General features: G+C 48.0%; 8 protein-coding genes across 9 annotated transcripts; 3 read left to right on the forward strand and 5 right to left on the reverse strand.

The window, feature by feature from the left end:
* Window positions 1–3,981: 3,981 nt before the first annotated feature.
* Window positions 3,982–27,267, reverse strand: GJC1 (gap junction protein gamma 1). The gene is made up of 3 exons (XM_081108891.1): window positions 27,053–27,267; window positions 6,481–6,556; window positions 3,982–5,695 (listed from the first exon to the last, which is right to left on the reverse strand). The coding sequence occupies exon 3, from the start codon at window positions 5,673–5,675 to the stop codon at window positions 4,485–4,487; it is 1,191 nt and encodes a 396-aa protein (XP_080965017.1). The 5' UTR covers window positions 5,676–5,695; window positions 6,481–6,556; window positions 27,053–27,267; the 3' UTR covers window positions 3,982–4,484.
* Window positions 27,268–38,993: 11,726 nt separating this feature from the next.
* Window positions 38,994–40,796, forward strand: HIGD1B (HIG1 hypoxia inducible domain family member 1B). The gene is made up of 3 exons (XM_081110073.1): window positions 38,994–39,331; window positions 39,914–40,048; window positions 40,659–40,796. The coding sequence occupies exons 1-3, from the start codon at window positions 39,232–39,234 to the stop codon at window positions 40,721–40,723; spliced, it is 300 nt and encodes a 99-aa protein (XP_080966199.1). The 5' UTR covers window positions 38,994–39,231; the 3' UTR covers window positions 40,724–40,796.
* A 683-nt stretch (window positions 40,797–41,479) lies between these two features.
* EFTUD2 (elongation factor Tu GTP binding domain containing 2) lies at window positions 41,480–77,877 on the reverse strand. The gene is made up of 28 exons (XM_081109186.1): window positions 77,789–77,877; window positions 73,351–73,459; window positions 68,579–68,744; window positions 67,622–67,700; window positions 65,995–66,070; window positions 65,444–65,509; window positions 64,241–64,276; window positions 63,044–63,134; window positions 62,180–62,262; window positions 59,573–59,739; window positions 56,855–56,979; window positions 53,286–53,349; window positions 52,844–52,934; window positions 50,934–51,069; window positions 49,720–49,847; window positions 48,802–48,995; window positions 47,759–47,870; window positions 47,243–47,383; window positions 46,486–46,587; window positions 45,430–45,512; window positions 44,674–44,760; window positions 44,328–44,454; window positions 44,041–44,128; window positions 43,340–43,458; window positions 43,160–43,254; window positions 42,575–42,728; window positions 42,295–42,402; window positions 41,480–41,938 (listed from the first exon to the last, which is right to left on the reverse strand). The coding sequence occupies exons 2-28, from the start codon at window positions 73,453–73,455 to the stop codon at window positions 41,843–41,845; spliced, it is 2,919 nt and encodes a 972-aa protein (XP_080965312.1). The 5' UTR covers window positions 73,456–73,459; window positions 77,789–77,877; the 3' UTR covers window positions 41,480–41,842.
* A 1,268-nt stretch (window positions 77,878–79,145) lies between these two features.
* On the forward strand, window positions 79,146–83,641 carry DNAAF19 (dynein axonemal assembly factor 19). Its single transcript, XM_081110497.1, has 3 exons — window positions 79,146–79,291; window positions 79,700–79,832; window positions 80,657–83,641. Exons 1-3 carry the CDS (start codon window positions 79,149–79,151, stop codon window positions 81,107–81,109), a joined length of 729 nt encoding a protein of 242 aa, XP_080966623.1. The 5' UTR covers window positions 79,146–79,148; the 3' UTR covers window positions 81,110–83,641.
* On the forward strand, window positions 81,311–83,641 carry FAM187A (family with sequence similarity 187 member A). Its single transcript, XM_081110496.1, has one exon. The coding sequence runs from the start codon at window positions 82,086–82,088 to the stop codon at window positions 83,328–83,330; it is 1,245 nt and encodes a 414-aa protein (XP_080966622.1). The 5' UTR covers window positions 81,311–82,085; the 3' UTR covers window positions 83,331–83,641.
* Window positions 83,642–84,141: 500 nt separating this feature from the next.
* Window positions 84,142–93,364, reverse strand: GFAP (glial fibrillary acidic protein). 2 transcript variants are annotated; one of them, XM_081110581.1, is made up of 10 exons: window positions 92,886–93,353; window positions 91,937–91,997; window positions 91,643–91,738; window positions 90,560–90,721; window positions 89,271–89,396; window positions 88,832–89,052; window positions 88,365–88,408; window positions 87,880–87,999; window positions 86,544–86,629; window positions 84,142–85,875 (listed from the first exon to the last, which is right to left on the reverse strand). In XM_081110581.1, the coding sequence occupies exons 1-10, from the start codon at window positions 93,344–93,346 to the stop codon at window positions 85,834–85,836; spliced, it is 1,419 nt and encodes a 472-aa protein (XP_080966707.1). In that variant the 5' UTR covers window positions 93,347–93,353; the 3' UTR covers window positions 84,142–85,833. The 2 variants fall into 2 exon arrangements, with proteins under 2 accessions (XP_080966707.1, XP_080966706.1); XM_081110580.1 differs by lacking the exon at window positions 87,880–87,999 and having other exon boundaries at window positions 92,886–93,364.
* An 8,112-nt stretch (window positions 93,365–101,476) lies between these two features.
* On the reverse strand, window positions 101,477–113,058 carry KIF18B (kinesin family member 18B; the record flags this gene model as incomplete). Its single annotated transcript, XM_081110700.1, has 14 exons — window positions 101,477–102,631; window positions 103,099–103,188; window positions 104,153–104,675; window positions 104,913–105,118; window positions 108,140–108,267; window positions 108,618–108,804; window positions 109,680–109,780; window positions 109,964–110,038; window positions 110,630–110,806; window positions 110,962–111,159; window positions 111,240–111,350; window positions 111,538–111,642; window positions 111,939–112,096; window positions 112,740–113,058. 14 exons carry the CDS (start codon window positions 113,056–113,058, stop codon window positions 102,541–102,543), a joined length of 2,469 nt encoding a protein of 822 aa, XP_080966826.1. The 3' UTR covers window positions 101,477–102,540.
* Window positions 113,059–131,229: 18,171 nt separating this feature from the next.
* On the reverse strand, window positions 131,230–138,402 carry C1QL1 (complement C1q like 1). Its single transcript, XM_081108892.1, has 2 exons — window positions 137,619–138,402; window positions 131,230–131,789 (listed from the first exon to the last, which is right to left on the reverse strand). Exons 1-2 carry the CDS (start codon window positions 138,213–138,215, stop codon window positions 131,610–131,612), a joined length of 777 nt encoding a protein of 258 aa, XP_080965018.1. The 5' UTR covers window positions 138,216–138,402; the 3' UTR covers window positions 131,230–131,609.
* Window positions 138,403–140,133: the final 1,731 nt, after the last annotated feature.

Genomic DNA, 140,133 nt, shown 5'->3' on the forward strand with positions numbered 1-140,133 from the left:
ATTTGGGACTGAAAGAAATCTTTCTAGAGACAAGGCCCTGAGCACAGAGTCTGTCCCCAACCATAAAGTTTTACATCAACTGTACAAAACAAAATTAGCAACGAGTGATCTTTGGCACTAGAATGGGTAATCCTTAGCTGTTCATACAATATCCAAACTGCATGCCACATGATATGAGATTGCTGGTTAACAGTTGTTTACATTTAAGTTATCTTAAAAAGTTGGAAGTCTTAGCTAAGTTTTTCAGTATCAATACCCTAACCATGGCTGACACTTAGTGCCTGAGGTAGAGACTTCTGTAAGAGATTTATTAAAGAAAACACAATTGAGAGTACAATAAAGAGAAAGATTTCCAATCTTGGAAGCACAGACAGCCAAATGTTTTTGCTGATTCAACAAGCCAACCCCGAAGTGCACAACTCTTACTTCCTTTATTTCTGTAGAGATTTTGCTTGGGAAGAGGACTTCCTTTTGTTTGAACTCCTGGATTTTGGAATGCTCTGGATTGCTTCTTTAGAAAGTACGGTTATTAACATGAAATGTGCACAACGCAAACTGACTTCACATTATTCAAAACACAATTGCATTCGCGACAACATGTAAAATCTTTTAAACTCTCCATGATGTGTGGCCAGAATGAGTGAAAAGCATGCAACTCTGCCTAATGATTCTAATACTTGATGGTGACTGTGAATTATTACAGACGTGTGATACATAGGTGAGTTGCAATTTGTTTCCAAACTCTGTACTGTATAGGTGCGGGCGCTATTATTTTCAGGTGGAAAGACTCTTCATGAGATTACATGATTCTATAAAGATCACCTACTGGGAACCTTCCTATTAAAATGACCAGCAACTGGGTACCTTTGACTTCAGGTACTTTTCTTCAGTCAGGAAAGACCTTTCCTTCACGGAAAGGTGTTTCTTAAAGAAGGTTCAAGTAAAACGTATTTGCCTTTTACTGAAAGCTGGCTGGCTAAAATTTATCATAAACTATAGGTATTGTTTTTAGAAGTATACTGTCCCCTAAATGAGACAGGAAGCATAAAGATGGATATTCATAAGCTTAAGGGTAAAGCATAGGTATAACTCATGGGAATAACGTTTACTTCCATTCTTGGTATAAACTGCCTAGAGCAAGTATTTTAAGCCCTCACTGATTCCTGTGATAAAGAGCACTGACGGACATCTTACTATCATCACAGTTGTTTTCAACTTTTTTTTTAAGCTTTAAGTTCAGATAAATAACCAATAACAATAGTTGGTCTTCTGATACCTTTACCACAGGCTCGGTCCAACTACTTCATAACACTTTTGAAAGGAAAGTGGTTCCTAAAACTTGGTAAAGTAAAATGAACTGCCTCATTTCATACCAAGAAGAAATGACATAATTAAGGTACCTGATGATGATTTTTTTTTTCTCTTTAAAGATATAGGTGTCCTTTAAAAAGACTATTAGTAGTCCTAACCTCCAGAAAGATTTTAGATGACAAAGTTCATTTTTATCAAAGTAATTCTACAGACATTAGACATTAGTCAAGGAAAATTACCAGAAAAACTGACTTTGAATGAGAACACACTTGTGGTTTTAAATAAAATATCGAAACAGGCAAAACTAAGTCATGAAGCAAACTCGAAACCACAAAACGAACATTAACATTTCTGTAGGAGAAAATGTTACCGAATTATCCCCTCAAATTTAAACTAAGAAAAAAGCCTGTTCCTTTTACAAATCTCTCTGGATAACAGATTTTAAGGAAGACAGCAAAGGACACACCACATCTAAATAAACCCAACAGTATGCTAAGGTATATAAACATGATTGTATCCTGATTCTCAGATGTGAAGAACTAAACACTCAACTTCTATCTAGAGAAGCAAATATCCTATGACAGAGCATGTCTTACACGGCAATTCAAAGGAATATGATTCTGACAAGAAAAAATGCTGACACACTTTTCATACAAATACCTGCAAGTTCTAGGACAATAACTGGAATGATATTTTTATAGATTCACTGTAGACCAAATCAATGGATTAAACTAGACACTGACAGGGCCATTTTCTTAATGTGGATTCACAGATGTCATTAGGGGGAAATGGCTTTGGCAAACTCTTATGTTCAAAGGCTGAAAGAAATACACTAAGAAAGAAGTGAGAGTTGAGAAACCCATGTCCCAATTAAAACTTTAGTGACAGAATAAATATGGGTTTTTAAATGTGTGTGCACATGTGAATATTTCTCTACATACTTTAAGGTGAAGAATTATCCAGACACAAAAGGTAACATCCTCACCAGAACAAACCAAGAGAAACGCCAGGGGCACCAATTGTAGGAACAATGGATACTTCTGGCGCCAAATGTCGCCTGGCATTTCCACCTGACTCCCTCCCTCTCCTCACTTTCAAACCTTTCTGCTGGCAACGCCATGCTGTTCTTCAGGCTCTGAAGAGACAGATGTGAGTGTGTGTGCATTTTCCGTCCTTCAATGACAACATCTGCATGAAGCTCTAGTAACTAAGAGGTAATTGATAGTTCCTTATCTTAGCTAGGCTTAGGTATTTACCATCTTGCCTGCTTTTGTAGTTATTTTAATTTACTTATTATACATTTAGTTTGAAGGAAATTGCACGTCTATTAATTATCCAGGATACATACATGTATAATTTTCCGAAATTTCCCCTTCAGTCTCACCTGAACTTACTTTGTGCTTAAGATGTTTAGAGATCCCAGGAAACTTCTCTAGGTCAAAATTATTAATACGTGTGTGTGTGTGTGTGTGTGTGTGTGTGTGTATCAGCAAAATAAAGGTAAATGCATGGCTAGAAAATAAGCTTAAATTTTCTACTGAGTTTCTTTTGTTTGGGGGTAGGAGTGGGAGAAATGCAATGGAGATCAACAAAGGAAAAAGAAAAGGAAGAACAGCACCAAGGTGCCGTTTCAGGATTCTCATTTCAAAATTGACATAAAAAAATAATACTTTTAGAATTTCAAAGTCAGAGGTGGCTTATGAAAGCTTCCTGTTGGAAAAGAGTGAGATATCCAAAATGAAATTTCCATAGTGAAGCAAAAGTCCCTTCCTTGAAATCTTTAACAAGCTCTTACTCAGAAGCTCATCAACTGTAAGACAAACGACGTGAACCTGACAAGAGAGCAAAGCTCTCCAATATAATACACGTTTGAAAATGGCAATAAAATACTGCAAAATATGAGTGTTACATGACACTAATGTTTGTCACTGACAAATTAATATGCCTACAAATATATTTGTAGGGAATAAATACTGGAATTCTCTTTAGATCTATTTACAGATAAAATCCCCAGTCTGACTGGTCTTCCAGGCAGAAAACGACATTGGCAGAAGTATGCAAATTATAAAAGTTCCATGGTAAAATTATAAAAAATAAGGAATTTGGATTTAGGCCTTCCACCATATGCAGCACAAGGAGCTTTGAGTATTCTTAGCTTACAAGGGAATTTTTGTATTTCTAATGTTAACAAATAAAGAAAATACCCACCACTGGTTTCTTAAACTAGAGAGAGGCAGGTTTCTGGATAGAGATTTAAGGCAAATCAAACAGGTCCACAACTAAACACCCTGTTAGGGCTCATTTTGCAGGCGTGGTTTGCGCTGTGGTAGAGGAATCTCAGTGACTCCTGACAGTCTCCACACCTCTACAGAACTGGGAGTACCAGCCTTTTGAAAGAACTTAAATGATATACATCAAAGCATATCCTGGCAATGCTTGATATTTAAAGGAATCCTGCAGTGAATCATTTATCTCCTTTGAAAATACAAATAGATTTTCAAAGACAGATACAACTCTGGGCACATGAATGAGATTCAAAGATTTCTCAAGTTAAGATCTCAACCTCCTTCTACTGTGGACGTTCTTTCTAAGACTGAAAACTGATTCCTCCTCCTCCTCCTCCTCCTCCTCCTCCTCCTCATATACTTGAAATTATCCCTGCATCACGAGAGGCACTTTTATTAGGTGTAGCGTCTATTAAAAAACATTAAACCCAGGATAGAAACATGCTGAACAAAGTAATAACACTAGTCTAATAGGCATTACCTTAGGATTTTCCCCCTTTAATATAAAAGTATAACTACAGTGGTCCAATGTACAAGTACAAAAAAAAAGTTCGCATACTAAAAAAAAGAAAAAGTTCCATAATACTGTACATACAAAAATTGTTCAACAAGAATGATTTAAATATATCTGTTCTTTTCCAGATCTGGAAGACACACATGTAAAGTCTACAACTGTATTATTGCCGGAACATGTGCCCAGGAACACTATGTTTCCCTTCCTTTTCCTCTGTCCCAGCCCCGCCTTCAGAGTCCCCTGAGCTTGGATCACAAGCCAACAGCATCCCTGAAGATAACCAGAGCCAAATGTTTACTCAATGGAAGTCATTATTCAGTGAGCCGCTGCTTACCATAAACTATGAAGAGCACAAGTTTTAAGCCCAGCCAAGATTAAATCCAGACGGAGGTCTTCCCATTCCCTGATTTGCTACTCGTACTGCTTTTGTTGGACCCAGCTTTAGACCCCACTTTGGCTTTTTTCTCCCGGGGAGCAGGGGGGTTGTTTTGGTGATTGTAGGCCTGGATTGCTAGGTCCAAGCGCTCCTGAGCCATCCTGATCTCCCGCTGCAGCGTCTCCAGGTCAGCGGGGAGGTGCTCCTCGTGGCTGCCGTATTGTTGTTCCTGGGCGATGTTGGCCTTGTTCTGCTTGTAGGCGATCTTCGCATTCGACAGCTCGGTGTACTGGATGTGATCTGGTTTGACGGCAATGTTATAGCCAGGGGGAGCAGATGGTGTGTTCCAGGTGAAAGGATAATTATACACACCCGGGTCTTCCAGTTCTCTCCTTTTGCTGTTGAGTGAGTCTCGAATTGTCCCAAAGCCTAAATGGAGCATCTCCCAAATGTTCAGCAACAGGCAGAGGCCTGTAACGCCGTACATTATCAGAAGGAAGATGGTCTTTTCAGTGGGTCTAGAAATAAAGCAGTCTATCTTATGCGGGCAAGGAATTCTACTGCACACATAGGATGGGTGGACTTGGAAGCCATACAGAAAATACTGCCCTATCAGAAAACCCACCTCAAACACGGTCCTTGCCAGCAACTGCAGCACATAGATCTTCATGAGACCATCCTCCCGAATCCGCCGTCGGCCATCATGCTTGGGTTTAGGCTGGTTTTGCTCTTTATTTTCCTTTTCACTTTCTAATTCGACTTCTGGATACATCATGGGATCCTCTTCATGGTCCTCTTCTGTTTCTTCCAGAGCCCGATGCTGTTTCCAACGCATGGCATAGGGTTTGCTCCGAGCAGCCTTCTTGTCTGCTTCGCCATGCTCCATTTTGGCAATCTTATGAATGGCGTAGCCCAGGTACATCACTGAGGGAGTTGCCACCAAGATGATCTGGAATACCCAGAAGCGTACATGGGAGAGGGGTGCAAAGGCATCATAGCAGACATTCTCGCAGCCTGGCTGCTCTGTGTTGCACACAAATTTGCTCTGCTCGTCGTAATAGATGGACTCTCCTCCTACAGCTGTAAGGACAATCCGGAAGACGATCAAGACCGTGAGCCAGATCTTCCCCACAAACGTGGAATGGTTGTGGATCTCCTCTAGCAGGCGAGTCAGGAAGCTCCAACTCATGGTGATTGAACTGGTTTGCCCTGATAAAAATGGAAAAATACCAAAGGAAAAATCAGCAAATATTAAAATCTTAATTTAAATTTTTACTGAAATCTTTAGGAACTACTTTTCGACATACTTGAAATCTAACTTCAAGGCTCACACTAGAATGATGGTTAAAATAAATAGCATCTCATTCTACTACCCTCAGGTAGGACAATTCATCTCAGACTATGAGTACTTGTGCCACCAAACTAAAAGTCTGGTTTGCTTTCATCTTCCCTAGTTTAAAAGGTAAAATTATAGCTATAATTTCAGATGTATTTCTCAGACAGAGGCTTTCAGAACTTTATGAAATATAGGTAAGAAATAAACTATTTGGTCCAGGTATGATAAGACCTGGTGACAAAGTATTAAAAATAATTTAAAAGATGGTATGGCTGCAAATAACTGGCAATGATCAAAAACCAATATAAGACAGGAAGAAATTAGGAACACACTCCCTAGCTAGGATCCTGTATTATGTCTCTGTATTATGTTTCTGGTGAAAATGTGTGCAGAGTGAATTGTGAGGACATTACATCCAACCAATAAGCAAATGCATTTAAAACAGCATTTTGAAGGATAGTTTTATTTTGAGATTCTTAGAACTATGTCTAGAATCCCGGTAAAAACCATCTAAAAAGGATAATGCATATAAAATTCCTAATGCTACCCCTGACACTAAGTACACCTAGCTTTTCTCCTTCTCTTCTTCCCTCTCCGTTTACTTCTGCAGATTATAGGTGATTATCAACATCATCAAAGAAGTTTAAATACACTTTACCTTTTATCCAGAACTTCTGTTATACAAAATTTTCTTACAGAAATGATGTCTTGCTTACAACTTTTCCAGACTCCCTCTGGAAAGGGGGAAAAAAAAAAAAAAGGTCATAAGCTTCCTCCCACAGAAAACAATGAATCACTAAAATGTCATTTTCAGGAAGAAATAATCACTCAGGAATCAATCAGCATGAGTTGGAAACAAGCTTGAGTTTGAATATTACTGCTTTCTCCTCCCAATAGATGTAGTAGGATGAACTTCATAGCAGTGACCCCAAGAGTCTTAAGTCATTGCAGTCTAAGAAAATATGACAGGAAGATGAGTCATTCATGAAAATCTGAAGTAGAACTTGGGCAGCTATAGGAAAAAAACCAAGGCAAAAAAATCTCAACCAATTTAAACTGGTCGCTAAAGGCCTTGCGAAAATCCTCCCTGCATGCTCTATTCCTGCTCTAGCCTGGAGCAGTCAATACTTCGCACTGGGACTTGAGCTGCCCACTAGGAGCCAGCTGTTTAGTTAAAACACCCAACAGCTGGCTCTCAGTCACTGGGACACACTTGTCCCACAGAAGGTGATTTACAGATTCAACTGCTAGAAAACAGCCACATCTGTATTGTGGTAAAAAACAACAAAACCCCCAAGCCCTGGTCCATGTTGCTCAATGGTTAGAGCATCACACACAGAATGGTCTTGGGTTTGATTCTCAGTCAAGGGCACATACCTGGGCTGCATGTTTGATCCTTGGCCCCAACTGGGGCCACAGGCAGAAGGCAACCAATCAATGTCTCTCCCCGACATCCATGTTTTTCTCTCTGTCCCCTCCTCCCTCCCTTCCTCTCTAAAAATCAACAGAAAAAATATCCTCTGGTAAAGATTAACAAAAAATGAAACAAACAAAAATCCAAGACAAATTTTTGCTAATTATCAAGTTCTGCCAAGTTTGAATAGCTATGGCCAAGATTCATCCATTAGGTGCCAACTTTGTTCATTTATTAATTTAATAAATGAAATTTAAACAATTCCTGGGTGTCATATGTTCATAGATTAAAAATATTTTTTTTGGGGGGGTGTTAAATACAGAAAAAAATACCTCAGAACAATTTTCAAAAGACCAGTGAAAAAGAGAAAAAGAAGTGTAGGCACCTAACATGTAAGTATCAAGATTTAATACAAAATCTGACCACACAAAGATCTCATCATGGGATTGTTAGGTCTGATCAAATAATTGAATAGATACCCGCCTCCCCTGGGAACTGACCTTTAGACCACTTCACAACCAACATTCCCTTTTGCTTAGACTACATTCCACTTGCTAAAACCATGATCTTTCCCCTCTGGACTTTCCCAGGATTTGGACCCATCCACAGAGTTCCCCGAAAAAGCCTGCCCACAGTCCTTTAAAACCTGACTCCCCATCCCTGGGTGCTGGTGTCATGGGGGCTCAGCCCATTTGGTCTCAGAACATGACCTAATAAATCTTTACCACTCTCAGCCTTGTGCATACTTCCTTTGGCGACCCTAACAAGGACTTCAAGTACCACTCCCATTTTCAGCCAATATATCTGAGTTCGCCACTTCTCCTCTTACTGAATACATAAACTATAAAACCACAAAGCAGGAAGTAAATAATATGCAACCATCAAATAGTGACGTAAATTAGGTTTCTCCATAATTATTCACACTCACAAGTTCAGACTCAGATTTCCCCCAAACACCACATCTAAAGCATTTCCTGAGCCTAAAAAAATCAATAATCAACAAATTCTATTTGTCCCAATATGCCAAGATCATGAAAGAGCAATTGTAACTTGCTTAGAAAACTCCTCCTCTACACTTCCATCCATACAAAATATCTTTTAAAATAATTATTGCTATGAAAGAATTTCAAGGGTTCAGCATTGGCCTTAGCCAGTTTGCTCAGTGGATAGAGCACTGGCCTGTGGACCAAAGAGTCCCAAGTTCAATTCTGGTGAAGGGCATGTACCTTGGTTGCAGGCTCCTACCCGTCCCGGGCCCTGGCTGGGGCGCATGCAGGAGGCAACCAATTGTGTTTCTCTCACATAAATATTTCTCTGTCTTCACCTGTCTTCCACTCTCTCTAAAAATCGATGGAAACATATCCTTGGGTGAGGATTTAAAAAAAAAAAAAAAGAGCCCTAACCGGTTTGGCTCAGTGGATAGAGCGTCGGCCTGCAGACTCAAAGGTCCCAGGTTCAATTCTGGTCAAGGGCATGTACCTTGGTTGCGGGCACATCCCCAGTAGGGAGTGTGCAGGAAGCAGCTGATCGATGTTTCTCTCTCATTGATGTTTCTAACTCTCTGTCCCTCTCCCTTCCTCTCTGTAAAAAATCAATAAAATATATATTTAAAAAAAAAAAAAAGAGTTCAGCATCTCATACAATAATCTAACATTGGGGAGGGAAGGAGAAGTTGGTGATAAGCTCTTCAAGGTTTATATAAGTTATAAAGCAGCTATTTAAACACACCCCACAGTACACATTGAATACGTTATGCTGTAGGCCTAGAAAATGCTGAAACCTCAGACCCTGATTTTCCATGGCATTCATTAGTGCCATAGCACCTATTATCCAGATCTTGAGCATAAATGATGTACTTAGTGACTTAGCTCCAGCATAAAATGGGAGTGGACAACTTTCTAAAATAACCATGGGCTTCCTAAACTCAATGGCAGCATCGCCGCTGTTTCTACCCACTGCGGAGTTAGTGGGTTTTTCTTTGATACTCTTCCCTTTCCTCTCCTCGTAAGCACTGGTTTAAGTATCACAGAGTATATGTTCCAATAGGATGGGGGGAGGTGAGAGGAGGAGGGTGGGAGAGATGGGGGGAAACGGAATGAGAACGGTGGGTTCTGGAATTAACATTTCTAAGCAGAACTGTGTGGTCTCCTTGTGTTCTTGCTCCACTAATACCAAACCTTTCCTTTTTTGCTCTGCTATCAGAGGCCTAAGATTCAGGACATAGTCTTCTCTGGCTTCCAAACAGACTTGTTATAGAGCAGGGAGAGAAGAGCAACAATTAACCTGCAAATTGCTCTCATGAAAAATAAAAACCACTTCCATTCTCCATCCATGAATGGAAAACGATGTGGGAACATGTGACAGGTGCTGGTGAGAGATGGGGAATGAGTGCCAAACACTCAAATGTTTAGGAAAGCCCCAGCTGATTTGTATGTGCTTTTACACTTAGTATCTTCTTGAGTGTATCCTTTAAGCTGTGGTTGGATTTATCTACAAATTCTAGGAAGTGGTATTATTAGGCCCAAGAAATGCAAACCTGCATGGTTCTTGCTTTGTACTGTTATTTGACGTCCTAGCAATTTATGATGTCTGGCAACAAATGATGACAACTTCACCTCAACCTCATCAGCAGTCTGATATGCTACTGTACTGGGTGCAAAATTACAGAAATGTGTATGTTTTCAATACAGCAGGATACACATCCTCCATATTGCCCCCTTTGAGGACTAGTTCTATCCTTTTGCCCATTTATCTGCAGAATGTAGTCTTAATATAGTAGAGACATTAACCATTTGACATTTAACATAAACACCTCATTTTATTGTCTTCCGTCAAATTTTATTATTTTTATATAGTCATATCAATTTCTTTCTTAAACATTTTTTTAATGTTTTTATTGATTTTTTAGAGAGAGGAAGGGAGAGGGAGAGAAACTTCAATGGTGAGAGAGAATCATGGATTGGCTGCCTCCTGCATGTCCCCTGCTGGGAATGGAGCCTACAACCCAGGCATGTGCCCTTGACCGGAAATGAACCTAGGACCCTTCAGTCCACAGGCCGAGGCTCTATCCACTGAGCCAGAACGGCTAGGACAAACTAGTGACTTCTTGGTTCATGAGTCAATGCTCAACCGCTAAGCTACATGGCTGGGCTTGAATAAATGAAAAGATGGAGAAGTTATTTTTTCAAAGAAGGCTTTACATTTTTTTAAAATATATTTTTATTGATTTCAGAGAGGAGGGGAAAGGGAGAGATAGAAACATCAATGACGAGAGAGAATCATTCATCAGCTACCTCCTGCACATCCCCTACTGGGGATCAAGCCAGCAACCCGGGCACGTGCCCTTGACCAGAATCGAACCCAAGAGACCCTAGTCTGCAAGCCAATGCGCTATCCACTAAGAAAAACCAGCTAGGGCTAAAATTTTTTTTATTGATTTTAGAGAGAGAAAGAAGGAGAAAGTGGGTGGGAGGAAGAGGGAGAGAGAAACATCTATCAGCTGCCTCCTGCACGCTCCCTACTGGGGATCAAATTTGCAATGGGGGTATGTGCCCTGACCTGGAATCGAACCGGCAACCTTTTGGTGCATGGGACAACGCTCAACCGAGACACACCGGCCAGGGCAGTAGGATGGTTTTTAAAATAAAGAACACTGCAATTCACTGTAGCCCATCATTCCAAAGGATTCACACAAACACACAAAACACATACTGAAGAAAATCATGTTTGCTTACATAACATTTACTGGACAGAAACCAATGTGCTATTTTTAGTCTATTTTCCAAATAACTAAAATTACTATCTGCCTTGTCTTGCACTAGAAAATAGAATTTAAAAATTAGCCCTAACCGGTTTGGCTCAGTGGATAGAGCATTGGCCTGCGGACTGAAGGGTCCCAGGTTCGATTCCAGTCAAGGGCATGTACCTTGGTTGCAGGCACATCCCCAGTAGGGGTTGTGCAGGAGGCAGCTGATTGATGTTTCTCTCTCATCGATGTTTCTAACTCTCTATCCCTCTCCCTTCCTCTCTGTAAAAAAAAAAATCAATAAACTATATTTAAAAAAAATTAGTTGGCATCAACATGGTAATAAATTACTTAATTCCCTCCAAAATTCTTTATATTTGAAGAGTTTTTCTATCAGTTACACCTCAACAGAACCAAGTCAAAGTTACTGCATTTTTTGGTAAAACAACTCATCGGACTTTTGAAGATTAAATGTAAAGCACATTATTTGAATTACCTAATGAGATTGATTATATAATTATACCCATTTTATCTATTCTTATTTTTTGCTTTTTTAGAGGGAGAGAGGAAGGAAAGAAGAGGGGGGGGAGGGAGGGAGGCAGAGGGAGAGAGAGAGATTGAGAGAGAAACCTCGATGTGTTGTTCTACACTGGTTGACTCGTGTGTGTGCCCTGATTGGGGATCAAACTCGTAACACCTTGGCATATCAGAATGATGTTCTAACCAACTGAGTTACTGGGTGACAGCAAATTAGATCCCTTATAAAACTGAATAAATGAGGTCCAGAAAGCTTATAAAATTTGCCTAAGATCATCCAATTTTGCCTGCTTTTTGCTAATCCTCAGTGTTTTTTCCATTGATTTTTAGAGAATGGGAGGAGGAGAGGGAGCAAGAGAAACAGTGATGTGAGAGAGACACACTGATTGGTTGTCTCCTGCATTGACCTAGATCAGGGCCGGGGATTGAGCCTGCAATAAGGTAGGTGCCCTTGACCTGAACTGAACCAGAGACCTTCCAGTCTTCCGGCCAACTTAGCATAATGTCTTCAAGAGTCATCCAGGCTGCAGCAGCATGTGTCAGAATTTGCTTCCTTATAAGGCTGGATAATAATCCATTGTATGTAATCTCTCATCAAAGTTTCTATCTCTCTTCCTCTTTCTTTAAAAAAAAAACTCAAAAATATATATTTTAAAAAGCAATCTGGTAATTTATAGGAAGTTTATACTTTCTAAAAACAACAGTTGTGTTCAAGAGGTATTTAATGTACGATTATATATGCTACGCAACAGACGACTAGAGGAAGGTAACTGAACTCATCTGTTGAAGTTGAAACATATTTTTTTTTTTGAAACATATTTTTATAGCATAGTAACTCTCAGGGAAATGTTTTACTTTCCAGTTTATCTGATTCATTTTTTCCAATCCCAAAATATCACTTTCATATATGTGTTTGGAAAAGTCTCTCTAATAGACTCATGTAAAAAAAAAACAAAACTCTCAAGAGTTTCAGATCAGCTAAAAAGACTCCCATAACTTGTCCCATGTCAATTTTTAAGGCTCGCTAACCCAGGGGTCCTCAAACTACGGCCCGCGGGCCACATGCAAATACAAATATTGTATTTGTCCCCGTTTCGTTTTTTTACTTCAAAATAAGATATGTGCAGTGTGCATAGGAATTTGTTCATAGTTTTTTTTTAAACTATAGTCCAGCCCTCCAACGGTCTGAGGGACAGTGAACTGGCCCCCTGTTTAAAAAGGTTGAGGACCCCTGTACTAACCTATAATCAGGAAATTAAAATTTTCAAAATTAGCGTTATTCTAAATGTTTTGCAAATACAACAACCAAGTCCAAATAGGTCAGAGCCAAATTTTAATTTTCTTCTAATTAAAAAACAACAATACAGCCAAAACCGGTTTGGCTCAGTGGATAGAGCGTCAGCCTGCGGACTGAAAGGTCCCGGGTTCGATTCCGGTCAAGGGCATGTACTTGGGTTGCGGGCACATCCCCAGTGGGAGATGTGCAAGAGGCAGCTGATCGATGTTTCTCTCTCATCGATGTTTCTAACTCTCTATCTCTCTCCCTTCCTCTCTGTAAAAAATCAATAAAAATATATTTAAAAAAAAAAAAAAAAAAAAAACCAATACAAAACAAACCTAAAACCTACAATAGGTAGACCATATTTTAAAATCTTAATTTCTTTTCTAAATAACAAAATCAAGGATGAACTAAAATTAATATTTTAAAAAGGGATTCTTAACCTTGAATTTTGTGAAACAAACAGAGCAAGCACTGAACTAGGAGTCAAAAGATTCTAAACATGTGCTTCAGGAGTAAATATTTCCATTTTTTCATTTGTGAAATAAGTGGGGAATATCAGATTAGATGATTTCTAAGGTCCCTTCTATTAACGTTTAATGAAAATCACTCCAGAAGAATAAAATTCATAAAACAACCAACAGATTATGTATATGGAAATAAGCGAAGTAATGGCAGTGAAATCAAACAACAGTAAAATGTCAAATTTTCAAGAAGGCATTTCCCAAATGTCATCCTAGAAAATCTATGGTTGGACTAAAGAGTCTCAATATTGATTCATCATGATTCTAAAGTATTATCTGGGCCTCCCAGATCATGAGCTGAGCAATCCTCTAAGAATGGTGCTAGTGACTCACACTCCTGAATGAGGCTGCTTTGTATGCAGAGACAAGGAATCAATTAAAGGGTTTACAATGAAGTTTTGTTTCAGTGGAACATTTTAAGTGGAAATTAATTCTGCATGAGTGATAATAGATGTTTAATAACTAGCTAGTGACAATTTCTAAGCAAAAGCATTATGGCAGCTAACTAGCAAACAGTAATTTATGTATTACAAACATGAAAACAACTTGTTTTTCAAAAGAGCTCTTAGCTATGGACAATATTTGAGAAACATAAAATATACTTTATTGTGAATCAAATTATAAAACCTAATGGGAAAAAGTAGTTTAAAATCTTGGCTCTATGAACCAATAAGGAAACAGAATACACTATTGTGGGCTGAAGTGTCAATTTGTGCTGGCAAAAAGTTACTCTATTTGAACTTAAGTACCATCAGGAACCAGTTGGAGAAGTATAGAGAACCTGGGATAATGCATTCATTCACAATACATCGTAAGTGGTACTGTCTTCATGTAAAAAAAACACACACACAAAAACAGTATTGGCACACTTGTCCCAAACTAAGCTTAGGTCAAACCAACTGTCTGAACAATGATCGTCTAGGAAAACAAATATATCTAAGACAAAATAAAAATAAATGTATAATAATTCCAATATGACTAGGCTCACAACAACAAATTTGCAACAAAAATAAAGCAGTGTCATACAATGATGGCAAGAGTGGTCTGGTAGAATCTTTCTAGAAGATATGTCTATAACTATATAGAGATCAAAGGTATATTAATGGTTACTAGGGATGGGGAGTAATAGAAAATGACTGCTAATAGGTATTAAGTCTCTTTTGGGGGGAACAAAAATATAAAGTTAGATTGTGGTGAGGGCTACACAACTTGTGGAATACTGAATTATAAATTTTAAATAGGCAAACTGTATGGTATGAATTAAATCTCAATAAAGCTGTTTAAGACATTTTTTAAATATCTCGATACCAGTGAGGTGATACAATGTAACTGAACAGGAAAATGGGGCCTGGAGAACACAAGCACCAACTAAAGGGGGTTATTGGCTAGAGCAATGGAGTTAACAAACTGTCATATCTTCCCAAAGAAGTCTTCAACCTGGATTCTTATGTGAAGTCTGATTTTTTGGTAAATTTTTAATCAAAGTCTAAAATACCTACGGAAATGCACACAAATATAAGTGTACAGCTCAATGAATTTTCTCAATCAGAACACGCCCATGTAACCAGCACTGAAATCAAGAACAAAATATTACTAACCTCTCAGAACCACAATCATGCCCCTTCATGCCCAAGAGAAACCACCATCCTTACCTCTAACAGCATAGTTTATCCCAGGGCCAACTCTGGTACTGTTGGCATTTTGTATAATTCTTCCTTATGGGAGACTGTCCTATATACTGTAGCAGCATCCTTAGCCTTTTCCAGTTGTAACCACCAAAGGTATTTGTAAACACTGCCAAATGTCCCTTGGGGAACAGTATCACACCACACTAAGACCCACTGGTGTAACCTGCTCTTGAACTTTATATAAATGGAATCATACAGAATAGACTCTTATACTGGAATCATAAAAAATACACTCTTTTATCCTAGCCAGTTTGGCTCAGTGGACAGAGCATCGTCGGCCTGCAGACCGAAGAGTCCCAAGTTCGATTCCGGTCAAGGGCACATACCTTGGTTGCTGGCTCCTCCCCGGCCAGGGCCCTGGTTTCTAGTCTATTCATTTGCTTTACTGTATTGCCATTCTGTGAATACATAACAATTTATCTATTCACTGCTGGTTGATAGTATTTGAGCAGTTTCCAGTTTGGGGCAAGTATGAATAATGCTACTATGAACATTCCACATATGTCTTCTGGTGAACTTATGAATGCATTTCTGTAGCATACCTAGAAGCAGAATAGCTAGCCATAGGATATGTATATGTCAGCTTTAGTAAATTAGCCCTTTTCCAAAGAGGGTTATATCAACTTACACTCCTACCTGCAGTCTCTTTTATTTTTTAAGTTGACAACTAATAATAATAATAATCTTTTTAAAACCACATTTAAATAATATTGAGAATGCCCGGTTGGAGTGGCTAAGTGGTTGAGCATCGACCTATGAACCAGGAAGTCATGGTTCAATTCCCAGTGATGGCACATGCTCAGGTTGCAGGCTCAATCCCCAGTGTGGGGCATGCAGGAGGCAGCTGATCAATGATTTTCTCTCATCATTGGTGTTTCTCTCTCTCCCTCCCTTTCCTTTCCTCTCTGAAATCAATAAAAATATATTTTAAAATAATCTATATATATATGAGGCTAATATGCTAAGTGTCTGACTGTCCAACCGGTTGCTATGATGCATACTGACCACCAGGGGGCAGATGCTCAACACAGGAGCTGCTGTGATGCACGCTGGCCATTTACAGAGAAAATAGCACCACAGACCTGGCGACAACAAAGCAACACTCAGTTTCCCCCAAGTGGGATACAGGCCCCGCCACCACCCCTGAACTACAGCCCACCAAATTGCAGCCGATGCTGCCGAGACCCCATGGCACAAAATGCGGCCCACAGCTCAGCCCAGAAACAGTGGCTGTGGGCTCCAGGTAATGATGTCACATAGCAACACCCGGCTTCCTCTCCTTACCAACTAGCCTTGGAGTTTCTTCATCCCAGGAACACGACTTGCTTTATACCAGGTGGAAACATTTACACTTTAACCAAATGTCTATGAAGCATTTTTCCATGCCTCATCTCATTTGATCCTCACAGAAGTCCTGGAGTAGGTAGATAGGAAACGTGGTGGAATCCTATTTTATTTTCATTAGCTGGAAAACGGAGATTTAGAAAGCTGAGAAACTTGACCCAACTGCAAAGAAGAAATGGTGGGCCTTGAAAATGACTCCAGGTTTTCTCACTGTGCAGAATATAGTCAAACACTGCTGCAGTGAAATATTTTACCCTTTGTTCTCCCTGTGGGATCTACAATAATAATCTGCTTCCTGTTGATATTTACTGCCGTGTTGCTGACAATGACTTGAAAGAGAAGTTGGGGTGCTTCACTGGGCTGGAAAAAGTTTAGCCAAATCAGAAAGCAGGTCTAATTAAGCAAGTTTATTCTATACCTATAAAAGGCTAAATTGACACACACAAGCACAATGCATGTAAAGCTCTCACTGGCGCCAATCGCATGCGTGTGTTTTGATCTGTCATTGTCGATCGTGAATTTGGTTGACACTTCTATTATAAAGGGCAAATAGTGATATTAAAATATTTCTTCTAATTAATTGCCTTTCAATGTGCATGAATTCATGCACTGGGCCACTAGTAATAATAATATTGAGCTAGAGATCTTACCAGCTGAATAAAGCCTGCCAATTTGTGACTTATTTTAAAAAGAATAGTTCATTATTGTGGGAAAAAGCTTTTATATAGTAAAAAGACAAAAACAAACAAAAAAAAACACAATAAAATAATATGCCTGAGTAGAAATACTCAACATTAACAATGGCTTATGGACAATTTTTCTTTTATTTGCTTTTTAGTATATTCTACAAAAAAACAAGTAATAATGGAGTTGGCAAAGCTTTACTATGCAGGAAAAGCCCCGAGAGAAATTTAAAAGTAGGCCAGGGTACAAATTTCATAATATTTGCATATATTCATAAAGACCAAGTAATAGATACAACACAGAAGTGTTAACTATCTCACAGAAACTTTGGTACAATTACACCCACTTGCATAAGGGGATCCAAGACAGAACTTAAAATTCTACTCCAGATTAAAATGTAAAGGGTGAGCCTAGAGGGTAATTCTTAATCTGTAAGGATATATCAAAAGATAGTAGTACCCTGACATGATGTCTTATATAGCAACTTACTATCATAATGCTGCTCTTCTAATTTCTTTAGAGACTCACTCTCCAATGGTCCAAAAGCAACATAGAAAATTAGTATACCAATATTTACTTGAAATATATCATTGTTGCCACTGCTACCTGCTGGTTATTGAGTGTTGATTTCAATATTTTGGAAGGGGTTACCTTTATTTGATAGATTATTCAAACAGCCACCAAAAACCTACCATTCTCCATTACAAGTGAGTTCTATTAAATGTTTACTTGCACCCGGCTGGTGTGGCTTATTGGTTGAGCGTCAACCCATGATTCAGGAGGTCACGGTTCAATTCCCAGTTAGGGCACATGCCGGGGTTGCAGGCTCAATCCCCAATAAGGGACATGCAGGAGGCAGCTGATCGATGCTTCTCTCTCATCATTGATATTTCTGTCTATCTTTCTCCCTTCCTCTCTCTGTAAAAAAAATCAATAACCCGGGGGGGGGGGGGCAATGGGGTTATAGGACACATATGTAATACCTTAATCAATAACCAAGATATATGCCCTTGACTGGAATTGAACCTGGGACCCTTCAGTCCTCGGCCTGATGCTGTATCCACTGAACCCAAACGGTTAGGGCAATAAACGTATTTTTAAAAAATAGTAAAATAAATGTTTACTTGACATAATGTTACAAAACTCATACTTCCTGTCCTAATCATTCCACTTCATTTTCTCTCCTTCATATCAAGGGTTCTTCTGTTGGGATAAGAATATGTGTCTGCTTAAAATTTCTCATTGAACTAGTAACTATAATTAACTGGTAATCAAAATAAATCTATTCAGTAGAATGCTTTGTAAGCTATGTATATAAATTTTCCTCCCATGTTCAAATCATAAACATATTTTTCTATCTTCTTTTCTTTCCCAAGTTCAAGTATAATAGAGTGCACAATTCACTAAGAGAACTGAGACAGCCCAGGCGGTTTGGCTCAGTTGGTTGAACTGCAGAAATAATAGCGACTGCCTAGGCTAGTAGTCCCCAACTTCTAGAGTCTGAGGACCTTTAGGTAAATTGTAAGATTTCTCTAGAGCCCTATATAGTGGTAGTTATATGTTTATTATCTGTATTTGGAGAAAACACAGAAAGATAAAACTCTATCATAATAAATCTGCAGCCCTAACTGGTTTGGCTAGTGGATAGAGCGCCAGCCTGCGGACTGAGGGTCCCAGGTTCGATTCCAGTCAAGGGCATGTACCTTGGTTGCGGGCACATTCCCAGTAGGGGTTGTGCAGGAGGCAGCTGATCCATGTTTCTCTCTCATCGATGTTTCTAACTCTCTATCCCTCTCCCTTCCTCTCTGTAAAATATCAATAAAATATATTTTTTAAAATAAATAAATTAAATTAAATAAATCTGCAGTTTACTTTTTTTAAATTTTTCTTTGTTAATCCTCACCTGAGGATATATTTCCATTGATTTTTTTTTTTTTTAAGAGAGAGTGGAAGGGAGGGGGAGAGACACACACAGAGAGAGAAGCATCGATGTGAAAGAGACACACCAATTGGTTGCCTCCTGCACACGCCCCGACCAGGGCAGGAACTGAGCCTGCAAGTACATGCCCTTGGTCAGAATCGAACCCGGGACACTTCAGTCCTCAGGCAGATGCTCAATTCACTGAGCCAAACCGGCTAGGGCTGAGTTTATTTACTATAAATAAACTGCATATACATTTGAAAAGGTCACACATACCATTAGTATTAGTTACAGTTCACAGATAAAACTAGGTTATCTTTCAACTACTCTGCCTGCAGTGGCTCATTGTTTGACACCACAATATGAGACTAACATCCTTATTTTACTGAAGAGGATATCAAAGATCAAGATGACTTGCATACCAATTAGGTGTAAAGTCTAGAATACAACTCAGGACCTAATGATCTTTTTGCTATACTATGTGGGCTCAGTGTTTTATTTTAAGACTACATAGGCCCTGTCAGGGTAGTTCAGTTGGTTAGAGCGTTGTCCCAATATGCCAAGGTTTCAGGTTCGGTCTCTGAGCATTTCAGTTCTCTATATTTATCTAACAGATATATAAAATAATATACAGGAATATTCTCTGCAGCACTGTTTATAATGGGCTGGAAACAATATAAAGACTATTAGTAAGGAACTGGGGAAACAAATTACAGCCCATCTGTTGTCAAAAAGAATGAGACAGCTTGCCCTAGCTGGTTTGGCTCAGTGGATAGAGCATCGGCCTGGAGACTGAAGGGTCCCGGGTTCAATTCTGGCCAAGGGCACATGCCTGGGTTGCAGGCTTGATCCCCAGTAGAGGGCTTGTAGGAGGCAGCCGATCAATGATTCTCTCTCATCATTGATGTTTCTATCTCTCTCTTCCTCTCCCTTCTTCTCTGAAATCAGAGAAGAATATTTATTTTAAAAGAATATTTATTTTAAAATATATATATTTTATTGATTTTTTTACAGAGAGGAAGGGAGAGGAGGGATAGAGAGTTAGAAGCATCAATGAGAGAGAAACATTGACCAGCTGCCTCCTGCACATCCCCTACTGGGAATGTGCCCGCAACCAAGGTACATGCCCTTGACCAGAATCAAACCTGGGACCCTTCAGTCTGCAGGCGGCGCTCTATCCACTGAGCCAAACCGGTTAGGGCCAATACAAATATATTTAAAAAAAAAAAAAAGAATGAGATAGCTCTATCTGTAATGATATGAAACTAACGTGTATTAGTGAAAAATGCAGGCTGTAGAACAGTAGGTATAGTGTGCTAACACTTATATGTGTGGGGGAATAGTAAATATATGGTTTGTTATCTCTAGAATTTACAAAAAAGGTAAACAGTAATGGCTTTAGCAGAAAAATAATGTGTGACTGAACGAAAAGAGAACAATGGAAGACTTACTTTTCACTGTATATCCATTTATACCTTTAGGATTGTGTACTACATAATACATTACCTACTCCAAAACACAATTTTTTTCCAAGTCAATTAAATGGTCAATTAAAACTGTCAAGTCAATTAAAACTGTCAATGTCAGCTTTAATGTATAACTAGAATATGTGTGGTTTCTTGGGACATATACTAACCGTTGGCCCAGCAACTGGGAAGAAATTAAAATTAGAACTAGGTGCAGTCTGTCAAGAAAAAAACACACCTTATCTTCAATTTCTTTATGTCATCTGATAGCCTACTTAAGCCTAGCTGTGATTATCTTCCTGTGAGGCAAGAGTCCCATTGTATACACCATACCACAGGTGATCACTGTATTTTTTGGTCTGTTAAAACTGCTAAAAACTGCCCTGACAGGTATGACTCAGTAGTTAGAGTGTCGGCCTAGGGAGTGAAGGTTCTTGAGTTCAATTCCCATCAAGGAAATGTACCTGGGTTGCAGGTTCCTTCCCTGGGGCGCATGCTGGAGGCAACCAATCCATGCGTCTCTCCTTAATGTCTCTCTCTCCCCCTCCTCCTTTTTCCCTCCTTTACACTCTCTCTAAAAGCAATAATGGGAAAAAAAAAAAGCAAGAGCTCGCGCGCACCCACACCCACACCCACACCCCCACCCCCACCCCCACCCCCACCCCCACCCGCACCATCATGAGGCTCCTAGTTAGAACAAAAGCTTTGTCAGAGGTTACTATAATATAATCAGCAACTACAAATAAAAAATAAAATTTTAGCCATAGCCGGTGTGGCTCAGTGGATAGAGCATCGGCCTGTGGACTGAAGGGTCCCAGGTTCGATTCCAGTCAAGGGGACATGCCCGGGTCATGGGCTCAATCCCCAGTGAGGGGCATGCAGGAGGCAGCCAATCAATGATTCTCTCTCATCATTGATGTTTCTATCTCTCTCCCTCTTACTTCCTCTCTGAAATCAATAAAAATATTTAAAAAAATAAAATTTTTAGTAAGCACTCATATAATTGTTGAATATATAATGAACTATGAGTTAGGTGCTGGGGATACTGGCCTACCCAAGATAAACATTAATACTGACTTTATAGAATATACAGTACAGTCTAGTGGTGAAGTAAGCATTATACAAATAAAGATTGTGATAAAGCCTACAAAACAGAAGTGCTCGGTGCTATGAGAGTATATTTGTAGGGCCCCCTAACCTAACTGAGGAGACGCAGCGGTTTCTCTGCAGGTGTGCTTACTTAAGCACATTCTGAAGAATAGCTGCCTTCCAGACAGAGGAATTAGCTACAGCATGTACAAAGGCCCTTGGGTGAGCTCTGAACCTTCAAGGAAGAGCAAAAAAATCGGTATGGCTAGACCATACATAACAAGAAAGTACAAAGAAACGATGCTGGAGCCTGGCCATGGTGGCTCAGTGGGTTGAGCGTAGGCCCATGAACAAGGAGGTCACAGTTCAATTCCTGGTCATGGCACATGCCAGGGTTTCCGACTCAATCCCCATTAGGGGGCATGCAAAAGGCAGCCGATGCATTGATGTTTCTATCTCTCTATCCCTCTTCCTCTCTCTAAAATCAATTTTAAAAAAATTTTTTTAAAGAAAGAAATGATGCTAGAGAAGTAGGCAAGGCCAGATCACACCTTGTTAAATGAAGGTAAAAGAAACAACAGAAGTTTTCAGATAAGTGACTTGATTAAATCTGTTTTATAAAGATAATTCTCTAGGCTGTGAAGAGTAGATGAGGGTATAGCAGGTCCTTAAATAACATGGTTTTGTCAGGGGCCACTGTCTGTGGCATTTGCAGCTCCTCCCCATGTCTGCCTGGATTTTACTTCCGGTATTCTGGTTTCTTCTCACATCCCAAAGATGAGCACATAAGGCAAACGGTGTGTCTAAACCAGCCGTGGGCAAACTACGGCCCGCGGGCCCGGATCCGGCCCGTTTGAAATGAATAAAACTATTGAAAAAAAAAGACCGTACCCTTCTACGTAATGATGTTTACTTTGAATTTATATTAGTTCACACAAACACTCCATCCATGCTTTTGTTCCGGCCCTCCGGTCCAGTTTAAGAACCCATTGTGGCCCTCTAGTCAAAAAGTTTGCCCACCCCTGGGACTCTAAACGGTCCCAGTCTGAGTGAGTGTGGGGTGTGTAGGGGTGCACCCTGTGATGGAAGGTCATCCTGGTCCAGAGTGATGCTTGCCCTGAGCTTAGGGTATAGGATCAGGCCACCCTTGACAATGAACTGGAATAAGCAGGCTGAAAGATGAAAAGACTTTGTTTTTATTAATCTTTCTTAAATGTATGTATAGCTCACAGTTTAATGTTTAATATTAGAAGTGTTTTGAGTATTTAAAAATTTGGTGATGTTTCTGTGACCAGAAATATGTAGGAACTTAACTCTTGTTTATATCAATTCGCCTATGGTAAAATTGGTTTCATTAGACATTGTTTTGCTTAAAGTTGCAGTTTCCAAGAACCTATTGCCGTTAAGTGAGGACTTGCTGTATATGGCTTGAGGTATATACATGATAGTAAAAGATAAAGAAATGCAAGAGAATAATAAATTCAAGTTGGCAATGACCTCTGATTTTAAAAGTCTACAGTAGAGGTGGCGGGGAGCATGCAATCAGGTGGAAAACACAGAAGACTTCCACTGTACTGGTAATGTTTTATTTCTTAAGCTGCAAGGTAGGCACGCAAGTATTTATTGTAGTATTATTACTTTTTCTGTCTTAAATATTTCATATTACTTTTTCTCTTTTTACAAATGTGAACAAGGAAAACATTTAGAATGGACTATAACAGACTTAGGAAAAGGTGGCCTGGACCAAGATGGAGAGACAGCGGTGGAGAGAAATGGCAAGAGTCTGGGCTCAGTAAGTTGTTGACAGAGCCACTTAATAAAACAGGGTACAGTGAAGGTCTAGGTTTGCAGCCAAGATCAAGAGCTCAGTCTGGGGCAACTCAATTCAAAGTACTAAATATCTAAGTGGACATGTTGAACAGACAGCTGGGATCAAAAAAAGGATCTGAACTACAGATAAAAATTGAGGCATATTCAAAATATATACAGTAACCGAAGCCACATAGATAAGACTAGAGTGGGAAGAGAGGAAGACCAAGAACCTAGACTGGAGAAAGAACAATTAAACATCTGATAAAAGAATGTCCCCCGCCCCCTAGCCTGAAGGAACACCCAGAGAGCAAGGAGGGAAAATTAGAACCCAAGAGGACAAAGTTATTTCAGGAGGGAAATTTTTGAATCTAAATAAACACCCATTCTGGATGGGCAATTAGGAAACTAACGTCCAAGAATGAGTCAAACAGAATTCCCTAAAAACAGAGTCCAGATCTACTTTACTCTCAACATTCCCAAAGGAAATGTTAACTCAAAGTAACAACAAATTCAGTTAAAACTGATAACTCCTACAAAGATGTAGATAAAAAATAACCTTTTTTAACTATCTGAGACTTGAATACAGTCTTAGAGATTGGAGGGTCAGAACAGAGGTATGAGAACTTGATTCCATTTTATAGAGATAAAGCATCAAAACTTACTTTTATACATTTCTTTTATTTCAAAGATTTTAGATAATTTCCCAACTGCTAACCCTTTTTAGCATGTTAAGCTATAAGCATTTTCAGAACAAAAATCACATAGTATTTATCTTTGAATCTTCAGCATCTAATTTAGTGCCTAACATAAGTACTTGATGGAAAAAGAAAAAGAAAGGTTCACTGAATGAATGTGTGGGCACCAGAATACTTCTGTCGAAATTGTGCTGGTGCTACAGCAATATAATCTCAAAGAACAAGCTTTACTTGAGGGCTCTACTCATTCCACAGAACACTTCATTTCTTTAGAAATAGAGTGTTATGTGCAAAGAGATCTCATCCTTGTCTTGGGGGGGGGGGAAACACACACACACACACACACACACACACACCTTTGGGCAACACATTCCACAGGTCTGACCGATAAACCCAAGTGCTGTCAGTCAGTGCAATCTCTGCAACTCAAGGATGTACGCCAGTGCCGTCTGGTCATTCATTCCTGAGAGCTGTAGAAAATAGCACCACACAGACTAAACTCTGAAAAACAATTGTTGGCACTTAGCTGATATCAACAATCCCAAACTGTTTCTATGTCTAAGTTTCAGGTTAATGATATCAGCTAAAATCTATCAAAAGGAATCCCATCCTTTCTCTGACTTTTTATCGGATATTCTGGGTAGGAGCCAGATAATGTTTCTATGCTACAGGAAAAGCATGAGTTGCCTTGGCTGGTGCACTAGGAGTTGTGGGTCCATTCCTGGTCAGAGGCAGCGCCTGGATTGCAGATCCCAGATCCAGGCAGGTCGGGGCACATGCGGGAGGCAACATAACTTTGTGTCTCTCACACTGGTGTTACACTGATGTTTCTCTCTCTCCTGCTCCCCCGTTCCACTCTGAGGATCCATGAAGGAAATATCCTCGGATGAGGATTGGAAAGGGAGGGGAGGGGGAAGAAGGCATGAGTTCAGAAACAAGAATTAGACCCTCCCCGTTGCATTTAACGAACCAGATTAATAATAATAATAAAAAGGACATACCTCATTTATTTTAAAATGTGAACAAACTTCAAGTTAAAAAAAAAACATGTTGGAACTTAACACTTTACACTTATTTAGGCATGGAACAAACTAGATATTAAGAGAATGAGGTTCTGTATTAATTATGTATTTTGTATTCTAGGATCTCAATTACCAAATTATCCCTTCCTTTGGCTAATTTATAGAATGTGAAATAAGAAAAAATAATTATTAAGGGATAACCGAATTTGTAAGTAAGATTGTTATGTTCAAGAAATGCTGACTTTCTAAATCCTTTGGATTAGACTAAAACTAAAGTCTACCTTCATGAACGGAATAGAAAGTTACTTTGCTTCTTTTTAAGAAAACTGTGGTAAGGACCTAGGTAAGTAGAAAGCCAATTCGAAAGTCACACAACCTAAAAAGCAGTTAAAAGCATTGACTTTTAGAAAGGATACTTGAAATGCTTAGGGAAAATGCACAACAGTTTAAGACAAGTAGTAAATATGAAACCATTTACAAATCAGGACAAATAATAGAGCTTTCATGTAATTGGCATATATTCTCTTCAAAATGTCCTTCGCCTACAACACTGTCCACAAAGACCTGGCCAACACTAAGACACAGATCTGCTTACCAGACAGAGCTTTTTATCTTTTACCCAGAAAAGTCATTTCATGTTTTTGTAAATTCCGCCATGACATTGCACTTAAGAAATCCAAAGCAACTCTAATACACAACTCTATGCTAAATTCCAAAAAATGAAACCAGAAAACCCTAGCAAACGTAACCACAATTCAAACTATTTTTAGTCAGGAGCCCTGAAAATGCGTTTATCTTTCTACGCTCTTATTCGGAATATTAATACCGAAACCCCCCTCGTGGGGGGTAAAGGATGTGACCCCCTAAATTACATTACGAACTCCCTTTTCTACAGAAGTTGATGGACTCCAGATATGCTATTCTCCTGCATCAGGGAATTAAAATTACAGCGCTTTCTCACGTACTCACTTTAACGTATACACAACGCACAATTGTAGTGAGCCAGGCGGACAGGATACCGCCTACAAGAACGTATTCTAAGGGGGAGGGGGGATTTACTGGGGGGTGGGGGGTGAGGACACATCTGTAATACCTTAATAAAGAATTTTTTTAAAAGAACGTATTCTAATTTAACTTCTCCGATCCTGATGCTCACAAAATAAAGCACGAGCACAAAGAAACCTGTAACCATGCCCCTTCTCCGCGAACAAAAACTCTGACCGACGACAAAGCCACACTCACCCATTTCGCAAAGAAAAAGTAACACCAATCTCAGGAACAATCGCAAAAAAAAAAAAAAAAAAAAAAAAAAAAAAAAAAAAAACGGGGCGGGGAGAGCCGAAATGCTCAACCACACAATTACGCAAAATCTTCTCAATTCAAGGCTCCACACGCTGCGGCCAACCACACAACTGCCCACACTCACAGCGCGAGCGCCTTCCCTTAGATTTGGAATCTGGAGATGGAAGTGGGGAAAAACACAAAAAAACACACAAAGCCAACACAGTCGCCCAAAGTTTCCAAAAGTGGCGTGAAACCATCTGAAGTTTAAACAAACGTGTTCATCAAGCGGCAAGCCTCCGCTGTCCCCGCCCCCGCCCCGTCCCCCCGAAACACCCGCGGGAGGACCGCGGCCAACGAACCCGAGCCGCCGGGGACACGTCGGGGCCGCGGCCGGAGACAAAGAGCAGCCGGCGCGGCCCTGCGCCCCTAACCGCCCGCCGATGGGGAGCACGGCCGAGCGCCGCCCGAGTGCGCGCCCCGGTCCCCCCCGCTCCCCTCCCGCCGCCGCGGCCGGGACCCACCCCCGAGTCGTTTCCCTCCCAATTTGGAAACCGCGCGCCCGGGACAAAGCGGGAGGGCGCGCCTGCGACGGCGGGGCCGCCGCCCCTCGGGCTTGGCGGGAACCCCTCGGCGGAGCCCCTCCTCTTCCCCGGCCCCGGCCTCCCGAGACAAGTTCTCCCGTCCCCATCCCGCCCCTTCTCAGCCGGCCCGGCGGTCGCCCCTCACCGGGCGGCGGGGTCCCCCGGAGCCGCCTCCTCCGCCGCCGGGCCTGGGCCCGTCCCGCCGGCCGCCGCCTCATGTGCCCCGCGTCGCCATCGCCTTCGCCGCCACCCGCGCTTCTCCTCCTTCTCCTCCTCCTCCTCCTTGGCCGTCGCCGCCACCTCAGGCTCCTGCCGAGGCCAAAGCCGCTCCCGCCGCCGCCGGACGCGCGGGGAGGCGCCTGCGCACTACGCGCCGCGAGGGGGGCGGGGGCGTCCCGCCGGCCGGCCGGGGAGGGGGGCGCGGCACGTGGTGCGCGCGCGGGAGGGGGCGGCCCGGAGCGCGCGGGGCTGGCACGCGCCTAACTTTCTGCGGCCGGGACCGGGGCGGCACGTTCCCGGGCGGAACCCACCGCGCGGAGTCTGCACCTGGGACGGAGCAGCCCTCGCAGGGCCGGCACGACCCTCCCCTGGAGCGGGCGACTAGCGGCGGTGAGGACGCGCCCTCACCTGGGCATCCGAGTGGGTCCCGCCGTCCCGGAGTGTCCCCGAGCTGGCGAGGCCGTGGTCCTGCGCAGGCAGGATGCTCTGCTAGCTGGAGGATCAGGCCCCTTGCGGAGCTCACCATCCCAGCCCGCTGAGTAGTGGCTTTCTAGATACATTGAAGTCCTGGACTCCTCGGGTTAGCGGAACCCTAATGGGCCATTTCCTCTTAACCCTTTGCGTCCCAGCAGCCTAGCCTTCCTAAAAGTCTAGGAATCTCCATTCTTTTTTAAATAGATAGATAGATATAGATATCAGAGAGAAAGGGAGAGGGAGAGAGAGAGAAACATCAATGATGAGAGAGAATCATTGATTGGCTGCCTTCTGCACGCTCCTTACCGGGGAATCCGCAACCCAGGGATGGAACTCGGGACCCTTCAGTCCTCAGGCCAGCTCTCTATCCACTGAGCCAAACCAGCTAGGGCAGGAATCTCCAACCTTAAACTCCCTGGTAGGAATCTGAAAATTTCTCAAATACTTTAAGTAGGGTGAGTTAGTGTGAAACAAGAGTAGGAAGGAGATGGGGAAGTACTCTGTATAGTGTTTGACAACTCCCAACACCCACACTCCGAAATCTTCTCTTTTGGCCATCACTAGGCAAAAGGATAGGCGTTTACTTTTCCCTTTTGACCAGAGAGGAAATTAAGCTCTAGCAAGTGAAGCAGCCTGCTACAAGTCAACTGCCCACCTCCACCCTGAAAGCCGCGTGGAGCCCTAACAGCTAGTCTAGAGGTTGAAAACCTGAGGGCTAGGCATCTGGCCTACTGACAAAGTTTTGTTTGGCCAGTACGATGTTTTCCCAAAATATGAATGAATCGCCAGATTTTAAAAGCCTGTATTTCTGGCTTCTCCCTAAAAATGTCAGAAAAAAGTTGCTCACTTTGAGCCTGTATTTCCAAGTGGCAGCTACTTCTGAGTAACATCTGTTTACCCAGGGCAGGCACTGCCCCCACTCAGCTGCTTGAACTCTGTAAGTTCTCTTCTCTCTTGTTCTTGCCATGCCTCAGTCTCCCCCAACCCCTCATTATCACATTACCTCTACAAACGTATTTCAGATGACAAGTGTGAAGACTGTACATTTATGAAAATTTGAATAAAGAACATGTTAGCAGAAGTAACAGGTAAAACACATCACTGTACATGCTGATTGAAATATTAAACCGCTCACATATTACTCAACCAAGTATAAATAGGTACAAATCACTTTGGAAAACTGGCCATATCTACTAAAGCTGAACCTGTGGCTATACTATAACTGCAATTCCGTGGGAATTCCACAGAAATGTGTATACATGTTCACCAAAATACTTGTACTGGAGTATTAATAGCATCACTATTTGTAAGAGCCAGAAAACTGGAAACTACCTAAAATGCCCATCAGTGGTCGAAGGGGTAGATAAATTGTATTATATTCACACAAGGGTACATTATGCAGCGATGAGAATGAACAATCTACAAGCATACACAATAAGACAGATAAATCTCACAAAACCATTTATATAAAGTTCAAAAACAGGCAAAACCAACCTGTGCTGTTAGAAGTAAGGGTAGTAGCTAAACTTGAGGGAAGAATAGTTACTGGAAGGGAACGTGAGGGGGCTTCTTGGGGGCTAGTCCTATTCTGTTCTTAATCTGGATGCTTGAATACACAGATGTGCTCAGCTGCCACGCCTGAGCTGTACACTTTTGTGTGGCATATTAGGAGTTCAATAAAAACTTTAACATAGTGTTAAAACATCTGATTATATATGTACTAGTGTATATAGCATATACAGAGGTGGCAAAAGTAGGTTTACAGTTGTTCATATGGAAAAATATATAAGAATATACTCTGCCCAATGTGACCCCAATTAAAAAAGAAAAGTAATGAAACGTCACATCCATGATTAGGTTGTTTTTTTTAAAAAAAAAAAATAAACTCTTGTGTTTCATGTACTCACAACTGTAAACCTATTTTTGCCCACCCCTGTGTATAAAGAAGATATATAAACAAATATGTACAGGGTGGAGCAAAAAGTAGGTTTACAGTTGTATGTGAAATACAGTTTATTCTTTTTTTGTTAATTTATTGATTTGAGAGCGAGGGAGAGAAATATCGCTCCATTGTTCCACTTATGTATGCTTTCATTGGTTGATTCTTGTATGTGCCCTCCTGACCAGGGATCAAACCTACAACCTTTGGTATATCGTGAGGATACTCTAACCAACTGAGCTACTCAGCCAGGGCCAGAATTTATTCTTGTATTATTATTTATTAATTATTGTATTATTTTCCATATTAATGACTGTAAATCTACTCTTGCCCCACCCTGTATTATGTATTATATGTATAAATAATCTATTATCAAATATTTATTAACTACTTTTCTTATCAATTCATCGATGAATCTGCCAGGGAAGGCTTCCCATCTCATAGCTTTGCCCATTCTTCATGGAGATTAGGAACGATACACTTTCTATGTCTGTTACCTTGTTACAGGAAAGGGGACCTGAGCAGTCTGCCTAGGGCTGGCCGGCAGTGTGTGGGTTCTTGGCTTCCTTTGTGCAGGAAAAATTTTGCAACACGAATCCAGGTGACTCGGAGGGAACTTTTACTAACGCTGGGGACAGAAAACAAGAAAGGACTTAGCACAGACGAAGCAACAGGAGAGCCTAGGCTGGACTGCCTTAGCTCCCTGGGGAGTCAGGGCCAAGGGGACACTGGGGACAGGTTCAAGGGAGTAGCCAGGGGTGAGCTGCTGCCGCCCATTTCTCCCCTGGCTGCAAGTCTCTTGGGGTCCTTAGAGCTTAGGAGCTGCATGCCTGTGGGGGAAGGAGGGACAGGGAATGGCCAGGGCTGCTCCCCAAAGGGAGAGCAAGCATTGGACCTTAGTTTTATGGGGTTTTAAAGGCTGGGCATTTAAAAAAATAAAATAAAATAATAAAGGCTGGCCATTTAGGGAAGGTCTTAGGGGAGGATCTTAATAGAATATTCATCAGCTTTATGCTGAGGTACCAAAATTAGGTTTTTTTCTCTCTTTTAAAAAATATTTTTATTGATTTCAGAGAGGGAGAGGGAGAGAGATAGAAACACCAATGATGAGATAGAGTCATGGATCGGCTGCCTCCTGCAAGCCCCCCACTGGGGATCAAGCCGGCAACCCAGCCATGTGCCCTGACTGGGAATCGAACTGTGACATTCTGGTTCATAGGTTGATGCTCAACCACTGAGCCACACCAGCCAGGCCAGGTTTATTCTCTTAATTGCATCTGTCCTCAGGTGTGGTTGGCAAGTGGCATTAATTGGACTTCTGCCGTCTGTCTCCCTAAGTTGGATGATTTAAGCTATTTACCCTCTGGTTGAGGAAAAGTGCAAACCATTTACTCTTAAGTGTCCTGTTTAGGAAAGATAGGATTTTCTAGATGACTGCAAACTGCTTGCCGTCTAGATGTCCTAGATGGCTGCAAACTGCTGTTTAACTGTCAGTTTTTCTCTCCCACTTGTCCTGGCTTATTAGCCTGTCTCACCCTTACTACTGGAGGGATTCAGAACTAGCCTCCCCAAGATGTGCCACTTTCACATGTGAATTAGTTTGAGCTGAAGGCAGTCAAAATCCTGGGGTTCAAGAAACTTTTACCTCTCCCTTAAATTTAAATTAGGGGCATTACCCATAATAATAATAATCACCAGAAATAAATTTTTATGACCTAAACATAGGGCAGGGCAAACTTTTAATTACTGAATATCTGCTTTGCTTATTGTCCTGCGAATGACCTTCCCCCTGTGTTACTTCACCTTTAGCTCAGCATGCCATATAGACCTAATTTTCCCTTCTCTCTCTCTGAACCTCTCCTGTTTAATTATGTGGGGGTCTCTGACTCTCCCACGTGTGAGATTCCCATATGTACGTACATAATTAAATTTGGCTGCTTTGTTAACCTGTCTCACGTCTATTTGATTATTAGACCGGCTGAAAGAATCTAAAAGGGTCGAGGAAAGTTTCTTCCCTCCCCACACCACCAAGCTTGCAGTCCTGTCTCTCTTCTGGTAGAGCCACCCTTTAAAGATGGGAATAATGAGACCCAAGGAGCTAAGCTGTTCTACCTGCAGAGAGTTAACCAGAAGTATAACTGAAGGCTCTTGTCTCCTACTCCGGACTCTTCTTTCGCTCCTCTGTCACCCTGCCAGCTGGTGACATCCTTAATCCAGTTACAGGTGGGAAACTGAGGCCAGAAACCTAAGCCAGAGGATTTTCAGACCAGGGTCCGGAGCAAACCCAGGTGTCTGCTAGAATGAGAGCTCCTGGAAGGCAGGGCCACAGCATCCAACCGCCCTTCTAGCAGGTGCTTAGAAAGTATACGCAGAATGAAAGAGTGAAGGAGGGCTCGCCATTCCAGGCACAGAAAGGCTACTAGAGGGAAGAAAGAGAAAATCGGGTTTCATACCAGGAAATGGGTCTAGTCTCCAGCCTCTGGCAGGGATTAGCAGAGCCCAGTGCTGTGAGAACATTGCTTTTTACTCACATGGGGCCCAGGCAGGAAAAGATCAAAACCCATTTGAGAACTTTGAGACTCACCCTGGGGCTTTGTGGTTTGGGAACTGTAGGGTCGGCTTGAAGACTGCAGTGTGTCACTGTTTCCATTACCCGTTTTCCAGGGTCTCCACTTGGCTGGTAGGCTCAGAAGATTCTTCTGTGCTGGGGGATGGGAGCAGAGGCCCCGGGAGGTAGGATTTGAGAAAGTTCCCTATTGGCCACCGGAAGCCCCGCCTGCCCCGCCCATAAAGAGAATTGTTAAAAAAGCTCTTGATGACTCTACTAATGGGGGGAGAGGGGGCGGAGTATTAGTAACGCAACTCCTCCCCCATAATCCCCAGCAGTTCCAGTTAACCTGTGAGAGATTACACTGCTGAAGCAGATTTTTTTCTTTTGTCAATTTTTTAAAATATATTTTTATTGATTTCAGAGAGGAAGGAAGAGGGAGATAGAAACATCAATGATGAGAGAGAATCATTGATCAGCTGCCTCCTGCAAGCCCCCCACTGGGGATCCAGCCCACAACCCGGGCACGTGCCCTTGACCTGAATCGAACCTGGGACCTTTCAGTTCGCAGGCCCACACTCTATCCACTGAGCCACACCAGCCAGGGCTCAATTTTCTTTTTCTTTTTTTAGCTTGATTTTTTTCTTTATTGATTAAGGTATTATATATGTGTCCTTATCCCCCCATTGCCAATTTTCTTTTTATTTTATTGATTTCTTTTTTTTAAAATATATTTTATTGATTTTTTACAGAGAGGAAGGGAGAGGGATAGAGAGTTAGAAACATCGATGAGAGAGAAACATCGATCAGCTGCCTCCTGCACACCTCCCACTGGGGATGTGCCCGCAACCAAGGTACATGCCCTTGACCAGAATCGAACCTGGGACCCTTGAGTCTGCAGGCCGATGCTCTGTCCATTGAGCCAAACTGGTTAGGTCCTAACCGTTAGGGAAATTTTAAGTAGCATAGAAGGAACAATCAAATAAGCCCCTAACAGTGTTTCCCAGAGCCTGGTGAGCAGTTTCTTGTGCATTAATGCTGACTTTTAAATTAAGATCAGCTTACTTGCAAATGAGCAGGGAAAGTCGGTGCTGGAGTTGGGGTGGGAAGAAGGGCCTGGGGGGCCCTGGGTTCAGAAGCCCCCTCTGTCCAGCTGATTTGTTGTAATGTACCCCGCGAATCACAGAAGGACGCCTCAAGAAATTGAATTAAAGAGTCACATTTATTGCAATCCGGGACTATGAGGGGCCATTCCCAAATCTCATAGCCATAAGATGGTGGCAAAACCAGACTTATATAGGCAAAAATCACAAAGGTATTGATTACATCCCAGGGTTTGGAATGTGGCACCTGGCTCCCAAAAAAAGCAGATTATAGAAGCAGAATTAAGCATGTTAATTACAGTTTCGGGTCTCGGGTCACTGAATCGACAGAAATACATTATCTAGAGCCCTTGGGTCTCCTGACCACTGAGTTGTCAGGACAATTTAGAGTAATTATACTGTTCTGGTCTCTGGACCACTAAGTCAGCTGGAACACACCACCTGTGGCCACTAAAACAATTTAGGGTAATTGTGCTGTCCTGTTTCCAGGTACAGTAGAATGTGCTAAGACCAGTATGATAACAATCAATGGGATAGTCATTCAATTGATAAGGCATTCAATCGAATGGGATGACTTATACAATTTAGAAAATCAAAGTAACTTTTATATTGTTAAGCCAAACAACATGGTTAGAGTTAAACTACAGTTTCCACCTGAAATGGTTGCTACCATACTTCAATTGCACTCGCTTACTCATATTTCTACGATGGTGTGAGAATGAGATGATGAGATGAAATTACATTATTAGATGGTGAAATTACATTATTAGTTATTATTGTTCATTTTCTATTGTCACGTGGTTTATAGTGGTTATCATTATTGGTTAAATAGCTCAGCCATTTACTTGTGTGACCTGGCTAAGTTACTTTACCTCTCTGAGCTTTGCTTTCCTCATTTGTAAAAGGGGATAATGAGATCAACCTGTTGGGACTATTGTAAGGATTAAATGAGTATGTAAAGCAGTGGTTCTCAACCTTGGCTGCACATTAGAATCACCTGGGAATCTTTTTAAAATCCTGATTTCTGGGCCTCATCCTCCGGAAATTCTGTTTCTTTGTTATGGGGTGAGGCCACAACATTAGTAACAAAGAAACAGAATTTCCCAAGGATGAGGCCCAGAAATCAGGATTTTAAAAAGATTCCCAGGTGATTCTAATGTGCAGCCAAGGTTGAGAACCACTGTTGTAGGCTGTCAAGACAGTAGTGTTAGGGTCTCGGAAAGAGGTACTCATGAGGCCAAAAGGGGTAGAGAATTATAAATTTATTAGGTCATCTGGAAAACCTAAAATGCTGCCAGCACCCAGGGACAGGGAGTCAGAGATTTTAAAGGACTCTGGGCGAGCCTTGGTCGGTTTGGCTCGGTGGATAGAGCGTCAGCTAAGGGCATGCACCTCAGTTGGAGGCTCCTTCCTGGGCCTGGGCCCCTGTCAGAGCTCCTGCAGGAAGCAATCAATCAATGTGTTTCTCTCACATCAATGTTTCTCTCTGTCTTTCCCTCTCTCTCCCACACTCTCTAAATCAATGGAATAATATCCTCGGGTGAGGATTAAAAAGAATAATAATTTAAAAAAAAATAAAGGTCTCTAGGCGGGCTTTTTAGGCGGGGAATTCTCTGGGTGGTCCGGATCCTGGACAAGTCCCAAAGGGAAAGTTATCAGCCTTGCCCTGGCGGGTTTGGCTCAGTGGTTAAAGTGCCGACCTTCAGACCAAAGGGTCATGGGTTTGATTCCCAGCCAAGGGCACATACTTCAGTTGCAGGTTCCGTCTGGTCCAGGTGTGAGCAGGAGGCAACCAATCAATGTGTCTGTCTCACATTGACTTCTCTCTCTCTTTCTCTTTCCCTTCTCTTCTCACCCCCTCCACGCTCTCTAAAAAATCAAGGGAAAAGATGCTTCGGTGAGGATTAAAAAAAATAATAATAAATAACTTTTTTTAAAAAAAGAAAGTTACTGGTTTTAGCACATGGAATGTGGTCTGAGTGAAAGGGAATGTCAGCTGCGAAATGATCTAAAGGTCAGTTTCCCAGGGGAGGGGCATCGATTCAGTTGCTTGATCAGACCTAACAAGTAGATCCTTCCCATAGTGTGCTTGAGAGGAAGCTGGGTCTGTGGGTATTCAAAAGCACCCAACACAAGGACCTTCGCCAAACAGTTCAAATCTCTGCATCATCCGTTCGTCATCTGAGAGTGGTCTCTACTAGTGTCTTTTGAAGCTCAGACGTGTTCCTTCACAAGACATGATTCTGTAACATCAGCATCCCCTCAGTCTGATTCAGCCTTCTAATCACCATTATCCACACCCGCTTAGAAGTTCTTCAAATATGTGAGCGGTCTCCCCGGAGAGGTCGGATTTGAGAAAGCTCCCTGTTGGCCACCGGAAGCCCGGCCTGCCCCGAGATAGTGGGCACCAAAAATATTTTCCTGGCCCCAGGCCTGTGGCTCTTGGGACTGTCCTTGGACAATTGCTGCAAGGTCCTTGGAACTCAGTGCCTGTGTTTAGAAGGAGGTGCTACCCTCCCCACCTCAGGCACTTTTAGAGGCTGCCTCAGCCTCGCCACCTATCTGGAAGCTTCCACCGCCCCTGCCTGTTCCCACTCTCTGCCGTTCTAGTCCTGGAGACACTCGCATATGGCCTGTTTTCTCCCTTGCGACTCCCCCCTTCAGCCTGGGTTCTTTCCATTCCAACCCCAACTTGGAGCACCCTCTGTTCCTTGTCCAGTTCATTCTTTGTCATCCCCCACTCACAGCGCTCTGGAGCTCAAGAGCTCAAGGCAAAAGCTGCACGTCCTCCCTTCCCCTGTCGAGTCACTCAACTCCCTTGAGCTATATATAGCACAGCTGTGCCTTAGATTGTGTGGAGCTTCAAGTCCTACTCTCCCCTTTTCCTCCCCCAGCAGAATAGGGAGCCTGGAGCTTACAGGCAGGGTGGGGGAGCCCAGCAAGAGGAGGCAGGGAGGAGTTGGAGAGGGACAGGAAAGGGTGTGCTGCACTGTGGGCCATCCAGAACATGTGCCCTTCCCATCTGTTATCAGGGACTTGCCGCTTCTCTCCCAGCCTGCTAGCCATTCCCTGCCACTTTCTCCTTCTAGAGAGGGAGCAGGCAGTGTGCGGGGGCATTCTAACAATCATCTTATTTAACCCTTACGATGATGCTATGGGTACCTACTATGTCCATTTACAGATGATATAGACTCACAGAAATTGAGTGGCAGAAGGCCAAGTATTTAGAGGGTGGTTGGTCAAGCAGCTAACTGACCCCACATCTAACTCCGGCCTACACTCTGGATCCCTTACTAAGTCTGTCAGCATCATTCATTTAAAGCCTTGTAAAATAGAATTTCTATCGGTGGAACCTGATCTGGAAGGAAGAAGTTTACTAAGCAAATTACTAATGTAGAAATGCTGAAACCAAAATAATTATTAAAGACTTGGCATATTGACAAAAATGTTATCATAATTTTATCTTATCTGTGTACTAAAGCAGGATGCTCCAGAAATTTGTTCCTTAAAGATTTCTGTGTGTTCTCAGAAACTTTTGAAAATAAATTTTTTCTTCTATTTCAGGACTTCCTCTCCACTTTACAGTCATTCTCCTGTTAGTCCAGAGTAGTGAGATTTGATTTTAGGAATGGTGAGAAGTCTGGATCTTTTTCCCACTGTGATCTTGGGCAAGACATTTAACCCAAGCCTCAGTTTGTTCATCTGTGAAATGGGGAGAATAATAGTACTTTCTTCAAAGTTATTGTAAGGATTAAGTAAAACAATCTACTTAATGCCATTAGCACACTTTTTGGTTCCTAGGTGCTCAGTGAATCATAGCAACTATTATTATTTTCTCAGTTCTGGGCTGGGATGCTATGGAGCATCAAACATGATCTCAACAGGGAGAAGTTGAACTTCACTCTCTAGAGCTTAGTCCCTGTTCTCTAAAGGGCTAGGAGTTGATCTTGACTCTTGCCATCTCATCCAGACATTTCCGCCCACCCTCCCCACCTCTGGACAGGATCCTCCTCCTCTTGAGAATTCAGGCCACTGTTGGGATCAGGAAAGGCAGCATGGAAGAGTGTGTGAATGACTGGGAGGAGAGTTCCCATGGACGCTGGGGATATGTGAAGGCCCAGGGGAGTTGCTGTGACCCTGGGTCTCTTCCTAGAGCAGTGAGTGCTGGGGAGAGAGAGACATCAGCTGCTGGACAAATTTCCAGTGCAGAAAAGCTCCGTTAGGACAGACACATTGGGGCTGAGAGTAATCTAGGGAGGAATGAAGGCTTGGGATGAAGAGGGACCCTCCAGAGTGTATCCCACATTTTCTCCCTCTGGGTAGCCGTAAGGTACTTTTCTTTTCCTAATCAAGGGTGAATGATCAATGAGCATTCCTAAGCTTCAGTATCAACCTGGTGAGGCTTTCAGCTTGGCCAGCCACTGCAAAGCAGAGTAACTGTCCAGGGATACCCACTGGACAACAATAGGAGTACACATTTTGGAGCCAGCCAGACCTGGGTTCAGATCTCAGCACTGCCATTTCCTAGCTGTGTACCCTTGGACAAACCATTTAGCCTTGGGGAGGCTCAGTTCCCTGGTCTGTAAACAAACTGCTACTTACCATATAGTAGAGAGGTTTGAAACGTAAATACCAAAACAGAGTAGGCACCAATGCTGGTAATTGTCATTTCTGTAATCCCCCAGGCAGTATAAAGAGCTCTGGAGATGTGAGGGAAGTCCCAGTTGCTTCAAACTCCTGAACAAATCTCCTTGGTCCAGAAAGCATCCTTGAAGGTATTGACACCAAGACTAGACAGCCTGCCTCCCACAATTGGAGCATTAAATTTACATCTCACATTGTTCATAAGATTATTTGAGGCCGTATAACTCAAGGAAGAACCCAGGAGCTCTCCCCGTCCTTGCCTCTCTATTCCCATCTCTGTTCTCCATATCAAGTCCATCTCTGATCTGGCCACTTGTGTCCATGAGAATTAAAACATTAAACCTGGCGAAGGGCCCTTTTCCATTTGGCCTTTCATTACTCTCCAGTGCCTGGAGTCCATCCTGAAGCTCAGCAGATGGGGGGTTAAGACCGATGCCCTGTCCTATCTCCTCCCCTCTCCGTTCCTGACTTCAAAGTCTCCATAAAGCCCGCTGTTGCTTCCCTGACCCCGTCGTGGCAGCTTCATCATCGGCTCTTGGCCAGTTCAAAACAGACGCTGAGCCCTGGCCCGGCTGCTCACAGCCCACGTCCAGGCCACCTCCTGCGGTAAGCACCAGCATGCTGAGGACCTACAGGGCCCAAGGTTGTTGCTCCTCGGGGACAGGAGGGACAGCTAGGTATAGAAGTTGCCTCAAGCAGGGAGTTTGTTTCATGATTAGACTTAGAAAGCAGCCCACAGGCAGAACCCCTGGTTTAAGGACCAGGACGCTGGGACTCCATCGAAGTTGTGATCAGAGCAGACATTTACAGGGGTTAGCGAGTAGAACAAGGTCACCGCCCAGGGACGGAGGTGTCTGGAACGTATGCTCAAGAATCACAAATCCAGGTCCAATCGCTTTAATCTCCGGCTCTGGTGGCTGGGTAACCATGGCGTAACTGTCGGGATGGCTCTGGTTCCCTGGGGCCAGATCCTGCTCTGTGGATCCCTCAGGAGTAACTGTCACAAACTCAAGACCAGGGGAGGGGGGGTGGTCCCAAGGCTCAAGGCCTTTTCGTCCCACCCTCATCTGTGGATTTTTCCAGCTGCTTTTCTTGGCCCAAGGACGATACCCACAGGGATGCAAATGGGGGAAGGGGAAGCAGAGAAAACGGTGAAGTCAGAGCGAGCTAGGGAAGAGAGAAATTAAGCTGGAGAAATGGCGCTAGTGGTCCAGCCATCTGAAGCAGGGCATCTTTTTAAGTAGTGGTTGTGTAGGGAATGGTGAGGAGGTCTCAGCAGGCAACTTTCTCCTTTCCACCCTAAACTGAGGAGCACTGGAGTCCTGATTGTGGGGTGCTTCCTTCTAGGACTGGGCTGAAGCCTGGGAACCCTGCTGCCAACATCTGGGGGCAGGATCATGTCCGCTAACAAAGGCTGGTGGGTGCCACCCGAAGGTGAAGACAGCGTGTCTGAGAAGTTCCTGAGGAAGACCAGGGAGTCTCCACTGGTGCCTATAGGTGAGTGGGGAGAGGAAGGGATGGGGGGCCTTCTCTTAGAGAACATCTCTCCCAGTCCTTTCAAAGAACGAAGCAGAGAACTCCAGTGGTCCTACCCACTGAACAATCAACAGCTAGAAGAGTGAACCAGTAGCAGAGGGGCCAGAAGGTAAAGGGACACGGCCTTACAATGAAACGAGGGAGTCTGGCTGGGGGGAGGTGGCGGCCAACTGAGTGCACGGGATATAGCGAAACACCAGTCAGGAGGGGAAGGAGCGGTTTGGGGTCCCCTAGGGCTTCCTTCCTCTAGGCCCTGGGAAAGTAGGAAAACAGCTGTAACAGATGTGGGAGCCAAGGTGGTTGGAGAAGGGCCTAATGGGGGTAGGGGAGTCCTGATGATGGGCTATTTGTATGTGGGGGAAGGGAGTCATTGGAGGGGGCAGCTACTTTGACATGCCATCCAGAAGAAAACTCAGTGGTCTAATAACCCTCCCACGCCCGCCAGAGCAGCTGCCCATCCAGATGCCCAATCTTCCTAGTGTCTCTCATCGAGAGTGATGTGCTTGGTGGATGAGGTCCAGGGGTCATGTTCTCTGACTACAGGCTTAGGAGGCTGCCTAGTGGTGGCAGCATACAGGATTTACCGGCTGAAGGCTCGCGGTTCCACCAAGATGTCCATACACCTGATTCACACCCGAGTGGCAGCGCAGGCCTGTGCTGTGGGTGCCATCATGCTAGGTGAGTGGCGTCACAGAAGGAGAGCTGGGAGTTCTGACAGTTAAGGGACCATGATCTCAGGCCCTATTCCCAATACAAGGCTCTGTCTCAAGTCCTTGGTGAAGCCCGCATACCGAGACATTGCCAGGGCTCCGTTTCATCTCCTGCCCCAGGCCTGTGGGGACAATGTGGTCTGCTTCATGGCAGTTTGTCCAGAGGTGAGAAAAACCATGCACCCACAGGCTGAATGTCTCTTCCTCCTTGGATCAAAAGGCAGACAGCTACTTACTGGCTGTATGACAGTGGACAAATCCCTTTCTCTGATCCCTGGTTTCCCCATGTGTAACGTGATAACCACCTCTGGCCTGAATCACAGGTTGCCGTGAGGTTTCTTAGATAGAAATGCACTTGCAATGCTTTGCAAATTGTCAAAAGGGGTGTTTCCCAGGCTGTGTGGTCAGGTGCTTGTGGCAGCTGCTGAGCCCTCGGGCAGAAAGCTGGGCTCTCAAGGGATGGGCTGGAGCCAGACCCCGGGGGCTCTGCAGCTGCTACTCCTCTCTGGGACACCTGGGAATCAGAGGCTGGGTGAAGCTTTCGCTGCTAAGGGGTATTTTCCTTCTCCTTCACACAGGTGCTGTGTACACAATGTACAGAGACTATATCAAGAGAGCAACACAGGATGCGGGGGAGAAGTAGGTTTCTACAGCCGAGGGCAGTCAGACCCTCTCACAGCAATCCCTGGTATGTTCCTAATAAAGGAATTTTTCAGAAAATTGACAGTCTCTTCTTCACCTGGGATAGAAGATAAAGGGATTGGCAGTGGCTGGTGGGGGAGCTTAGAGCAAAGGGTTGGAGATCAGAGTTGTGGCTCTGAACTTCAGGGCAACAGAAACTCAGCGGGGCAGAAAGAGAGGTGCAGTAGACCTCCGATCCCAGAAACCCAACAATTCCCAAGCCAGCTCAGGCCCACCTGGAAAAGCATGGCAGACAGGACGCCAGGAATGGAGTGGGGGCATTAGCCTCCACGCTCATGGGAACACTGGATTAAAAGGCTGCTTCCCTGCCTTGACCAGTTTGGCTCAATAGAGTGTTGGGCCGTGGACTGAAAGGTCCCGGGTTCGATTCCGGTGGAGGGCATGTTCCTTGGTTTCAGGCTCGATCCCCAGGGGGGTGTATGCAGGAGGCAGCTGATCGATGTTTCTCTCTCATCGATGTTTCTAACTCTCTATCCCTCTCCCTTCCTCTCTGTAAAAAAAGTCAATAAAAATATATTTAAAATAAATAAATAGAAGGCTGCTTCCCTGGAGACCCAGGCAGGAAGAAGGCTGCAGCTGGAAGCAGAGGCAGTGAAGCCTCATGGGAGACGACATAGATTTAGAACCCAAGGGCCAGGACTGGACTGTGCTGGAGGAGAGGTGGTGGAGGGTTGAATGAAAGCAATAGAGAAAGGCAGAGGTTAGAATATTCTATTCATTTATAAACCATGTCTAAGGTCAGACTTGTAAAAAAAAATTCCATGTAAATTCTGAGGACAGGGCCTCCTGGGGTTAAACACTTTCATCCCCTCCTCCTTCCCTGAGCCAGACTCCTCTCTGTTCCCTGGGAACAGAGCCAGGCACAGGCCACAGAAGGAACCAGGAGGCCGAATGGGCCTCCCTCACTGGGCTCTGGGTTGGAGGCTCTTGGGTTGTTCAAGATGGCCACAGCAGCTCCCAGACACTCTGACCACATGGAGTCCAAGTCACATGAGGTCCCAGCTTCCAGTCCAGGCTGCAGCCCACTGCAGGGAGCAGGAGCTGCTAGGAGCCCTGGCATTCACATGGGGTAATTGAGTACCACATCCTGCTTGGCGAGCTCCAGCAACATAGGATCATCGAAGAACTTGCTGATGCTCACGTCTTCACTCAGGCCCTGCAGAGGGTGGGGGCAAATCAAAGAATGAGTCCTGTGTGGTGTCTGAATGAGGTGGGGCCATCGGAGACCTATGGTTGAGTAGGAAGCTGGTGGTGGTGGTGGTGGTGGGGGGGGGGGTGGGTGGGGGTGGGGCGGACTGTTAGCCAGGCTGTTTCAGGAGCCCTGCCTTTAGGCTTTGTCATTGGACAGCAGGTCTGACTGCCTGAGGCCCGTACAGATTGCATCTCTATGCTGTACAGTAAATCGCTTAGTCTTTGGGAGATCGGTCCAAGAGTAAGAAATGAAGAGAGAAAAAACTCCCGCTGAAACCCCTGGGGGTTGCGGGCTGGTGATAGGTCTGAGGGCACACACACCTTTCTACGACGGGTTTTGATCATGAATTCCCGGGCCAGGTGAGGAGCTGGCTGTGGCTCCAAGGGGCGGATGACAATGCTCTTATCCAGAGGATCCCCAGGAACAATCTGAAAGGCAAAGGGGTTTCAGAAGGTCCAGGCAGCCCTCTATCTGGGTCTGGAAGCAGGACTCTGAGGAGGTTGGAAAACCTCAGTCAGGACTTGGAAGGGAAACCGGTCCTAAGGGATTGGCCTCGTACAGGTGGGAGGCCAAGTCGGCCAGCCTGCACCATTTTCTCACCTGCCAATGGTGAAAGACAGACAAGGAAAAGGCCTGCCCCTGGGTGTGAGTCCGCAGGTCAGTCTCAAAGCCAAAGGAGTCGATAGCCGGGATGAAAGCTTTGATGGTGTAGAGGGGGGAGCCTGGAATGGGTGCATCCTGAGTCACGTGCCCCCTGAGACAGAACAACAAGGGCTGAGTCAAAAGCAGAGAAGCCATCTGCCCTCAAATACACCCCAAACCGGAGCTGCCCTAAAGAATGACCGTGAACGCACTGCAGGAGACAGAGGGGCTGGGGTCTCAGTCTGACACACTGTGGAGGCCCAAGCAGAGCAACTTCGGGGCCAGAGTGGAACGTTGCTGCATAAGGTTTTACAGAACTTTCCCCAGGAGCTCTCTGAGGAGGGCTGCCCAATAAGGAATCTCAAATCTTAATCTGCAGGAAAGCTGGGGATTTCCTCATTCCTACTCCTACTTCCTTCTGAAAGAAATCAGCTCATTAGGTTTCAGGAGTGGAGCGTGTGGGTGGCTGGTCCCTCCATGGTAGCTGAGTGACTTCCTGCTCTGCCCGTCCTCTGTGTCTCCCTAACGTGCGGGGCTGCTCACCTGCGTCTGGCCAGGACAGTATAAACAGCGGAGACACAATCTGCAGGGGCCTGGACCTCTACAAAGTAGTAAGGCTCCATCAGGCGAGGGGTGGCCTGCAACAGAGCAACAAAAAGGGGTTCCTCAGCTTGGGGAAGGCTGAGGACTTAATGCCCTGGGGTAGCAGAGCCCTTCACTTACCATGAGGAAGGCAGAATAGACGACTCTCCTGGCCGTGGGGATGATTTGGCCCCCGCCCCGGTGCAGGGGCTCCTGGGCAACCACTGCATCTAGGATCTTAAACTTGACATTTCGAATCACTGAAAAGGAGATGGACAGCTGATTAAGGAGTGCTCACGGCCAGAGCAGCGAGGAGCCTCCTGTAGCTCTACAGCTATCTGCGGCCACAAAAGAAAAGGTACAAAATTGCCCTGCAGCTGGGTATTGATAGGAGAGCAAAGAAGTCAGCAGTCAAGCATACATTTATAGTGTTTGTTTCAGACATCATAAAGGTTCCCTAGAAGTTTACGTGCTTCTTCTGCAGACATTTAATTATTTTTGGATAGAGAAGAAATTCTAGGAATTGCCTATTTGTTCCCATTAAGTCCAATCCTGGTCTATAAACCACTCCAATCCCATCCTCCTTTTGATACAGCTCCTCAAACTTATTTCTTCTCAGGAATGAGGAACGAATGTCAACTAGCAATGACTTCATTTCTAGGAGGTACTAAGTGGTAGCAAAGGAAAGGGAGGGAGAGAGGCAGGAAACAGGCTCAGGACATGGGATGGCCCTGCTGCGTGTCCTGCCAGGTCCCAAGGATAAGCCCACCCCACCGCCTACACCCAGGAGCAAGGGCCCTAGAGGACTCAGGTGGGGGAGGCGGAGAAACTGGTAGACTTACACTCATCACAGAGGGGTCCCTCCCTGGTTCCCCACTGGAAACCTTGAACAATGCTGTCCTTCACTGAGCCAAGAAGAGCCTTGTCCACCTGCACAGAACATAAGGGTTCTTTAGTGGTGACCCTGGCAATAGCCAGAGTTTAGAGGGAGGAGAAGGCAGGTAGGCTGGTAAGAGGACAGTCTCTTTCACCAGAAGACACAAAACACTTCCAGGAGAAAAAGAACACTTTGTCGTTTCTTCCACTTGAGCTAACAGACCATCGAAGGCTCCCATCAGTTCTCCTGTACCTCAGAGGGCAGGGTGTCATCCACCAGGATGTTGGGGCCGGTGGCATCAGGGCCAAAAGCCCAGATGGAACGGGCAGCCAGCAGATCCCAATCGTACTTGGTTTGGAAGAACTCTCCCAGCTTCTTCCTGGGGAAGGAGGAGACAATGAAGGGCTCAGCCAGCTCTTGTAAAATCCTGCCTCTCTGGAGACAGTCACCTCACCCCACCCACACTGTGCCCAGGACAACAGCAAAGTGGGAGAAACAAGTGACTCCCAGGAGAGTGCGGGGTATTAGAGATCCCGCAGTAAGTTCTGGTGCCCTGCCCTGCCTCCCTTTGGCCCTGGAATGAGAGCTGTGTTCTCGCCTGTTCCACGTGATCTGGACCACCTCATTCTCGATGTCTTCAGCAAGGCCCTTTTCAAGAGGCTCAGCAATCATGGTGATCTTGTTCCTAGTGAGAGAGGAAATGAGTAACGAGGTGGGTGAGCAGGACTAGCAGAAGGGTCACTTCTAAGAAAAGGGGGACAAAGGAACAGATACGGCAATGACATCAGTGAAACCACAGGAAACCACAGCCGAGGAAGCCAAAGGAGCTTATCTTTTTTTTTCTCATTAGAATCTACTACTCTCTCTCTCTCTCTTTTTTAAAATATATTTTTATTTATTTCAGAGAGGAAGGGAGAGGGCGAGACAGAAACATCAATGATGATAATCATTGATCGGCTGCCTCCTGCATGCCCCACACTGGGGATTGAGCCCACAACCCGGGCATGTGCCCTTAACCGGAATTGAACCCAGGACCCTTCAGTCCGCAGGACCCTCTATCCACTGAGCCAAACCAGCTAGGGTGAATCTTTATGAAAGTAGGTTTGGGGCAACATTTACATAGAAAGGAGAAGTGACAATTGCAAGTCATCTTGGCATAGAAAGTCTTATGGCAAAGGACTTCATAGGATCATGTCCAAAGGCATAATGGATCAGAGGCCGGGGCTAAACTCAAGTATTCGAAGCACCCCCATCCCCAGACTGCGGGGTCTCTATTTCCACAGTGTTGTGATTGTGGTGGAGTTGGTGGGGAGGGGAGAGTGTCAGTCCAAGGACACTATGACCCCCAGCTTACTTCTTATTGGGTGTTTCAGCAAAGCACTTGAGAGAGGATGTTTCTACCACAGTCTCACAAAAGGTAACAACAGGGTCAGCCACCTGTTGGGAAACAAGATAAATTACTGGGCAAGGTCTCATTTTGTTGGAAGGATGACCTCCTGCCAAAGGGAATTCCGAGGGCCCCTTGACATTACCCCTGTGAGAACCCCCCTCTTAATCAGCATCAGTGACAAATACAATCGCAGCTAAAAGTTGCCATCACGAAGAAGCCTGCGGAAACTCAGTGTAGTGCGGTTATCTACGTTCTGGAGTCAAAAGTGCATGGGATCAAATCCAGATCTGAACTAGTCCCCCAAGGTACCCTTCACCATCCATTTAGCCGTCCCTCCACCATTCACTGAATCACCCTGCAGGTCTGTCAGAGCGGGTACTAGAGACCTCCTGGGGAACACCCCTTCTGTTCTCAGCCTGGGACTTCTCCCTGAAGCTCCCACTGGCCCTGGCCTGTACCTGGGAAACCCAACGTCTTATAGAGCACCAGTCCCGGGCACATCAGTAGAAGAATCTAAGAGGGGTACTTGAGGGTACTCATTCCTACCACCTAAGGGCCTTGGAGAAAATGTGTCTCTCAACTGGGACACCGAGGCCATGAAAGGGCAGTTTAACTGAGGGGCTGTGTCAGGCTTGACAATGAATCCAGGAGAGCCAGGCCCACTCTCACCTTGAAACTATATATTCTGAGCCTTAATCACCACAGACAAATTAATTGTCCAACTATTTTTTTTAAAAAAACAAATGACCAAGAATAATTTTGGCTTGGGAGCACTGACTTTAAACGCATGACACTGAGAATTACCCTGCAAAAGGGGGCAAACCAGATCTCAAATACCTTCCCATTTAGGGAGCAACAGATCACGCTTTTCTGAAACCGATCTCGTCTAGTAGGGCACCCCTCTTCCCGTGGGCCTTCCAGGGGAATCTAGGGTTTAGTTGCTTGTAAAATCAGCCTGGAGCTGTGAGCCAAGCCTCCTGGCCAGCAGGCACTCAAGAAAGAAAGGGGCTGCTGCTTTACCTTGATGTCTATCTCGGAGTACATCTTCCGCAAATCATGCATCACACAGTCCAGGTAAAGCTCCCCAGTCCCCAGAATCACGTGCTCGCCAGACTCTTCCACCTGAAATGCAACAGCCCTGCTGCTCACAGCCTGGACGCTATTGTGCCAGCAACAGCAGACAGACACAGAATCAAGGCGGGAACCCAGGAGGCGGTGCCCGAATCCACGATCACACACAGCCACTGCTCACTGTCGGTTCCAGCCTCTTCAGGAAAGATCAGTGACCTATGAGTAAGTCCTCAAGACCCCAGCTCACTCAGGACAGTGCTACTGGGTGTGATGAGCTCACCAATTTTACTGCCATCTTCTAAATTTAGAGAAAACCATGCCCTATGTCTGTGGACATAAGCTGACCTTTTTTTTTTTTTAGCCCTGGCCAACTACTCAGAAAGGTATGCTGGCAGGCCCAAGAGTGTAGAAGGGTCAGAGTGACTCACTTTTTCCTCTCTATTGGCTGGACAAATTAATTCAAAGTGTCTCTACAAGAAACATCTCTTTCCTATCTATACACTTGTGAACGCTGCACACACGTGTCACCCTCCCTCCCCGCAACATGGGTCTCATCCTGCCTTTAAATGACAGCAACAGGGATTAAGTCCTGATACAGGCCATTGGAAGCAGCAAATCAGAGGCACCCGATGGGCACGAAGCAGTAGGCAGCACAGACCACTCAGCGGGGGCAAGCAGGGCGTGGCAGCTGCAGGCCTCGGGCTACCTTGGTGGTGAGGGACGGATAGCTCTTGTTGACCTTGCGCAGACCGTCCAGCATCTTGGGCAGCTCCGAGGGGTTGACTGGCTCCACAGCAATCTTGATAACAGATGTGGTGTTGAACTTCAAGGGCCGGAAAATCTGAGCCTGAGATCCAAAATGCAGAGGAGTGAGGACACCCGGCCTGAGCAGGCGCCGAAAGTGTGGACGTAAGAGAAGCTGAGGGCCTACTTAGGGACAGACTCTTCTCCAAACAAGAGCCTCGGGGCTGCTTGAAGGCAACCTGAAGGGCCGTTCACTGCTGTGTATTTTGGCAGAACAGAGAGAAGGGAAAGAATAAAAGGCCTTCCTCCTAATTCCCAGCACCTGAGCAGACACTCCAGGGAGACTCCAGCAGGCTCAGATCTAGAAGGCTGAGCCTGGGCTGAGCCTGGAACCAGGAAATGGCAGTGACTCTGGGTTAGTCCCTGCCCATTCTGCTGCTTATAGCTCACGTGTGCTGTGGCCTCCTGAGAACTTTACCTCCTCATTGCCTCGGGGTTCAGTTATGGTTGCCGTCTTCACAATTGGTTGATCGACACCTTCAATCAGAACCCAGTTGCCAGCAGGAACGCGATTCACCTCAATGTGGTACCTGGAGCAACATCCAATAAGCAGCAATGACACTTGGGCAGAATATTCATAAGAATGTACTCAGTGCCCGCTGTGTGCCAGGCCCTGAGCCAGGAGCAGTGGTCAGCCGAACAGATACATTCTAGCAGGGAGGGGTGCAATAAACAATCAGTCACATAACCACCCATATATGTCGTTACAAACTGGTAAGTGCCATGAAAAGAAGTATAATGGACTAAATGAGGAACAGACAGGAAAACCTCATTCCAGTTGGATGTTGGTGGTAAGCAAGCCGCTCTCCAAGGCATGGGATGTAAGGAGATGCCAAAAGCACCACAGAACATATCGCAGCTGTCCTAGCTCTTGGATTTTCTCCTGCCTTCCAGTGAGCGGGGTGGATTTGGAGGAGGGAAAGAGGCCTTGGCGAGGCGCAGCAGCCACATGAGGAACAGGACTGCCCAGTTCTGCTTCCTAGCTGGGATGCTACGTTTAGGAGCCGACAAGCTACCCAGAAGCCCAAGCTAAATTTTATTCTGCCGATGAGGACGCTACAAGGAATCGGCAAAGTCTTCTCTCTGGGTTAAAGAATAACCTGTGGAGGTTGGGAAACAATTTCTCTTGGGAAGAAACATTACAGTTGTGACTTAAGGAACACAGAAGAGGAAGAGGGGATTAAGATGAGTAAAAACAGAAATGCTGCTATAAAAATTAATGTAAGCCATCCAAACACAAAGGCCAGGCTCTGGGCATTATCCCAACAATAGCTGCCTTTTGGCCCTCGCCACGTCGGGCAGTAAGAACTAGAAGTCAATAGATCTGCTGAGGGAGGGTCAACTTAGCCCCTGCTGGAGGGAGCCAGGCAGCAACTGTGTTTCCAGGGAGGACCACCCTGCGGCTGCCGGGGGAGTTCGTATGGCGGACAGGCAGGCCCCGAGAGGCCCTGTTAGCAGTACCTGGCCACAGAGATCCAAAGGCGGCCCACGGTGCATATCTGGGAGTCTTCCTCGTCTTCCAGAGTGTAGTTCTCCCCCAGCACCTTCACAGGCTGCCCAGCATGGATGGTACCACTTAGCACCCGGCCAAAGGCATGAAACTGAACTCCATCATCTGTGCTGTACATCTTGGTGGTGTGGCACATCAAGGGACCCTGGAGGAGGGGACAGACTGCAGCCTCAGTCACACACACTCTCTAGGTAAGTGCCTCCCCTCATAGCAATGACATGAGCTCTATGAGGTAGTCCAGACCTAGAAGACATGGCGACCTCCTAGGAAAATTCCAACCACGCTTTCTCTCTGCTTATTAATAGATGTCAAAGGCATAGGAGAAAAAAGCTATTTTCCTTTTCTCTGGGGAGATGAGGGAAATAGGGGGAAAAAGCAGGTTTAGGATGGCAGATGGCACTGTTAACTTGCAAGATTATAAAACGGATTTGCCCCAAATTTCCTCCAAAGATTTAACTCACAATTCTCAACTGGCTGTATGTTTATGCTAAGAAACTAGACTGCTGAAGGAATGGCTGGGAAAGAGTTTTAGAAAAGCCAGGGCTGATCAGATTAGCAACCATTTGTTGCATCTTTAATAACCGGTAGGCACCATAACACTTGCTTAATCTTACTTAATTCTCGTAATGACCACACATATTATTATCCTCATTTCACATACCAAGACCCTCAGGCTGAGAAAGACTGAATAATGTTGCCAAGATCATACCATTAGCAGCAGTAACATCAGGCTTTGAATTCAGGCCTGCCTGTGCTCAGGTGGAGGGCAAGCAAAAAAGGGGGAAGAAGGTATTACTCCTGTAACCAGAAAACACTGTCTCTGCACAGGAGGGAAGACTCAGAGCTGCCGGGGAGCTCCATCCCCTTACATCAGGGTCACAGTCGCTCATGGCCTCGCCGAGGTCGGAGTCCACGCCGCCGGTGTAAGTGTGCTCGATCTTGGGCTTGGCGCCCACCTTTGGAGAAGGAATATGCTGCACACACATGTCCACAAAGCCTGTGGAGGAGAGAAGGCCGTTACTCTACACCCTCACGGGGAGAGGAAGGGGAGTGGTGACGTACTCATCCACTCAGATTTTAGGGGGAAGTGATACCCTATTTCCTGGGCGTATGATGCTAAAAGGCTGGAGTCACACTGCTGCCAGGAAGCACAAGCAGCAGGTCTCAGTGATTCCTTGGAACTCAGCTGACAAAGATTTTCAAGTATCTCTATCAATCCATGACCTTTTATTGAATGTAAGCACTTACTGCACACTTACACGGAACAGTAAGGGCCCCATCTCTCCCCCTTTGGCAAACATTGCATATGTTTCTGTTCAGTAAGTTATCCTGGTTTTCTAACAGTCAATAAGTCATGCAAAAAAGAAGCTCCATTAGCACCTTGGGGTAGGCATGTCTGCTTTCAGTGGTGTCTCCATGTTAGACTGAGGGCCAGCCCAGAGTGACTCTTAAAATGATGCACTCTGCAGACTCAGACACCTATATCCCACTAGACTCAGACTCAGAAATGGCTGAGGGGCCTCTTTGCCATCACCTTTTCCTCGCCTTTATTTTACAGATGAGAAATCAGTCATAGAATGACTGGCCCAGGGACATCCTACGGAAGAGCAGGATCAAGACTCAGGTCTTTCATTAACCAGTCCAGGGCTCATACTCCTATATCACCTGCCTTTTGTGTAACTAAATTACAGAAGAAACAAGCTCAGGGGAAAGAGAAATCTGCGTCTACAAACGGTCTCCCAAGTCCTCGCCTGGTGCTTTTCCCACTATTGCACATCACTGATGAGTCCACTTTCCTGACGATCCCCTGGCAAAAATACCAGAACCTCAGTATCTGCTTCCCCATTTCTTTACTTGCATGCTCCTCCTGGTAGGGAAATGTAATTGCTTTTGTTTCCTAAGACAGAATTCTTGGTACCACCCACTAAGGAAAGCAGCTAGGAAAAACCCAGGTGCTCTGTATCCTGATCTTATTTAAGGGCCTCAGATCTCTGACCCACTGTGGGTTAGGGAAAAGTTCCCCCGACACATGTGGCAGGAAATAATGATAGTGACGTTAAGGGGGCCATGAGCTCTTCATTACCTGTGAATTCGCCAAAGAACTTTTTGCAGACCAGCCTGAGCAGGGGGCGGATGTTCAGCTTTAGCTCCTCCTTGGTCAGGTGGATGCCAAGCTCGTCCAAGGTCCTCGGGAGGCTGGTGTCCACATCCCCCACAACCTGTGACAATACCAGACACATCAGCAGTAGTGGTAGCCCCAATGTGGTGCTATGGAGGAGGAGAAGGGAAGGCCAATGGGCAATCTGAAGGGTAACTGCACTAGGTTCTTGTCTAAAGGGAGAGCTTTTGGCAAGAACGATTTAGCTTCAAGAAAACCTTTGGTACCAACCCTGGGTGAAGCAGGCTTGGTTAAATGCCCACACCAGCCAATAAACCTGGAGCTCTCAGATGAGTTATCAGTGCTGCCCCCTGGTGTCTGAAAAGCAGCATCTCATTCCACTCAGGCAGTCCCTTAACTGCCCCTATTTAGAGACTTCTCAGACCGAGAGGATCGCTGCACTGCAAGGAACCAAAAAAGGTCACCGAGCATTCCATCGCTGTCGGGCAGGGCCGAGCTAAACCACCCTCAGCAGACTCAAGGTCTCTACCAAGACAGACTCTATAAATTTCTTTTATTAATCCATTCCGGCCTGACACAAGATACTAAGTGTTTTTTTTTTTTTTTTTAGCACTAATAAATTTGAATCATGTTATTTTTGTCTTGTTGCTATGTTTTACTATTTTTTTTTTTTTTAAATATATTTTATTGATTTTTCCACAGAGAGGAGGGGAGAGGGACAGTCAGAAACATCGATGAGAGAGAAGCATCGATCAGCTGCCCCCTGCACACCCCCCACTGGGGATGTGTCGGCCACCAAGGCACATGCCCCTGACCGGAATCGATCCCGGGACCCCTCAGTCCGGAGGCCGACGCCCTATCCACTGAGCCAAACCGGGCAGGGCTGTTTTACTATTTTAAAGTTGGAATGACCACACACATTTTGTGTATGTGCGTGTGTTCACTGTGCACAGTACTTACTCAACACTTGTATATTTTATAACTGTATGGAAATTCTTGTACAAAATTATTACTTTTAGTTCTGCCTTTTAGGGAGCAAATTCATACAAATATAACATTATACTCTTTTTGTTGGAGCATCCCGTATGTTTAACTGTCTGGTGCCTCCTCTTCAATCTGACAAACATCACATACATATGTGCCCAGAAGAGGCATTCAATACAAGCCCATGCTGCCATCCTTCTAATGCAAGGTTCTCACCCCTCTGGCCCTTTAAATACAGTTCCTCATGTTGTGACCCAACCATAAAATTATTTTTGTTGCTACTTCATAACTGTAATGTTGCTACTGTTATGAATCGTAATGTAAATGTCTGATATGCAGGATGGTCTTAGGTGACCCCTGTGAAAGGGTTGTTCGACCACCAAAGGGGTCACGACCCACAGGTTGAGAACCGCTATTCTAATGGCTGCAAAATACTTCCTTTCATGGGCTGTACCAGAATTCATTTAATCAGATTATCGCTGAAGAACATTTAACGGATTTCCAGGTTTTAAATTTTTTCCTTACTGTTATAAATAATGCCTTAACAAATAAATATATATAAAAACTGGAGGACTTTCACAATTATATCTGTAAGTTAAATCTCCGTAACTGAAATTATAAATTCTCAAGTGTCATGTTCTTTTAAATAGTCAAAATCTTTGCACAAACTGTTTAGGTTGTGCCTTTTCTTTCTTTCGTACACTGCCCCTTCACTCTAAATTCCACAGCACTTAGAGGACTATAGGGTTCCAGATCCAGAAGACTGGTGACCAGCCATCTTCAGACTTAGTAATACAAAACTGAGCAGGTCAAGGGGCAGGAAGGAGTCCAAGTTCACCCTGTGCTGAGAGGGGCAGACAGACCTGGCCCAGGTGGCCCGACACCCTTACCTGAGCGAGGATCTTATACAGGGGCTCCAAGATAAACTCCACGAAGCTCCTCTGTGAACTGCTGGTTGGGGCCTTTTTGGTGAACTTTCGCCTAAAGATAAAACAAGAGTTATGGGTGATCCAGGAAGAAGTCAGTGTCACTGACCTTCAGGGTGTATTTCCCAAGTTCTGAGCAGGGCCAAGGGGAAGAAATGTGTGTGTGAGAGCATAACATGTCCAGACTCCTGACAGAGCATATGGATATGACTCTCATGAGTGCCTGCACTGAGCTGAAACATCCTCTCACCTTGTCAGAGCTCATGAAACCAGCTCTCAGAGGAGGAAACATGGTAGCTCACGTCTAAGAAAAAAGTAGGTTTGAATCTTCAGAACTCTTCCTGTCTGTCCTCACTCCTGGGAAAATGGATAACCCCTCTAGTGTCACTTCCCACACCCTACTTACGTCTTAGGGTTGAAGTAGATGTCACCCCAAAGTCTTTTAGCAAATTCCTGGTAGTTAATGTCACCTGTAAGAGAACCATACAATTACAATCTACTTAGCAAAGCAAACTATGATTCAGAATTTTCTTTCCGGTGCCACAGGTGGTTTGTAGCTGAGGAATTCTAGCACCTTTCTTTCCAAGGTCCAGACATTTCCTTCTACCCAGGCAGGCAGACAAGGACACAGAGACACAAAGGACAAGGCTATGCTGGAGCCAAAACGAGCACCCAGGTGGCCTCCATCTCCAGGAGCATAGGACTGAGCTGCAGACAAGGGTACAGTTTTTATTCCTCCTTTGATGGAACAGGCTCAACTGCCTCTGTTTGCACCTAAACACCCTCCCTTCCACAAGTGGAGCCCAGTGGGCCCCGCATTCCTTCCCGATCCACTGGAACTCTCTCCTGCTGCCAGTGTGGGCAACCTCCCAGCTGCAGTGTCACACTATGGCTCTGGCTAGCCCCAAGCCTCCGGAAGGCAGGTACCTAGCCTTCTGGAAAGAAAACAACAAAGCCAACCTTTGTCTCATCTTTCTTTTTTTTTTAAATATATTTTTATTGATTTCAGAGAGGGAGAGAGAGATAGAAACATCAATGATGAGAGAGAACCATTGCTCGAGCCCACAACCCGGGCATGTGCCCTGACTGGGAGTTGAACTGTGACCTCCTGGTTCATAGGTTAACGCTCAACCACGGAGCCCCACCTTTGTCTCATCTTTTAACAATACTTTTAGTTGGACTGCAACTGCTAATCCTGGTCTGACTGAACCAAGCAACTGTGGCCTTTAAAATTCAAGATTTTCTGAGTCAAGAACTCCTATAACATTCAAATAGGTCACTGATATCACCAATTACCTCATGGATATTTCTACCCAGACACTGTTCTCTCTCACTTGAGATGGCATAAAAGGAATTCATCACTTTTTCCGAAAGTCCCATTCCCCTTCAGACTTTCCTATCTTTCAGCTACCACGGGCACTTCATCCAGGCTCAAACCGCTTTGTTAATTACCACCTTATTAGTTACTGAAACTCTCCCTCCTCTGTGAACCACCCTGTCTTTTACACACTTCCATAACTGCACTCAACATATGTTGTATTATAATCACTGGACTGAGCTGCTTGAGTACTCACAGGAACTAGGCCTAGTGCCTAACAGAAGTTGAATAAAAGTTGAAATAATGAGCAAACATCTCTCTATTTAATATCCTCCCCCTCAGTCTCACAGATAACATTAACCCAATACTTACAATCCTGTGCCTGAATATTGGCAAGAGATGTTTAAACAGGTGTCCCTTCTTGCATCCTTTCCTGTGTCTGGCCTATCTTCCATCAACTTTGCACACATTACCCCACCCCAATCTTTGATACTGAATAGCTCCTAACTGCCTACAGGTAAAGTCTAAATTCCTTAACTTTACATTCCAAACCCTCTTCAATGTGGTCCCATCCTACCTGCCAGCAGTTTTACTCAAACTCTTCTCCTGGGTGAAAGTGTCCAGTTACTCAGTGGCCCAGGCCTTGGGCTACCACCACCTGCCTTTGCACTCCTTTCCCAACCCTGTAAGTCTGGAATTCCTGGCGTCCTACTGTCTGCTTGTTTAAGCCCCATGTCCTTGAAGCCTTCCTGACCCCTAGGTCACTGGAGCTGATTCCCCGTTCTGAATTCCCTACCGCAGCTACCTGGAGCTCAGCCCACACCACCTTCCAACTGCCATCCAGTACCCACAGGATGAAGCTCCTAGGAGTCAGAGTATTCATCATGCTTTGTGGTATTCCTAGCAGGAGGAGATGGTATCAATTTTGGCAGTGTGGGGCGATAGACAGAAAAAGTACCAAAGTAGAGTCTAATTCTAACGCCATCAATAACCTCCAGGCATAGTTTTCCCACATGTAAATGAAGGGGAAAAACTCAGTGATCTCTGATATTCCTGCCAGACGGACTTTCTGAAAGTCTACACACGGCTTTTCATGATAACAATGTTGGAGCACAGAGATGGCTCCTTCATAACAGTGGCCTCTAAGGATGAGTAATCAGTTCTCCGGAGGCTCTCCATTTTCAATCAGAAATCGAATCACTAATACATTATAATTATAGAAAAGGTTTTTTGCTTTACATGCTGATACAAAAACATCCAGAAACATAAACTGGAATCCTGTTCAGATGAATTCACTTATTGTCCATTTATCCTTTTTTGTTTTTAAAGAATCATCTTGTAACAAAAATATATGCCTAATAATGTGAAAATTGTTAAGTTATAGTACATCTATGCAGTGGGCCAATGGGCAGTTACATAAATTAATTTTTATAAATAAACTTTAATAAATTGTTATGATCTAATGCTGTGTGAATATTTATCCTGTGTTAGTGTATGTAAAATATGACCTCATTTACCTAAGACACTAAACAGAGAAAAAAGGAACTTTGACAAAATGTTTATAATGATTATGAAAATGAGGCTATCGGTGAATTTTACTTTCTTGACTAGATTTTACTCTATTTTCCACTTTTCTGCAATGAAACTGTGGTAAATATGTATGCATATATTCAAAAGAAAGAAAGACCAAGTTTTATTTACCCATTTTTTTTTTTTTTTCACAAGAGCAAGCGTATGCACACCGAGTGTGAGGCAGGACAGCTGACTGGCGGGAACAGAAGCCCTGGCGCTCCAGCGCCTGCCAGCTGTGAGACCTCTAACAGAGCCTGTCCCCTCAGCTCTGAAAACAGGAGGACCGCCTGGCCGCGCGGCTCAGTTGGTTGGAGTGTCGTCCCATGCACCGGAAGATCGCGGGTTTGATTGCCAGTCAAGGTACATACCTAGGTGGTAGGTTCCACCCACAGTTGGAGCGCGTATGGGAGGCAACCGATTGATGTTTCTCTCTCACATCGATGTTTCTCTACTTTCCTCTCTCTCTAAAAAAATCAATGAATACATATTCTCAGGTGAGGATTAAAAATAAAATAAAAACAGGGTAATATGACCCTTCTAATGAAGCACAGAATTTGACACACGACACAGGACATGGTGCCTACTGGAATCTGAAGGAGGCACAGAGGTACAGAGGAGTGCAGGAGCCTCTTGAGATGGGAAGCTGGTTGAGGCTCCACGAACCTATAAAATCATTCAACTGGGCATCGCAGCAGAGAACCACCTGCACTGACTGCATATCATGAGTTCTTAAGTGGGTCTACAAACTTTCTACCTGCCTAGACATGGCTGGAAAGCCAGCTACAACACTACTAATGAGGGAGGCTTCATCTTTGAGGAAGAGATCTGAAGGGGCTTTGTGAGCATAGATAATTCCTCTAGGAGAAAGTCTTATTCCTAAAGGGAGCTCTTTCTTCATTCTTCCTAGTTACCTTTCTTGTTCTAGTGTTTGGAAACCACTGAGCCTAAAGAAAGAGTCTAGGGGCCAAAAAAAAGCCCAAAATGTGAGAATAACAGTTGATTGAAGCCAATTTCTAAATGATTCAGCAGGAAAGATACACAGGACTCTGGGGAAACAGGCGAGACAGACTGCCAGCCAGACTTACCGAACGTGTCAGCATAGATCTTGGCAAAGGAGCCCAGGGTGAAGCAGATGCTGTACTGGGAGCTGGAGAAGCAGACGTTGCCCAGGAGTGGGGACAGGATCAGGTTCTCATCGGTGGAATACATGCTGAAACAGAGACGGTCATGAGTGCACAGCCAGGCTGACACACACCAAGGGCAGAGGGCAGAGACTCAGTATCACAGCCTCTCCAGCCCTTGCCCTCCAATGGGCTTACATAATACAGTCAGCTTTGCCAACAGCCGGGCCCAAGAAAGTGACATGATGAAGTTGTCCGCTAACTCACAGTAACAAGCGGACTTCCCAGAGCTGGGAACACTCTGCATGATCTTGGAGAAGTTAACTGCACCGGACAGACAGGGAAAACTTGGAGGATAGAGACAAAGGTCTTAGAACACAGGAAATGAGTCTAATGCGATTGGAGAGAAGTACATTCTGGAGAAATCTCAACCTTACAAACACAAATAGACATACACCAGTGTAAATGAACGAATGCACGAGTAAAAGAAAAGTAACTTTGCTCCCCATTCCCACCGCCCTAAAGATCTTGCTTCTGTTTTGTTTGGCTTGTTTTATTTTCATTTTATTTTTTTAAAATATATTTTTATTGATTTCAGAGAGGAAAGGAGACGGAGAGAGAAAAACATCAATGATGAGAGAGAATCATTGATTGGCTGCCTCCTACACACCCCTTTCTGGAGATCAAGCCCACAACCCGGGCATGTACCCTTGACGGAACTGAACCCAGGACCCTTCAGTCTGTAGGCTGATGCTCTATCCACTGAGCCAAACCGGCTAGGGCTTGTTTTAAAAATGTGTGTTAAAACTTTGTGTCTTGCCGAAACCGGTTTGGTTCAGTGGATAGAGCGTCGGCCTGCGGACTGAAAGGTCCCAGGTTCAATTCCGGTCAAGGGCATGTACCTGGGTTGCAGGCACATCCCCAGTAGGAGATGTGCAGGGGGCAGCTGATCGATGTTTCTCTCTCATCGATGTTTCTAACTATCTCTCTCCCTTCCCCTCTGTAAAAAATCAATAAAATATATTAAAAAAAAACCAAAAAAACCAAAAAACAAAACTTTGTGTCTTATATGCATAACCCATTGACACAAACAATAGAGTGCTTAAGTCCTGGGGTGGAGGGGGGCGGGGGGGGGAGGGCAAGCGGGAGTCAATGGGGGAAAAAAGGGAACATACGTAATAATTTCAACAATAAATTATTTAAAAAAAACTATGTCTTAAAAGTCATGCAGAAGCAACAGCATCACAAGTCCACTAATATTTATAACAAAATTAGTTGTACAGGGATCAAATCCACAACCCTAGCCTTACTACACAATGTTTTATGGAGTTTCTTAATTTAGAAATAAAAGTATTGGATTATAAAGAGCAGTCCCCTACTTCACTCCCAAGTTATGCTCCCCAGAGGCAACAGCTTTCAATTCTTTCAAAGCTGCTTTTAAAGCATTTACCCCCATATTCCTAAATAATATGTTTAACATGGCTATTTCTTGTTTAGAGGCTTAAACATGACTTCGTGACTTCCTATTTTGGCTGATCGGGATTTAGTCCTATCCCACCCCATCTCCCTTTCTGAAGAGGTTTATCATTTCATATTTGGGATTCCTGGTATTATTTTAGGCTCTAGTCATTCTCAGCACTTCCAGAGACAAGGAGGAGGTATCCCTGGTAGTAATCAGTGCTGCAACCAGAGAAGCTCCTGCACGTCAATCAGTCTCTGGCCATGGAGGTAGTGCCCACAATCCTCAGCAGAGAGGTGTCCTCTCTGTAGGACGGTCTCTTCCTGGGCCCTTTGAGGGGCCTCAAGAAGTCATCCAGTACATTCTTCAGCCTACAGATAACTGTCTTTAATTCACCTTTAACCTATTCTTCAAAGCCACCTTGATACTGTATTCTATGTCTTCCAACCATCATACTTATTAATGTAAGCCCTTGTAAACCTATCTCATAAAGCAGCTATATCCAGAAACAACAGCCAACAGCCCCCTCATTTACTGAGTGCTAATAAGGTAAGAGCAGCTAGCATTATTCACTGATCAGTTATTGCTAAGCACTGGGCCCAGCGTGTTCCATCAGATATCAATTTAATTTCTTATACCATATCATAAGGCAAATATTATTATTATCCCCTTTTACAGAAGCAGAAACTGAGGCTCTAAAAGCTTAAGTAATTTGCCCAACTTTACATGACTGGTATGAGGTGAAGATGAGACTGTTTTTAGAGCTCAAGGAACTGACCACAATACAAAATTGAAGATGTGTGCACAAGTGGTTAAGGCAGAAAGTGAAGGAAGCCAGGCTGTGGAGTCAGTTCCCGTAGAGCAGCGGTTCTCAACCTGTGGGTCGCGACCCCTTTGGGGGTCGAACGACCCTTTCACAGGGGGTCGCCTAAGACCATCGGAAAACAGATATATAATTACATATTGTTTTTGTGATTAATCACTTTGCTTTAATTATGTTCAATTTGTAACAATGAAATCGGGGGTCACCACCACATGAGGAGCTGTATTAAAGGGTCGCGGCATTAGGAAGGTTGAGAACCGCTGCTGTAGAGCCATGCAGTGAGCTTCTAGCCCCATCCAATAAGCTCATCAACACACGCCAAGAAATCCAAGTTGCCTCCAGAGTTCAAGGTTAAAATTTATAAACACCAGAGTCCCTGAGGACACTAAGGTCCCTCTACCTTATCAATCCGTTGACCTCGTCCACAATGTGGCGCAGCTTGTAATAGGCGTCCGTGGGCGGCAGCTTCAGCTCCAGGATCAGCCGGTCGATCTTGTTGATGCACACGGTGACCGCCAGCCGCTCCTGCACCGCGTGCTTGATCAGCCGCTCCGTGTTCAGCATCACCTGGGAGGCACAGGCGGTCAGAGCCAAGAGGGCAGGAAAGTCCAGAGCAAAGTCAAAGAGGGCGCTATTGTACAACAGGAAGCCCGAGGAAAAGAGGGGACCGAGACTGCTGGGTGCAATCAGATGGCATCTTGCCCGAAGGCAGATTCACGAATAAATACACTGATGATGTTGGGAGCCAGGTTTCTCAGTGCTGGAGAAGGGACAGGAGAATTAGAAAGAACCCGTGGTGCTAAAATGGAAGTGCAGGCATTAGGATAAACGAATGCGTTCTTTCATTTTTGCTGTGTCAATGATTTTCTAATATATGAGTAAAAATAGTTACAGATATGTATGATGTATATCATGTGTGTTCAGTGAAAGGACCAAGAAGCAATGTATCCCAGTAGCGAGGAACACGTCCTGATGTTTCTAAATACCAGTCCCCACTATAAAGAGTCAGAGTTCCTTGGAGAAGTGGCCGATTCAAGGACTGGGGCAGGGAAAGTACAAGATGAGTCTAGAACAGTGATGGCGAACCTTTTGAGCTCGGCGTGTCAGCATTTTGAAAAACCCTAACTTAACTCTGGTGCCGTGTCACATATAGAAATTTTTTGATATTTGGAACCATAGTAAAACAAAGACTTATATTTTTGATATTTACTTTATATATTTAAATGCCATTTAACAAAGAAAAATCAACCAAAAAAATGAGTTCGCGTATCACCTGACATGCGTGTCATAGGTTCACCATCACTGTTCTAGAACATCTTTTTGTGCCTAAAAGTAAGGAAGTACTTTTTTAAAAAAATTATGGGACAGGTCAAAAGGATAAAGAAGTCTGCCTGAAGGAGCTCTCACTAGCCAAATCTGGGATAACTAGAGTATCAAAACAATGCATTATAACCCACAGAGTAAAATAAAAATCCATGTATCCACATGATAATAAATGAGCAAATCGGAGAGAAGAGAAAGCTCTTCCTTCAGCAGAATTCCAACCAATAAATACAGAAAGAATAATACGAGTCAGACAATCACCACCTGCAACTATTATAAAAACAAGCTAGGAATGATGAATAAATGATAAAAACTGGAATAGAATGTATACCAGACTCAGGGTATCCCTCCACAAGTTATGTATTACAAAGGGGAACACTGTAATTTTACACTGAATAAAGCTGATACATCTGCCTTAATCAAGTGATCAAAGTTAACATCGCCAATGCGATAAGGTGGCATCATGGGCCTCCTGATGGGATGGACTAATAAGAACACAATAGCCCTGGCCGGTTTGGCTCAGTGGATAGAGTGTCGCCTGCGGACTGAAGGGTCCCAGGTTCGATTCCGGTCAAGGGCATGTACCTTGGTTGCAGGCACATCCCCAGTGGGGGGTGTGCAGGAGGCGGCTGATCGATGTTTCTCTCTCATCAATGCTTCTAACTCTCTATCCCTCTCCCTTCCTCTCTGTAGAAAATCAATAAAATATATATATTTAAAAAAAAAAAAAAAAGAACACAATATACTTGGGTAGTATTCCTGCCAAAAGTCACCTGAACATCATCACGAGGAAACAGCAGACACACCCAAACAGACATCCTCCAAAATAAATGGTGTGTGCTCTTCATGCCAATTCATAAAAGACCAAGAAGGTAACAGAAGAGTTCTAACCAATTAAAAGAAACTAAAGAGGCATGAAGACTAAATGCCATGCAGCATGACAGGAAAAAATTCTGTAAAAGACATTATGAGACAATGAGTAAGACTAAGTTTTATAGAAAAAGATCTCTACAACAAAATGAATCAAGGTTAAAGTCCCTGATTTTGGTAGCTGTACTATGGTTATGTAAATGAATGTCTTTAGTCTTAGGAAATACATTCTGAAATATTTTACTTTCAAATGGTTCAAGGGAAGAATACACACACGTGTGAGTATGTGTATACACGTACAGAAAGAATTACAAAGCAAATGAAGCTGAGTTCTTTGTACTTGCAACTTTTCAATAAATCTGAAATTTTTCCAAAACAAAATCAATTTAATAAAGGCAACTCTGGCTCCCTCTGCTGGCTATCTCACTAATGACAACATAAATGAAGTTAGCCAATTTATCTAATCTTTCAATTTAGAAATATAAAAGACACCCTGGGTCCTTTAACTCCAATTTCTCTTATGATTAAAAACATTCATTAATATTTAAAATCCATTTATATGAATATGCTCACCTCCCTTCCTTTTATTTACATTTGTCATTTTATATTTTTCTGAATAGCAATGGGTCCTTATCATTCATTTTAAACTTCCCTGGACTGAGAACTAATCTTGAACTTCATTTATTTCCTTAGTTTTAGAGCAAATATGAGCCTTAATCCCACAGACTCTCATGTTCTCTGGTTCCCAGCTTGCTCAGTGCTCTGGGCATTGTGGGTGGGGCAAACCTAACAGGGAGTAGGGGTCCAGACTCACGCCCTCGGCAGCATCGATGAAAAGCACCACTCCATCTGAGATGCGCAGGCCAGCCGTGACCTCGTCAGAAAAGTTCACATGTCCTGTAAAGCAAATACAACTAAGTCACTAAGCTGCCACTTGTGTGGTGGCAGGATGAGCACAGTAACTGGTAGGTGGTCTGAGGGGTACTGCAAACTCCCAGTTTCCCTTCCCCTTCTCCCCACAGCAATCTGTGGTGAATAAAATTCCACCAGTAGAGTCACATCCTTGGATTAAACTTCTATACAGAGGTCCCACAAAAAGAAGAAAGTGTTTTAGCTAGGAGGGCATAACATATTCACATTCACATTAGTCTACTCAGCAGTAAGCAGAGTTCTGTGGAACAGAAGACAATTTGGCGGCAGGAGAAAGGCAAAGGAGGGCCAGGAGCAAGGGAGATAGTACCTGGCCAGATGCTGGTGGGGGGCAGGGCTGACAGGTATGAGGGCATTGGGCAAGGAAGACCAACCTGTTAAAATTCAAATTTTCCTGTTTAAAACTCTGCCCCACTTGGTCTTCTCCAAAAGAGAAAGAACCAGACACGGGGCAAGGCACCCTGCTCCCACGGTAACCTGCGTGCCCACCAGCAAGCAGTTGGTGTGCTGCTGCCATAATCTCCTTCAAAAGACCGAGCCTGCCTGAGGGGGGAACCATGTCTGACTCACCTTTGTTACCATAGCGTCCAGCATGGGGCCTGAGCAGGCTCCAGTGAATAAATGAATAAAATTTCCTAAAATTTCAATATTCTAGAGAAGAGTAAAGAGAGGAGCAAATGGAAAGCCTGGAGCACAGCACTTGCTAATTAACTAGTCAGAAGCAAAGAGGGGTCAAGGAATGTCCTACCTGGAGTGTCCATGATATTGAAGAGGTAAGATTTCCCCTTAGTATCTGGCAAAACCACTGTCACAGGAGTGCTTTTGATGCCAACACCTCTCTGAAAGCCACAAAAAGAGAGTGTTCAAGTCTTCTTCCTATACAAGAGGGGTTCACTCTGCTCCTGGGGTTTGCCAGCTGCTAGTAAATTACACGGATTTATCTCTTTGTGGTAGGTATGATTTGTATCTAGCCATCCAACGAGAATGACCTTGAAGATGAAATATCTTAATGTTAAACAGCATTTGGGGAGGGAGGTTGGTTCAAATACCAAAAAAGTCAAACAAGTTTTATCCTCCTCATACACTGGAAACAAAAATAATAACCAAGCATTAGGTAAGTAAAAAACAATCTGGGGGCATTTTAGGCTAAAAACAGTAAAAAAAAAAATATAACAGGGGCCCTAGCCGGTTTGGGTCAGTGGATAGAGCATTACCCTGCAGACTGAAGAGTCCCAGGTTCAATTCCAGGCAAGGGCACATGCCCAGTTGTGGGCTTGATCCCCAATGGGGGGTGTGCAGGAGGCAGTCAATCAATGATTCTCTCTCATCATTGATGTTAGTCTCCCTTCCTTCCTCTCTGAAATCAATAAAAAAACTATAATAGGGAATAATTATTAAACTCTAGTCAAATAAATATATTGAGAAACAACAGTAGCATCCGGCCAGTGTCACTCAGTGGTTCAGCATCGACCCATGGACCAAAAGATTGCTGGTTTGATTCCTGGTTAGGGAACATGCCTGGGTTTCCAGCTTGATCCCCGGTAAGGTTTAAAAAAAAAGAGAGAGAAGCTACTCCCAGAAAGGCCTTGTCATATGGATGAAGTCATCTTACAGATTTTAAGCATAATTTTAAAAATCATGTTGGCTTCTGCATAACTTACAAACGTACACATCATCTCTTAGTATTTGCCCTATTAGACCACATTAAATCCAGTCAAGGACAGGAGGGTTCCTCCCTTTTATCCTACAGCTTGCCTAGCCAGCTCTCTTTTAAGTTAGAAATCCTGGGATGACTGGTAGGTAGAAGCTAGGAGATAAAGAGCTGGGAGTGAGAGAGGGGTTTGTGGTATGGACCGAAGTGTTATCATAAAGACTCCCTATTCTCCCTACAAAACTATTGCTGGGTCTGGTGTGGGAACAGTCGGAGTTCCCAAAGCAAGCTTACCTCTTGCTCTGTGAAGAGGATGTCAGTGTAGCATAGCTGAAAAAAATGAACTGTTGTTACCAACTGAATTCAGACTCCTCTCCCACACAAATGATCAAACTTTCCCCCACCACTTCCCAACTCAAGGTTTCTGCCTCAGGAAGAAAATACATGAAAAGAGCAGGGTCTCCCTACAGAAATTCCAGACAATGAGACCAGTGCCTTCACAGATGGAAAATGCCTGAAGACCAGGTATAGCTGGAAAACTAAATTATACCAAATGCACCCAATTCTTAGCGTGGTAAAGGGAGACACATCCAGCCTTCATGGAACCCGCCCATGTCAAAACAGTCAATCTGGCAGAGACTGAACAATTATTACACTGAGACTTGCAGCCACACTTGGCCTCACTCATAGGCATGTAAATTTATCATGAAAACAACACAGTCCAATTGTATTATATTTATAGAGGAAGCTTTTAATATTATGACAGGAAAAAATAGGCTATAGCCGGCCAGTATAGCTCAGTGGTTGAGCATTGACCCATGAACCCAAAGGTTGCTGGTTCAATTCCCCGTCAGGGCATATGCCCAGGAGGCAGTTAATTGATGATGTTTTTCTCTTATTGATGTTTCTATTTAGCCCTCTGCCTTCCCCTCTCTCTAAAAATCAATAAAAAATAAAAACAAAAGAAAGAAAAAAGAATTGGCTATAAAAGCCCTAGCTGGTTTCGCTCAGTGGATAGAGCGTTGGCCTGTGGACTGAAAGGTCCTGGCCATGTGCATGTACCTCGGTTATAGGATCGATCCCCAGCCCTGATCAGGGTGCGAACAGGAGGCAACCAATTGATGTATCTCTCTCACATCAATGTTTCCCTCTCTCTGTCTCTCCCCCTCCCTTCTACTCTCTAAAAAAATCAATGGAAAAATATCCTCGAGTAAGGATTAACAACAATAAAAAAAAATTCAGAATATATCAGAAGAGAGGAGGGATCCCAAGTGCAGAACAGATCATCTCAAAATACTGCAGATTAATATTCTTTATGCTCCTGATAAAGTTGTAATTATTTTCTTAAAGGCAATTAATAGAGATTACAAGCATGAAGCAACACTTTGAAGGCGTCATTATTTATAGTGAGTGAGAAGGCTGAGGGGAGTGGGAGAGAGAGACCCCCTGTATATTCTGAATGGCTTATCCTAAACCCTCAACAGAACTTCTACTTACATCCTGGTCATAGCGCTTTCTGATTTCCGGGTGAGTCTGCTCTATTAAACAATCTACAAAACACGTCTGAAAGGAAAGAGAAGGTTAAAACCTGCCAACCACAGAGGAAAATCTATTCTACTCTTCCCCCGGCTCCCAATACAACACATCATTTAGGGATAAGGAGAGGAGGAAGAGAACAAGGAGGATTATGGGACAGCAAAGGATCAACACCGAAACCACAGGATTATTTTCAAATGAAAGATGCAATCTTTCTTGGACAAGCATCCCCAGGGAAATAAAGTCATATAAAATCAGAGTAAGGCTCATTTTTCCCTTTTCTGTCCAGCTGCAGACACAAGGCTTGGGCATGCAAGTGGTTTACTAACAGGCTCCGCATGCTGATTAGGAAAAGCTAGAATTTCACATCGAGGTTTCACAATAAGCACAGAGGTCCCAGAGTCAGGAGGTCCAGCCTTATGGGCTCAAACCCCAACCTATGACGCTGAGGGCTGAAGAAATGAGCAGGAACGAAGAGAAATCCTGTCCCAAGTAGCTAAAAGTTCTCTCACCTTGCCATGATGGAGATGGCCACAAAGGGTCACATTTCTGATGAGTTCTGAGTTATCCATCAGATCTGCCAAGAAACTGAAAGGAGGAAGGAAATTTGAAAAGGTTTTAAGTGGGGAGGGGTGCAAAAGCGTTTTAGGAATTTTTAGTTGCTCAGGAACAACTTTCAGACCAACAGTGCTCGGAGGCACATGCGAATTTCTATACCTATATAGTTCTGGCTTTGGGGATGGAATAGACTTATCCATGAAAGTGACACAACCTGCAAAGTCTCACGAGGATTTCAACAGCAAAATAATAAGAGTTAGAAAGCAAGGGGAAAAATAAACAAAACCAATACCAGAACTAACACACATACACAAGTACTATCCCTTTCAAAATCTTCAGACTGAATGCTATCCATTTATTCCACTGATGCTAAAGGGACTTAAAATAACTTTGGGAGTTTCTCTTTTAAAACTGTCATCAGAGCTAGTTAACAAACCAAATGGCATCTAACAATGCTGAGCAGAGAACTTCCATCTTTACCAAAACCAGCATTGTCTTTCTTGCTTATCACCCACATTATTTATGGCAAGTAGCCTTCAGATGACTTTGGCTCTTTAAAAAGATCAAGTCTACTTTCAAAGATTGGAGATTTAAAATAATCACCATTGAGAATAGAAAGGAATATGAAGCAAGTTCTGAAGATAACTGAAAAGTTGCTTCAAAAATGTCTAAATGATGGTAGGTGAGCTGAACATTTGATGAGGGACTCCACTCTTTTGAACATACGAGATGACAATGTGGCTAAAAAAAGCTTCATTATCTAATAGTGAGCCACAAACACTTCAATATACGAGGGCCATGCAAGTGAATTAATCAGTTTAAATATTTGCAAAAACAGTTTGAGGAGTCTAAATTATTCCATACATACAGGGTTAGGCAAAGCAGGTTTACAGTATTTGTATGGAAAATAATATAATAATCAATAAATAATAATTCAAGAATAAACTGTTTCTGGGTGAGTGGTAGGTAATGAACCAAAGACCTTGTATGCATATATGCATAACCCATGGACATAGACAATAGGGTGCTGAAGGCCTGGGGCGAGGATGGGGGGATGGGCTGGAGGGGGTTAATGGGGGAGAAAGGGGGATATATGTAATACTTTCAATAATAAAGAATTATTTAAAAAAAAGAGAAAAAAAAGAGGGAATAAACTTTCACATACTCACAACTGTAAACCTACTTTTGCCTACACACTTTTGCCCTCCTTTTCAAAATAGAATCGTTATGCTTCCAAAACACTTAGCAATTTTGCTGAGTCAAAATAGGCTCTGGTGGCCCAACACTGACAATTATAATACTTAGTACTCTCTGAGTACTGCGGCTGGCTTTCAATACCAAACTAGAGATTTGGAAGAAGAGAAAACAGCTGAGATATGGATGAGAGCCAAGAGAAAAGTTAAGAATGAAACTAAATATCCCAGAAACCATATAAACTGAAAGGAAATCTTGGAAAATTGTAGAGAGAGATTCTGCTTTTGAAATTCACTGGCTACTTCAACCCAAACCACTTCCTATACCCCCATGAAATAATGAACCTACACTACTCATGAAGAGAGGCTGAGAGACCTTATAACTTACTCCATTTCATACACCGTGACAGGTAACGTCTGCTCCATCAGAGTGAATTTCTTGGTTTTCACTGGCTTAATAATAGGTTCTAGGGGGGGAAAAAAAGTAATGATGTGCAGGTAGGCAGAAAACATAAAAATACAGAGCTCTATTCCATTAGGCTTAGCTTTCGGAATGCATGATATGTGATATCAATTTGTTATTTTCAAGGATCACTCAGATGTTGAGGAAGTTCTGGGAATGCTGTTTTGCACAAGACAGTAAAGGAGAATTGTGGACTGAGTTTGAACTTCATTTTGTGGGACACAGGGAGGGGGACTGGATATAGGCTGAGGTCAATGTCAGTTCAAAACCTCTCCTTGCACTTACAGAACGCAACTCCTTAGAAAATAAGCATCACGAGGATTGGTTCAAGGAGTTGGGATTATTTGGTGGGAGAACTTAAATACAGTCTTCAAGCACCTAAATAGATATTAGATAAATGAAGAAATAACTCTTATTTCCCTAGAAAAAAAGCTATGAGTTTTATTGAATATTAAAACAGGATTGCCCTAGCCAGTTTGGCTCAGTGGATAGAGTGTTGGCCCATGGACCTAAGGGTCCCAGATTTTATACCAGTCAAGGGCATGTACCTCGGTTGCAGGCTAGATCTCTGGCCCTGGTTGGGGTTCGTGTGAGAGGTAACCAATTGATGTGTCTCTCTCACATAGATGTTTCTCTCTCTCTCTGTCTCTCCCCCTCCCTTCCACTCTCTTTAAAAATCAATGGAAAAATATCCCCGGGTGAGGATTAAAACAAATAAACAAAAAACCAGGGTTAAGTGACTCTCAATCCAGAAATGGTACCTGAAGGTGGTAAAGAAAAATTAATCAGTTCATTCACTGAATTCTCAAGTTTGCTGATGGCTATGAAATGAAGTGTTCTGGTTTCACTGTTGCTCTCATAACTCAGAGCCTCCTGACGTACCCGTGAGGGGCTGGGTGTCTTCCTCCTGAACGATGGTCTCCACCTCAGGACCGTACACCTCTTCAGCGGTGGGGTAGTACTTCTTGTCTTCATGCAGCACCACCTCCATCCCGGGGTGGTCTTCATCGTGGTCGCCTACATCATCGTCATCATCACCGTCATCCATCTAAAAGCAAGAGAGGCTGTAAGAGGCACACACTCTTCCTGCTCAATAACTGACATTTCACGAGTTAAGAGCAATGACTTCACATGTGTGACAGCCTCTGATTTTGAGTTCTGTGCTCGAGTCAGTGGGGCAGGTTCTACTCTTGCAAGACCCTTCACAAAGAGAAGACTATAAAGCCAAGGCTTCAGATGGCTCCGCTCATTCGAACGAGCTCCTTCCTAAGTGTGAGCCACTGGTCACAAGTGGATCAAGATGGGAGAAAACAAGTGGCTTTTCACAACACGCCCTTTTAAGGGGAAAATAATTCCTTCCAAGGGCAGAAGCCAGGAAGCAGAGATAGAAACTGGGAATAAGCCCCTACCTTTAAAATGTTCACTTAGATTCACTGAACTGTTCTAGAAAAACACTTTCTTACAGAAAACAACAGGTGTTGGTGAGGATGCGGAGAAACTGGAACTCTCATATGTTGGTGCTAGCAATGTAAAATGGTGCAGTCACTTTGTGAAACTATCTGGCAGCTCCTTAAGATGTTAAACACAGAATCACCACATGACCCAACAATTTCATTCCTAGGTACAAATGAACACTTATGTTCACACAAAAACATATAAACAAATGCTCTGAGCAGCACTGTTCATAATAGTCGAAAAGTGAAAATAACCCAAATGTCAATTAAATGTGGTCTATCCACATAATGGAATAGTATTTGGCAATAAAAATAAATACTTATACACGCCACAACACTGATAAATCTTGAAAACATTATACTAAGTTAAAGAAACCAAATACAAGGACAATGGTTTTCAACCAGGGGCAATTTAGTAACAGCTGAAGATGTATTTGGCTGTTATACTGGGTGTGTGGGATCTAGTGGGCAGAGACCAGGGATACTGCTACATATCCTACAAAGCTGGCTCCAGTGGTTCTGAGCAGAGGAATAATATGATCAGACTTTTGTTTTAAAAAGAATCACTCTGGTTTCCATTCTGAGAATATACTGGAAGGAGGGAGGTTAAAAGGTAGGGAGGGGAGGTTGAATCTGGATATGTTCTGAAGGTAGAGTCAAAAGTGTATTCTAATCACTTCGTGGCCTTTTGGGTAAGTTCAAGCACAATGTCTGCTCCTGTCAGTTTAATATCTGCCTCTTACAGCCTCTCTACCCGAGGACAATAAATATATTACATGGGATGTTGGAGCAGGGAGGTGGAATAGGAGATTTAAAAAAAAAAAAGTGCATTCTAATGGTGGGGGGTGGGGATAGGGAGGTGGGGAGGCTCAGTATTTAGGTCTTAGATCTGCTAAGTTTGAGATGCCCTATTACAGTGGTCGCCAATCTTTCGGACTCATGGACCACCAGTGGTTCACAGACCACCGGTTGCCGACCGCTGCCCTATTAGACATCAAGTAGAGAAGCCAAGAAGGCAGTTACACGTACAAAGCTGAGGTTCAAGAGAAAGGTCCAAGTTGGAGATATAAATTTGAGAGTCCTCAGTGAACAGAAAGTATTTGACAGACTGGATGAGATCACCAGGGGACTGAGTATAGACCGAGAAAAGGTATCAGGAATGGAGCCCTGGGACCTGTTGATGGTTATATGTCAGGGAGATGAGGAGAAACCAGCGGCAAAGACTGAGAAAGGCCAGCCAGTGAAGAGGAGGAAAACCTGGGGATTCCCTGGAAGCCAAGGCAAGAGGAAGTGATCAGCTGGGCTAGTCAGATGCTACAGAAAGGCCTAGTAAGATGAGGACTGGATCCAGAACAGAGGTCACTGGTGACCTTGACTAGAACATTCACACACAGCCTATATGGTTTTGTTGCTCTTAACAGCTTTAGTGGGATAAAATTCACATTTCTCTCAACTCACCAATTTTAAGTGCACAATCTTATGGTTTTTAGTGTACTCAGAGTTGTGCAATCATCACTGCAATCAATTTTAGATCATTCAGCCATCACTTCCCGATTCCATGCCCCAACCTAGACAATCATTAATCATTCTAGTTCCTGTCTCTAGAGATGCCAACCCTTTATTTGGCTTCACTTTGAATGTGCTTTCCTCCCATATTTTTCTTGGTCATCCCACCAGGAGTAATCTCTCCTTTTATCCTATTACCATGGATATAAGTTAATATGTCTTAAACGGCTCTTGTCCCTCCCTGTCTCATATTAAAAACACTTTTGTATGTGCTTCATCTCCCCTGGCAAGCATATGTTCCTGGAGGGCAGAGATAATGCCTTGGCTCTCCCTGCCTCATGATTCCTCGCAAATAATAAGTGCTCTATAAATTCTTAATGAATGATTTCTTGGGCTTTATTTAGCCTGCAATTCAAGTTTGTTGGGATCATTTTGAATTTAGATTCTGTTATCCAATATATTAGCTTATGTGATGTCCAAATTTTATAAACTACTTTATCTTTACCTAAGTCATTGAGAAAAAGGTTGAAAAGGATGGGCCCAAGCACAGATGCCCGGGGCATGTCATAAGAGCTCTGGCAGTGACTCATAATCAAAACTCTTTCCATCCAATTATTCAATGGCTGTGACCTTGTCTCCTGTTATGACCCAGCCCCTATACCAGTGATGGAGGACGTTTTGAGCTCGGCGTGTCAGCATTTTGAAAAACCCTAACTTAACTCTGGTGCCGTGCCATATATAGAAATTTTTTGATATTTGCCACCATAGTAAAACAAAGCTTTATATTTTTGATATTATTTTATATATTTAAATGCCATTTAACAAAGAAAAATCAACCAAAAAAACAAGTTTGCGTGTCACCTCTGACACGCGTGTCATGGGTTCGCCATCACTGGTCTATACTTTCCACAAGGATGTCATGAGTTACAGTGGTTACTTTGGGAAGGGGAGTGAAATGGAATAAGAATCAAAATATACTTTCTATTTTGTTTGAATGAGAATGTGTTCATTAATTACGTATATAATATCTTTTTAAAACAGCGGTTCTCAACCTATAGGTCGCGACCCCTTTGGCAGTCGAACAACCCTTTCACAGGGGTCGCCTAAGACCATCCTGCATATCAGATATTTACATTACGATTCATAACAGTAGCAACATTACAGTTATGAAGTAGCAACGAAAATAATTTTATGGTTGGGTCACAACATGAGGAACTATATATATATATATATATATATATATATATATATATATTTTAATATATTTTATTGTTTTGTTTTGTTTTTTTACAGAGAGGGAGGGAGAGGGATAGAGAGTGAGAAACATTGATGAGAGAGAAACATCGACCAGCTGCCTCCTGCACACTTCCTACTGGGGATGTGCCTGCAATCAAGGTACATGCCCTTGACTGGAATCGAACCTGGGACCCTTCAGTCCGCAGGCCGATGCTCTCTCCACTGAGCCAAACTGGTTTGGCGAGGAACTATATTTACAGGGCCAGAAGGTTCAGAACCACTGCTTTAAAATGATATTCTTAAATATATCTTTAGAAATCATTGATTGGCTGCCTCCTGCACACCCCCTACTGGGGATCAAACGGCAACCTGACCATGTGCCCTGACCCCGGTAATCAAACCAGCAACCTTTTCATTCATGGGTCCACGCTCAACCACTGAGCCACTCTGGCCAGGCTAAAGTAATATTTTTAAGAAGAAAATAACTGATTTATAAGAAAAATAATGTATCAGGCGCCTTGCTCAAATCAAGATATATAGTATCCACAGCATATACCTGACCTATATCTCAATCTAGTAATTGTATCAAGAGGAAATTTTATAAAACTCACACAAGCTTTCTAAGTGTTTAAAGTCATCTGTTTTAAAACTCCTTCCATAATTTTACCATGCATGCATAGCACATTTCTAGCCTGTAGTTTCTGAAATGCAGTGCCTTATCTCCATCTCTGAAAAGCAGGACGAGTTGCCCGATTCACTTTCTAGCACCACAGCCAGTCCTGTTTCTTACAGATGACCACAGTGGCTCTCAGCTGACCTCCACAAGGTCTCCTCCATCCAGGACCTAATGCATCTGGACTTGGAGACTCGAACACAGCTAAGGCCCCAAGATGCTCTCTTTTCCCCTCACATATATGGCTTCAATTTTCTTTTCCCAGTGTTTTTTCTGTTGTTTCTAGTTTGAAGGACATTTTTCCTGACGGAGAGTACAGATGGCAGCCAGGACTGTGATTCTGGTTCTCTGCTGTTTTATTAATGTCACACCTCCACCGATGAGCAGTGGGCCTACCTACTTCTGGTTTTGAACACTGCTAAAACATAGAAGCATCTTCAGTGTCTTTTGCAAGTCTCAGACCACTCTGGACTTCATCCTCCATAGCTCTCCTGAAGGGGAGTCATAGGAATCTGCACTTTCTCTTTCTACTGCTTTTATTTCTCTTTCAAAACCTGAGCTTCTGAGGGAGTTCCCAGTGCAGCTGCACTTGGAAAAGGTGACTGCCTTATGTTTTCTTTTGGAACTTTAGTAGCTAAGTCTTCTTAGAGCACTATGAGACCCCAGGAGGGCATACTATAGTGTACCATGGTATATTATGGGAGCACAGAGGATTCAGTACTTTATTGTTTTGTGTTTTTGTTTTTAAACAGAGAGAGAAGAAAAAAGCAATATATTTGTCTTACCTCATCAAGATCTTTGGTCTCTCTGCCCAATTCATCATCATCTTCATCAGAATCTAGCTCTGGTCCAATATAATTCCCAAACTCATCATACAGGTCAGTATCCATGATGCTAAAATTCAAGAAGAGGAGTTAGATTCAGACAAGGTAATCAAGGCCTCCACAACATGGCCCCACATGCAAATTTATAAACTTTATATGTCAAAGCTTATACTTGACCATATCCCTTCACACATTTCCTTTCCAATTACACCAACTCATTGTCTGTTTACATACTCTTCTTCTTTTAATACTAATTTAAAAAAATAACTTAATACCAGAAGGCTTCAAAACTAGTATAAATAACTTTCTTTTTCCTGAATTATTTGAGAACTAGAGGCCTGGTGCATGGGATTCGTGCACTGGTGGGGGCATGGCCTGTGGGGATCCACCTGCTATGGGAGTGCGGCTCCTCCCGGTCAGCTGAGGTCTGTGGACCCACCCTCTGAGCGGCTGCTCCTGCAGGGGGAGCGCCACTCATCCCGGTCAGCACTGATTACAAGGGGGCAGCTCCTGTGTTGAGCGTCTGCCCCCTGGTGATCAGTGCACGTCATAGTGACTGGTTGACCAGTCGTTCTGTGGTTAGGTCGTTGAGCTTTTATTATATAGGATAGGATAAGTTGCTGACACAATGCCTCATCACCACTTAAAAGTTTACTGTAGGAGTTGACACATTATGGTCTGTGGCCAAATCTGGCCTGTTGCCTGATTTTATAAAGCCTCAAACTAAGAATTTTACATTTTTTTAAAAAAAATATATTTCTTTATTGATTTCAGAGAGGAAGGGAGAAGGAGAGAGAGAGATAGAAACATCAATGATGAGAAAGAATCATTGATCGCCTGCCTCCTGCACATCCCCTACTGGGGACTGAGCCCGCAACCCAGGCATGTGCCCTTGGCTGGAATCGAACCTGGGACCCTTCAGTCCACAGGCTGACGCTCTATCCACTGAGCGAAGCCAGCTAGGGCAAGAATTTTACATTTTTAAATAGTTGAAAAATCAAAAGAATAATATTTCATGATATGTGAAAATTAATGAAATTCAAATTTCAATGCCTATAAAAACAGCTTTATTGGAACACAGCCATGCGCAATCATTTATATTGTCTATAGCCGCTTTCACACTGTAACAGCAGAGCTAAGTAGCTGCAACTGAGCCCATATGGCCCAGAAAGCCTAAAATATTTACTACAGAAAAGGTCTGCCAACGACTGCTGTCGTGTGTGTGATTCCTACAAACAGGAACATTCCCTGGCGGTTTGAGTGTCAGCCCTTGCACTGAAGGGTCTCAGGTTCGATTCCAGGTCAAGGGCATGCACCTTGGTTGCAGGTTCAATCCCCATGCGGAAAGCAACCAATCAAGTATCTCTCTCACATCAATGTTTCTCTCTCTCTTTTCCCCCTTCCCTCTCTTCCTTCCACTGCTCTAAAGATCAATGGAAAAAATATCCCCAAGTGAGAATTAACAAAAACAGAACAAAACAAATACAACCATCAAAATCAGACACATTATTATCACCTAATTCACAGACCCTCAAACGTTCACAAACTGTTCTAACAATGTTCTGCACAGCAAAGGATCCAACCTAGGATTGCATGTTTGCATTTAGCAGTCATGTCTTTAGTCTTGCTCTGGAACAGTTCCTGTCTTTCTTTGACTTTTATGACTTAACACTTTTGAAGATTACAGGCTAGTAGGTTTGTAGAATGTCCCTTAACTTGGGTTTGCCTGATGTTTCCTAATGATTAGATTAAGGTTATGCATTTCTAGCAGGGACATCACAGATGTAATGCTGTGTGTGTTTTTTAAGATACTTTTTTTTTAATTAAATATATTTTATTGATTTTTTACAGAGAGGAAAGGAGAGGGATAGAGAGTTAGAAACATCGATGAGAGAGAAACATCGACCAGCTGCCTCTGCACACCTCCTACGGGGGATGTGCCCACAACCAAGGTACATGCCCTTGACCGGAATCGAACCTGGGACCCTTCAGTCCGCAGGCTGACGCTCTATCCAGAGCCAAACTGGTTAGGGCTAAGATACGTTTTTATTGACTTCAGTAAGGAAGGGAGAGGGAGAGAGAGAGAAACATCAATGATGAGAGAGATTCATTGATTGGCTGCCTCCTGCACACCCCTTACCCCCTACCCCTACCCCATGCGGGGTTGAGCCCGCAACCCAAGCATGTGCCCTTGACCGGAATCAAATCGGGACCCTTCAGTCTGCAGGCCGATGCTCTATCCACTCTGCAAAACCGGCTAGGGTGATGCTGTGTTCTTTTTAGTGCATCTCCTATCAGGTGGTATCGGATTTTAATTTGTCCCATTAATTGTGATGTTACTGTAATCACTTGATTACAGTGGTGTCTGACAGGCTTTTCTATTGTAAAGTTACTTGTTTTCTCTTTTTAGTTAATATGTAGCTTGTGGTTTTCTCTACTTCAATTACTGAAATTCTATTCAAAGTGCAGTTCAAATGCCGCCCCTTTCAAGCTTTTCTGGATCCTCAATTTCTCACTCCCCCATGCTGCTATCGTCTTCTGCAGCTTTACCAGTATTGAATTGTTTGGCATGGCAGTTAACTGTACTGATTATCCTCACCAACAACTCTACAGCTTACAAGCAATAAATAGATCAGAACAAGGGTTAAGTGCTTGGGCTCTGGGATTGGAAGACTTGGATGTGAGTCCTAACTTTGTCACTTAACTATGTAACTTCGGGTAAGCTACTTCAACTCTCTAAACCTGTTTCCTTAACTGGAAAATGGAGTGCATAATTTCCATTGCATGAATTTATCAGCGTCCCAGACTCAATAAATGTTAGCCAGCATTATTTTTTGGCTATTTTAAAAAATATATTTTTATTGATTTCAGAGAGGAAGGGAGAGGGAAAGAGAGATAGAAACATCAGTGATGATAGGGGATCACTGACTGGCTGCTTCCTGCACGCCCCCCAATGGGGACCAGGCATATGCCCTGACTGGGAATCGAATCATGACCTCCTGGATCATAGGTTGACACTCAACCACTGAGCCATGGCAGCTGGGCTGCTATTCTTTTTAAGAAATTTATCTTTATTGTTAAAAGTATTACAGATGGCCCCCTTTTCCCCCATTGACCCCCTAACCCCATCAATTTTTTTGCTTTTTTAAAAATATATTTTTAATTGATTTCAGAAAGGAAGGGAGAGGGAGAGATAGAAACATCAATGATATGAAAGAAGCATTGATCAGCTGCCTCCTGCACACTCCTTACTGGGGATCGAGCCCACAACCCGGGCATGTGCCCTGATTAGGAATTGAACCGTGACCTCCTGGTTCATAGGTTGACACTCAACCATTGAGCCATGCTGGCCGGGCATTTTTGGCTATTCTTAAATCCAGGAACCCTGTGTTCTTTGCGCCTACCTGACAATGCCTAAGTAGGCACTGTTAAATATTAAGTAAATGGAATGTTAAATTTTGAGATACTGTTATTTCTTGCAATAGGTTAATCCCTAATGCAACCTGTTGAGAGTGTTGATTGTAGACAAAATAGAGAAGAGTCCCAAGGACCAGTAACTAATATAAACTACTACAATAACTTTAAATATGCATAGAGATTCTTTACACTTCCAAAGAGCTATCACATCTATGCCAATTTCATTCTCCCAAATCCATGAAGTTACAGCAGAAATGTTTATATAAGGACATTCACGGGACAAACCAAGCTAATTTCTACTTCAAGGCCATGGTACTTGCTATTCTCCTCTGAAATGCTCTTCCTTTGGATATTTATACCTTGCTCCTTCATTTCACTCAGGTCTCTATGAAAATGTCACGTTTTCTGCGAAACCTTCAATTGCCACTCTATAAAAGTCCTCCTTACACACTGTTTTATTCTTATTAACACTTACCACTAGCTGAAATCTATTTATACATGCGTTTACTGTCATCTCCCCAACCACAATTGAAGCGAGGACTCCATTTCACTTAGTGCCTGGCACAATACAGGGCCTCAATAAGTATTTGCTGAATGAACGAATGAATGAATGAATGACTCCAACAAGGCACAGAGAAGATAGCTGGCTTGCCTACAGTTGCACAAAACTGGTAACTTCAGGCATCAAACCTCACTGCAGCTTCCCGCTATAACGCTGGCTCGCAAAGGAACACGGAATAAGCACGGAGCGAGTTTGGCAGAGGAGTGAAGATGGCACAGATGGAGCCGGAGAGGGGGCTGAACAGTGAGAGAATGACTCCTGCCTCGGGAAGGGGGCGCTTTCACTCCTGTCCCGTTCCACACCCCAATTTACCCATTTGTAAAGTAAAAGAGGCGACAGCATATAAACTCCCTCCCAGATCTGACAACAGTCTCCTTTCCCACCCGGAGCAACTCTCCCACCCGTGGCGCGCCAACTCACCTCCCTCCGGCTCAGCCAAAGCCTCCGAGCAGCCCGACGGAGCCCGCGCTTCCGGCCCACGCCGCGCCGCTGCCTGCGCCTGCTGCCCCGAAGGACCCCGCAGACGCCGCGGTCGCGTTTCTGCCGCGGACAGCCCTCTGCCTGAGCACTAGCTCGGAGGAATGGCGTCCGCGGACACAGGAACGGGAGAGCTGTACTTGTAGGCCCCCAAACTGAGGCGTGGGATACTCCAAACAGAGTGGGGCCTGAAGGGGCCTGAATCTGATCAGGCGCGTCGGGGCCACACTGAAAGGGGGCCTTCGAGTCGATCACGTGGGCAGGCTGTGGGAGCAGTTACTAGGCAACCACAGCGGCTGTGCCGGGTCTGCACTGAGCTGTTCTGTTGCGGAGTATCTGAGCGTCCCCAGAGAAAGCAAGGGAACCAAGGCCAGGGCTGCTGGGGTGACAGTCAGGGGAGTAATAGGGTTAGTTCTGTTTATTCACCGACCGGGTAGGGCTCAGAACTGGACAGGAGCCAGAACATCTGAGTTCAATTCCTGGCCAGCCCAGCCCCCTTCTTGGTTGGGGTGGAGAGGGAGGGCTCTAGGCTTGGATGCAGACATTCCACTACCCTGCCCTAGGGCTGTTGATGATGACTCAGTCATAACATCTTGCTCAATGCACCAGGAATCTGAGGCTCAAAGAGGTCTCACGACAGGTAAAAGCAAGCGCCAAAACTAGAACCCATATAGGTGATCTCCTGTAGAACAGGCCAATCGGCCTCCTACGCGGAGGCTACAGAAGTACAGTGGCAGAACTAAAGAGGTCTCCCCAGTACCTAGTCCTCCAGCCCTGGGCTGGACCGAGGAATTTGGGACAGGGATCATATAAGCCCCTTCTACTTGATTTCCTGCTCAGTCATTGCATTTGGTTTGGGTGAAAAGTATTCTTTCTCATTAAAGACATTTAATGATGGATGAAATTTTATCCCTGGGCTCAAGAGTAGCTAACCATAGTTCTGCTTTTGTGTGAGGTTCTCCTCAATCCCAGCAACTTGCTATGTGGAAGAGTGAAGGGACTGAATTCTGAGATCCATACGCTTCCTCACTGAAAGCGCCAATTCTTAGAGGCAGAATACGAAATTAAGATACAGCGCCACACTGAAAGTCAGTCTCTTTTCAGTGACCACAAATCTTAAGCACGCCCTCACTGTGTAACTCTATAAAGTAGAGAACTAGATTTTGTAAACCCCTCAATATAAGTGACAAGATGTCCGGAGTGCTTTTGGGTCATTTTGTGGGCCAGCGAAGAATCCATGTTCCTTCCCCTGTTACTGACCTTCCAGTGATGTCCATTCTCTGTTCCTTCCCAGGCACAGGCCATGGAAAGGAATGACATCATTGACTTCAAGGCTTTGGAGAAAGAGTTGCAGGCTGCTGTTACTGCTGATGAGAAGTACCAGAGGGAGAATGCTGCCAAGTTTCGGGCCGTGGAGCAGAGGGTGGCTTCCTATGAGGAGTTCAGGTTGGCTCAATGTCATTTTTCTCAGGTCCCCCTGGAATGGTGGACTCTAGTGGATTAAGAGCATGTGCTTTGGAGTCAGACAATTCTGGGCTTAGTCCTGGTCCTGTCCTCTGCTACCTGTGTCCTCTTATGCAAGTTATTTAAACTCTGTGAGCCTCTATTCCTCATCCGTAAGAGAGAATAACCATTACTATGATCAAACGAGTTATTATCTGTAAGATTTTTGAGGAGAATGTCTGGGACATGGGAAGTACCTAAAAGCTGTCAGCTATTGCTGCTGCTGCTGTTATTGTTACTGTTGTCAGATTGACCTGCCAACAGGTTCAGCCTCTATCATGCAAAGTCCAGCCACCTCACACCCACAGACATCATCAGGTCTATCCCTTAATCTCTGCCCTTTGCCTGCAGGGGTATTGTCCTTGCATCGCATCTCAAGCCACTGGAGCGGAAGGACAAGATAGGAGGAAAGAGGACTGTGCCCTGGAACTGTCACACTACTCCAAGAAGGACCTCTCCGGATGAAACCACTGAGATCTCCCCGGTAGGTGAGGCCCAGCAGGCTTCTCTGCCGGAAAGCTCCAGTCCTGTCTTCTTACAACACATACCTTTTCCTTGTTTCTCCTGTTAAGCCAACAGAGGCAGGCTTCTGCTTCTGATCCCAGAAAGAACAACCATCGGATGGTGAGGGGAGTTAAATTGGGCAGAACAAATCAGAAAGTTGAGCTAGGCAGGTCTCTGTCCTTTAACCTGCATTCACAGGTCAGGTTGGGGTCGCTCTGGGTTATATGGTGTACAGCAGGGGTCCTCAAACTTTTTAAACAGGGGGCCAGTTCACTGTCCCTCAGGCCGTTGGAGGGTCGGACTATAGTTTAAAAAAAAAACTATGAACAAATTCCTATGCACACTGCACATATCTTATTTTGAAGTAAAAAAACGAAACGGGAACAAATACAGTATTTGTATTTGCATGTGGCCCACGGGCCGTAGTTTGAGGACCCCTGGTGTATAGTATAACAATCCTATGGCAGTGTTGGAAGGGAGACCTAGCCTGACAGATCCTTAACACTCCCCTTGAGTTCTTTCTCTCTTCCTGAGGTTTTTAGTCGTCCCCTCTGCTCTGCTCAGAGTGAAAACCCCTACTCTCACATTCCTCAGTAGGAATATCCTGGTACAACTGAGAATCTCAAACCAGGCCTGGGTTCTTTGAGACCCTCCCTTGTCTGAAAAGGCGGCCATCATGTACCACAGGCTTTCCAGTGCTCAGAGAGCAGTAGCAGAGTTCAGCTGAGAACCCATAGGCTTCCCTCACTCTCACTGTCATAGAGCAGCTGGAAAAGCTCTGGGTTCCCTTCTTTTGCCATCCAGGAGAAAACACTCCTGCAGCCCGAGACCTCAGCAGAGTTCTACCGTGATTGGCGGCGATGCTTGCGGAGTGGGCCAGAGCGCTACCAGGCCCTGCTGCAGCTCGGAGGTCCCAAGCTGGGCCACCTCTTCCAGACGGACGTGGGGTTCGGACTCCTGGGGGAGCTGCTGATGGCACTGGCTGATCATGTGAGGCCGGCTGACCGGCTGGTGGTGCTGGGGATCTTGCGCGGCCTGGCCAGTACCGGGCGCTTTGCCCTGAACCTGAGCCTGATGAGCCACGCAGAGAGAGAGAGCTGCAGAAGCTTGTTTCAGAAGCTGCAGGCCATGGGCACCCCTAGACCCATGTCGGAGGGGCTCAGCCAGGAGGAGCAGGGTCTGGAGGAGCAGCCTGGTGGGCTCCAGGAGGAGGAAAGTCTCCTACAAGAACTGCTAGGGTTGTACCAAGTGGATTGATGGGGCCAGTTATCTTCCGAGGCCCCCAGTGATCACTGGCAGCATGTTTTGGTTACCTTGGGGGCTCCGCAAAATTGTATTAAGAAGCCCATACCGACTTCCCTTCTCAACTTGAAATCTTCAGAGCAAAAGCTAGCATCTAATCTTCCCCTCTTCTCCAGCCCCTCTGTGGCCTGATATTCTGAACTGTGTAGATCCACAGGATGGTCAAGGGCCCAGAAAGTTAAAAGAGCTTTGCTTCCCACCCTCAGAGTCTGTCACAGCTGTGGCCCACCAAATGCTGGCTACACTCGTAAGGCCTCTACCCAAAAAAGGGAAGAAGGAAAATCATTAATCTTCAGTAATAAACCAATACTGATCTCCATAGCTTTTAACAAGAATATTCATAACGTAAAACCAATGAATGGGCATTTGATCAGCAAATGGTCAAATGCTACCTCATTTGAGATGTATTTTTCCCCAGGGGCTGAGGTCCTGTGCAGGTTGCTTCTGGGAAAGCCCCACGCCATCAGTTTAGGTCTGGCCAACCTCCCAGGCTTCTTCGGATGGCCAGATGTGAAGGCGGTGGGTTTCCTTCAACTCCTGGATTAACCAGAGGGAAGACCTTTCCACCAGTCACCGGGGCAAGGCCTGGAGCAGGGAGGCCGAGATTTCCCTGTCTGGCTCCCAGCCTTGCTTCTCATTCCAGTTTCTCCTGACCCATTCTTGGGTGAGGGCCAGTGTTCTAGAAAGGGGAGAGAGGGCCAGGTTCTAGAATGGTTCTTCCTCGAGATCACATTGGAAGGGCATCTGGCCGCATGAGAAGGGCCTCCTGTACACCGGCTGGGAATAAATGGCCTTACCTTTGGCCGCTTCCCCTGCAGATGGTTGCTGCTTTTCTTGGCTGCTTCATCCTTTCCTCCAGCGGTGAATTCTAGCAGCCTCATAGGCCCGTGGTGCCCTGGTTTCCCCCCTCCGACCCTCCCCTCCTTCAGGCATGAACCTGCCCCACATCATTGTGCTCCTGTGGGCAGGGGGGAGTCTCCGGGCCTTTGAAATCGTGGAGAAGGAGAACATTTTTCAGAGGACCCCCTGCCCTGCTTTCCTGATGTTCGATAATGCAGCCTACCTGGCCGACATGAGCTTCGAGCTGCCCTGCCACTGTAAGCCCGAGGAGGTGTCTGCTGTGGTCTGGTACTATCAGGAGCGCCTTGGTAGCAGCCGCACCAAAGTGCTGACGGACTTCGACGGGCAGATGCTGACGGCGGCATCCCAGGTACGGGTGGGCAGCGACCTGCTGGTCCGCTTCAGCATCCGCATGTTCAGCCTGGTGGTCTTCCGGGCCCAGCCTGAGGACTCGGGCTTGTATTTCTGTGGCACCCGCAAGGGGGACTACTTCTATGCCTACGATGTGGACATCCAGAGCAGCGAGGGGATGGTGGCCACCTTCAAGGACCTGGGCCAGGAGCCCTTTGCAGATGACTACCGTGGGAGCCTCCACGTCTTCACCACCTTCTGGGAGTGGACTCCCTGTGACCGCTGCGGGGTCCGCGGGGAGCAGTGGCGCATTGGCCTCTGCTATCTGCAGAGCCCAGACCTCTCCCCACGCTACCGCAAGACAATGCCGGACGTGGTGTCCTGTGGTTCACGGGCTGTGCCCAGGAAGCTTCAGGCCAAGGTCAGGGACCACACACCCGAGCTGCTGGTCCAGAGCTGCCTGGTGCCCTGCAAGAATACCACGAAGATCCAGGGGAGGCTGATGGCCATTTTAAACTATGTGTCCAAAGTGGGCAGACGGCCCTGGCTGCCCCAGGTGCCCATCCAGTACCACCAGCAGAGGCTGAGTCATGGGCTCATCATCTCCTGTCCCGGGGCCCGGCCAGAGCACGCTGTGGCCTGGGACAAAGACCGCCAGCACTTGTACCGCACGCAGTACTTGCAGGGCACCAACAGGTCCATGAGGGTCTTCATCGACCATGGCAACCATCTCCACATCCGTTTCACTCAGCTGGACGACAGGGGCATCTACTATTGCTGGCGGCAGGGCGAGCGGGTCGCTGGGTTCCGACTGGGCGTGGCATCTCAAGGGCGCTACAAGGTCTCACTCTCGGACCCCGAGGTCCGCTCTGCCTTGGAACTCACCCTGATAGGGTACCTGCTCCTCACCGCAGTCTTCGTCACCATCCACCTTTGTCGCTGCTGCTGCTACGTGTTTCGCTGTTATCCTAGCTTCTCTTGCTAGGTTCTCTCTCCACCCTCTCCGAAGGCCAGCTGTGCTCAAATGTGTTTGTTAAATGATTCCAGGTGCTTCTGCGTGGGCATCCTGGGCTGGGACGTGTGGCAAGGGAGTGCGAACAAGTTTGTGAGTGACACCCTGCTCCCTGTTTTCATGGGCACGTCTGGGGCCTGGTCTGGGAAGTGGAGGAGCCTGAGGCAGGTGGGACATGGGACAGAGGCTATGATGCAAGTAGCCAAGGGGCACATGTCTTCTGACTTCATCAGGTCAGAGAAGGAGGAAGGTAGCCTCATATTTATTAAATGGCCTATTCAGTATCGAGCAGTGTTTGAGGTGCTTTCTTTTCTTGCCTCTGAGGACTGCCAAGTGGGTGCTGGTTAAATCGGGGGTATCATGGAGAGGAAGGAAGAAAAGAGTGGGGGAGCCACGTATATGTCCTCTCTGCCTTCCTCGCAGCCTTGTCCTGGGACCGGCTGGTAGAAATGGCAGGTTTGGAAATAAAGACTAGGACAGGGGAAATGGATGAGGAAAATGGAGCTCAGATTCAGGGCTTTCCCGAGAGGCTGCACCCATGCTGGAGACCGGGGTGAGAAGAGGAGCTGGGAGCAAAGGGGGGGCGAGTTGTGGGGGGCACCAGGACTGCTCTGGCAGAGCAGGGTTGGAGGTGGGACTTGTCATGTGGCTGCTGCTATGGGGGGTGTTGAGCTCTGGAGAGGATCAGTGACAAGAAGCACGCTGGGTCTTGTGCAAGGTTACTTGCTGCTCCCTTCCCCGGGCCCCAGCTTCTCCTGAACAGATCAGAGTCCACTCGGAGGGCGGCCACAGCCGTTGGCTTTATTTACCTCAGTGACTAAAGGCATCGGTGGGTGGCAGGAGGGAGTCAGAGAAAGGGCACCAAGTCTTGGAAAGAGATTCCCATTTCTCCCTCCCATTAGTCTTAGCAGTGGTTCTCAACCTTCTGGCCCTTTAAATACAGTTCCTCATGTTGTGACCCAGCCATAAAATTATTTTCGTTGCTACTTCATAACTGTCATGTTGCTACTGTTATGAATCCTAATGTAAATATCTGATATGCAGGATGGTCTTAGGCGACCCCTGTGAAAGGGTCGTTCGACCGCCAAAGGGGTCGCGACCCACAGGTTGAGAACCGCTGCCTTAGAGGGAAGAGGGGGGTCCCTGGGGTGGGTCCTCTCAGCTCCATTTCTGGGCACAGATAATCCCACACTTCCCACGTGTGTGCTCCCTCTCCAGGCCGTAGGGACCCAAACCAGGGTCATCACTCTGCTCGTGCCTCCATTTCCTGAATTATAAAAGAGAGTGCTACCTAGAATACTGGGTGCATCTTGCATTTGAGTAAGAGGGGACCACAGGGCCCGTAGTTTAGGGAAAAGCATCAGGTCACTATGGGGCACAGACAGGCAGATGGATGGCATTGGCTTCACCCAGCGGTATCTGCTGGGTTGGGAGGCAGCAGCTGCAGGGGCTCAGAGGCTTTGGGTGGACAGGGATTCTGCAGCAAGGAAGGGCCTTTAGACCTGAACAAAGGGTGCCCTGCCCCTGTGGACGGCAGCCCCTTTTTCTCTTATTTCAGTATCTTCAAGAAGATGCATCACTTCTTTGATTCCCACGACCCAGAGGCCAAGTATAGCTGGTCATCCCAAACCCCAACTCTGATGCCTAGCATCCTCCTCCTCCCTCCTCCACTCTACCTGCCTCCCTCCCCCAGCCTGTATGGGGGATGTCCTCCTGGGCTTGACCTCCATGAACTGACACCCAGGGGCCAAGCAGCCCCCGCTACTCCTTTCCCAGCACCACTGCCCTCTCTACGTAGACTAAGACCCCCTAGTGCTGAGAATCAAGCTCCCACTGCCCACATGGCAGCTCAGTGAGGCTGAGACACTTGAATCATCATTCCCTCTGGGCAGGCCAGGAGTTCTGTCTGCTGGGGACGCCAGGTGGTAGGATACCCCCACCTACTATCAGACCGGCCAGGCTCGGTCTAGGTTAAGAGTGAGCCGCTGGCCAGGGCTACCATGCCTGTGGGAACTTCCCCTTCCTGTCTCAGAGTCTCGGTTTTCCTCCAGCAGCCACGGACACTCCAAGGCCCACTTCCCAGATAGCCCAGAGACCGCCAGCTCTGACAGCGGTTGCCATGACAACAGGGATTAGGCTCTGGAGAGTGATTTATTAGGTCTCTAGGCCCTCCCCAACTTCTCTCTTCCCTCCCAATTCTAACCCAAGCTTCTGGCCATGCCCCTCCAGGCTGCCCCTTTGGGGTGAGTGCCCTTTTAGATGGAGTTGCTGGGAGTGGGGTGGGTGCTGTCTGGTGGGCCTACTGCGGATGGAGCCTAGGGCAAAAGCTGGCATAGAGACGTCGTGGGGAGCAGCTGCCACGGGGTGGTGGGAACTCAGGTCTGGGAAAATGAGCGATCAGAGGAGGGGCAGCTATCCTGTTTACTGCTGCAGGCCCCTCCCGATAGGGGACAGGGGCCTCCAGGTGGTTCCCGCCTCACATCACGTCCTTGTGCTCCTGCTTGGACTCCTTAATGACCTGCGGGGACAGAGAAGGCGCACAGTGCCACAGTCAGGAGCTCACACCGACCCCGGGCCCACCACTGCCAGGCTCTGTGACCGTGGGCAAGTCCCCAGACTCCCTGGGTCTTTGCTTTCTATGAAGGTAACCAGAACTCCCTCGCGCAGCAGTCGGAGGGGGAGGGATGAGGTCACACCTGTAAATCATTTAGCACCGTGCCAGGCACATGGTGAGCTGATGGTGTGAAATTAACTAGTGCTGTTGTTGGTGTGATGGGGAGTAGGTTATGCCAAATCCCCTTTTCCCATTCCTCTGGAAGGTTCCTTTAACCAAGCTGGAAATGGAAAGTCGGTAGAGAAAACTGCTAACGTCTTTAATTTTTTCTCTCTCTCCCCCAGGCCTGGCGCTGGGGGTACCTGAGTTAGGGTGAGAAAGGGAGAAAGCCCACGTCAGGACCCATCCCGTGGCCGAGGCACCCAGGCTCCCCTTAGAACTGCCGGCGGAGGGGGTGGGGAATCTAACCACATCCAGGTTCCTTCCCCTCTCCCAGAGCCTCCCGGGAGAGCCCTGTGAGTTATCAAGACCCTTCCATGTGCCAGTTCCGGCTTCATTCCAGAGCCTGGCCTCAAGAATTCCTGGGGCAGCCTGAGCTGACGGGGCCAGAACCTCAGGGCTGCTGTCCTCACCTCTCCATCCCGCATCTCCACAGTCTTCACCACGATGTTTCTCTTGAGATGGCCTTCCGACACGGACTTGGTGTCCAGGCTGGTTTCTGTGGATGAGAGGAGAGGAGGCCTCCTGTGGGCTCTCGGGTGCTAGACATCCTCTGCCACCCTGGCTCCTGTCACACCCAGAGCGTGAGTGCAGAGGCCTATCCAATCCGGCAGGGAGGGCCTCGGCTCCTCCACAGGGGCTGGCGACCCCCCAGTCCCCGCTGTGTTGGGCAAGTCCTGGCTACTCTGTCCACTGCCCTGCTGGCTCTCCTGGCCTGGCTGCGTTTAGTCCCTCTGTGAGCCCTTGCCCGGGACCTGGCTTTCTGACAACACAACGCTGTGTCGAGGTAGGATCACGTGGGCTTTGAAACCAGGCAGGCCAGAGCCAGAGTCCCAGCTCAGCCACTAACCAGCCACACGACTGTGGGCAAGTTACTTTACCTCTCCCAGCCCCAGTTTCCTCATCTGTAAAATAGGGACATGGTGCCTACTTCTCTAGGTGGGAGTGAGGAGTCAGTCGACTGAAATCACGTATGTGCAGTGATTGGCTCAGTACAGGTGGGTCCCTTTCCTGTCGCTCCTCCCCTCTCCCACTTCTCTGGGCCCCCATAGCCCTTTACTGTCTGGGACTTGGCAGTATTACCTCTAGCTGGCACCCCCTCCCCCATTATCTTTTCTGATGCTGAACTAAGTCCTAGGACACACATATCTACTTCCTAAATGTCTAGCCCAGAAGAAGAAGACTTTTCCCCCCGTAGCTGAGGCCCACATACAAGTAAGAAGTAATTTAGCTTTTCCCCTCAGAGAGAAAAATATAACACTCACTAATATTTAAAATTAAGAGCAGGGAGTGTAAAACTTTATTCACTACAAGAGCAGCGGTCCAGGGGGAAATAATCCTCGGGGCTGAATCAGCATCGAGCTGAGCAACGGAGCCTCGGGGACCGACGACTCAAGCAGAGAGCTTGCCACTGGGCACAGAGGCCCTAGGGGCCCTCTCAGGTGGGGAAGGAGTGAGGAGGAGGCTGGCATTTGCTCAGAGGCCCCAGAGCATCTCCTCTGAGCACCTGAGGACATATCACCCCAACACCAGCCGGTCTGCTAGTTTCACCTACAATTTACCCTGTGCCAGGTCCTAACCTACATTTACCCTGTGCCAGGCACTGAGGTTGCTGGGAAGATGGCACAGGCTGGCCCTTTAGGGAAACCTGGGAGGAGGGAGCCCAGGAGGATGGGGAACATGGACTTGGTGAGGCTCCCTCCCTGCCGAGTGGGGAAAAGCGCCGTGTCTGAGAGGCGGGCAGCTAACCGAGAGCCGGCGGGGCTCCGTTTACAATCTGGTGAGCCTGAATTGGTATAACTTGTACTGTGAGGCTTTTGAGATGTCTCGTGACCTTGTGACCTTCCCCTTCTTTGGTGCTTTTGCCCCCTGTAGTGACAAGCAGTTGGAAAAACAAAAACATAAAACACTCAGATGGACAGAGGATCTGCAAGTGTTCAGGGATCTGCAGACAGGACAGAGGTCGAGACCCTCACCCAGTTCTGTAGGGAATGGGGTGCAGGGATGAAAGGGGGACACAGGGCAGAGCAGGACAGGAGTGGCTGCAAGCCCCACCTAAGATGCCCTGGGATGGTGTGATCTGGCCAGGAACTCCACGGTGAATCATGAAAGCCCCCAAGGAGCACCCCGAACCCTTTTACCCAGGTTCTCAGCCCCAGGCCAGAGCAGCAGCCCACAGGCCTGGGGGAGGGGCATTAACCCTATACCCTGGCCACTCGGCCTGCTCTACTGACCTCGGATCTGCAGGTTGGAGAAGGTCTGCACAGGAATGGTGATGCTGAAAGACAGCGGAGGGAGAGCAGTGACCAGGCCGCCCAAGGACATCCCAGGCCAGGCCCTGACTCAGGGTCATCATGACAGCCTCAAGGCGCGCATTTCCTAATTTCCCTCAGCAGCCAACATGCTCCATGGAGCTCCAAGAGTCTGCAAGGGGCTCGGATGTTATGGAAGATGGGGACTTGGAGGAGGGCAAAGACAGTTCTGAGGAGGTACAAGAGATAGGTCAGGGGAAAAGAAGTCCAACTATTGTTGGGAGGGTGGCGGGATGAGCCTTTGAGTTTAAGTCCTTGCCCTGGGACCTAATCAGCATCGGTTGAGTTGAACGCATTCACTCATTCATCAAACATTTGTGGAATGCCTACTGTGTGTTATGGGAGCACTGTGCTGGGCACTGGGTTAGGAGGGGGCTGGACAGGCTCACCGGTTCTCCTCGCCCTCCAGCAGCTTCCGGTAGGTGGCGATCTCCATGTCCAGGGCCAGCTTGATGTTGAGCAGGTCCTGGTACTCCTGCAGGTGCCGGGCCATCTCGTCCTTGAGGGTCTGCCCCTCCTCCTCCAGCCGGGCCAGGGTCTCCTGGTAACTCGCTACCTCCCGCGCGTGACGCTCCTCCTGCTCCCGCATCTGCCTCTCCAGGGACTGGTTCTGAAGGGTGGAAGCCAGCCGGTCCCTCGAGGTACCTTCTCGCCCTTGGATGGGACCAGCTGGGGAGGCCTTTGGGGCCCCGCCCCGCCTTCGCTCTGGCCCCGTCCCCCGTCCTGGTCCCCACCCTTGGCCCCTCTCCTCTAGCATCCCTGGGGGTGGCAGGTCCCCTCCTCCCGCTCGCCAGCCTCAGTTCGCTGCCCCCGTCCACCCACGCTCACCGTCCCGCGCAAGGACTCCAGGTCGCAGGTCAACACCTGCAGCTGGTGCCGGTAGTCGTTGGCCTCATGCTTGGCCCGGCGGAGCAGCTCCGCGTTGCGGGCAGCGGCATCTGTCAGGTCCGCAAACTAGATGGGGAAGAGGGCCTTAAGCTGAAGGGCGGGTGGCAGCCGCAGATGGGGAGCTGTGTGGGCCCTGGGAAGGCACGGTCTCTGGGAAATCAGGGAGCTGGGCAGGACCCCAGGGCTGTGGTCTCGGTCGCCCCAGGACACTGGCCCTGGGTGGGATTATTCCCAGAGGCTGTGACCCATGGGTAGCAGACCAGAAGCCACTGCTGCGTCTTCAGCACCTAGCACGATGCCTGGTCGCGGAATGAATGAATGAACGAGCAGGATTGCCACAGAACCCAGAATCTCCTGCACTGGCACCTCCATCTACAGGCCTGAACCCTGTTTCCCCCACCTGGACAGTAATGGGTTCTAATAGCCCTCCCTCCCCCAGCTGGCAGCGAAGCCCTCGGGGCTCCATCAGGCCGCAGTCTGCTCAGAACCACCATTGGTTTCTGCCACTCACACTCCTCAGCTCTGTGTCCTGGGCCAGCATCTCCGGGCCCCACCTCTCTGTGCCTTTCTGCCTCCGGGCCTCTACACATGCTCTGTCCTGCACTCAGAATGCCCCTTCCCTCTTCTCTTCATGGCCTGCTGGTCCTGCTTAGGCCAACTACCCTCCCTTCCATGATACCTTCCCTGGTCCCCACATTGTATATAGACTCTGCCCTGCAGTGTTGTCCATAAGACACCATACTTGGGTGCACATCACATCTTCCTGGCCAGACATGTCTCTGTAGCCTGGGCAGTGCCTGGCATGCGGCAAATGCTCAATAATCCAAGACACAGATGGCAGAGGCATCAAGAATGCAGGCTCCCAAGTGAGCTGGCTAGGGTTGGAAACCTAGCTCTACCGCTTTGAAGCTGTGGACTTTGGGCAAATTAGTTAACCTTTCTGGACTTCAGTTTTCTCATCTATCAAAGAACAGTACCTACTTCATAGTAAGATAATCTATGCAAAGCACAAGGCCTGACACACAACAGTGTTGTCAAATAATAATAGTAATAGTAGCAATAAGTTCTTATTAGAAGTAATATTGCCTGTGTGTCTCTGGGCAAGTCACCTCACTTGTCTGGTGAATGTCAGTCACCCAGAGAAGATCCTCTCCCAGCTTCCCTGAGTGTCTTGTATGGAGCCAGGAGGGCTGCCTGGAGGAGGCAGGCTGGCCCATAATCAGGGTTACCTTGGACCGGTACCACTCCTCTGCCTCGTGCATGTTGCTGGATGCCACTGCCTCATACTGCGTGCGGATCTCTCTCAGGGCTGCTGTGAGGTCTGGCTTGGCCACATCCAGCTCCACATGGACCTGCTGCCGGGCCAGCTGCCCCTGGAGCTCCCGCACCTCCTGACCAGGTGAGAGAAGGGATAGCAGGGCTCAGAGCCCAGGCCGCAGTTGGGGTTTTCTGATTGCCCTCTTCTGCCTGCCTGTCGGACATCGATGATGGCTAAGGGAAATGGAACAGCCCTAGTCGGAGGAAGTGCATGGCCCAGGCTAGAGGAGGCAGGGGCGTTTTGGGGCCTCATGGTGTCCTCTCCCCAGGCCTGGACAGGCAGGAGACAGAAAGTGTACCCGTGTCATTATGAAAGAATGTTTGAGCCCTAACCAGTTTGGCTCAGTGGATAGAGCTTCGGCCTGCAGACTCAAGGGTCCCGGGTTCGATTCCAGTCAAGGGCATGTGCCTTGGTTGCGGGCACATCCCCAGTGGGGAGTGTGCAGGGGGCAGCTGATTGATGTTTCTCTCTCATCGATGTTTCTAACTCTCTGTCCCTCTCCCTTCCTCTCTGTGGACGATCAATAAAATATATTAAAAAAAAATAAAAAAAGAAAGAATGTTTGAGTTCCTGTGCGTGTGTGCCCGTGGGCTCCCAGGTTCCATGGGGTCATGGATGCTGAATCCATGATCTGAGGTCACAGCTAATTGGGATCCTTTTCGTTATGAATGATTCTCGGTTAAATGGAGACAGATGGCAGAATGGAGTCAGAGAGACTGTGTGAGTTTACCAAGTGCTCCAACCTCTTTGGGCTTCAATGTCCTCTGTGAAAAGGAGATTATACTGAAAGGTCCCTCCTACAGGGCTATAGTGGAGAAAAAGAGGTCCCAAAACTTTTGTAATTCTCAGTAAGTGGAGTGTGTATCTGTGTGCATTTTACCAGGGGCTGTTGATGCTCTCTTGTCTGTCCCTATTTCTATCTTCCTCAATTTCTCTCTTTGTTTTTAATCTCTCTCTCCCCCACCCCCCTTCCAATCTCTCTGTTGGGCTTTACCTCCTCATGGATCTTCCTCAAGAACTGGATTTCCTCCTCCAGAGACTCAATCTTCCTCTCCAGATCCAGACGGGCCAGGGTGGCTTCATCTGCCTCCTAAAGTAGGGAGGAGGCAAAGGGCCACTCTGACCCCAGACTCTTCCTCCCCATTCCCTGGCCTTGTCTGTGCCCCCACCCCCTTCTGGGGCTGGGAGAGCAGCACATTGCTCAGGAGGGCTGGTGGGGGCCCGTGTTTGGGTGGGCTGCCATCAACCCTTTCCCACCTCCTGCGCCCCACCCCTCCACCCCCCTGACCTGTCGATAGGCAGCCAGGTTGTTCTCGGCCTCCAGCCTCAGGTTGGTTTCATCCTGGAGCCTGGGGTAGGGGGACACATTCCTGGGTCCATGCTCTTCTGAGGACTCTTGGACCCCGGCCCCAATCTCCCTGGAGGTGGCTGCCAGAGAGCACCCCCCAATCCAGGACTAGTGGAGGGGCCAAAGGAGAGCCTTGGCCAGGAAAGTGAACAGCTGAGGGCCTTGGCTGTAACTCATTACTAAGGTGCCTTATCAGGGTTGCTGCACCTGCTCCTGCTCACGCAGGCGCTTCCACCATCACACACTCACCGCTATTAGCACACACACACGTCCTCCTGCACTTGAGGGCACACACGCATGCCCAGCTGGCTCAGCAAAGCACCAAGCCCCTGGGGTTCCCCCCGGTCTTTGGAAATGGGTGTTATTAAGATCTCTGCTTCACAGCTGTGCAAGTTGAAGCCTTGCCTAGGATCATAAGCTGGTGACAGACCAAGTCACCTGTGTTCTGAAGCCAGGCTTTCCTGCTCTTTCCCCGCCTCCCTTTACCCCCAGGCCCAGTCCTTCCCTTCCGTGTTCTCCTCTCTGTGCACCCAGGCTCAGAATAGGTGCACTCCCCGCCCACAGTCACAGGGCCCCAGAGTGAATGAAACACACAACTAACTGGGACCCCTGACTGCTCTAGCACAGACTTCCCCAAGGGGCAGGTGCTGAGCGTGCCCTTTTTCCTGGCAGAAGGTCTTGGGGAACGAAATCCCTGAGGCCCTGAGCCTTCTCCCAGTCCCTGCTGTCATTTGGGGGAGCAAGGACAGCCCTCCCTTCCCAGAGATGTGGAAACCAGTGAGCAGGGAGGCAGAGCCCCGGCTTGAGTCTCCGCAGGCCTGCGGACACTTCCTCCTGGGGGCTCAGTCCTCCCTGCTCATGAGGCCCCTCTCCCAGGCGCCCTCCTCACTTCTGCCTCAGGGTGCCCAGGTCCTGCGCCAGATTGTCCCTCTCGACCTCGAGCCGGGCGCAGTTGGCGGTGAGATGATCGAGCCGCAGGCGCAGCTCCCGCAGCTCAGCCTGGTAGACGTCGGCCAGCTTGGTGGGCTCCTTGGCCCGCAGCTGGTTCAGCTCCGCAGCCAGTGCCTTGTTCTGCTGTTCCAGGAAGCGCACCTTCTCGATGTAACTGGCGAAGCGGTCATTGAGCTCCATCATCTCTGCCCGCTCGCTGGCCCGTGTCTCCTTGAAGCCGGTGTTGAGTGCCCCGGCCAAGGAGAAGTCCACCCGGGCCGGGAGTGGGGGTGGCATTCGAGCCAGGGAGAAGCGGGTGCCTGGAACCAAGCGGTGGCTGGGAGTCAGGCCCCCAACCACCATCTCCGAGGAGGAAACATAGGCGCGGCGGGCAGCTGAGGTGACCCGTCTCCTCTCCATCCTGGCCTGCTCTGCGGGCTCCTAGGATGCGAGGGCTTTATGAAGGAAGGGGCTGTCTTGACACAGGCCAGATTGTCCCTGGCAACACCCCCTGGCATAGCCTGAGGAGGTGGGGCTGGGTTGCAGCCCAGCCATGGGGAGCGTTCTTCTCACCCCACTGAGGTCATTGTGCCCAGAGGCAGGGCCTCCTGGGCATGCCAGCCCCAGCCTGGCCACAGTCAGAGGTACTGGTGGGCACTGCCTGGGGCCAGATGGTAGGTCTGAGGCCCAATCACTGGACAAGGAGACCTTCTCTCTAGGAAGGTGGATTAAGAAAAGGCTGGACCGCCCTAACCGGTTTGGCTCAGTGGGTAGAGCGTCGGCCTGCTGACTCAAGGGTCCCAGGTTCGATACCGGTCAAGGGCATGTACCTTGGTTGCGGGCATGTACCTTGGTTGCGGGCACATCCCCGGTAGGAGGTGTACAGGAGGCAGCTGATTGATGTTTATCTCTTGTCGATGTTTCTAACTCTCTATTCCTCTCCCTTCCTCTCTGTTAAAAAAATCAATAGAATATATTTTTAAAAAGCAGAAATTTAATTTTAAAAAAAGAGAAAAGGCGTTTGTCCAATATGCTTAAGGAACAGTCTGTATTACAGTTTCTTGCCAAGCCAATTCCCAAGAGATTGCTGGAGTCCATTCCTCTGAATACAGGCATCCCGCATTTTTGCTTTCTTCCCACTCCCTGGAGTTCTGGGGCTGTGGACTGAAATTGATCACTGGCCTTTTGTCTGGAGCAGTGATCACCAACCGGCAGTCTGTGGACCACAAGTGGTGTGTGAGGTCCAAAAGGTTGGAGACCGCTGGTCTGGAGGGTCAATTGAGGCCTCTCTCTAGCAGTGGGGGATGATGAAAGGAACTTGGGGGTCCTGATAGGGCAAGAGGGGGCAGGCACTGCACTCTCTGGCCCTTTCCCTGGCTCAGTCTCACAGGGCTCACCCTTCTGTGCCCAGCTTCCCTGCACCCCCTCCCAGAGCCCAGGCCTTGACAGCTCCACAAAGCAGTTATGAATGAGCTGGCTGTCCCTACTCCCATCTTTGTTCCTGTAATACCCTGTTTCCCTGGCCACCCCTCACCTCACTCTCACACTGGAGATTTATCTCCTTCGAGTTCCCACACATCAGGTTGAGAAGACGGGGAAAGGCCTCTAGGGGTAGGTGAGTTTGGGAACCCATGAGCCACTGCTTCCAAACTGGGAACCTGGGCCTGGGCCCTGTTGCCCCTTGAGAATTCAAATCCATTTACCCCCTTTACTTTGGTCCCACAGGGTCAGCACCCCACCCAGGACTCCCACCCATCCGTGTCCTTGGACTTCTGGGAAGTGGGCAGCCTTCTTCCCACCCCCACTCTGCCTGCTGCCCATGCCTGGGCCTCTGATCCCTTTTGCTGGGCACTTGCTGAATGGAGCCTTGTTCTCCGCCGCCGGTGAGGGCGCCGAGCAGCGAGGGCAGCCCGCAGGGGGCTGTGCTGCTTTTATCCCAGGATGCCAGGCTGTTAGGCAGGGTGCAGCCCAAGCCCCCTGCTCAAAGAGCTTCTCGGAAAGCATCTGACGGGGCTGGAGTGGAGCGGGAAGCAGGCTCTGTGCCCACCCCTGACCATTGTGTCTGTGCCAAGGTGAGTCATTCAGTGGGCATGAGGGGAAGGCCCTGGGGTGGCCAACCCAGCACGGCCAGGTCTCCAGCTCTGCAGACAAGGCCTGGCTGCTCACCCCCTCCCCAGCTCTTAGAGGCCCCGAAGCTGGGACTCACTGGGGGAAACCCAGCATGCAGCCCATAACATGCCCACATGAAAAGCATCTTCCCCAGCATCCTCTGTGTGAGTCCCAGCACAGAGAGAGGAGGTAAGAGTCCCTAAGTCTTAGCCACATCTGACCCCAGGGCTTGAGCAGTTTCATGGCGAGGGAATCCCGAAGGGGGTGCTAGTGACTTTTGACCTTGTCATGGGTGGAGGAGCTGGGGAAAGACAGGGCTCCTCTCTGTAGCTAGGAGTGGCTGCTTTTCCAGTTTGCTGGGCCAGGCACAGAGTGCAGCCTCCTCTTCTTGTGCAAGTGAAATCTAGTTGAAATGAGCACTGAGCAGTCAGTCCTAAAGGGAAAAGTCCTAACAAGAGCAGGAAGTGCTCGTCAGTGTCACCCAGTGAATCCTACCTGTGTGTGGAGAGCGGCTACAGTGTTTGGACAGGTTCAAGCCTTGGACTAGTGGTTCTCAACCTTCTGGCCCTTTAAATACAGTTCCTCATGTTGTGACCCAACCATAAAATTATTTTCGTTGCTACTTCATAACTGTAATGTTGCTACTGTTATGAATCATCATGTAAATCTCTGATATGCAGGATGGTCTTAGGCGACCCCTGTGAAAGGGTCGTTCGACCACCAAAGGGGTCACGACCCACAGGTTGAGAACCGCTGGAAGGCACGGTCCTCTCATGGCCACGTGCAAGTCCCTGCTTGGAGGGACCTATGGTTCGAACCTGTGGTCCCACGTGGCTGAGTGATATGGGCTGCAGGAGGTGCAGCAAGTAAACAAAGCTTGATCAGGTGCATGTCATTGAGTAGATTCGAAACCCGTGAGAACATTATAAACATCTCAACTGTGCCCTTACTTTGCCTCGTGGAATCTGGCTATAAAATAAAGACTCGGCTTGCAGGCTGTGGTGCTGTCTCCTCATTAGAGAGGGAGCATCCCCCTAGCCCAGCCGTGGGCAAACTACGGCCCGAGGGCCGCATCCGGCCCATTTGAAATGAATAAAACTATTGAAAAAAAAGACCGTACCCTTTTATGTAATGATGTTTACTTTGAATTTATATTAGTTCACACAAACACTCCATCCATGCTTTTGTTCCGGCCCTCCTGTCCAGTTTAAGAACCCATTGTGGCCCTCGAGTCAAAAAGTTTGCCCACCCCCCTGCCCTAGCCCCAGCTTTATTCTCTTGTCTGTCTTCTCCATCCTTCAGGTTTACCCATGGCTGTGCCGGCTCGGCACATATATCATCATTTTAAGAGCTGTATGGTTTTCTTCTATATGCATTAATTTAACCAAGTCCTATTGTTAGACAGTTGTGTTGTCTCTCCCACCCCCCACCCCCCTCCACTATGATGCACATCTGCCCCAGGCAGAAACAGCTCCCAGCCTCCACTGCTATTTGCATCCTCCTGGACTGGCTCAGGTCCCATCTACATGGTGTTTCCTCTCCTGCTTCACCAACCTGAGGGCCTCAACATCTAAAGCCTCAGGCCAATCGCTAGACCAACTTCTTCACTAGGCGGCAGAAAGCTGTGGGCCATGGGGAGAGGATGCCCAAATACCCCTCCACAGGGCCTTCAGCCAAGCCATGCCCCGCTTCAGGTTGAAGTAGATAGAAGATGACCTTCTACCCCTGCACCCCCACCTGTGTCATAAATCTGTCAAGATGCCCACCTGCCTACAGGGCCCACATGTCTCTCAGGACAGGCCAACACAACACCTGGCCTCAACCCACATACGAGGGGCCCAGTGTTTTCCAGATTTGCCAGCCTCTAATTCAAGTGGCTGCTTTGCCACTAGACTGCGCCCACCGGCTCCGCTGGAGCCCCTGCCGCCCTCCCAGTACCCGCACAGCATGGGGGGCAGCAAGTGTAGGTGGGATGAAGAGAACGTGGGTCTCTCTGGCTGGCTCCTTGTGCACCACTCAGTGTGTCCATCCCCTGACCCATCTCTGAGGAAGGGACCCGGGCCCTGGTGGCCACTAGATGGCAGTGCTCAGCTTACCAGGTCTGGAGGCAGAGAAAGCTGGGCTCACCCAGAGGCATCACCCCCTTTTTCCTCCCCAGGTTACCTCTGACGGCTGCGGCAATGCCCTCTAGGGAAAGAGCAGGGCTGTGGCTACTCAGCAGCTGTGTGATCTTGACTTAAGGTCCTGTCCTGAGTCTCCACTTCTACAGCTAACAGGGGACTAGCCATACTCACTGCCAAGGGAGTTGTGAGGATAAAATCAGGGAAAGCCGGAGGATGCAGCAGGTGCTTGATAAATCACAGCTCCCATTTAATAACACCTGCTAGGTCAGTGGTCGGCAAACTGCGGCTCGCGAGCCACATGCGGCTCTTTGGCCCCTTGAGTGTGGCTCTTCCACAAAATACCACGTGCGGGCGTGCACTTACAGTGCAATTGAAACTTCGTGGCCCATGCGCAGAAGTCGGTATTTTGTGGAAGAGCCACACTCAAGGGGCCAAAGAGCCGCATGTGGCTCGCGAGCCGCAGTTTGCCGACCACTGTGGTGATTTATATATCTACATGTTAGCACATGTGTGATGGGTGGGCCCAGACTGGAGGCTGGGTCCACCGGGGGGAGGGGCTTCCGCGTCCTGTTCACCTCATGTTGGTGGAGCAGGGACAGTGTCCCCACCCCCAACACAGGCAGTTAGTTGGCGGTGTGGCCAGGACGCAGGTGGCAGCAGCCAGTGAGGACAGGGTGGGAGTCAGCACTGTTCGCCCCTCGCCCAGCACGTTTGCCCCGGCTTTGGGTTTGCCGGGGGACACGTGTCAGCTATCTCCAACCGCCCAGGAGGAACTCAGAGTAGAGGCTGTCTCCCAGTCTTTCTGGCCTCCTTGACTCCTCCATCCTTGCCCTTCCCCAGCCCAACTCCGTCCTGGGGTGGGGCTCTTCTGTACCTCAGCCTGCTTCCTAAGGAGAAGGGCCACGTCTTTCCCCATGGATGGGGGCTTCCGAATGCTAGGACTGGGATCAGACTGGGAGCACCCTAAGGATAGGTCTGCTTCTGCTGCAGACTAAGGTACCCACAGGACAGGAGCCACCCTTCCCCCTTGGGTGGGAGCTCCCTGATAGAACCCATGGTTCACTGTCAGCTGGATGCCCCTTGAGGGTAGAGGTTATCTCCTTCCAGTTGGAGGATGGCTGCCCCAGGCCAGGGTAGCTTCCTCTGCCATCCGCAGCCTATGCCCAGCTTCTAACCTCTGCGGGTTAGAAGCACCCAACTCCTGTGGCTGCAGGAGTCCTGGCTGCACCCCCCAGCAGTCTCCTTCCCTTTCCTCTTCCCTGCCTCCTCTCAGCACGTCGTCCTCTGAAGCATCATCAATTCACTCACCTGCACAGACCCAGGGGCCAGGCTGCTTCATTGGGGTTAATAAGCTCGGGCTCTTTCTTTCCCCTTTCTCCCCCTCCCAGCCAGGGCTCACTCCGGCCTCCCCCATCTCTCACCTCCAACCCCGAGACCCACTTTTTAATTGCTTCCTCCCCCCTCCCCCATCTGCTCTGCTCCTCGCTCCCCTCCATCTTCCTGCCTGACTGCATCCCTCTGGGAGGGTGAAATGCGGGGACCAGATGTGTCCCCTGCTGGAGAGGGCTGGCGGGCAGTCTGTTATTTCCAATCCAGTGGTCCTCCACATGGACAGGATGAACCTGGGACCAGTGGCGGGAGGGCTGCGGTGAGCCGAGGGGAGCCCTTGTGGTGAGCTGGAAAGCAGTTCACAGGGCCTGAGGGGTGACTCTGGTCCCTTCTACTCCCAAAACCTCCATCCCAAACCCTCCTGGGTCCCCTTCCACAAAAGAACCATGGAAGGAAGGGAAGACGGCCATGAACTAGGATGGCCCTGGGAACCGGGATCCCTCCAAACTTAGCCAAGGGTCAGGACATTCCTGGGGGAACCTGGGGACAGACAAGCAGAAGTCTGGGAGGCAGGACTTCTGTGGGGGGCCAAGCAGATGGCTGCAGGTGGCCAGGCCTAGAGGAGAAAGCCCAGTCCTCTCCCTTGGGCAGGTCTCCACACTGATGCAGGGTTGGCTCACACTCAGGGACAGGAAGCAGTGCTATTCTGAGGTCCTGCACGAAGGGACCATGTCTTGGTCCCCGTGTCTGAAGCTCCTGGAACTGAGAGGGGTTCTCTGAACTGGGTAGGAGTTTGTGCCCCAGAGTAGGGTCCAGACCTGAGCTGCGGGGCCTGAGGTGGGTGTGAAGGGCCTGGAGGAGAGTATTTCCAAACTCCCAGAAGTGGAATCAGGGGCTCTGCCCAGATCACCGAGGCGGAAGAGGCAGGGAGAGGGACCTTAGCGCAGGCTGGCCCGCAGTGGACCGGGGAGCCATCGATTGCCGTGTCTCGGGGATGACACTCTTTATGTGAGAACAATCCAATCTCAGACTCGCGTCCCCGCCCACGGAGATCAGCTGGGAGCTGGCTGTCAGCTCACTGCTGCCCTCGGCACCTGCCAGCTCCCAGGAACCTGGGACCAGCCAGGCTGCCTTCTGGGGAGCGGGCACTCTCAGCCCGACCTCCTGTGATTGAGGGCAGGAGCCACACATGCTTAACTGCATCGGCAGAGTCTTTGTACATTTAATGGGTCGCCCGAGGGCACATTTGCACCGCGGAGCCACAAATGTTTGCTGAGCGAATGGCCATCTGCAGAACAGTCTTGTCTAGAGTGACCTCTTCCACTTGCTTGAGCTGCCCCCAGCCCAAGTGAATTCTGCCTCGTAGAGTGTGGGCTCTCCTGGCCCCGGCTGCCAGCGCCTGCCTTGCCCTGTGCCTGCTGCCCCTGCACTTGCAGGGGTGGAGGTGGTGATCAAATGAGATAATATATGTGAGGGCCCCGGGAAAAGGGAAGTTATTCAATCTGAATCCAACCAGCACTCAGCAAGGCCTCCTAAGGTCACGGCACCATGCCAGCCTGCTGGGGGCTACAGATGTGAAGCTGTGACGGCTTCTGTGGGAATCATGGAACACAGGGGGGGAAAACTCATTAAGACTAATTGGAGAGGAGAAACCCCAGGCGTGCAGGAAAAAATGGTGCCTGTTCACTTCTAAAGGGAAGCAGCTTGGTGCCATGCAAAAGACCAGACCTCAGTTTGAATCCTGATGTGCTACTTGGTGCCTAATTCTGGGCATGCTTTTTTTCCCCCCTTTTAAAAATATATCTTTATTGATTTCAGAGAGAAAGGAACAGGGAGAGACCTTTATAAACATCAATGATGAGAATCACTGATCAGCTGCCTCCTGCATGCCCTCTGCTGGGGATCGAGCCAGCATCCTGGGCATATGCCTTGACTGGGAATCTAACCATGACCTCCCGGTTCATAGGTTGACGCTCAACCACAGAGCCACGACGGTCAGGCTGGACATGTTTCGTTAGGACTCATAGAATCTCAAAGTTGTGTGAAGACGCCTGCAGCTGGTAGGAACTCAGAGTTCGGCTTTGTGTCCTCACCACTCCTCCAAAAAAGGAGGCAAAACCGAGCAGGGAGAAGCTCACCAGAGTGGAGGCTGCCCTCCCCAAACAGCGAGGACTCATTGGAAGTTAGCGGCATTATTTACACGCCACTCACAATGTACTAAATACCGTTAACATGCTTGTTTTCAGAAGTGAGTTAAACATGGGCTCCTGTAATTTTGTTTACACTATTAATTCATTCAGACAGCCATGTCTTCCCTGAGAGACAGAGGAAAACTTGTGTTGAACTGTCACAATCCAAGTGAGTAAAGAGGAAAGCCCCCATGAGGTGGGGAGCGGGGCTTTGGGGAGCAAGTGGGAGGAAGGTTGCTCTGGGTTCAAGCCTGTTGGGACTTGGCCTGGAGCCCCACTTAAGACCTGGGGACCACTAAGATGCTCTCCCTGACTGTCCACAGGACTCCTAGCAGCCCACACCCACACTGAAGGACAGGTCAGGCCTCCAGGTGTCCCTGTGTCCTCACCCACCCGGGAGCAAACCTGAGGCTGCAGGAGGAGGCAGAGGGAAACGTTTTCCATCCTCAAAGTTTCTTGTGGTCTTACAGAGTGAAGGTGAGAAAGGGACGGTGTATTGCCATCCTACCTGAGTGTACAGAAGAGAAACATACATCAAGGATAGAGATGGTTTATTAATCATTGTAACAAAAATATATCTATATATCCATGTATATATGAGGAAATAATGGATCAGAGGATATAAACCCAAGTATTCACAACTTTTATAGGTGGTAGTATTAAGGCTGAATTTCCCTTTCTTCTTTTTTAAAAAACTTAAATTCTTTATTGTTAAAAGTATTACATGAGTCTCCTTTTTCCCCCATTGACCTCTCCCTGGCCGCTCCCAACCCCCCACCCTTTCTTCTTTTTTATTTTTTAAAATAATGGTGTTTTTTGTTGTTGTTAATCTTCACCCAAGGATTATGGGTGTTTTTAAAATTCATTTTTAGAGAGAGAGTAAGGAAGAGTGAAACATCGATTGGCTGCCTCTTGTACACGCCCCAACTGGGGATCAAACCCACAGTCTAGGTATGTGCCCTGACGGTGTATAGGTCGACATTCCAACCAACTGAGCCAATGGGCCAGGGATTCCTTTCTTCTTTACACTTCTTTTTACACTGAGTGTGTAGCCTGTTTACAATAAGGATAAAAACCATAAAGCTGTCTTTATTTGGTAATCAAGGCACCACTGATCTGCATCGTCACCAGGACTGTGGATTTTGCTCCAGGCTCGGGGGATGGGGCTGAAGCTGTCCCTCCCTCAAAACCAGGAAGAGCCAAGCTGGAGCTCCGCACCAGGCCCCCTCCTCCTCTGCCATCAGTAGACAGAGCCCTGTGTTAGACTGGGAACAGGGAACAAAGACTTCCAGCCACCTGCCTGCAGGGAGGGTGTTATAAACTGGGGGGAGCACCTTTAAAATAGCAACACATTAACACTCACAAATGTATATATACATGCTGAGAAGCTGAATATAACAAGAGATTAATAAGAGGGTGAGTAGCAGAATGAATGACTAGGAGAGGAGAGTGAGTAAAGGGAGAGGGTGTTGGCGTTAATTGCTCCAAGCTGAGGAAGGCAGGTCAGGGCTCCTGGTGCAGGCTGCTCCAGGATCCAAGAGGGGACAGGGGTCAGGACACCCTGGCAGTGCATCTCCCGGCTGACAGCACTGCCCTAACCCTCATCCGTTCCCTCTGGCCCCGAAGGTTGCCAGGGCCGTGGGGACTGCAGGGGGCTCTGCAGGCCAGAGGGTGGGGGAGGCAGGGAGGAAGGAGACAAGTCCGGCTCGGTCCCGCTGTCTCTTCTTCCATCCCACCTCCCATCTCTCCTCAGGATTCGAGATGCTCGGAAGTATCCCAGGTCCTCGGGTCTCTGCCCACCTTGTCACTTCCTACTTCCTGTTTTCATCGGTCACGGTGGCTGAGACCATCCCTGTTCCCAGTGCTAGTCACCCGGGGCAGTGAGGGACTCCGCCAGCCTCTTCAAGGTGCTGCTGGGGAGGCGGGCGATGCGGCTGCGGCGGGCGATGGAGGAACTGAGGGCAGAAGGAAGGAGGGAAGGCAGGAAGGTCACAGCTGTGCCCCTGGACTACAGGTGGGAATGGGTGGGTGGACCTGGACCCCAAGCTTTGAGCACCAGCAAGTACTTCCAAGGCCAGATCTGAGGGAGTGAGAGAGGTGGGGCGGGGAGCTTTGTGGGGTTTGGGAGGGAAGCAGAGGTGAGGGGCTGAGGAGTCCATTCCCTGGATTAACCAGTGAACACTAACGCCTCTCTCATGAAGAGGGGCCTGTGGCCTTTAACCAAAGAAGGTGGCTACCCTTCGCCTCTAGAATAACCCTGTAACAGCAAGGCCAAGGGTACCTGTCAGATGCAGACGCTGGCCCTGCTCGCGGGACTCCCGCTACTGGCTCCAAGGTGTCCAGACACGTGGGGCCTGCAGTTGGCCCGGGCACCCACCGCCCTGGTGAAAGCTTCTCCCCTCCAGCACCTCCCCAGCCTCACCTCACAAGGCGCCTCTTCTTGCGGGCTGAGGTCGCAGGGAAGGAAAAGGCCGGCTTGGGGCCCTTCGTGGTGAACAGGGACACGGGTCCACTGAGGGAGGGGAAAGATGAAGGGAGGCAGGTCAGAAGGGAAACAGGAAAGGCTGCAGCGCCTCCTTCCTCCAGCCCCAGCTTGGGGGGTGGGGAGGTGGACAACATGACCTCCGAGGCTTCTTCCTCCTAAGAGGTGGGTTCTCGTCCCCGCCTCTCTCGGCCCGGGCTGACAGCTGAGTGACAGGCCTGTTCTGGGAGAACATCCAGGTGTCAGTTTCTGGTGCGTCCAGGGAACCGGAGTTCAAACGATTTCACCCTTCCACCTGCCCGCTTGGAGCTTGTCACTGAGAGGTGGTTCGGGCTGCGGGAGAGGTGGGGGTGCGGTGGGCAGCCTGCCGCCCTTGGCCTCATACATCCAGGGTGTCTGCCGCTTGTTCTTGCCCTTGGACTGTCCTGAGCTGGTTGCTCTCCCCCTACCCTCACATGTGGTGGAAGGTGCGGGTAAGAGCTTCATCTTCTCTGAAAAACGCTGAGTAACGTTTTCTGAGTATCCCCCTCCTGGTTCCACATGCCAGGCTAGAGGGTAAAATCTGGGGGTGGCAGCGGCAGATAGAAGTATTTCTCAGGGGCACACAGAACTCCAATCGGGGCAAAGGACCCAAGTGATGCAGAGGAACAGAGAGGGCAGGACTGCCCTTGTGAATTCCTGCTCCCTGCTCACCCTCCCCAGGTGGGGGCCCCATTTGTAGCTACTCATGGGGTGCCACAAACCAGCACAGAGCTGGCAGCTTTGAAATAAACAGACAAGGCAGGGTCCTGAGAGTAGCAATGCCTCCCTGAAACTGTATGCTCTGCCCTGCTGGGCCTAGGGAGTGACCTGATCAGACCAAAGGGAAAGAGACAGCAAACGCCTAGGCTCCAGGAGCTGGGCTGTGCTTCACTCCTCCAGGCAGCACCACCGTTCCTCACTGACCCCTGGCTCCCTGCTGGGACGGCTGGGAGGACCAGGAGGGGAGACTCACCTGGGGATGAAGGGCTGATCCAGCCTGTTCTGGGGCACATTTTCCCAGCCAGCGCATTCATGGAAACCCAGCTTTGAGGGGGACTCCTCAGAGAGATCAAAGGTGATGTTGAGGTTCTGAGCGGGCAGGGCCACCGGGGTGGAGCAGTTCTGCAGGGCAGAAGGGCCCAGAGGCACCCGGCTTTTGATGACTGTGGCTGGGCAGAAGCGAGGGGAGTGGCCGGGGGAGGCGACCCTTCCCTTTTTGGGGGTGGTGGGTCCGAGTGAAGGCTGAGTCTCAGGCAGGGACCCCCTTCGCAGGCAGGGCAGGAAGGACTGGTGCTGGCGCTTGGTCCCCAGCCTTGGGGCCTGGTGACTGTCTTGCTCTGAGGAGCTCAGTTTCCTTCTTCTCTTCTTCTCCACGGACTGCAGAGCTGCCTGGGCAGAGGTGCTGTCAGGCCCAGGTGGGGCCCCCAGACCGTGCATGAGGCCACTCAGCTGCCTTGCCATGGTCCGGGTCACAGGGCCAGAGTATCCTGGAGGCTCTGGGTACAGAGAAGGAGGGTGCTGAGAGACCAGAGACTGAGCAGAAGAAAGTAAAGTTTCTAGAATTTGGGGAGAGAGACATGGGAGATATGCAGGAGTCCCTAACTCCTCAGTTCTGTCAGGACTCCTGGGGCCTCTCTGCACACCCTGTGATCCCAGAGGTCCTATCCCAGCACCTGAAGCCCCAGCTACCCCTCGGCACCAATAGGCAGAGGCAGAGCAGGGGCGAGACTCACTTGGCTCTGAACACAGCTCCTGAGCCAGAGGTGCCTCCCTGGCTGGGCCAGGAGTCCTGGAGGCCTCTGTTCCAGGCCCAGGTTTTTCCTCTCGCACCAGCTGCTGCAGGGTCTCAAACTCTGCGATCATGTCAGGGGTCAGGAGGTTGGCTGCTTGGAGCAGGGCGTACTGCCGCTGGGCCAGGCACAGCACCTTCAGCGCCAACCTGGAACAGAGAGAAGGGGATGCCCATCCTACTCCGACCCGGCTGGCCAGGGTCCTCGCCCCATTGCTCCCGGTGTGGGGAGGAGCACAGGTGGGCTGGCAGCCCCACCATCCCAGCCATGGCTCCTGCTATGCCACATCCTTGCTGAAGATCAAGGTGGGCAGAGATGGTCACAGGTAATGGTGAGTGGCTTTACCCACCTAAACATGCCTCCCGACAAAGACAGTGACCTGGGAAGTAGGGAAAGGGTGCTCAGGGGACTTAGACTCAGGTGCAGTGATCTTGAATAAGTGCATTTACCAGAAGAAAGGTAGCGGTGAAGAGCCAGGCTCAAGTCAGACTGCCAGCCGGGCAGCTCAAATCCCTGTTCCACGCCTCCCACCTGCTGAGCTTGGATCACTGCTCACCCTCAATCTCCACTTCTTTTAAACGGGGATAACCCACCTCATCAGATTGTTGGGAAGATGAAATGAATGATTTTATACAGAGAGTGTTTCAACAATACTTGGTGCACAGCTGGTGTGGCTCAGTGGTTGAGCATCGACCTAGGAACCAGGAAGTCACAGTTTGATTCCCTGTCCCGGCACATGCCCGGGTTGTGGGCTTGATCCCCAGTGTGGAACGAGCAGGTGGCAGCCAATCAATGATTCTCTCTCGTCATTGATGTTTCTATCTCTCTCTCCGTCTCTCTTCCTCTCTGAAATCAATTAAAAAAACACGAAAGAATACCTGGCATATGTACTCAAGAGTGAGCACTATAAAGTTAGCTAACTATTGTTTCCTGTAAAGTAGAAATAATGCCATCTACCTTGTTAGGATATGAGGAGATTAAATAAGATAGGCTGTGTGACCTGGGTTCTGAGAGCACCCCTAAAAATGCCTGCAGTCTGCGCTTTCTATTGCATGGCTGGGATGCTGGAAGAGTATGCGTGAATCAGTGCATACTTCACATGCACTGAGGGGCTACTTAAGGGAAATTATGAGCGTAATGCGATTATTGATGTTGTAAATTTAGATTCTAATAAAGCAAATTTCCTTTCTGTCAGGCACACCTACGATAAAAGAGAAAACACAATTATCTCGGTGGGGATTATTCATGGCCAATAATTTATCCTCAGGTAGCATAATCTACTACCTGCCCGGACACCTCTGAGCCTCCTCCTCTGCCCTCAGTGTGCGCCCAGGGAAGCCAAGCTCATTTTCTAAAGCAGCCTCCAGGCCTTTGTGAAAGAAGGCAGGATGTAAATTAAAAAGGACACAGCGGAAACTCATTCCATATCCGCCTGAGCCACACATATAAAGACTGGACTACTAAGGAAAGTGGGTGTTTGGGAGAAATGTACTGGCTAGATGTCAGATGAGCACGTCTGGCCCCATCCCTCTCGCTGTAGTTGTGTGGCCCTGGGCAAGCGCCTCAGTACCCACCCTATCTGACAAATGGACACTTGGTCTATGTCAGGGGTTTTCCAACTAGATTGGAAGAAGCCCATCTGAGGACATTTTAAATGGAGCAACTCTGCCTTATCTGTTCTCCGTATTAGACTTCAGCGTAAGATTTCATTTGAAGGACTTGGCAGCAATAAAAATTCTGAAAACCACTGAACTGGAAAATCTAAGATTGACTCTGTACCCTGGTGGTCTCAGAGCCTAAAGTCTAAAGACAAAGAGAAATTATTTTCGACGATCTGATTGTGACGATCTTTCCAAGTATGGATGCGATCAAGAATGTTCTGCAACCCCTAACACTTGGGGTCTTCTGTCACATTTTATTAGCACTTCAGCACAAAGAAGTAGGGAGAATAATCAGGACTATGATCCCCAAATCACAGCCACGACCAGAAGCAACCTGTCAGAAGCCACAAGACCAAAAGCACGGCAGGAGTGAGAACCCTGGTGCCCTGGCTCCTCGAAATGGGGTCACCAGGCAGAGAGACCCTGAGTGATAAGTGGGAGCCAGTGGCTGTTCCCTGGCCTCCAGGGGACATCGCGCCAGTGCGTCCCTGCCACTGCTGGGCCCCAGGGAGTCAGCAGCAGGAGACAGATAATAAGCTGCTGATTATTCAGGCTGCAGCATTTTTGCTGAGTTGGAAACAGATACTCCCCAACAAGAAATAAAATTAAACAGGCCCTTCTGTCTGAGAGCTTTAAATACATTGCCTAGCATGAAGCATGCTGGGGAGGGCGGAGTGGGGTTGGCAGCAGCAGAGCTAAGTGGCAGGGGATTTATGTTCTGGGGGGCCAAGGGAAAAAAATATTCGCAGCACCTCTCTATTAAGCACAGAAATAATGGTCCGAAATCTATCTCTCTGGCTTTAGGTGGTGGTTTGTATTTACTTCTGAGAAGAAACGGCTACAGCCAGTCTGTGGATGAAGAGACACGGTAAACACCTGACTCAGGAAGGCTGTCCCTCCCTCGGCCTGCCACCTGACTTCTCTTGGCAGCTCCCTCCTGCTGAGCACGGGCAGGCAGCTTGGCCCTCAGACTGGAAAGCAAAGCACTAACCCAGGGGCCCTGCCTAACGGGTGCTTGCCAGCCATCCCGATGGAATTTGGTGTTTTGCTTCCCTTCTGTTGGGCTGCCAGCTATGTGGAGGTATAAACAGAGAGAGGATAAATAAATAGAGTAGGTGATAATATCAAGTTGTTAAAAGCAGATAATGGCCAGCTGGCCCGCAGGCTTGGCTCAGTGCTTGAGCATCGACCTAGGAACCAGGAGGTCACGGTTCGATTCCCGGTCAAGGCACATGCCTGGGTTGCAGGCTCAGTCCCCAGTGTGGGGCGTGTAGGAGGCAGCCAATCAATGATTCTCTCTCTCTCTCTCTCTCTCTCCCTTCCTCTCTGAAATCAATAACAATTTATTAAATTTTTTAAAAATGCAGATAATGGACAATGCTGAAAAAATTTGACTCTTAACTAGAGCAGAACCAGAGCTTTTGTGACTTAGCACCAACTCCCAGCCCAGGAGGCTGGAGCCCATCTTCTCCCTTCTTGGACCCCAGAGAAGAGTAAGAGGATACCTACTGCTTAGAATGGTCCTTTTCCAGGTTCTGTGGTGAGAGGTGGCCCACGACTTGCTTGGCCTCCAGGGTCAGGCCAGGGGACTCCAGCCCTGACTGTCGGAGGCTCTGTTCTGACACCCGGATCGGAACCTGAAGAGGAAGGAAGTCATGGGTAGAGGGCCCGTGATGACCGCCCTCCCTATGTACGCAGCTTCTAAAACCTTTCCCCCTCCAAGAGTGGGATGACGGCTCCTAGAATGTCCAGGTCCTTGTCTGGCTTTTCTTCCTCCCAGTCTCCATCCTCCCTGCCTGCTCTCCTGATGGTAGCACACCCTCCTCACTTCCAGACACACAGGATCCGACAGAACAGCTCTCCTCAGACAGGACCTGAAAGCCTCCAATGACTAAGATGTGACCTCCAGGTAGAGAACCTGGGCCTGAAGGGACTCCGTGAGTCGGAGAGGGATTTCCTCGAATATTCCACCAGCTCTAAGTCCTACCTCCTTGGCCGGGTCTTTGTCTTTGTCCTCTGAGGGCTGCTCCTGGTTTGAAGAATTCCCTTCCCTGACCCTCTCCACTTGGACCTCTGTCCCCAGGCTTTCCTCTTGAAGGACTGCAGATCCTGGGTGGAGCTCTGGGGTGCGGGGCTGGCTGGGAAGGTGAGATGGTGGGGAGGAGCTGGAAAAGCTAAGGGGGAAATGAGAGGTTTAGGGGCGGGAAGTAGGGGCAGGTGGGGAAAGCAGGGAGGGAGCAGGCAGTACAGAGCCCGGAGGATGGATGCTTGGGTAACAAGTGAGCAGTAGCTGAGGGGGGGGGAGGGGGGGGGAGAAGGAGCCAGAAATTTTTCTGGTTTAGGAAACAATGACACGAACCTCTTAGCTATAGCTTCTTTTGTTTTTGTTTTTTTTAAAATATATTTTATTGATTTTTCACAGAGAGGAAGGGAGAGAGATAGAGAGAGTCAGAAACATCGACGAGAGAGAAACATCGATCAGCCGCCTCCCGCACATCCCCCACCGGGGATGTGCCCGCAACCCAGGTACATGCCCCTGACCGGAACCGAACCCGGGACCTCTCAGTCCGCAGGCTGACGCTCTATCCACTGAGCCAAACTGGCTTCTATACCTTCTTTTGAATAGTAGATGCTGCCTATACAGGCTGGAGTATCATTTACTCATTTGACACAGAGCATTCTGGGTGCCAACCAGTGTGCTGGGCACTGGGTGGGAACCCCAAGCTCAGCCGTGCGGCCTGCGGGCCGGATCCGGCCCGTTTGAAATGAATAAAACTAAAAAAAAAAAAAAAGACCGTGCCCTTTTATGTAATGATGTTTACTTTGAATTTATATTAGTTCACACAAACACTCCATCCATGCTTTTGTTCCGGCCCTCCGGTCCAGTTTAAGAACCCATTGTGGCCCTCGAGTCAAAAAGTTTGCCCACCCCTGCCCTAGCTCCAGGTGCCAGAACAGAAGCCAGGCGTCCTCGCCCTCCAGAAGCTGGAGAAGGGGGTCTTTCCCTGCCGAACTGAGGGATGAGGCAGGTATGGGCCACAGAACTTACGGTGGTTGTGGAGTGCCCGATTTGGGGGGCTGTGGGAGGTCCTGTTGGGGGGCCTGGGCTCCTGCCTCATACATTCGAAGCTTCTCCCTCAGACTGGCCACCTGGAACCCAAACAGCCAGTTCCTCCGAGTCCAAGTGAGCAAAGGAGGTAGGGGCTGCCCCGTCCCCCCTGGCATAGAGTCCTGGCCACACCCCAATGCTCCCGTCTCTTGTTCTCCTGCCCCCCACCCCACTGCGCCAGGGAGCTCTGCCTCCCAGCCATGCTCCCCAGGCAGGCTCCTCACCTCAGCCTGCAGCTGCTGGCAGATAGTGGCGTACTGGCTGATGTGACAGTCCAGGCTGACCACATTGCTCTTCAGCTGAGACGGGGACACAGGGAGAGATCTGTTTGTTCCTTCAAAGTAGCTTTCAGCCACCACTGCACAAGGCCAGGCATTGTGCCAGGCACCTCACTCACATTCCCGTGACTCACTCAGAACTAGGGAAACAGACTTGGGAAGGTCAGTGGCTTGAACCCAAGACCCCTGACCGCCTGGCTAACGCACCCACCAGGCAGCCCTGGGAGAGCTAGAGCTCCTGGAGGCGGCAGGGGAAACCAGCGCCGCTCTGCCCTTATCTGTGTTACGTGCTGGTGTTTATGTTGTTTTGCTGCTAAAAGCAAGTCTGAAAAAGATGACTGGCCAACACTCTGCCACGCCCTGCTGTTGCCTCCCTCTTGAGACGATTCTGCCTCGGTCGTCCAATGCCGTATTTCACTCTTTCTTCAAGTCCTGGAGACCGTCCTGCCTCTCCCCGACCCGAGGGCTTCCCAAGGGCAGGGACTGGGTCGCTTCTACCCGTTTCCCTGAAGACAGAGGCTCGGGAAGGTCTTCCCTCTGCCTTGTGGGAGTCCTCGTTCCACCCCTTCCTCCTCCCAGCCTGGGGACTCCCCCAGGTCAGGCTGCACGCACCGAAAGTTTGATCTCCTTGGCCCGGTCGGCGTACTTGAGGGTGTTGTACGTGTCCTCGTACGTCAGGCTAGAGGGGCTGATGGCAGCAATCATCACTGTGCGGCAGTTGCCCCCAATGGAGTCCTTGAGCAGGCGGGTCAGCTTGCTGTCCCGGTAGGGCACATGGGACTTGCGACCCTGGGGGGCAGCGAGCGGGCCTGGCGTGAGGTGGCTGGACAGGCAGACCCAGGCTGGGACCTGGCAGCCTCTGGCCCAGGGCTGAAGGGAGGAACCCTTGGCTTTGGGCATTCAGGGGCTGTCCTGTGGGGAAGCCTGGGTCTGTGCAGCCGTACCTTTGCATCGGCCAGGGCATTGAGGACATTGATGAGGGCCAGCAGGGAGCGGTTGATGTTGGCACCCTCCCGCAGCCGCTCCCCCTTCGCGTGGGTGCTGGACGCCCGCTCGGAGCCAGCCAGGTCAATCAGGCTCATCTTGGCCACCTGAAGGGCCTGGGTCAGACCGGGAACACGGTCCTGCTGCTTCACGTAGATCTGGGGGCAGGGGGCAGGGGTGAGGGGGAGCTGGGCATCAGGAGCGCCGTCTTCAGGCTCCGACCCATGACCCCTCTCACCTGGAAGATGGCATGGGAGCGGGAGGAAGTAGCGTTGGCGTCAGTGGGGTGCTGTGTGCGGTTACGGTTCCCCCTGGTCAGCATCTCCAGCAGCTGCTCAGCTGAGGTTGGCTACAGAGGAGATGACCAGGAAGGAAGCTGTGGTTTCCCCGACCAGGACTTCCCCCCGGCAGGAGGGCTGATCTTCAGAACCCAAGTCACCAGCACCGCATGGGATACGGGGCAGAGCCAACTGCCTGGTGAGGGAACTTCGCAGGACCAACAGGACTGCTCATGCCACCCGAGCCCAATGTCACACCTGGTGGAAGGAAAGTCCTTGTACCACCACCCCCTTGTCGGGATCCTCACGGATGGCAAGGGGTCCCTTGGGCTCCAGAAGGTCGTGGATCTGCTCATTGTACACCTGAGGAGAAAGGGAGCAAGGCAGAGACCTGAGGGACAGGGCCCCTCCGGAAACCTGTCCGCTAGGGGCTGGGAGGGCTGAGCTTGTTTTGCGGGATGGCATGGCATTAAGTGACAGAGCAGGTTCAGTTCACACATAGTCTCTCTCTGAGCTGTTTCTGCCCTCTGGGCTCTCACTGGGGCCCCATCTGCCCACTTCCTACCACCCTCTCCCCCCCTACGCCACTCTACTCCCTCCTGAGGTGGTTGTGAGAATGAGGGATGGGTCGCCCAGTCCCAGGGAGGGGACAGCCCTACCTCCTGGTAGCTGATGAGCACCTCGAATTGCTTCTCCTCCTGGCGGGCCTCCAGCCGCCTGTACAGTTCCATGGTGGTAAGGTACATGATGCCGGGGTCCCCCTCTCTTCCCAGCATGGTGTGTGTCTTCCCGGCCCCAGTGGCCCCATAGGCAAACACTGCAGGGGACAGAGTGGGGAGTAGGGTGGTAACAGGGCCAGACCCACCTTTCTAGTGGCTCCCCCTGTGCATTTCCACCCAGCTCACCCTTCCCTCCCCACCCCCTTCCTTTGCCTTCCATCTGCTTCCAATCACTCACATCCGCCATGCTGGCAATGCAACTTGAGGTCCCCACATCTACGTCCTGGCTTCCCTATAGGTCTGCCAATTCTAGGGCAAAGGGGTCTCCAAGGTGGGTGTGGCATCTCCCTTCCGCAGGGATGCCCTCTCCTCTGCTGAAGGCCCAGGCTCTTTCCCTTCCATCACTTACCTCAGTTTATAACCACACACTTGTGAGTGTGATTTTGATTAGTGTCTCCCCCCCCCAACCTCCCCACCCCCTAGACTGTAAGTATCAAGAGGACAGGAGCCATGTCTGTCTGAGCTGCTACTGCATCCCAGGGCCCAGGAGAGTACCTCACACACAGGAGAAGGATGAAAGGGGGACCCACAGAGAATGCAAGGGCCAGAGCCCTCCTCAACAAGTGCCCAGCTGAGGGGGAGGGGACCCCTGTCAGAAGGCACATAAAACCCCGAGAGGGAAGCAGGGAGGCAAGGCAGCTACCAGCCAGGACTCTCCCCGCTGCCGGCCCAGACTCTCACCGGAGCAGTTGTAGCCCTGGAGGAAGCTGTCCAGGACGCTGTGGGTGGTGTGCTGGAAGACATCCTGCTGGGTGGCCGCCTCGCCAAAGACCCGGTCAAAGACGAAGGTCAGGTCTTTGCCCTTCTTCTTGGGGCCGTCGTGGACGCTGCCCCATTTCAGGCCAAGGAAGCCCCCATCGGGCTCTTCAGGGTCAAACACCAGCACCCGCTCATCCACCACCTGAATCACAGGCCTCCGCTGGCTCTCTAGCTCCCGTGGGGTGGGGGGTCGGACCCGAACCACAACCTGCACCGCGCTGTCCTCCACCGCCATCACCATGGCAACACCTGGGCAGAGACACAATGGATATGAGGACCAATCCGACCCCCGGCTCCAGAGGAGATGACCAGGAAGGGAGGCTTGCCCCCTCAGTCTAGCATTCAGGGCCTCCCTCCACCCCCACGCTAACAGCGGATCTGTTTTATACCTCAAGAGAGTAAGAATATTGCCAGCACCAATTACTAATAAATATCTCTTTCCCACTTGAAATGCCATGTTTGTCATATCCAAATGGCTATATTTTTTCCAGAGGCCTATTGCTGGGCTTTCTGTAACGTTCCACTAGCCTGTCTGTTCTTGTGCTAACACCACACTGTTCCCATTCTATTCTTTTACAGTATGCTTTCCATCTAATAAGGCAAGACCACCCTCCCCCTCCACTAGTCTTTCTTTTTCATGATTTTCCTGGCTATATTCAGACATTTATTGTTCTATTTGACTTTAAGAAAATTTTATTAATTCCATCACCAACCCAGAACTCATCCCATTCCTCGCCCCACAACAAAAAAACGTTATTGGAATTAAAACTGGAATGGTATTACATTTACATATTTATTTTATATTAAACCTTTCCATGCAAACACACAGCTATTGCCTTTCTATTTGTTCAGATATTTTTTATGTCCCTCAATAAGATTTTATAGTTTTCTTTCTCTTCAGATAGCTCTGTAATTGCCCTTTTAATGCAATTCCCAAGAACTTTATGGACTTAATCACTCTTATGAATAGAACAGCTTCCCCCATTTCTATTCCAGGTGGTAATTGCTAGTATGGAGAAACACGTCTGATTTTTATACATCTGCCTTATAACTACCACCCTCAAACTCTCTTATTAATTCCAATTGTGTGTGTTTTTTAAAATTAGGGTTTATTGGGTTTTTCAGAGTATGCAATTATATATCAGAAAAGAAAATAATTTTTTAACCTTTTTTCCTCTCTATTTATACCAAATATTTCATTTCCTGTCTACTGCAATCCCTAGAACTTCCACAACAATGTTGAATAATAATGATGTCAATGAGCATCTCTGTCTTGTTTTTTATTTTAAAGGAAATGGCTTTAGTGCTTCACTACTTAGAAATTATTTTTGGATATATAGTCATTATACTAGTAATTTTTTCTTTTCTTATTTTACTTAGAGTGGTTATGAGAAAGGTCTAAAATTTTACCCAATGCTTTCAGCATCTCCTAATATGTTTCTTCTCCTTTATTTTGTTGAAGTAGTAAATTATTGGATAGTATTCCTGGTATCAAACCAACCATGCATTCTTAGAAAAAACCCTACCCTGACCATGCTGAAGCTTTAAATTTTTAAATCGTCTGACGTGTCACATTTTCTTTGATGATTTTGTCATATTTAAGAAGACATTCCTTCCCCAAGGTAATAACCACTTTTATTATATTTCTATCTAATACATTTTACTTTTTAAATTTAGGTATTTATAAAGTTGGATTTATTTTATGGGGAATGGTGTGAGGTTTCTAGATTTCTTTTCAAATGGTAAGCAATCATCTCAAGATCATTTATTAAAAACTGTCTTTTTTAAGGACACATATGTGATACTTTAAGCAATAAAAAAAAAACACGAAAAAAAACCTGTCTTTTTTTAATTTTAGAGCAAGAGGGGGAGGGGGAAGGGGAGGGAGAGAGAGAGAGAGAGAGAGAGAGAGAGAGGGAAACATCGACCTGCCACTCCACTAATTTATACATTCATTGGTGGATTCTTGTATGTGCCCTGACCAGAAATTGAACTCTCAGCCTTGGTGTATCAGAACAATTCTCTAACCAACTGAGCTACCCTGTCAGGGCTAAATAGTGCATTCTTTCTCTACCAATTTCAAATGCCACATTTAACAAAACTAAATTCTCCTGTAAATGTGAATTTGTTTGTGGACTCTCCATCCTGTTCTGCTGATGTGTCTATTCCTTTCCCAGTAACTCACTGTTGTAATTATTGTGGTTCTATAATATCTCACCTCATTGTTCTTTTTCTTGGCTATTCTTAAGCATCTTGTCTGCCATATAATTTTAGAATCAGCTTATAGAATTCTAGGAAAAATCCTGCTAAGACTTTAAGTGGAGTACTTTGAATTTATAGGTTAATATGAAGAGAATTGGCATCTTCATAATATTAAGTCTTCCCATCTAGGAACATAGTATCTCTTTTCATTATTCACAACTTTATAATCCTCAGTAAAATTTTATCGTTTTCTTCATTTGAGTTTTGTGTATTTCTTGACAGGCTTATTACCAGTTATTGTATAGTCTTTATTATATTGTGAATAGGCTCCTTTAAAAATTGCATTTTCTAATTCATTTTGCCAGAATATAGGAAAGCAACCAATTTCTGTATGCAGATCTTGTATCTGGCCATGTTACTGAACTTCCTTATTAGTTCTAATAGACTGTCATCGATTCTCTTAGGTTTTTCAATTAAATGATGGGATAGTTTGCAAATAATGACAGTGATTTTCTATTTTTAGCTCTTCTATCTTTAGTTCCCCACCCTTCACTGTCCATTAGGAATGGCTGTTAAATTTTATCAGATGCTTTTTTGGCACTAGCAGAGATGATCACAGTGTTTCTCCTTTAATTTGTTAATGTAGAGGGTGACATGAACAGATTTCCTAATGTTGACCTGGCAATAATTCCAAACACTTATTTGCTTATTCCCTCTCGTACTCCCCTCGGACCTCTCTCCTTGTTGTTCTCATTTCTCCTTCAAGCCAGCCTACCAAGGGTAGAGGTGGAATTTTTGGAATGCAGGAGTTACAGATATCCTGGAAAAGTTCAACCCAGCTCTAGGGATATGTTAACAGGAATAAGGGGCTGTTCCTGGGGATAAAAACAGATGAGTGCTTTTGCAGGTTCTGCTGACAGGACCAAGGTCATTCAGGAAAGAAAACTGGAATTTCTACCTAATACTACAGCGAAGAACTCATGTTTGTTTGCTTGGGGGGGGGGGGGCGGCGGGGGGGGGGGGGAGTGAGGCAGATTGAGCTGATTTGAAACTCCTGTTCCCACCTCCAAACTTCTTAATTTCTCCCTATACAAAACAAAGATATCAACCAATAAAAATCTATATATATATATATATTTTTTTTTCATATACATATATGAAGGGAGAAGGAGATAGAAACATCAATGATGAGAATCATTGATCGGCTGCCTCCTGCACACCCCCTACTGGGGATTGAGCCTGCAACCCCGGCATGTGCCCTGACCAGGAATTGGACCGTGGCCTCCTGGGTTTATGGGTCAACGCTCAACCACTGATCCACACTGGCCTGGCCAATAATAATCTTTTTACATGAGTATAATTTCTTTTCTTGTTCCAGCAATTGGACTGCAACTGCCTACCCACTAGATGAGGGACTGTTTAAGCACCTTATGAGTAGGATCTCCTTTCATCTCCATCACAATCCCACAAACAGATACTATTCTTAAACTCATTTTTCAATGAGCAAATTGAGACTGAGAGGGTTAAGCAACTTGCCCAGGATCCCAATGCTAGTGAGGAGCCTGGTTCCCACCCAGGCAGTCTTGACTGCAGAGTCTGCATACAGCCTTATAATGAAGGCTATTATATATTATGCTTTCCTGATCACATTGTTGGAATGGTCCCTTATGTTTTTTAATAATTATAATCGCTTTTATGTAACTAGCGTAATGTATTATGCAAACAGTTTCAGCTATATGGACTGTACCTAATTTTCAACACTCAGAGAGAATTCCTGTCTCCCATCCTCGCATTTCCCTCCCCACAATCACCCTTCGCCCAGGGAAGAGAAGGCAGAGGCTGCTTGGCCCCACAGCCTGGGTCTACACTGGCTGCCTTAATGGCAGTCCCAGATCCCCACAGGGAGGGTTTCAGCTGAGGAGCAGCAACAGAGCAGCCTAACATTCTAAGCAGGAAATTAAAAAGGGCACTGGCAGCGGAGTGCGTGTAACCTTTACAGTTCTCTCCTCTCCGCTTCCTGAGGGCCAGCGAGGCAGACTGTTTGCCTAATGAGATGTTTTCCTCCTCTCTGAAACAGCGCTAGGGGCATGGGTTGGGGGTGGGGGGTGACACTTGGCATGGCTGCGGCTAGGACACCGGGGTCCTGGTCCTCTGCTCTGCATCGGACTGGTGGGAGGTCTTTCCACCGGCCACATCCACATCGCATCCATGCTTCCCCCCTTTGAGAGCCAGAGAGAACAGCTACAGCTCTGCTCCCGCCCCGGGGGGATGGGGAGATTAATGAGAGAACGTTTGTCAAGTTTGCTTTGATCCTCAGTTGGAAAGAGCATTTCAGCCCAAAGTACGAGGGAGATGATTCTTTAATAAGATCTTCAGGGTTCTGAGCCAGCCACAGTCACGTCCTGCTTCTAACCCAGGGCAGCTCATTAAAACCCAGAGGCTAGTTCACTGCCGAGCTGGGAATGGGAAGCCAAGATTCAGTTGTTTTCAGGATAGCTTCCTCTGCCCCCCTCAAAGGGACAGGCGGAACAAGACCAAACTCCTCAGAAGCAGCGAGAGAAGAATTTCTGAGGACTGGAGGGGATCCGCCTGCAGACGTCGAGAGCTGGGAAGGCAGGCGGTGCCTAGCCCTTGGATATTCTGTTTTTAAAGGGATTGCTGTAGTCCCCTTCACTGCTCCTTCACAACTCACACACACTGTGTTTCTTGTCCTTACGCTCCAAAAGAGCAGAGCCCGCTTCTGATACAATCTGTGCACCCCAGATGCCCAGGCACCGGATCCAGCATGCAGTGAAGGCTCTATCATACTTACCCTATGGGTGAATAAAGGCCAGAGAAGGGCACAATCTGAATCCCAAAGTCTAAAAGTAATTGCTATGATAGCTAACATTTATTGAGTGCCTACCATGTATCCGGCCCTGTGCTAAATGCCTTACAAAGGGCGTCATTTAACTTTCACAACACTCTCATTCTGTAGTTAGATCCATAGGCTCAGTAAGGAACTTGTCACATGGATGATAAGTAGCAAGGTCAGAACTTGACCTTGCTCAGACTGTCAGCAGAGGCAATCAATACTCTTTGTACCAGACCATTCTGCCCTGTAGCTGTGCTTTTGTGGCTTCTGCCTCCCCTCACCCTAGTACCTACAGGGCAACATTCAAAGACCACTCGTTCTTTCTATGGTTGGTTGCGAAGAGAAGAGCTGTGTTCTCGTGTGTGTGTGTGTGTGTGTGTGTGTGTGTGTGTGTTTAATAAAGCAATCATAAGATGTAGCTGATGACAATTTTGCTTGTTCCTAATTTTATTTTTATTTATTTCTCTTGTCTTATAGTTATGGCTAGGGTCTCTGGTACACTATTGAATAGAGGCAGCAAGAGTGAACAATCTTGCCTTTTTGCTGCTTTTATAAGGAATGCTCCTATTATTTCACTTGGTGTTGGTTTAAGAAAATTTACCTCTATTTCTAGTTTACCAAATTACAGGAAAAAAAAATCATGAATGGGTGTTGAATTTTATTGAATTCTATTTCTGTGCCTAATAGAATATGTTTTCTCCTTTAATCTATAGTTATGTAAATTGTATGGTAGATTTTCTAATGTTAAACCATTCTCATATTCCTGGGATAAACCCAGTTTGGTCATAATGTGTTTTTTAATACACATTGCTGATTTCTGATTGTTAATACTTAATACTTTTTTACAACTACATTTATAAAAGAGATTGGCTTATCATTTTTTGGGTCTTATTTTTAGTATCACAAAATAGACTAGAAATGTTTTCTTGGTTTTTATTTGGGGGGGGGGTAGTTTATATAAGATTAGAATAATTTCTTCTAATTGCTTATAAATTTCTGGTTGAGTTTGGTAGGTTGCTTTTTTATTTGTTTGTTTTCTGTTAATTCTAACCCAAGGATACTTTTTTTCATTGATTTTTAGAGAGCGTGGGAAGGGGAGAAGGGGAGAGAGAAAGAAGAGAAACATAGATGTGAGAGAGACACATCATTTGGTTGCCTCCCACATGCACCCCGACTGGGGTAGGGAATTGAACCTACAACCCAGATATGTGCCCTTGACTGGAATCAAACCCAAGACCCTCCAGTGCATAGGCCAATGCTCTAACCACTGAGCAACAGGCCAGGGTGGTAGGGTTTGTTGTTGTTGATTTCAGAGAGGAATGGAGAGGGAGAAAGAGATAGAAACATCAATTATTAGAGAGAGTCATCGATCAGCTGCCTCTCGCACACCCCATACTGGGGATCTAGCCCACAACCTGGGTATTTGCCCTGACCAGGAATCAAACTGTGATCTTTTGGTTCATAGGTCGACGCTCAACCACTGAGCCATGTGGGCCTGGCTGTTGTCTTTGATGGATGTGTCAGTACATTTTAAACTAATTTAATTTCCTCAATGGCCCTAAGTTTGTTCAACATTTTCAGAGCTGCTTAAATCAATTTTGGTAAATTGTGGTTTTTTCCCTAGAAAACTGTCCAAAGCATTGTTAAAAAGGGTGTTCCATTAAACTTGTTCTCTCTCTCTTAATTTCTCAGTAACTGAAGTTATGTCTCTATTTTCATGCTTAAGAACATTTTTCTATGTTTCTTTATTGCTAGAGGTTTGGCTTTTTTTATTAGTCTTTTTAAAGATGCAGATTTTGGCTAAGTTAAACCTCTCTATTATGTAATAAAATTCTACTTCATTATTTTCTGCTCTTAACTCCTTTTTATTTCCTACACATTTATTCTATTGTTCTATCTTATTAAACTTGTGTATTTGCCTCACTAACTTTCAGCTTTAAAAAAAGAGTTGAAATGTAAACACTTAAGACTATAAATTACCTTAGAAATATTGCTTTAACTGTATCCCACACGTTTTGTAAATAGTATTTCCACTGTTCCATACTAATTATCTTTTAATTACAATTTTGATATCCCATTTTACTGAGTTAAGTGGGTTTTTAAAAAAAGATCTAAAATATGAGTTTGTTTTAATTTCTCTTTCTTTTGTCTTTTTAACTAATTGCTTGTGGAAAGAGAATATGAGTTGAACTCTGATAATTGTTTAAACTTGTTTTGTGGCCAAATAGAGGCAATTTTTATGAATACCCTAAATATGCCACTTGTATACTCTTTTTGAAAAAAGTATAAATGGAGCTGGGTTGGATAATATAAAGACCAACAAATTGAGGTATCTTAATTCAGCAATGAAATAGGTAGAGAAGGACTGGACACATTGGTAGTTGAAACATGGGATGTGGTGAGGCCGAGAAAATAGAATTGGAAAAGATTGGAGAGAACAGTGTAACACTGAGAAGAAGCTCATTCAGAAAAATGCAGACTTTCTCCCCTGAGCTAGGCTCGACTTCTCTGTGTTTCCCAACCTGTAAAATGTAAATAATATTAGTATCTATCCAATAGAGTTGTTGTGAGAATTAACTAAGTTCATTCAAACATGGTAAGTGCTAAAGAATGTTAGCCATTATTATTAGGATTATTATTAGGATTAACATGACAAACAACATTTTCCCATGATGCCAAAAGTACTGTCTTCAGTAAAAGCCCCTGTTTCCCGCGGCAGAGACCAGGCTTTATCTTTTCCAAGTTACTTTACCACTTTCAAGAGTCAACGCTAAGGGAAGGCATCCTAGCAGCAGTAGCAGAAAGCATGGTCTAACCATACAGGTGTTCTTTCATCCATTCCTTCCTTCAAACTTTACCTCTATAGTAAGTAACTCATTAACTAAGTTCCGGCCGCAGGCAAAGCTCTGCCATCGGATCTCCCGCAGAGATGTGGGCAAAGGGTGTTAGCTACCCCACACAGATGCGCAGGGGGTCCCAGGTCTCCAGATGTAGTGTCCGGGAAGACCCAGTTCTCTCTCACACACGGGCAGGAGGACCTCTCACAGAGCGGCTGTCCAGAGGGCCGGGCCCAGTGCAGATGTGCGGACACATCCAGGTCCCGCACAAATGAGCAGAGGAGTCGCGATCTCCTGCGCAGCTGTGTAACGAAGCGCCATGCTTCCGGCACCGACCCTGCCCGGTTCCCTGGAGACCATACGGACCCTGCGTGGTCTCCACGCTGCCCCTCGGAATCTCGCTCTAAAGAGGGCGGGCTGGGGCTGCCGCCCTCGGCAGCTGGGGCTGAGCGTCCCAGCCCTGCGCGCAGGAGGCCGCGGGAGCGCTTACCTTTCGTCGGTTCCCTGCCGCCGGTGTTGCCGCTCGCTACCGGGTCCCTCGGCCGCAAACCGGAGCCCGGGTCACCCGACAGTGGGCCCCACAAGCTCCCCTTCCCCCCAGGAAAACCACCGCCCGCGCCGCGCTTTCAAATCAGCCGGGTCGGTTCATCCGCGCTTCCCATTGGTCAACGCCCGCGTCGCTGATTGGCTGTTTCCTAAGTAACAAAGGACCGGCGCCGCCAGCGGTGCGCGTGCGCACTTCCCGTAACTGCCGGCCGGCTGGTTCGAGGCAGGCTCCGCGGCTGGACGGATTACACCGAGCGGCAGTAACCAGCGCGCGTTTGAGATCCGGGGATGGAGGGACGTGGGGGGTTGATGGGGGGACGTCTCTGTCGTCCCTGGGACTGGATTCATCACCAGTTGCAGCAACGAGACATCAAACCCGTTTTCAAACCTGCTTTTACTGTGGGCATCCGCTTATCCAAGCCACTGTCCAGGGTTTCTTCCCGCCCCTCGACGACCCCAAGAGTGAATGTCGAGAGCAGCCTTGATGTGGAAAAGTCGGCGGAGCCAGAGACTGGCTAAGATTCCACCCGCTTGGCTCTGACAGTGGTAGGAGTGTCGCGGACTGACTGTTGAATGAGGGTTGACCCCTAGGGCATCGTTGGGTAGCCCCGTCTCCATCCGCCACAGCCACTTGCTGCTTGGATTCTGGTGGGCCAACTTCATGCTGATACCCATCACCCGAGGTTGTGGGGGTCAAGGAGAGTTTTGCCTGATTCCAATCACTAGTGGCTGAGAGTCAGTTTACTAACGTATAAAATGGGGCAAATAGCGTGCCGTTCCTACTGACCTAGAAGACCATGGATGAGACAGTGCTCCAACCCCCCGCCTATGTAAAGGGATACCTTTCTATGACTCTGATTAGGCCCTAATCATTAGGGTGACATGGGTGATGGCCGCCAGCAGCCAGTTGCTCACCACTTTCCTTAAATTGATCTGAGGCATGCAAGAAAGCAAGAGGCAAAATGCCCTCTGTGCACCTGCCATCAAGATAATAGAGTCACAGCCCTAGCCGGTTTGGCTCAGTGGCTAGAGCATCAGCCTGTGCACTGGAGGGTCCCGGGTTGGATTCCCATCAAGGGCGTGTGCCTTGGTTGCCGGCTTGATCCCTGGCCCTGATGCACGCGGGAGACAACCAATCAATGTCTCTCTCTCACATCCATGTTTTTCTCTTTGTCACTCCTCCTCCCCCAACTCTCTCTAAAAATCAATGGAAAAATATCCCTGGATGAGGATTAATAACAACAAATTTTTTGTTAAAAGATAGTAGAGTCACAGCCCTGGCCACAAAGCTCACGTCGTCCAGATATGTCAAGATTATGAGTTCCAGCATAGCTCAGATCATCCAGATACACCAAGATTGTGAGTTCCATCCCTGATCTCTCCCCCTCTTTCTCTAAAATCATAACATTTTTTAAAAAGATACTAGAATCACTATTTATACTTGGTTGATTAGGCCCAAACTCTTCATTAACCTACCTATACCTCAATTGCCCTCTCTGTATAATGGGGATAGCACTGTAGGTTTGGTGAGAAGAAAATGAGAAAACCATGCAAAGGCTATTGTAAAGCTATAAGGAAACCAAAGTGTTCTTGCCATCTCTACTACCCAAGAGAAATGAAACTGTTAAAGAATGGCTTCCAGAGGTTTGGGACTGTCGTGGGGGGCTTGTGGGACTGTGGTTGGGGTCTTTAGGAGCCTCCTGGTCCAGTTCTGGTTTGAACAATTAGTTGGAAAAGGTGAGGTGAGTCAGGGTGAGGCCAGGAGCTGAGACTGATTCTGCTCTCAGAAGGACATGACATGCAAGTTGAGGTCTGAAGGAGGAGTGGAGCTAGTTTGGCAAAGGGAGCTGTTCCTTGGCTCTCAGAAGTCAAGGGAAAATAACTTTTCAGGTGAGTCAACTGAGCCCATGATGCTGAGAGGCCTTGGTAGGGCCTGGCCAAGCCTACTTTAGTAGACACAAATGGAAAACCCTTGGGCTCTACACCACAGATGCTGATAAGAGGAGATTGATCTGGCACTGGCCCCAAAAGAATTTTAAGACCTTAAACCCAGACGTGAGGACCAGGTGCAGAATTTTTGCCTTTTATGGTGGCCAAAGAGTTTCTGGGTTGATATGAGGTGGGAGGCTGTGAAAAGCAACAGGCTCTATGCTCTTGTGAGCTGTGTGGATATAATCACTATTTGTAACAGGTAAGACCACTAACCCTGCTAAGGAGACAGAGCAGGCACATCCTTTTACCCACACCCTTATCACTGCGCACACTTTGCACGTAGCTGTGGCATTAGCTGTTTCAGATATAGACTAATTTTAAAAGGTCCTTGAACCGAATCCAAGACATCATTCTTGCCTGCCGGGGTCCAACCCCAGCAGGTCCAGGGGTTCCCAAAGGCGTAGACGGAGTCGGCGAAGAAGGAAGGACACGGAGACTGTTCAGTTGATCAGCAGCCTAGCCAGGATCTCCAGCCAGGATCTCCAGCCAAGTTCTGGTCTGGATCTCCAGAGAGGTGCTGCTGTTTATTGTCTTGTTACATCCGTATTTATACCAGTTGATTTTAATCCTGTCAATTTCTATTACAAAGGTTAGGGCGTTTCTTATCTCCATTCCAGGGAGTAAAGATTATGTAGCTTAAGCATGATTGTTTGTAGTTAAAGTGATTAACTACCCGCCTGGCACTTAGTTAAGGAGTTTCATCCCCTCCCTAACTTCAGGGAAAAATCCCTACCTGGGGAAACAACCTTTCTCAGAGAGGTGACCTTGGTTAAAACACACAGCGCTAAGGGGAGCAAACATATTAAGAACAGTATGCTATATACGCCAGGTCCCTTGAAACATATGCTGTGCAGATGTTTCTTTCCTGCAGCGACTGTGTCAAGCAGCAAGGATGGACCGGCTTCCGGCACTTGCCATCCTCAACCGTGAGCCAGACTTTAAGATCTGGCCTCGCACAGAAGCCAAGCACTGTGAAGATGAAAAAGTGTCCACTCAGTTTGTCAACAAGGAGGTCACAGGTGTCCTCGGCAGAAGCAGTTTCAGAGGTGTGGCCACAGCCAGATCCCAGTAGGAAGTGAGAAGGTAGTAACAACTCTTTCAAGTCATCTGGCTGTCAAAGGGAGCAGAGAAAGGAGGTAGTAGCTGGAAGGGTATGTGAGGTTAAGGGAGGATTTTTTGTTAATTCTCACCTGAGGATATTTTTCCATTGATTTTTTTTTTTTTTTTAGGGAGAGTGGAAGGGAAGGGGAGAGACAGAGAGAAACATCGATGTGAGGCGGGCACATCCATTGGTTGCACCTCGACCAGGGCCAGGGATCGAGCTTGCAACTGAGGTACGTGCCCTTGACTGGAATTGAACCCGGGACCCTTCAGTCTGCAGTCCAATGCTCTATCCACTGAGCAAAACGGTCTAGGGCTCAAGGGAGGATTTTTAAGAGTAGGAGAGGTTTAAATGCTGATGGGAAGGAGCCGATACAGAGAGAGCAGTTGACGATTAATAGAGAGGTGTGATTAAAAATTAAATGAAGTCCCCCAAGGAGGTGAGAGAGTGGTCAACAATCTCACTGTGCCCAGCGGGGTTTACCAGAATGTGGGACTTTCAGTTTACAAACCTGGACAGTCCTGAGCAAACAAGGATAGATTGGTCACACTGGTGAGCGAGCGTGGATGCAGAGCACAGTGGCAGGCTGGACCCTGGTAGGGGGCACAGCTCCTCCATGGAGGCAAAAAGGAGGAGGAAGGAGGGGCATAGATGCAGAGAGGTTTGTGGATTTTATGGTGGAAGTTGATGGCATCTCCTTGTAGCTTCTGACTTCTCTGAGAGGTTGGAGATATGATCACCCATTGGACAGTTAACTTTACACTCCATCTGCTGCCTTTGTTGCTGGCCGGAAACATAATAGGTACTCAATAAAATTGGCTGAAGGAATCAATGAATGAATGAGACTGGGGGTAGATGTTGCAGGTTGGGTACTCTGAGGAACCGACTCTGAGATCAGTGTGCAGGAAGTTTATTGGCGAATACCCTTAGAATTAACACCTGTGGAAGAGAAGGAAAGGAAGCAGGATTAGGGAGCTGGGAGCTGGGAACTCTGAAGCTGGGAAGATTCTTCCGCCTTGTCCTGAGTTTAAACCTGCATGTTGATCAGTCATTGGAAACAAGCTGCCTGAGAAAGAGGTAGGACGTTGAGCAAGGCAGCTCACATCAGCAGAGACAATCCCTGGATGGGGCTGGTAGCCAAGAGCCATCTGCTGGCGGCACTGCCAGCAGCTGGGAGAATACAGGGGTGGGCAAACTTTTTGACTCGAGGGCCACAATGGGTTCTTAAACTGGACCGGAGGGCCGGAACAAAAGCATGGATGGAGTGTTTGTGTGAACTAATACATGTTAACACTGCTGCTGGTGAAGGAGCGGAGGGGAGAGCAAGAGAACCCTGCGCTCTTTCGGCTCCGAGGGCCGGATCCGGCCTGCGGGCCGTAGTTTGCCCACGGCTGGAATAGACCCTCAGTCCTGGAAGAGACCTGGGCAGTGCCTCACAGCATCCATCACAGGAGGTGGAAGTTTATGGAGAGGGAGAGAAGTTTGCAGAAGCTGCTATTATGGTGGTAGAATGGTTCATGTGGCAGGCACATGTTAGGTACTGAGTAAGCTGTTGTCCTACTTAGAGGAAGCTCTCAGTATGGCCTTGGAGACAGGTAGGTAGATGACTGCTGGGGAGTCCAGGAAGGCTCCTTGGAAGAGCAGGCAAGGGACCTGGGCTTGTATAATGAGCAGGTGTTCTGTAGGCTAGGCCTAGCAGAACCATCCCTGGCTCTGGGCAGGTGGGGAGAGATTTGTAACTCTCCTGGCCTAGGCAGTTGTCCTAGTCCAGACTGGGGCTCTTCACTCAAGGAACAGAGGGGCCTGTGCTGGGGGGCCTGGGAAGAAACCCTTGAATTTGCTCTTCACCATCTGGGAAAAGCCAGGCGCCCCACCCCTGCACCAGCTGTCCAGGCAGCAGGCATTATAGGAAGGGGTGCGGCTGGTGATTGAGGGGAGGAAAGACTGCTCAGGCTGGGAAGTAGTGAGATTCAACCCTCCCCCTCCTCTAGGCAATGGCCAGTCAAGAGGGCTGTTCTCAGAAAGAGTAAGCCATGTGATCTTAGGTAAGTTAATGCATCTCTCTGTATCTCAGTTTTCTCATCCAAAAACATGGGTGTGACAATAGTAACTACCTTGGGGGATCATTGTGAGGCTTAAGTGGAATAGTACACAGTACAAAAGCTACTGTTATAACTTAGCTGTTGATACAGAGATGAGCGTACATGTGGTTCCTCCAGCTCCAGTATTCCCCAAGCCCTTGGACAAGAGAATAGAAAACCCTCAGCTGCCAGGGTTCTACCACCCACCACATCCCCAAAGGAAGCGTTGCAGCAACAGCATGGGGGGTGGGGCTTGAGGGGGCTCCTGTTTTGGATGGATATATGCTTGTTGTCAAACTATAAGCCTCCACTTAGCCCAACTCCCTGAGAAATAACCCCTCTTAACGGTTTGGGCAGTCCCCCCTGCCCCTCTAAGAGAAGGTCCTGGATGTATCGGTGTGATCCTTGTGAGCGTGTTGAAACTCTGGGTGGTTTCTCATCCATCTCTGGGTCCTCCATGCCAAGCTAGAGCCTGGTGTGTTGGATGTGTTCAGTAACACGGAAATGAAAGAGCAAGTAGAAATAGGAACTGATGGGTAGGCCAGGGCCTCAGGGGTATCCCTGTGCTCTCACTCCAAATGGGAGGCCACAGAGCAGAAGGGTGAGGGAGTCCACATCGGAGACCGGACTTGGGGCCCTCCATTCTCAGCACTTAGCTCCGCACCCTGGGTACCCCAAACCAACCCCTCTCCCAGTGCCCACATTCACTTTGGAGTTACCGGGGGAGAACCACCAGATGTCTTCATCTTCTTTGATGATGATTATCACCATCCCAGGCATGGAAGTGCAGCCAAAGAATTTTCAGCCATGGAACTCAGAGACTTGGGTTGTAATAATAAAAATGCATTTGCATTTTGCTTCAAAGCTCACAAGCAGGTTCTCACCCAGGCATCACAACAGCCTTCGCATAAGTATTTTTTATTATCTAGCCCCATTATATAGGTGGGGAAACTGAGGCGCAGAGAAGTGAAGTGTCTTTCCCTGAAACACGGAGCATGGCCAGGACCTGAGTCCAGTGCTCCTGTCTCTACTTGCTGCATGTCTAGTGGGTCTCAGTTTTTCCAGCTGTGTAATGGGGGTTACCCATTCTACGGCTTTGCTTCTCAATTGTGGTGGGCGGGGCCCATGAGTAGCATGTGGGAAGTATGGGGGCGGGCAGCCCTCCGCCCTTTCCCTCCAGCCCCCAGCTGCGCCTGTCTGTAGCCCTGCCGCCCCTCCCGGTTCCAAGCATGTGTAGGCTTCTCACTTCCACTTTATTATCACCTCATTTGTAGGATTGGAAGATTCGTTACCTGGAAGGGAGTGGAGAGTTCACACTTCCAGTTCCGCTTTTCAAATATGCCTCATTGCTTGTGAAAATAACCTTACTAACAGCTTCTAACCTGCTATAGCTTATGGGGGCACCAGGAAGTAAATGCAGGAGCCAGGGCAGGAAAGAGCACTGCCAGCTGGGGGAGTGCAGCCTCTGGACCCCTGGATTTCCTCTCAGCCCTTGGCGATCCTGGAACTGTTGTCAGGGTCAGTAGGACATGGGTGAGGCCCAGCGTAGTCTTGAGCACTTGGCCGCCTTCTCTGGGTCCTTGCCATCTGCCTCCTCTTCTGATGCTCAGAGATCCTCCTGGAAACAGCTCCCGTGCCTCCGCAGCTCCCCTGCCTCCTGGATGCTTGTCGGGGATTGATTCTCTGGGCAGCTCCCCCTCTGAGCAGTAAATGAAATATTGGTTACCAGGAGTGAGGCAGGAGGCAATTAACCCCTAGACCTCACCATGGTAGATGTGTTTGTAGCAAGCTGAAGAGGGGAGAGCTGAGCGCACCTGCCCGGCTTTCCTGCAAAGTCATCCAATTAGGGCAGTCCCCAGCGGTGGGCCCCCACACCCCTCTGGTCTCCATGACCCCAGAAACCAGGGCAGCACCAGCCCCTAGGGCTGGCAACTGCTGGAGCGCAGGATGGCCTGACACTCTTTGTGTGGGTGAGCTCCAGGGGCACCTCCATCCCCACACACCCCTGGAAGGGACATTATCCATTCATTCATCACACATCTCCCTAAAATGGAGGCAATCTGGGGAGGCTTCTTCCTTCCTCCTTCCATTCGGCCTGACCAACCTCCTTTCTGCCATCCAGGTAGCCCTATGCTCTAGAACAGGGGTCCTCAAACTTTTTAAACAGGGGGCCAGTTCACTGTCCCTCAGACCGTTGGAGGGACAGACTATAGTTCAAAAAACAAAACAAACTATGAACAAATTCCTACGCACACTGCACATATCTTATTTTGAAGTAAAAAAACAAAACGGGAACAAATACAATATTTGTATTTGCATGTGGCCCGCGGGCCGTAGTTTGAGGACCGCTGGTCTAGAATGTTCCTGTGCCAGCAAAGCCCCCGACTGAGGAGCAGGGGAGACACATGCCCTGCTTTCAGGGAACTTCTAGTCTGAGAGGGAGACACAGCGCCTGCACTCAGAGAGCCCCCAGTTGGACTAGGAGACAGGCTCTGTCCTTTGAGGGCCCTCCAGGCCCAGAGTCTGGTCCCAGAACGCCCTAGTTCAACAGAAAAACTACAATATCTCCCCCAGAGCCACTGAGAGAGGAACCACAGTCTCTGCATCCAGGAAAGCCCCATCCCCCAGTCTCAGTGGAGCTATTCACCTTGCCCTCAACTCACTCAAAACACTGTCTCCAAGGATTCCCAGTCCGATGGAGGAGACACAGAGATTGCCTTCGGGAAGCTTCCCATTCTGATGGTTGGAGAGTCCCTGTCTGATGGGGAAGACATCTCCCCAACAGGTTCCTTTGCAGCTGGGATGCTGCCCGAGTGACAGGGAGCTGACGGCTGGCCCTGCTGGACACTCCTGGTGCCCCACAAAGAAAGAGACGGTCCCTGGGTTCAGTCCAGGCCCAGCCGTATCACAAACTTGCTGCGTGACCATGGGCAAGTCACGAATTTTCTTCAGACGATGATTTCCTCATCTACAAAATGGAGACTTGAAGCTCATCTCTCAAAATGACATGAGGATCGTCCAGTCACCAGAAAGAAGAGAAAGCCAGCCAGCCAGGCAGACACTCCCTGCAGAAATGATTAGCATGCTTTTTATTGTAGCAGAGGTCCTAGACCAGTCCCTGTGGTCTCTGGGGAGAAGTGGGGTGCCCCCAGGTGTGGTGGCTGGGTAATTATGGGCCAATGTGGCCATTAAAAAAACCACAGGGGGCGGTGGACAGAATTGGGGGCCAGGTGGGGAGGAGCGCTGTCTAATCTAATCACTCTTCCCAAGGAAACTCTCATTCCAGCCAGATCTGCCAGGGGTTTTATTGGGTTTGTGGGACCTGCAGATTTCAATCTCCAGACCCCACAGGGAAGGAACAAGTATTAAGCTAATTTTATTAAATGGCCACAGCTGGGAAGCAAGGGAGCGAAGGGAGGATAAAGAAAGTCATTCAAGGCTGCCAGCAATGACAAGGGTCTATACATGGGACCTGACTGGAAGGGAGCCCACCCTCTCCTTCCTGTCTCTCTGGCTGAGCCAGCGGGATGGGGGGTGGGAGAGGCCAGATGGGACCTTTTCCTCAATGTAGAGCCTTAGGATTCTCCAGAAAGCTTACCCCATGGCTGCTTCCAGGGCAAATGCCTGTAAATATACCAAGCTTCTGCAGGGCAGGGGCAGTGGGAATGGAAGGGCTAAACATGATGGGGAGGGAGGCTGAGTTGCCTCAATGTCATCCTTCCTCAGTTTTGCTTTGGAGATCCCAGATCTTTGTGAAATATGGTGTACCAGGTAAGAGCATGGTCTTTGGTTCAGGTATTTGCTTCTTCCTAGCTCTGCAACCTTAGCAAATGGTTTAGCCTCTCTGAGACTTAGTTTTGTCGTCATTTCAGAAAAAATAACAATATTCATTAAAGGGCATGAGAGCATTTCCTGATAATCCACTCCCCCCGAACACACACACACACACACACCCATAAGATATTCATAGTTCCTATGTGGTGTCTGTTACAGAGTGGGTGCTGTGCTCTCTAAATATTAGCTGTTATTATTTAGGAATGCCCTGACTGTGGGACTGCCGTGGCCATTACAGGAAGTGAAGGAGGTAGTGGCAGGGTGAAGAGACTTGGTGTGTTGTCTCCAAGGAGCAGGGCTTCTTAGATTCAAGTGCGACCACAGGGCTAAGTGACTATCACAATAAGCAAGCTATTTAACCTCGCTGGGAGAAGAATTACATCTACTCCTCCAACCTCCCAGGGCTCTTGGGAGACCTGAGTGACATACCTGAAAGCATTTCTGCAAACTTTAAAGTGATGTATAAATAATAGAAACTATGTGTATTGAGCTCATATATCTCTCTAATCCTCAGTCAAGCGAGGGAGGTCACCCGCATTTTATAGATGAGAAAATTGAGGCCCGGAGGTGGAGTGCTGCGGCCAAGGCCAACCACCTTTCAGCGCACAGGCAGTCACCAACCCAGAACCTGAACCCAGAACCGAGTCAGAGGAGTGACTTGCCCAGGATCGCATAGGGAGGCACTGGCTGAGAGCCGAGGTTTCCCGGATTAAACCTTGCTGTGCCTTTGGAATGCTGATGCCACTTTCAAGGAGGAACACATGGAACTTATCCACCATGGAGGAGGAGGATATAACCCGGTGGCTTCCCATTCCAGCTGCTCAGGGCCATGGTGGCGGGCACTGGCTCCTGTCTTCCCCCAGATCCTGGGTCCGCTTCCCGCAGGCCCCTTTCCAGTCCGGAGGAGGACAGGGTCAGAATCTCCTCCTGCAACTCCTCCCCAGGGCACAGACGGAAATCCAATGGGGTGCAAGTGTTTTTATTATAGCTTTGGTCAGACGGGGAGCAACTGGGGGTAGGGCTTTAAAGGGTGCTGGGGAGCTATCCAGTCCCCCTCCCAGCCCTTCCCCAGGTGGCACCACCCCAGGAGCCAGAGCGGGAGCAGGAGGGCAGAGCATCTGAACGCAGGAAGCGACTCTGCCGGACCAGACCGGTCCCCAGGCTTGGGTGGGCTGGCGGGAGGGGTGGGCAATAAACAATCCTATTGTACAAATATATAGCGCAGGCTGCGCTGCGGCCAGGACGGGGGCGCAGCCCGGTTGGGCAGCAGAGAGGTGCGGGGGACAGGTCATCCATCGCCCAGCAGGACGAGGAGCCCGGGGGGTAACCAGGGACGCGGGGAGCTCAATCAGAGTAGATGATGAAGCCGGAGAACGTGCTGTATTTGTTGCTGTTGCCGCCGTGCGCTTTGCCCCCGTCGAGTTTGATGAAGACCTCATCGCCCGCGTCCAGGTGCAGGATCACGCTGTTGCTGGCGTAGTCGTAGTTCTGGTCTGCGTCCTGGGCAATGGCACTGGCCCGCACCTGCGGGGGTGGGAGAGAGGGGTGTGTGCCAGACGGGAGCGGGGAGAGAAGTGGGGCCAAGGATGGAGGGAACTGTTAGAGATAAAGCAGCCACATCAGAGGATCTGGAGGCCCTAAAAGCTCCCCTTCCAGCCCCATCAGGGCCCTGAGCCTGCTCCTCTCCCATCATCCCTACCCCCGCCACCCCCCCCCCTCCCTTTCCAATCATAACGTGTGTTTTAGGTGATTACAGAGGAGCCCGGGATTTCCAGGGGCTGGTGTAATCTGGGTCTGCATTGGGAGTCCAGGTAGAGTCTGCTTCCCTAACTTCTCTACGTCTTACCAGGTGGCCTGCTGAGAACCTCAATGCCTCCAGGATGGCCCAGCCTGGAACCCCCTCTTGCAGAGAGAAATTCTCTGGAGCCCCAAAGATAGAAGGCCCTTCTCTCTCATTATTCCTTCATCTCCGCTTTAACTGTAATACAGATTGCCGTCTTTTTCAGCCACATCCACCTGTTCTCATGTCAGAGGAGGGACACAGTGCACTCCCTGGCCCCATACAAGCAACCACCCTAGTACCAGGGCCTGCTATTGGGACTCCTTGTCTGAAGTTCATTCTGGAGTCTGTCCGCCGGAGCAGTAGGATGGAAGGTCTGGTAATTATTTCCCCTCCCAAGGCTCAGATCGGGCCTGCACACCTGCCTCCAAGGAGCTGTCCCTATAGCTGTGATTATTGCCCCACTCAAAAAGGATTTCCTTTGTATTATTAATCCTCACCTGAGGATATGTACCCAGAGATATATTTTTATTGGTTTGAGAGAGAGGAAGGGAGAGAAAAAAAATCAATAAATCAATGTGAGAGAAATATTGATTGGTTGCCTACCAAATCCACACCCTGGGTCAGTGCCCTGGCCAGGAATGGAACCCATGACCCTTTGGTGCTCGAGACAATGCTCCAACCAACTGAGCCACACCAGCCAGAGCTCAAAGAGGATTTCGGACTCCGTTTCACCCCATAGTGGGAGAAAGGAAATAGGTGGAAAGAAGGGAATCCTTATATCACTCTGTGATCCTCAGTCTGATCTAATATACTTGCTGGTTCTTGTTTTGATGGAGGAGGGGAGGAATGGTACGGCAATGAGGCAAGCATTTGGGTTTGAAGCCTGCCACCATGGCTTTTGCAGGCTCTGACTGTAATCATAAGATACTGAGGGTGGGAGGGGGTGGAAAAATTCCCTCCAGGCATACCTTTTCCACAGCTGAGGCCACAGTAAGGCCTGAACCACAGGACCTGGGGCCTCCCCAGGACATCCGGGGTGACAAATGGGAAGAGAAGAACTGTCTCCAAGGTTCTGGGTTGTGTTGGGGGGAGGCTGCACTGAGAGGGTTCACTCAGCCAGGCTCCTCAACAGCCCCACTCCGTCCTGCCCCTTTCCTGAAAGCAGCTCCCCCGTGGGCTGACAGTCCAGGCTGGACCAACCCAAATTAGGGGAGGAGCCCATCCTTCTGGGTGGGAGGCAGGACTGCAAGTCGGCTGTGCTAAAGCTGCTGACTCAGCAGCCGTGCTGCAACAGGAGGAGGACCCATCATATTTGCATGCAGACTGCCCTTTAAGGCCCAGATCCTTCCAGCCATCATCTCACCCGTCAACCTCTTCTTCTCCAACCTGGGAAGGAATAGTTTGGCGATCTTGCAGGAAAAACTCACAGTCCACCTCTAGGGGCAAATCAAATAAGGAGGAGACCTTGTTTGTCAAGAAGCCCAGTTTCTCTGTTTAGAAAATAGATGAGAAGATCCTGCCTCAACCACTGTCACCTTTACAAAAAAGCCTTATGATGGTAAAAAAACAAATTTTTTTAATCTTGTTGGGGCTTTGAGCTACTAGGGAAGAGCTCAAAGCAAGCAGCCAACTTCCGTATTGTTCCCTGGGCCCTAATCCTGGTAGTATTTATTATTATGCATGCATTTCATTATCTCTGCTAATAAATTACTACTAATAACAATTATTTTTATTACCCAGATTAATTTAGCCTTAACTCATTAAAACAGTGTGCTTGTTAATAGCAAAATCCATTAGAATACAGTCATCTGTCACCAGGAATCTCCCGATGATGTGACAGGCATCAGAACTGTTATGCTTATATTTATTATTTATTCATCACCATGATTGTTGCTGTGATTATCCTAATTATCCATGGACGCAGGGAGAATGTATGCCCTTCCATGCTTAGATGGTGAGGGATCCCAGAACGGAACCCAGGGGTCCTGATTCTCTGCCCAAAACTGAAACAGGGGAGGCATATAGCTCCTCCTGGGGCCCAAGGGAAAGTTTGGGGAATTGAGGTTGCCATGGAAGCAAAAAAGCCAGTCTGTGACTTGTCAGGAGGGGGTGCTGTATAATCACCTCTTCACGGGCTGCCAGGAAGGGAAACTGAGGCAGTGGTTTGACCAGGGGCCTGGAAGGGGTGGGAGGAGAACCCAGGAAATATGTCCTTGTCCCCAGGTCAGTGCTGGGAGGTGTGCCTCCCATAGACAGTTAGCTCTGCCTGCAGGAGACACACGTTGGTTGGGTCCCTACTGTGCCAGCCACTGTGCTCTGTGCTGTCTGAAAGGCATTAGAAGCCATAGCGGCTAGCTAGGGCCCCTCTCCCATCATCAGCCAAGAGGTGCATCTCCAGTTAGGTCTTTATACCACAGCCCACAGTCTCACCTCAGACTCTAACCCAAGCCCCTGCTCATTTGTAATACTCACCTTCCCCAGCCTGTCCCCACAGCCCCATTTCCCCCTTCCCATTTATCAACTGCATGTTCTCCTTGACTCCTACAAACTGTGGATCTTAGAGGCAGCTGCAAGGAGCTCACCTCACCCAGGGTACCAGCTCCAACCTACAGCCTCTTTCTCAGGCTCCTCAGGTCCCCATGCCCTAATGACCAGGGCCTGGTGCCATCAGGCTGTGAAGTGGTGACTCAAAGCTACCCCTGGGGGGAGGGGCCAGTGGGCTTAGACAAGCACAGACAGGCAGCTTCAGCACCAGGCAAGAAAGTGGTGACTTCCCTCCTTTCCATCTTGCCCAGGGAGGGGCCAAGGCCTAGATGCAGCTCTACCTTCCTGAAGAAATTCTGAAAATCTCTGTAGAGAGAAAGCCAGAAAGAAAAGAATAGAGCCTGTGGTTGCCCCTGGTGTTAAAGGCACGGGAGGTGCAAGCTCCCCTCTTTTGTTCCCTTCCATTGACCAGCCCCGTCATATTTTCCTCGGCTCACTTGAATGTCCTCTTCCATCTCTGAGTCATTCCCTACACTTGACCTTTTTATTTTCTCTCTAGCAATGTCCCTTCACGTTGGGGACCAGGTTCACCATCCTCTCCTCCAACCAGGTTGGTCTGACCTGGGTCTCAGGTTCCACTGAATCACTCCCACCAACCAAAACATTATGGGACAGGAGCTCCCAGCCCTCCCCTAACACAGTAATTGCTGGGGTATGTTACTGTGTGGTTACTACTGTCCCCCTGCACAGAACATGAGGTCTTGGAGGGCAAGCAGATTGAACCCCTGGAACCAAGCCTCAAACCTGGCTCCTAGTAGGGGCTCAAAACTAATACCATGTGGAATAATGAGTGAGATTAAATGAGTCTCTTGGATAATCTGGAAGGAGAGTTCACCAAGAATGTGCCCCCCTATTTGTCTTGTTCTGGGAGGTGGGTTAGCAAATGGTCTGCGTAATTGTTAAAATGCTAGGTCTTTGAGATTCCTAGTTAAAGCCACCTCCTTTCTTCTACTAGTTTATGGTCCCACCTCCTAGGCAGGCTCTGCCAATCATCTGTCCCGGCTGGAGGTGAAAGAAGAGACTTTTGAGTCAGTGTCACCTCCCAATTATTTTCTTTTTTCATCTTTTGTTGTTGTTGTTGTTAATCCTCACCCAAGGATATTTTTCCATTGATTTTTAGAGAGTGGAAGGGAGAGGAAGAGACAGAGAGAAACATAGATGTGAGAGAGACACCGATTGGTTGCCTCCTGCACGCACCCCAACCAGGGCCGGGGAACTGGCAACCGAGGTACTTGCCCTTGAATCAAACCAGGGACCCTTTAGTCTGAGGGCTGACACTCTATCCACTGAGTCAAACCTGGGAGGGCTCACCTCCCAATTACTGAAGCAAGTACCCCTGCCCCAAGCACACACCATCTTTGGGGCCTCCTCTTGCCTCATCTCAGGGACCTGCTGCAATCTCCTGAGGTGGCACAGGGTCTAGGGCCCACTTGTGGTCTGGTGACCACTTCCCTCTCCAGACAAGTTGGGCCCCAACCCCTCTGAAACCTTAGCTTGGTGCCAGCCCAAACTTTCTTTGGGAAAGGAAGAAATGCCATTGATGAAGGTGACATTGCTGCATCCCTTATTGGTGATTAATAAGGGGAATCATGGAGCTGTCTGCAGAATGAGCCCTCACAAGATCCCGGGGCCTCCCTTTTGGTTAGGAACCAAGGACAAAGAGGAGAGACACAGGAAGCCTGACAGGCACAAGTGGGAGAGAGACTCCCAAAGAATAGAGAAGGGGGCGTGGAGTTCAACTGGGAGAGGGAGGCCAGAAACCCAGGGGGGAGACAGATAGGACTGCCAGACGCGACAGAGACAGGCAAAAGAGACAGAGAGAAGAAAGAGGCAGGGAGAGGCGGAAACCGGAAAGAGACGCAGGCAGTGAGGAGAGAAGAGTGTGTGTGGTGGTGGGGGGGCGGGGGACTACTTACAAGCACCTGGTCTGCCGGCTTTCTGCTGACTCCCACCCCCAATCTAAGGTCTTCCTCAGGACAGTGGAGGGGTTCCAACCGTCTTGGGTCTCAGTTGAAGGAGATTCCTTCCCAACTCCCACTAGCCTAGCTTTAGTTCTGACCTGAGTAGGTCCCCTTCCTCCACAAAAATGCTTGGCCTGACCACTCCCAGAGACCCCCAGAGACCCCAGGCCACTGGGAGCACTGGGAAGAGAGGGGCTATCAAAAGGGAAGGGAAGTGCGCAACACTGTTGCCCTGGGGCAGGGTTAGGTCGAGATTGGTCCTGGGGCAGCAGTCCCAAGAGCACCATGCACTGCAGGTCCAAAGACTCTGCATGCTTGATGCCTGCCAGCTCCGATCTTTGGGATGGGAAGAGGGAAAGAAGAGAGTCCGCGCCCCCCCCCCCCCCCCCCCCCACACACACACTCCAGGAATCAGGAGTTGCAGCTGGGAGGCCAAGAGGAGGGGGAGTTTCCACCTCTTTGCTCCCCGCCCCTTCTTCCCCCCTCCCCCCCAAGTTCTTGCCCCGGTAACTCTTACGCAGCGCCAAGGGGCCGCACAGTCCCGCCTTTTGCAAAAGGTGTCAGATCGGCCCTGTGGTCCCTGCCCAAAGGCCGGGGATTTATTGCAGGGAAGGCTTCGCGCTCCTGGCTCCCTTTGCCTGAGTGCCCGAAACATCTACAGCTCGCCTTCTCGGTTCGTGCGCATAGCTGTGCACCTGGGAGCCCGCAGGCGCAAGGCTGCCTTTTCCCATCCCGCCCTCCACTCATCACCCGCTGGTGTCAACCAGACTCCCAGCTCTCAGATGCCGCTTCCCAAGGGCCAGTCCTCGCGCCCGGGAGCCCTGCGCTCCCACTAGTTCCATTTATCTCCCCCGTTTCCCTGCCGCGGGTGCCCAGCAGCGCCTGCCTCGGAGTCGGCGCCCAGGCATGGAGGAGTTAGAGGTACCAGCCAGGGGCGACCGTCCTCCGCAGCCGGGCCGTTGTAGGGTTTTCACCTGCGCCCACCGACTCCCACCCGATGCCCATGGTCCCCAGGCTCCTGGCGTCCCCGGGCCCAAGGCCAACCCCGCGCCCCGCCAGGCCCACCTGGCCGTTCTTGCAGAGGTCAGCCCACATGCTGGTGCCGTCGCCGCCGCGCATGAGGACGTGGTAGGTGAAGAAGTAGGTGCCGGGGATGTTGCACGTAAACTTGCCGCTGGTCGCGTCGTAGTTGTTGCCTAGGTTGGTGACCACGTCGTCGAACTTGAGCACCTCGTAACCCTCGTGAGGGTTCTTGAGGCCGGCGTAGAAGGCCACGCGCGGCACCGTGGTGTAGGTGGCGGTGCTGATGGCGCCGCTGCCCCCCGCGCCCGGCAACCCGGGAGGGCCGGTCTTGCCCGGCTCACCCTTCTCCCCGGGCGGCCCTACGGGGCCCGGAGGACCCGGGTCTCCGGGAGGCCCGGGCGGTCCAGGCTTGCCGGTGCGGCCCGGCTTCCCCTGGGGGCCCTGCACCAGCGTGGAGGGCGGAGGCGCGCCGCTCTGTTCGCTCAGGGCGTCTCCGCCGTCGGGCCGCGCGCGGGCGCCGGGGCCCCGCCCGGGGTAGGGGTCGCACACCATGCGGCAGGTTCCGAGCATCTCATAGTGGCCGTCAGGGCCGCCCGAGCTCACCAGCACGGGGATGAGCACCACCAGCACCAGCAGCATCACCACGCCCGCGGCGGCCGCCAGCAGCGTCTTCCGGCCGGCGCGCAGCCTGGGGAGCGCCGGGCCACCCGGCCGCGCCGTCGGGGCAATGGTGCCGGCGGGCGGGGGGCGCGGGCGGGGCGCCCGCGCTCAAGGGCGGTCCGGCAGGGCTGCGGGCATGGGGCCGGACCCGGACCCGGACCCGGGGCGCCGCGCTGCGCTGCGCTGGAGGCGCCGCAGAGCCTAGCCGCCGGGTCCTGCCTCGCGCCTCCCTCCCGCTGAGCGGCCGAACTGAGCCGCGGCCGCAGCCTCCAGCCTCGCTCCTCCCGCCTCCTCGCGCCGGGGCCACGCCCCCTCCGCCCCGCCCCGCTCCGCCCCCTTCGCAGTACTCGGCTCCAGCGATGGGTGGGGCTTAAGGCGGGACCGGCGCCTAATTGGGCCGCGGGCGGTAGGGCTCCGCCCACCTTGAGGGGCGGGGCCTAGGGGCGGGGCCGCGGGGGGAGGAGTGGAGCCCGGAGAGGAAGGGAGAGTCTGGGGGAGCCAGATGAGGAGGGGGTGAGGGGGTGAGAAGAGGCTCCCACAGGGAGGGGAGAGCAGGGACCAAAGGGCGAATGGGAGGGCCACTGGGAGAGTTAGAGTCGAGGGGGACAGAGAGGAGAGGCCTCGAGGGTCGGTTACGGGGAAAATCGGGAGAGACCGAAAGAGGCGAGAGGGGCTACGGACTGCAGGGGGTGGAGGCAAGGGGGGCCGGAGGGTATCGGGTCTGTAGGGGCAAAGAAAGAGATTGAGGGGAGGACGGGGCGGGGAACAAAAGGGGCAAGGAGAAGAGTTATGTGGGGGGAGAAGATGAGGATGGGCGGGCATCCCGCACTCAGGATCCGAGCACCACCATCCGGGAGATCTGGGAGATGGGGTGGGAGGGGGATTGGGTGCCTGTGAGGGTGCCCACCGGGTCCTGAGTGCTGCCAGCAGCCGCCCCTCCTCCTCCCTGGCCCCTGGCTGATCCCGGACCGCCTTCACCCGGGAGGGGCAAACTCTTTCACCCGCTCCTGCCCGCCTCTGACCCCTCCTCACTGGCCTCCAGGCCCAGCAGGCTGCTCCATCCTGGGGGAGGGGGCGCCTTTATTTTCCTCCGATCATTTTCCTTATCTTTTTAGACCGGAAGGAGGGGGGGGGGCTACATGGCTTCTCCATTCTGACCAGTACACGTATATCCCTGGGTAGCAGCCCCCTTTTCCAGCGTTCAAGAGAAAAGGCTGAGCTCACCCAGCCCCTCAGCTCCTCCTCCCCACCCCCACCCCCAGCCTTCTCAGCAGCCCCCTAACTCTCCTCCCCATCAGGTTGTATGAGGCAGTCCTCTTCCTCGGGACCAGTAAAGTGTTTAGGTTGCATAAACTGAAATGTGTCTGCTTCCATAAACACAGTTGTCACAGTATTTGAGGCCCAGCTTGCGCAGTTCCACCTCTCCTCCTGCACCCTGCTCATCCAGCCCACCAGGCAGGCTCTGCCTTTTTGGAAGTCTCTGGTCGGCCCTAAAGGACGACCCTCCAGCCTTTTCTTTTCTCCTGAAAGTTCCCTTCCCAGTTCACACTCTCCCCTGCTGACCTGCCCCGGGTCCCTTAGGGTGCCCTGGCTTTCTCTACTGGAGGTTGATTGCTTCACCCGGCCCAGAGCTGGGTGGGTGGCAGGGACTGCTGGAGGCATACCACGTGGGGGCTGTGAAGGAGGACCTTGCAAGCACTGATGTCCCCAGGTTAGAGGGACACTACGAAGGGAGCTAACACAATTCCATCAATAACATTCGTGTGCCAGGCCCTGTGGCCACACCTGATCCTCACACCAGGCCATAGAGCAGCGGTTCTAAACGTTGGCGGCACATTAGAATCACCTGGGAATCTTTTTAAAATCCTGATTTCCGGGCCTCATCCTCCGGAAATTC

This window comes from Myotis nattereri, assembly GCF_964212035.1.
Source record: "Myotis nattereri genome assembly, chromosome: 16".
Classification (NCBI taxonomy): Eukaryota; Metazoa; Chordata; class Mammalia; order Chiroptera; family Vespertilionidae; genus Myotis; species Myotis nattereri.

What these genes read in the sequence shown, in the direction of transcription:
- GJC1 (XM_081108891.1), bottom strand. Translation starts at nt 5,675, where the DNA reads ATGAGTTGGAGCTTCCTGACTCGCCTGCTAGAGGAGATCCACAACCAT.
- HIGD1B (XM_081110073.1), top strand. Translation starts at nt 39,232, where the DNA reads ATGTCCGCTAACAAAGGCTGGTGGGTGCCACCCGAAGGTGAAGACAGC. An exon ending in GTCTCCACTGGTGCCTATAG is followed by an intron (nt 39,332 to 39,913) that starts GTGAGTGGGGAG and finishes CTCTGACTACAG; the next exon opens with GCTTAGGAGGCTGCCTAGTG. An exon ending in TGTGGGTGCCATCATGCTAG is followed by an intron (nt 40,049 to 40,658) that starts GTGAGTGGCGTC and finishes TCCTTCACACAG; the next exon opens with GTGCTGTGTACACAATGTAC.
- EFTUD2 (XM_081109186.1), bottom strand. Translation starts at nt 73,455, where the DNA reads ATGGATACTGACCTGTATGATGAGTTTGGGAATTATATTGGACCAGAG. An exon ending in CTTTGGATCTCTGTGGCCAG is followed by an intron (nt 47,871 to 48,801) that starts GTACTGCTAACA and finishes ATGTTGCTCCAG; the next exon opens with GTACCACATTGAGGTGAATC. An exon ending in GCTGAAACACCCAATAAGAA is followed by an intron (nt 44,761 to 45,429) that starts GTAAGCTGGGGG and finishes CTCTCTCACTAG; the next exon opens with GAACAAGATCACCATGATTG.
- DNAAF19 (XM_081110497.1), top strand. Translation starts at nt 79,149, where the DNA reads ATGGAAAGGAATGACATCATTGACTTCAAGGCTTTGGAGAAAGAGTTG. An exon ending in GCTTCCTATGAGGAGTTCAG is followed by an intron (nt 79,292 to 79,699) that starts GTTGGCTCAATG and finishes CTTTGCCTGCAG; the next exon opens with GGGTATTGTCCTTGCATCGC. An exon ending in AAACCACTGAGATCTCCCCG is followed by an intron (nt 79,833 to 80,656) that starts GTAGGTGAGGCC and finishes TTTGCCATCCAG; the next exon opens with GAGAAAACACTCCTGCAGCC.
- FAM187A (XM_081110496.1), top strand. Translation starts at nt 82,086, where the DNA reads ATGAACCTGCCCCACATCATTGTGCTCCTGTGGGCAGGGGGGAGTCTC.
- GFAP (XM_081110581.1), bottom strand. Translation starts at nt 93,346, where the DNA reads ATGGAGAGGAGACGGGTCACCTCAGCTGCCCGCCGCGCCTATGTTTCC. An exon ending in TGAGGAAGATCCATGAGGAG is followed by an intron (nt 90,722 to 91,642) that starts GTAAAGCCCAAC and finishes TCACCTGGTCAG; the next exon opens with GAGGTGCGGGAGCTCCAGGG. An exon ending in CGGAGCCCCGCCGGCTCTCG is followed by an intron (nt 86,630 to 87,879) that starts GTTAGCTGCCCG and finishes TCTCATCCACAG; the next exon opens with AAACCAGCCTGGACACCAAG.
- C1QL1 (XM_081108892.1), bottom strand. Translation starts at nt 138,215, where the DNA reads ATGCTGCTGGTGCTGGTGGTGCTCATCCCCGTGCTGGTGAGCTCGGGC. An exon ending in ACCTCTGCAAGAACGGCCAG is followed by an intron (nt 131,790 to 137,618) that starts GTGGGCCTGGCG and finishes CCACCCCCGCAG; the next exon opens with GTGCGGGCCAGTGCCATTGC.